The 144,179-nt window shown below is 45.4% G+C and overlaps 1 protein-coding gene across 1 annotated transcript; it reads left to right on the top strand.

Annotated features, from left to right (window-relative positions):
* Positions 1 to 82,956: 82,956 nt before the first annotated feature.
* On the top strand, positions 82,957 to 139,837 carry LOC141110417 (uncharacterized). Its single transcript, XM_073601755.1, has 9 exons — positions 82,957 to 83,079; positions 83,554 to 83,664; positions 85,893 to 86,039; positions 95,314 to 95,445; positions 96,697 to 96,819; positions 101,801 to 101,908; positions 111,678 to 111,824; positions 134,002 to 134,145; positions 138,737 to 139,837. Exons 1-9 carry the CDS (start codon positions 83,004 to 83,006, stop codon positions 139,006 to 139,008), a joined length of 1,260 nt encoding a protein of 419 aa, XP_073457856.1. The 5' UTR covers positions 82,957 to 83,003; the 3' UTR covers positions 139,009 to 139,837.
* The last annotated feature ends 4,342 nt before the right edge of the window (positions 139,838 to 144,179 follow it).

Below are 144,179 nucleotides of genomic sequence, written 5' to 3'. Positions count from 1 at the left end.
AGTTACACAAAGCTACAGGTTTTCATTGTGCACCATTATAGTATTCTAGCCACCAGCGTCTCAACAACCAATGACATCAATGATTGATATAGAGGACGTAGGATGCCAGCACATCATCCTTGTTTGCCCCCTCCCCTTCAACACTGGGGTCACGTGAGCTGTGTGATGGAAAGAAACTAAGGAAGAAGAGAAACATTGGAATACTAGTCAGTACCAGCGTGCAAAAGGTGTGTTTGCTTTGGAAGAATAAATCACCTCTAACCACTTCCTGGCTGCCCTATAGGAGTTTTTCTGTTAGAGGGTGGAAGCTGTGTGCCAGATCATGTATACACGATATTACCAAAAGTATTGGGACGCCTGCCTTTACACGCATATAAACCTTAATGGCATCCCAGTCTTAGTCCGTAGGGTTCAATATTGAGTTGGCCCACCCTTTGCAGTTATAACAGTTTCAACTATTCTGGGAAGGCTGTCCACAAGGTTTAGGAGTGTGTCTATGGGAATGTTTGACCATTCTTCCAGAAGCCCATTTGTGAGGTAAGGCACTGATGTTGGACAAGAAGGCCTGGCTCAGTCTTCGCTCTAATTCATCCCAAATGTGTTTTCCATCGGGTTGAGGTCAGGACTCTGTGCAGGCCAGTCAAGTTCCTCCAGCCCAAACTTGCTCATCCATGTCTTTATGGACCTTGCTTTGTGCTCTGGTGTGCAGTCATTATGGAACAGGAAGGGACCATCCCCAAAATGTTCCCACAAAGTTGGGAGCATGAAATTGTCCAAAATGTCTTGGTATGCTGATGCCCGAAGAGTTCCCTTCACTGGAACTAAGGGGCCAAGCCCAACCCCTGAAAAACAACCTCACACCATAATCCCCCCTCCACCAAATGATTTGAACCAGTGCACAAAGCAAGTTCCATAAAGACATGGATGAATGAGTTTGGGGCGGACAAACTTAACTGGCCTACACAGAGCCCTGACTTAAACCCAATAGAAAACCTGTGGGATGAATTAGAGTGCCTGACCTCACAAATGCACTTCTGAAAGAATAGTCAAACATTCCCATAGACACACTCCTAAACCTTGTGGACAGCCTTCCCAGAAGAGGTGAAGCTGTTATAGCTGCAAAGAGTGGAGCAACTCAATATTGAAAACAACAAAGCCTGGCAAATGCCCAGGAAAAACCCGAGCCTACTTACCGACCAGCTTGCAGACAACCAAATAAATCTGTCTAACAGTATGCGTTAAAAACAGGGGTTTAGTCCGCACACATTTGCAAATGTATGCGTAAGCCACAGAGCCTCGCCACGATACCCTGGTATCTGTGGTCCTAACGCTAAACTATGAGTGTCCCCACAATGGAGGCACATGCATTCTGATTGATAGATTAGGGGAGGTGGACTGAAGAGCAGCCCACCCCTTCTTAAAGGTACAGGAGCACACCAAACACCCAACATCTAGCTCAATGGCTGCAAAGGTGTTGGTGCATTGCTGGACCAATACAAACACCAATGTGATATGAAAAACAAAAACTCGCCACCGCCCCCATCTATAGCTGGCTATCGCAGTAAGCAGCTTTGGAAGGCAGAAACAGGTAACAACAAAGCCTGGGGAATGCCCAGGAAAAACCCAAGCCTACTTACCGACCAGCTCGCAGACAACCAAATAAACCTGTCCAACAGTATGCGTTAAAAACAAGGGTTTAGCCCGCACACATTTGCAAATGCATGCGTAAGCCACATGCTTACAGTGTTTGTATTGGTCCAGCAACGCACCAACGCCTTTGCAGCCATTGAGCTACATGTTGGGTGTTTGGTGTGCTCCTGTACATTTAAGAAGAGGTGGGCTCCCCTTCAGTCCACCTGCTCTCATCTATCAATCAGAATGCATGTGCCTCCATTGTGGGGACACTCATAGTTTAGCGTTAGGACAACTCAATATTGAACCCTACAGACTAAGACTGGGATGTCATTAAAGCCCATGTAAAGGCAGGCGTCCCAATACTTTTGGCAATATAGTGTATATACGTGAAGCCGCACTTCTGGGTAGGGGGCATGAACATGCGATGCGTGTGACTTGCTCCCGCTGTGATTACACACAGCAGAAGCCAATTGGCGGTTATCGGGGACTCGATGTCCACCGGGCACCTACTGATTGTCAGGCAGTGACACGGTACTGCATTCTGCCTATGTAAACAAGGCAGATCACCGTTCTGACAGGGGGAAGGGATGGAATTTGTGTTCCTGCAAAGCAGGGAAAAAATTCCATCTCTTCCTCTAGTAAAAGCACCTCCCCCACAGTACACTAAAACACAGGCTAGGCACACAGTTAACCCTTTGATCGCCCTAGATGTTAACTTCTTCCCTGCCAATGTCAGTACAGTGACAGTGCATATTTTTAGCACTGATCACTGTTTTAGTGTCACTAGTCCCAAATTTGTTACCAAAAATATGTAGCCAAATACATATTGGCCTAAACTGATGAAGAAATTATTTTTTTAAATGTTTTTATTGGATATGTTTTATAGCAGAGTGTAAAACATGTTGTTTTGTTTTTTTTTTCAATTGTCAGTCTTTTTATGTTTATAGCGCAAAAAATAAAAACCACAGAGGTGATCAAATACCACCAAGAGAAAGCTCTATTTGTGGAAAAAAAACCCATAAATTTTATTTGGATACACTGTTGCATGACTGCGCAATTGTCAGTTAAAATAACACAGTGCTGTATCGCAAAAAAATTTGGCCTGGTCATGAAGGGAGGTAAATTTTCCAGAGGTCAGGTAATTAACGTTAGGTGTCCTACATGTGTGAATGTTGCATTGGTGTATTTTTATACTTTTTATAATGGGGTGGCTCAAGATTGTACAGAACTTTAAATGTTGCCTTGACTATACAAAGGTTGAGAAACACTGCTCTATACCATATTGATGTGGGGTACTACAACCTCTGGTATTCCATGGTATTCCATGGTCAGGTTCTAACATGGTCAGGCCATGGTCATGGTCCTAAGCCGACCATAGATGGATTGAATTCTGACCGTTTCAGCCGGGACTGCCAGAGATTCGATCAATCTATGGGCAGGCTGGTTGTACTGAGGTCAATCTATCCTTCGACTTCAGTACAACCAGCCAGTTGGATATGTTCATGTGATTATTGCCGGCAGCTATAGCTGGGTTGACAGATGCACAGGAGAGGGACAGCATTGGATAGAAGGTAAGTACTGCACCCAGGGAGTTTTAAAAATATAATACAGTGTGATTCATAAAGAAGTATACAGTTTCAACGCACTATAAAACTAGAAAAATATAAGATATTTTATGCTACCTGTAACAGAATTGTAGAGGAACGTTTCAAGTTTTTTTAGAGACAGCCACAGGTGTTCCCACATCGAGCCGGGAAGCTGTTTTCCGCCTTAACGCGAGTTAAGATATCTGAATCTTTATAATTCAGTTTATTAAATTTTCCATTTACAAACAACACAAAATTCTCTACAAAAAAAAAATAAATAGATAAACCATTATACATGTACTTCCATTCATATTCCTATACATTGTATCTCAACTCTTGTATATTACTATACAAGTTTAATTCTATATAGTATATAAAACCAGCCAAGCCACACCCGCCTAACCAAAAAAAAAAGGGAAAAAAAAGGAAAAGGGAGAAAAACAAAAAGGGTTGGGAAAAACAAGGTGAGAACAAACAGAAGGTAGGAGGGCATGGACAAATCCACATCTCTATATGTATCCTTTTGTTTGCAGCCCCTCCAGCAGCATTTGTTTGCTGTCGGGTATATCTGTGCTAATTGTGCTGGTGTTCTGTACCATCTGGTCATAAACTTATATGAAATTTCTTGTGTAGAAGAGTTTATTGAAGTAAAATGCGTTGCTTCCAACAATTTCTTAACTTGTGATGAAGTAAATGTATAGTTTAGTTCTTTTTCCCATTCTTTAATAAAGTGGGGAATTGGGCTGTTTTGACCACTGAGAACTATCTTATACATTTGAGATAGCAAACGGTTAGGCTCTGACATCTTCATATGCAGATTCTCAAATATCATAAGAGAGCTCAGAGGCCTTAGTTGGTGTTCTAATTTTGTGAAAAAATTTGACATTTGGAGATATCTCCACCTTGTCATAGGTATACTCCCCTGAGATGACACCAGCTCCATAAAGGGAAATAAGGTTCTTCATGGGGCGTACCTGGCACATGTATTCCCCCCTCATCCCCCCAGGCCTACAACTCATATCTCCTCTCCCGAGGGGGGAACCAAGGGTATGCCTTCAGTGGGGCTAATGGTGATACACAGGGGGCATATTTGCCAGTTTTATTCATTCTGTCCCACACCGATAAACAGCCCAGTGTTAATGGGGATGTCCACCTTGAGAGACCCCTTGACGCAGTCGGAATCCATGGTGCCCCTGCTAAGTTTCTACCCGCTATTATTTTCTCCAGCAAGACTTATGCCTTATATCATGGCACCAATTTAAAATGCGTACAAACACATCGCTCTGTAATACAGGGCCATGTCTGGAAGCCCAATTCCTCCTTCCCCTTTGCTTCTATGTAAAATATCATATGCTATACTAGGGCTTTTGTCATTCCATATAAAGCATACAAAAGCTTTACGTATCTGTTTAAAAAAAGATCCGTGAAAGTGGGATAGGAATAGTATACAAAACATAAATTATTCTAGGTATTATGTTCATATTTAGCACGTTGACTCTACCGAAACAATGTCAAAGAATGGCCTCTCCATCCCTGCAAATCCATCATTATCCTTACCAATAAGGGGCCATAATTAAGTTTGTATAATGATTTACTATCTGATGTAGTATGTACTCCTAAATAGTATAAGGAATTTGCATTCCAAATAAAGGGATATGTATTTTGCAGAGATGTTGCCATTGCTACTGGTACATGGCTTGGTAATATTACTGATTTCTCAAAATTTATTTTGAAATTGGATAAAGTACCATACCTCTGGACTTCAGCTAGATATCTGAATCAAGTGCAGTGATAGTGGCTGTGATACGCTGTTTCAGCTCTGCTAGATCAACAGGAAGGGGAGGGGCGAATACCTTGTCCTTTACGTACCCCCACAGGAAACAGTCACAAGTAGGGATGGGCCGAACACCCCCCAGTTCGGTTCGCATCCAGAACATACGAACAGACCAAAAGTTTGCGCGAACATTCGAACACCGTTAAAGTCTATGGGACTCGACCATGAGAAATCAAAAGTGTGAATTTTAAAGACTAATATGCAAGTTATTGTCCTGAAAAGGGTTTGGGGACCCGGGTCCTGCCCCAGGGGACATGTATCAATGCAAAAGAAAGTTTTAAAAACGGCTGTTTTTCCGGGAGCAGTGATTTTTAATGATGCTTAAAGTGAAAAAAAAGTGAAATATTCCTTTAAATATCGTACCTGGGGGGTGTCTATAGTATGCCTGTAAAGTGGCGCGTGTTTCCCATGCTTAGAACAGTCAAATGACATTTTTAAAGGAATAAAAGTCATTTTAAACTGCTTGCGGCTTTAATGTAATGTCGAGTCCCGGCAATATGGATGAAAATCAGTGAGGGAAACGGCATGGGTACCCCCCCAGTCCATTACCAGGCCCTTTGGGTCTTGTATGGATATTAAGGGGAACGCCGCACCCAAATTAAAAAAAGAAAAGGCGTTGGACCCCCAGGCCCTATATACTCTGAACAGCAGTATACAGGCGTTGAAAACATGACAGGGACTGTAGGTTTGTTCTTATGTAGAATCTGTTTGTAATTTGGAACAGGTACATTTTGTAAGTGTAGTTCCAGCTAAAAAATCTATTTTAAAGCTTTTTGGAAAACATAGGGAAGGGTTATCACCCCTGTAACATTTGTTTTGCTGTCTATTTCCCTGTTCAGAAGATTTCACCTCACTTTCTGTCCCAATGGCAATTGGATTTAAAAAAATGTTGGGTTTTTAAGGGAAACAAGGTTTGGTGATGAATCAGTGGAGGGGAGACATTTTTCCCATATTAACTCTTGCAGGAGAGAATTTCCCTTCCTAGGGGTAGATTTCCTCTCACTTCCTGTTGTCTCCCTCTGTTTGTAAGTAGGAGTCATTTGTAAGTAGGAGTCATTTGTAAGTCGGATGGTTGAAAGTAGGGGCCTGCCCTATATACTCTGCAGAAAATTGGCCCTTAGGTGTTGGTGGTACCAGAACTCTGTAAGCCAGGGGTCTCAAACTAGCGGCCCTCCAGCTGTTGCGAAACTACAAGTCCCATGAGGCATTGTAAGGCTGACAGTTACAAGCATGATGGGACTTGTAGTTCCGCAACAGCTAGAGGGCCACCAGTTTTAGACCCCTGCTGTAAGCCCTCAGTTACTCTTGCTGGGCACTAGAACAAGCCTGCTGTGAAACATTATATCAAGAATTGTAATTACATGCCCCTGTTGAACAGGGTCAGAAAAATTGGGCCTTTGGTGGTGTGGTGGTGTTGCCACAACACTGTAAGCCCTCACAGATACTCTAGTTGAGTGCAGGAACGAGCCCTGCTGCAAAATATTACAGCAAAAATTGTAATTACACGCCCCTGTTAAACAGGAGCAGAAAAATTGGGCTTTAGGCACTGGTGCCACAACACTGTAACCCCTCACAGATTCTGTTGTTGAGCGCAGGAACGAGCCCTGCTGTGAAATATTAGATTTAAACATTTTAATTACGAGCGCCTGTTAAATAGGGGCAGAGAAATTGGGCTTTAGGCACTGGTGCCACAACACTGCAACCCCTCACAGATACTCTAGTTGAGTGCAGGAACGAGCCCTGCTGCAAAATATTACAGCAAAAATTGTAATTACGCATCCCTGTTAAACAGGGGCATAAAAAATGGGCTTTAGGCACTGGTGCTGGTGCCCAGAACCAAAAATGTTCTTAGTAGCTGTAACGACACCCTGAGTATGAAAGGGGTTAAAGCCGTTTAAGACATTCCATTTGCGAACACAAAGGCAGCTACCGAACACTCCGATCAGCCAAACAAGAAACCCATACGAATAATACTCCCCCACGTACGAGACAAGGCTTTGTCTTGAGGTTCAAACAGGACTGACTCTTTATTAGAAACAAAATTACAAGTCTTTATATACAGTTAAAGAGGAGGACCCCCTCCTGCTCATATTACTCTAACAATACACCTGTGACCAGAAACAGAATTAACATGAACTAATTAACTAACCCCTTCAAGAAGCCGATGTGACTCCGTGCCCTCCTGGGCATTGTATGATTAATCAGGATTTCACTACAGGTCAGACTTGTTGTCACCGAGCCTCACACATTAGTATAAACACAGGAGCTAATTACAATTAGCAATACAAACAGTGATCTCCCCCCCCCCTCCTCAGCCTAGTAGGCCTAGTAGGCAACAAACTATAGTATTAGTAGTAGTAGTAGTCAATGTGATCAGCTCTCTCAACTAACATGTTGAGTTCAGAATCAAACAAACCAAGAATAACCTTTACATATATCCTGGGAGATATTGTGGATAAATATTACTGTCCCATTTTAAGTAATCCAATATATATTTTCTCAGTCACTATTTGTAATATGGCATATCCAGGGTCCCCAGACTCTGTGTGTCTTGGGGGACATGGACCTGAATCTAAAGTAACACCACCTCAAGGGTCCCCAGGCATACAGCTCACAAAGAGCACCGTTCCCCCAAATGCCAGGGCCCATAATAAGGAGACAAGAGGCTAGCATTCAGTCCCCTCCAAAAGCCTCTGTCCTGGCTAGGTCTGTCACATTTCTCCCTTTTCGGCAGGAGACTAACACAGGAGGAGATCCCAGACGGGTTGACTCCGTAGTTAGTCAGTTCCAGTCCTCTAATGCTGGTATCCACACAGTACCCCAAACAAATTGTTCCAAACAGAGTATTACTCACCCAGCCAACCTCTGCCTCTCTCAAAGAACATATCCACCGCTGGGGAGAGGCCTGGACTGGCCCTTCTCCCTGGAGTCCTTTCAGCCACTGGAGAGAAGACAGGGTGACTGGGCTCACTCCGTCATGCTGTTGGGGATCTGGGCCGACTGCCCAGCATCCCTGGGGTATACAGGTGGTGACTGAAGCCCCATCCACCTTTACAGGAAATTTGTCCTCTCCTCTGTTAGTTGAGGGCAGAGGCCAGCAGCACTCTGCCCTGTTGCCAGCCCTTCTGCTGGAAACCCCACAACATCTGCTCCGGCTAACTGTTGGGGAGGGAGGCTGACTGCCCTGGCTCCCTGGAACTCTGTAGTTGTTGCCCTCTGCTGGGCAGAGGTTGGTAGCACCCTGCCTGGTTGCCAGCGCTTCAGGTGGGTTGGTGTCATCATTCGTCTGCTGTTGGAACTCCCTTTCACTGGTATTGTCTCCCAGGTGCATGAACCCTTGTTGGGGAGGGAAAATGGCTGCTTTTCCTCTCTGCATCTCTGAAATCCACTGGGAGAGAGGAACCATCACTTTCTCACCTCGGGCCTCTGAAACTGCCACAGGTGTAGAGCAGGGTTCTGCAGTACTCTGTCTTGCTTCCAGTACTTGAGCAGGTGATGCATAATCTATAACATCCTCTGAACAGTCCATTAAGTCCATACATTCTGTAATCTGTAGCTGGAGAGATGAGCCGACTGCCCCAGCTCCCTGGAACTCCACAGTTGTTGCTATTGCTGGGCAGAGTTTGGTAGCACTCTGCCCTGTTGCCAGCACTTCTGCTGGGTACTCCACATCATCCGCTTTGGCTAACCGTTGGGGCAGGAAGCTGAATTCCTCCCCTCCCAAACTGTGCAGCTGCCATTGGGGAGGTGAGCTGGCTGCTTCCTTTTCCGTTCCCTCATCTGGCTGCTGGGAAGTGATTTCCACCTTTTCACCATGAGCCTCCGGAACTGCCACAGGTGTGGGGCAGAGGTCTTGGACCCTCTGTCCGGTGACCAACGCCTCAGCTGGGAAAGTTCCTTGCAACTCCACAGATACTGCTGTTGGTGCCGGGCAGAGCACACTGAAGTTTGGCCCTGATACCAGCTCTTCTGCTGGAGGCTCATCAGGTTGTTCTTCCTCAGCAGAAAAGTCTATCAAATCCCCTTGTATCTGCAACTGGTGTCTGGGGATAGAAGTTCACAATCTCATGTCCGTGGAACCCAGAAGATGCTATCAGTGCTGGGCAGAGGTTAGCAGAACTCTGCCCTGTTGTCAGCACTTCAGCTTTGGGGATGGCAAACTCCAGATTTTCCACTGCCGATTCTTCAGCCAGGATTTCAGAGTTGTCAACTGGTATTTTCTGATAGTCCCAGGCAAAGGGATTCCCACCCTACTACCGAGCAGAGTCTATCAGCTGTTTGTTGGTGTCACTGAACGTCCCACACTCTGCTTGAGTGCTTCTGTCAGTATATCACTTCCTCCCAGTCTGGACACAGATATCAGATATTCCAACCGCTCCCAAGCATAAAACAAGATGAGACTTGCTTAGATGCTAACATGGACTTATTTATTAGAACCATAATACAGTCTTATATACAGTAGAAGGGGAGGTCCCCCCTACTGCTCATATTACTCTAACAATACACCTGTAACCTAATTAACCTAATTAACATGAGTTAGTTTACTAAATCATTTACCCAGACTAGATGACTCAGAGACATGACCTGTAGGACACAGACTCGTGGTCACTGAGCTTCACACAGTAGTATAAACACAATAGCAGGAGCTAATTAGAATTAACAATACAAACAACAATGAGTTGAATACTCTTAGAAGCTGTGGTAAGCCAGACTAGACTTATTTACAATAAACACATTGTAGCAGACAACAGACAGGTAGCTGGAATTGATGACATTAGCATCTAACAGTAGGAGTCCCAACAGTATGAATCAGTCACTATTCTAATATGGCATATGAAGGGTTCCCAGAGTTTGTGTGTCTTGGGGGGCCATGGATCTGAATCCAAAGTAACATCAACTCCAGGGTCCCCAGGCATACAGCTCACAGAGAGCATCATATTGAATTAAGGCCAAAAAGTTCTTTCTTGGTCTCATGAGACCAGAGAATCTTATTTCTCACCATCTTGGAGTCCTTCAGGTGTTTTTTTAGCAAACTCCATGCAGGCTTTCATGTGTCTTGCACTGAGGAGAGGCTTCCGTCGGGCCACTCTGCTATAGAGCCCCGACTGGCGGAGGGCTGCAGTGATGGTTGACTTTCTACAACTTTCTCCCTTCTCCTGACTGCATCTCTGGAGCTCAGTCACAATGAGTTCTTCTTTACCGCTCTCACCAAGGCTGTCAGGAAAGGTCTTCTCCGCTGGTAATATCGATCATTTGGCATGCAGTATTGAGGTCCACCAGCAGGTGTCTCCTGGCAGTTCGGAGCTGCTCTTTCCTGCAAGTATTCTGTCACCTTTGGGCCGCAGTACTGGCATCCACCAGCGGAGGAATCCTGGCAGTATGGAGCAGGTATTCCCCTCTGCAGACAGGTATCACCTGACCTTAATTAGCAGAGCTGCAGTATAAATACCCAGCAATTGCAGACTTATGTTGCCCTGGTATTGTCCTTGAGCCCTGACCTGTTACTCTGTTACCCTGTTACCCTGTTTCCTGATTCCTGTAGCCTGATTCCTGGAACCTGATTCCTGGAACCTGTTGATCCTGTTTCCTGTCCGTTACCTGAACCCTGCACTCTGGACTCTGAGCCTTGTACCAGATCCGTCCCTCCTGTGATCCATCCATCCTCTCTTGTCCTGTTTATCTCCCTTCCCAGCTACTGATTCCCTATTTATGACCCCGGCCTGGCTTGACTACGATTCTGGTACTCCCTCTTGCTACATATGCTGGTTGGTTATATCACTAATTGTTTGGTTGTTCACTCTGTATTGGTGTGTTCACATATGCATTTTCCTTAATAAACTAACTTTCACCTATTTATGTCTGGTTCACTCTGTCGCAGTCACACAGTTCTGGTCACATCTGGTTTATGACAGAATACCAGGGCCATCCCTGACCAGAAGTGGCTGCACAGGGGAACCATTTTGATTCAGTTGGTTGCAAACATGAATGCCGATGAGGTTATTTATTTTTCTCTGCTGGCATCTGAAAGTGGTGATTATTGCCACCAGGCTTTGAAAGGATGGTCTAGTGATCAGTTGTTTGCCACTATACGTTTGGCTCACTCCCTGGTCGATCAGAGTTATATATTGTTTGGGGAGGTGCAGCCTTTGATCAAGCTATGTACTGAGCTGGCCCTGCCCTGTATTCCAGAGGGCCGTGATGATTTCACTCCTCCTTTTGATATGAATCAGGTTGTATCCCTAGTTTGGCTTTTTTGAAGATGATCCAGCCGATTTTTGTGAGCACTACTCAGCCTGTTCCCCACAGGGGAGCGGAGTGCATTGTGTCTGCTCACTCTTTTGTTAGACAGGGAGATTTAAAAGCACAGTTTGTACAACCTATACTTTCAGCATGGTCTGACATGGTGCAATCAGCTCCAGCCAAACAAACCACCTCTGCCACCAAACACCAGCCTACCCAAATGTATGTTTCCCCATCACCCATGTCAACCTCAGTTGCAGCTCAGTATACGCTGCTGTCAACCAAATACTCATATCCAGTCTCTGCTCCCTGTACCTATCCTGCATTCAACCCACCTGCCTCTTCTCAGCTGCCTATAAACCCACAGGAACTTCCTCCAGCTACTGTTACCTCTTCTCTACCATATCCCAATCCTCCTTTCCAGTCTGCTGCACCCCTCACCTACAGAGCTTCAGTGGCTAAGCCAAAGAAAAAACGAAAGTTTTTTTTCAACCAAGACGATCCTGCCAGTAACCCAACCTCCCTCCACGCCATCTAATCCAACCCAGTCTGACATCCCAGTGCCTGCCTTCCAGCCTGATGTCTCGGTGCCTGCCTTCCAGCCTGATGTCTCGGTGCCTGCCTTCCAGCCTGATGTCTCGGTGCCTGCCTTCCAGCTTGATGTCTCCACTTTCCAGTCTGATGTCTTGGTGCCTGCCTTCCAGCCTGATGTCTCGGTGCCTGCCTTCCAGCTTGATGTCTCCACTTTCCAGTCTGATGTCTTGGTGCCTGCCTTCCAGCCTGATGTACCTGCCTTTCAGCCTGACGTGCCTACCTTCCAGTCAGATGTGTCCGCCTTCCAGCCTGATGTCTCGGTGCCTGCCTTCCAGCCTGATGTCTCGGTGCCTGCCTTCCAGCCTGATGTCTTGGTGCCTGCCTTCCAGCCTGACGTCTTGGTGCCTGCCTTCCAGCCTGACGTCTCGGTGCCTGCCTTCCAGCCTGACATCTCGGTGCCTGCCTTCCAGCCTGACGTCCCGGTGCTTGCCTTCCAGCTTGATGTCTCGTGCCTGCCTTCCAGCTTGATGTCTCGGTGCCTGCCTTCCAGCCCAAAGTCTTGGTGCCAGTGTTCCAGCCTGAGGTGCCAGTGTTCCAGCCTGAGGTGCCAGTGTTCCAGCCTGAGGTGCCAGTATTCCAGCCTGAGGTGCCAGTGTTCCAGCCTGAGGTGCCAGTATTCCAGCCTGAGGTGCCAGTGTTCCAGCTTGAGGTGCCAGTGTTCCAGCCTGAGGTGCCAGTGTTCCAGCCTGAGGTGCCAGTGTTAAAGCCAGAGGTGCCAGTGCCTGCTCTCCAGCCTGATGTGCCCGCTCTCCAGCCTGATGAGCCCGCTTTCCAGCCCAAAGTGCCCACTGCCCAGCTTGATGAGCCCGCTGCCCAGCTTGATGAGCCCGCTTCCCAGCTTGATGAGCCCGCTGCCCAGCCTGATGATCCCGCTGCCCAGCCTGATGAGCCAGCTCTCCAGCTTGAAGTGCCCATGCCTGCTGCCCAGCTTGAAGTGCCCATGCCTGCTGCCCAGCTTGAAGTGCCCATGCCTGCTGCCCAGCTTGAAGTGCCCATGCCTGCTGCCCAGCTTTGAGTGTTCCTGTCCGCTGCCCAGCTTGGAGTGTTCCTGTCCGCTGCCCAGCTTGGAGTGTTCCTGTCCGCTGCCCAGCTTGGAGTGTTCCTGTCTGCTGCCCAGCTTGGAGCGTTCCTGTCTGCTGCCCAGCTTGGAGCGTTCCTGTCCGCTGCCCAGCATGGAGTGTTCCTGTCCGCTGCCCCGCTTGGAGTGTTCCTGTCCGCTGCCCGGCTTGGAGTGTTCCTGTCCGCTGCCCAGCCTGGAGTGTTCCTGTCCGCTGCCCAGCCTGGAGTGTTCCTGTCCGCTGCCCAGCCTGGAGTGTTCCTGTCCGCTGCCCAGCCTGGAGTGTTCCTGTCCGCTGCCCAGCCTGGAGTGTTCCTGTCCGCAGCCCAGCCTGATGTGCCACTGCTTGCTGCCCAGCTTGAGGTGCCCGCTGCCTGGCTGGACACCATGGACTTTCCCCAGCAATGGCTAGTTGGAGCGTCCGGAGGTCGCTCCTTCGAGGGGAGGGTACTGTCAGGAAAGGTCTTCTCCGCTGGTAATATCGATCATTTGGCGTGCAGTATTGAGGTCCACCAGCAGGTGTCTCCTGGCAGTTCGGAGCTGCTCTTTCCTGCAAGTATTCTGTCACCTTTGGGCCGCAGTACTGGCGTCCACCAGCGGAGGAATCCTGGCAGTATGGGGCAGGTATTCCCCTCTGCAGACAGGTATCACCTGACCTTAATTAGCAGAGCTGCAGTATAAATACCCATCAATTGCAGACTTATGTTGCCCTTGTATTGTCCTTGAGCCCTGACCTGTTACTCTGATTCCTGACCCTGTAGCCTGAACCTGAACTTGAAGCCTGATTCCTGGAACCTGTTGATCCTGTTTCCTGTCCGTAACCTGAACCCTGGACTCTGAGCCTTGTACCTGACCCGTCCCTCCTGTGATCCATCCATCCTCTCTTGTCCTGTTTATCTCCCCAGCTACTGATTCCCTATTTAGGACCCCGGCCTGGCTTGACTACGATTCTGGTACTCCCTCTTGCTACATATGCTGGTTGGTTTTATATCACTAATTGTTTGGTTGTTCACTCTGTATTGGTGGTGTGTTCACATATGCATTTTCCTTAACAAACTTACTTTCACCTATTTATGTCTGGTTCACTCTGTCACAGTCACACAGTTCTGGTCACATCTGGTTTATGACAAAGGCTCTTCTCCCCCGATATCTGAGTTTGGCCAGACGGCCAGCTCTAGGAAAGGTTCTGGTCATCCCAAATGTCTTCCATTTAAGGATTATGGAGGCCACTCTCTTAGGAACATTAAGTGCAGCAGAAATGTTTTTGTAACCTTGACCAGATCTGTGCCTTGCCACAATTCTGTCTCTGAGCTCTTCAGGCAGTTCCTTTGACCTCATGATTCTCATTTGCTCTGACATGCACTTTGAGCTGTAAGGTCTTATATAGAAAGGTGTGTGGCTTTCCTAATCAAGTCCAAACACAGCTGGACTCAAATGAAGGTGTAGAACCATCTCAAGGATGATCAGAAGAAATGGACAGCACCTGAGTTAAATATATGAGTGTCACAGGAAAGGGTCTGAATACTTAGGACCATGTGATATTTTAGTTTTTCTTTTTTAATAAATCTGCAAAAATGTCAACAATTCTGTGTTTTTCTGTCAATATGGGGTGCTGTGTGTACATTTAATGAGGAAAAAAATGAACCTAAATGATTCTAGCAAATGGCTGCAATATAACAAAGAGTGAAAAATTTAAGGGGGTCTGAATACTTTCCGTCCCCACTGTATATATATACAAAGCCGGGATGCATATATATACAAAATACACTGCAGCTATATAACTGTCTCGCCTGCCTGCCTGAAGTATATTAGCAACAGAGCACCAGGAATTGCCTGCCTGCTCAAACTAAATGAAATGACTCTCTCTGTCTCTCTCTGAACAAACGCCACCAACACACTACACGAAGCCGACGTGCGTGCGGCCTTATATAGTGTGGGGCGTGTACTTAACCCCCTGAGCCATAATTGGCCACAGGCACCCTGCCTTTGGCCAATTATGGCTCTCTTCGCTGAGGGCGCTGTGATTGGCCAAAGCATGCGGGTCCTAGCGCATGCTTGGCCAATCATCAGCTAGCAATGCACTGCGATGATGCAGTGCATTATGGGCCGTGACGCGGTGCTCGAATTTGGTGCGAACGGCCCATAATGTTCGAAATTCGGCAAACAAGTGAACAGCAGATGTTTGAGTCGACAGCCCATCCCTAGTCACAAGGTGTTAAGTCAGGACTTCTGGGTGGCCATTAGGTCAGTGGCATGTTGTAGTCCGCGGCTCATCCAATCCATCAGCGAGGAAGATGTTCATCGAGGTAATCTCGCACGTTGCCTGACCAGTGTGGTGGTGCACCATCCAATTGAAGAATAAAGTTGTCACTGTCATCCTGCGACTGTGGCATCAACCAAAGACTTAACATATCCAGAAAAAAGCTAGAAAGTTTTCTCATGAAAAAAGAAGTGGCCATACACAGAACACATTTACAGTGCATCCGGAAAAGTATTCACAGCGCTTCACTTTTTCCACATTTTGTTATGTTACAGCCTTATTCCAAAATGGATTAAATTTATTATTTTCCTCAAAATCCTACAAACAATACCACATAATGACAGCATGAAAGAAGATTGTTTATTATTTCAAAAATAAAAAAGGAAAAAAATCACATGTACTTAAGTAGTCACAGCCAGTGGCGGCTGCTGAAGTTTTAGGATGGGGGCACCAGACCCTGCCCTTCCCTTTTGACCCCTCCCACTTCTCATAAGTCCCACCCTTATAGAATTCACCCACTCTGTCCCCTGTATTCCACTTGCTTCCACCCATAATGTCAGGAGTATACAGCCCCAGCATCACAGGACAGAGTATACAGCTCAGCATTACTGGTCAGAGTATACAGCTCAGCCTCACAGATCAGGGTATACAGCTCAGCCTCACAGCTCAGGGTAAACAGCTCAGGGTATACAGCTCAGCATCACAGATTAGGGTATACAGCTCAGGGTATACAGCTCAGGGTATACAGCTCAGCCTCACAGATCAGGGTATACAGCTCAGGCTCACAGCTCAGGGTACATAGCTCAGGGTATACAGCTCAACATCACAGATCAGGGTATACAGCTCAGCCTTAACAATCAGGGTATACAACTCAGCCTTACTGATCAGGGTATACAGCTCAGCCTCACAGATTAGGGTATACAGCTCAGCATCACAGACCAGGGTATACAGCTCAGCATCACAGACCAGGGTATACAGCTTAGCATCACAGATTAGGGTATACAGCTCAGCATAACAGATTAGGGTATACAGCTCAGCATAACAGATTAGGGTATACAGCACAGCCTCACAGATCAGGGTAAACAGCTTAGGGTATACAGCTCAGCATCACAGATCAGGGTATAGAGCTCAGAGTAAAGAGCTCAGCATCACAGATCAGGGTATACAGCTCAGGGTATACAGTTTAGCATCACAGATCAGGGTGTACAGCTCATGGTATACAGCTCATCATCACAGCTTAGGGTATAAAGCTCAGGGTATACAGCTCAGCATCACAGCTCAGGGTATACAGCTCAGGATATTCAGATGATTATACATCTCAGGGTATACAGCTCAGCATCACAGATCAGGGTATACAGCTCAGCTTTTTTTTATTTCACAATATTTTGGGAGCAAAATTCTAAAGGGCACAAAACCATACCTCCCAACCATCCTGTCATGGTCAGTTGTCAGGATCCAGTATCTATAGCAGTGGAAAGGTTCACACAGTATCCAGCAGGAGATGTAAACAAGTAGGTTCCCCTGGCAGGTGATGTGGGCTTACCTAAGGCGTGGAGTCTAAGCACTAACCAGTCTTTACCAGAGCTCTGATGGTGAAGATGGGTTTTACAGTGTGCTAATTCCAGGTCACCGTCCCCAGGAGGCAAGCAAGCTAGGGTCTTGTCACATATGTAGCAGGTTGGGATCAAGCTGAAGTTTAGTTGATGTACAAGCCAATGGTTGGTAACAAGAGCTTGCAGGTTGCAATTTATAGGAAGCATAGTTAATGAACAAGCCAAAGGTTGATAATGAGCAGTAGTGAAGATATGGGCAGCAGCAGAAGCAGAAGGAGCAAGATATTGGCTGGAGCAGAGCACAATCATTTATCAAACAGGAAGTGCCAAGACCTAAAAAGGAAGTTCATGGGAAGAGCAAGGAGCTTATGGTTATCCAGAAACAAGATAGAAAGTAAGGCTGTCCAAGGGATCAGGCAGGAAGTTGTCCATGTTCTCAAACGGATCAGCAAGAACTAGAGCTAATAGAGGTCTTGGGTTCAGACCCTGACACATTCCAGATTCTGTGGGAGCGTTCCAGGATTTCAACAAAATCCCAACATCCCATGGATCCAGGCTGAGTCCCAGAGCCTAGTGTTAGAACAAGTTCCACAACTTGGCTCCACAAACTCAGCTGGCAGGGAGGCGCTAGCACAGGGCACCTGCTCTGCATCTCCTGTGGGGTGCCCCAGGTCCCAAGGGTCATGATCTCCCCCTCTGCAGCAGCCAAAATTTCCTCTGTAACAACATGGCAAACCATGCTATGCCACTGGGGGTGGGTGCACAGCTAGATGGCGGTGCCATTAAAATACAAATGTTAAAACAAAACAGCATGCCAACAAATCTAAACAAATCCAAACTGGAGTCCCATATCAGAAAAAGAAACGCACACCCTTTAAGGGTGTGGTGACCCTCTTTATTAATGTGACAAAATTTGAGGACTGGTCACCCTGGTAAAGTTGGCCACCAGGCCCTCAAAACATTGGCGTTTCTTTTTCTGATATGGTAAATTTATTTTTTAGATTTGTTGGAAACCTGAGTTTTAAACTATTTCCCACCCTACTGAATACTAAAAAGAAAAAAAAGAGTTTTAGATATGTTTTAACTAGTGGATATTACAGCTTGCCAGAAACCATAATGTTAAACAATGAAAGTGTGATCCAAAGGAAAATAGGTCAACATCCCAATTAATGCTAAAATGAAGGAAGAGACCCCCTTTTAGGGCCCAAAATGCATGATACATGTTGTAATAAGCAAGAAAGTAATGAATGAAATCTAAAATCAAGTATTTAATAAATAATTTAGTTAAATATTGTCATAACAACAAGCAGAAAAGAGATAAACACATGAATACTGTTCTACAATTTCTGTTAATATTGTGGTGGTCAGTTTAATCACTTACCCACTGGGCACTTAAATCCCCTTCCTAACCAGACCAAGTTTCAGCTTTTGGTGCTCTCACATTTTGAATGACAATTACTCAGTCATGCAACACTGTACCTATAGTAAGTTTTCGTCCTTTTTTCCCAACAAATAGAGCTTTATTTTGGTGGTATTTAATCACCGCTGGGTTTTTATTTTTTGCGCTATAAAAGAAAAAAGATTGAAAATTCTGTAAAAAAATGCATTTTTCTTTGTTTCTGATATAAAATTTTGTAAATTAGTAATTTTTCTTCATAATTTTTGGCCAAAATTTATACCGCTACATATCTTTGGTAAAAATAACCCAAATTGGTATATATTATTTGGTCTTTTTGAAAGTTATAGAGTCCACAAGCTATGGTGCCAATCTCTGAAATTTGATCACGCCTGAAGTACTGACAGCCTAGCTCATTTCTTGAGACCTTAACATGCCAGGAAAGAACAAATACCCCCCAAATGACCTCTTTTTGGAAAGTAGACATTCAAAGGTATTTAGAAAGGGGTACAGTGAGTGTTGTAATTTTTTCCCACAATTCTTTGCAAAATCAAGATTTTTTTCTTTTTTTTTTCACAAAATTGTCATATTAGCAGGTTATTTCTCACACACAGCATACGCATACCACAAATTACACCCCAAAACACATTCTTCTATTCCTCCCGAGTATGGCGATACCACATGTGTGAGACTTTTACACAGCGTGGCCACATAGAGGGGACCAACATGCAGGGAGCACCATCAGGTGTTCTGGAGCATAAATTACACATCTAATTTTCTGACTACCTCTTATGCCGCATACACATAAGTGGATTTTCCGTCAGAAAAATCTTGGATGGTTTTTCCGACAGAATTCCACTCAAGCCTGTTTGCATACACACGGTCACACAAAAGTTTGCTGAACTTTCGACCGTCAGGAACGCGGTAATGTACAACACTACGACGCACCCATAAAATTAAGTTCAATGCTTCCGGGCATGCGTCGAATTGTTTCCGAGCATGCGTAGGAATTTTGCGCATCGGAATTGCTACAGATGATCGCATTTTCTCCTACTCCTCCTGAGTATGGCGATACCACATGTGGGAGACTTCTACAGCCTGGCCACATACAGAGGCCGAGCACAGCTGGGTATGGCTGAGCACGGCTGGGTATGGCTGAGCACTTCTGGGTATGGCTGAGCACGGCTGGGTATGGCTGAGCACTTCTGGGTATGGCTGAGCACGGCTGGGTATGGCTGAGCACGGCTGGATACGGCTGGGTATGGCTGAGTATGGCTGAGAATGGCTGGGTACAGCTGGGTATGGCTGAGTATGGCTGGGAGCAGCTGAGTATGGCTGGGTATGGCTGGGTATCACCGAGTATTGCTGAGCATGGCTGGGTACAGCTCGGTATGGCTGAGTATGGCTGGGTACGGCTGAGTATGGCTGGATATGTCTGAGTATGGCTGGGTATGGCTGGGTACGGCTGAGTACGGCTGGGTACGGCTGGGTATGGCTGAGTATTGCTGGGGGTTGATGAGGTGGCTGAGTATGGCTGGGTATGGCTGAGTATGACTGGGTACGGCTGAGTATGGCTGGGTACAGCTGGGTATGGCTAAGTATTGCTGGGGGTGGATGGGATGGCTGAGCATGGATGGATGGATGAGTATTGCTGAGTAGGGATGAGATTTGAGTGGAACTCATTTTTGACTTGTACATCGGCTGTTTGCCAGTTCGCTGAACAGCAAACAATTTGGGGTGTTCGCGGCAAATTCAAAAGCCGCGGAACACCCTTTAAAAGTCTATGGGAGAAATCAAAATTGCTAATTTTAAAGGCTTATATGCAATTTATTGTCATAAAAAGTGTTTGGGGACCTCGGTCCTGCCCCAGGGGACACGGATCAATGCAAAAAAAAGTTTTAAAAACGGACGTTTTTTCAGGAGCAGTGATTTTAATAATACTTAAAGTGAAACAATAAAAGTGTAATATTCCTTTAAATTTCGACCTGCCTGTAAAGGGGCGCATGTTTCCCATGTTTAGAACAGTCTGACAGCAAAATTACATTTCAAAGGAAAAAAAGTAATTTAAAAGTACTTGCGGCTATTAATGAATTGCCGTTCCGACAATACACATTAAAAGTTCATTGATAAAAACAGCATGGGAATTCCCCACAGGGGAACCCCAAACCAAAATTAAAAAAAAAATGATGTGGGGGGGTCCCCCTAAATTCCACACAAGGCCCTTCAAGTCTGGTGTGGATTTTAAAGGGAACATTTTAGGGAAAATTTTGTTAAAAAATGGCGTGGGATCTCCCCAAAAATCCATACCAGACCCTTATTCGAGCAGGCAGCCTGGCAGGCCGCAGAAAAATAGGGGGGACGAGAGAGCGCCCCCCCTCCTGAACCATACCAGGCCACATGCCCTCAACATTGGGAGGGTGCTTTGGGGTAGCCCCCCAAAACACCTTGTCCCGGTGTTGATGGGGACAAGGGCCTCATCCCCACAACCCTTGCTCGGTGGTTGTGGGGGTCTGTGGGCGGGGGGCTTATCAGAATCTGGAAGCCCCCTTTAACAAGGGGACCCCCAGATCCCGGCCCTCCCCGCTGTGTGAAATGGTAAGGGGTACAAAAGTATCCCTACCATTTCACAAAAAAAGTGTCAAAAATGTTAAAAAGACAAGAGACAGTTTTTGGAAATTCCTTTATTTAAATGCTTCTTCTTTCTTCTATCTTCTTTCTTCTATCTCCTATCTTCTATCTTCCTTCGGTTTCTTCCTCCATCTTCTTCTTCATCTGGTTCTTCTGGTTCTTCTGGTTCTTCCTCTGGTGTTCTCGTCTGGCATCTTCCTCCGCGGCGCCGGCGTCTTCTTCCCTTCTTCTTCTCGGGCCGCTTCGCATCCACCATGATGGGAGGCTCCCGCTGTGTGACACGTCTCAGTTCAGAGGGGGGTGGACAGGGAAGTCACCGTACGTCAGAGGGGGCGGGGTCACCGGGTGGCCCCACCCTCTGTTATTTAAGAACCGTCAGAAGTGGAGAAGCGTCACACAGCGGGAGCCTCCCATCATGGTGGATGCGGAGCAGCCCGAGAAGGAGAAGGGAAGAAGACGCCGGCGCCGTGGAGGAAGATGCTGGACGAGAACACCGGAGGAAGAACCAGAAGAACCAGAAGAAGAAGAAGATGGAGGAAGAAACAAAAGATAGAAGAAAGAAGATAGAAGAAAGAAGAAGCATTTAAATAAAGGAATTGTCAAAAACTGTCTCTTGTCATTTTTAACATTTTTGACACTTTTTTTGTGAAATGGTAGGGGTACCCTTACCATTTCACACAGGGGGGAGGGCCGGGATCTGGGGATCCCCTTGTTAAAGGGGGCTTCCAGATTCCGATAAGCCCCCCGCCCGCAGACCCCCACAACCACCGGGTTTTATGCAATGGTTCACCCATTGGTGGCGCTATTGGTCTCCTGGATCGCAGTAGCAGTGTCCACCAGTGGGTGTCTTCCAACACCTAAGACCTGTAATAAGAGGACTCACCTGCTGGTGGCACTGTTGCATCCTTGGGCCGTAGTACCGGTGTCCACCAGCGGGTGTATTCCAGCAGTGTGGAGCAGACAGCACCCTCTGCGCTCAGGTGTAATGTGAGGTCAAATCACTGCAGTCTGTTAAATACCCGGCAAGCCCTCACATCCTTGCCTTGGTGTCTCTCTCCCTGTGCCCTGATCTTGCTGCCTGTTATCTTGACCTTGAGCCTGCATCTATCCTGACCTGATCCGATCCCTATCCTGAGCCAATCCTGGACCTGTCCCTCCGTTTTCCTGATTTCCCTGATCCTTGCCCTGCAGCCTATCCATCCATCCTCTCCCTGTCCTGTTGGTTCCCCATCCTTTCCCATCTGACTGACCTCCTTGTGTATGACCTCGGCCTGGTTTTTGTTACGATTACGTTATTTCCCATCCATTTGTATATATCATTTGTTTGTGGGTCTATGGTTGTTTTGCACTGTTATATTTCGTTTATTTGTCACCCATTTAATAAACACCGTTATTTTTCACTTACCTGTGTTTCTGGTTCCTTCTGTGCAGTCCACACAATCTGGTCTACTAAATTCCTGTGACAGTACACCAAGGCCATCCCTGACCAGATGTGGCTGCATTGAGGAACCATCCGAGTTGTTAGTTCTGCTAATATGGATTTCAATGAAATCAATTATCATTCCCTGCTGGCAGAAGATGATGGTGAATATTGTTGTCAGATTTTGAAAGGGTGGACTAGTGACCTGCACTTAGCTAAGCCTCAACATTCCAGCCCTGCCATCAAACACCTGCCTTCCCAAAAATCTATCTCCCCGTCACCTATGGCAACCTCAGCTACAGCCCAGTTTACTCAGCTCCCTACCAAATACTACTACCCAGTCTCTAAGTGCTGCACCTATCCTGCCATTAATCCACCTGTCTCTTCTCCTCCACCTGTAACAACCCCACAGAACCCTCCTCCAGCCACTGTTCCTTGGTCTTCCTTTTGCCCAGCTACATACTTTTCTTACAACCCTGCACCTACGTACAAAGCTGCAGTGGCTAAACCAAAAAAGAAACAAAAGTGATTCCCGACCCACACCATCTTGCCAGTAACCCAACCTGCCTCCACACCAACCAACCTGTTCCAGCCTGCGTTCATGCCAGTTGAACTTGATGACCCACCTAAACCTGCCAACCCTGTGCCTGCTATCCAGCCTGATGTGCATGCCTTCCAGCCTGATGTACCTACCTCCCAGTCTGTGCCCGCTTTCCAGTCTGATGTGCCTACCTTCCAGTCTGATGTGTCCGCTTTCCAGTCTGATATGCCCGCTTCCCAGTCTGATGTCTTGATGTCTGCCTTCCAGCCCAAAGTCTCGGTGCCTGCCTTCCAGCCTGATGTGCCTGCCTTCCAGCCTGATGTGCCTGCCTTCCAGCCTGATGTGCCTACCTTCCAGTCTGATGTGTCTGCTTCCCAGTCTGATGTGGCAGCTTCCCAGTCTGATGTCTTGATGCATGCCTTCCAGCCCAAAGTCTCGGTGCCTGCCTTCCAGCCTGATGTGCCTGCCTTCCAGCTCGATGTGCCTACCTTCCAGTCAGATGTGTCCGCTTTCCAGTCTGATGTCTTGATGCCTTCCTTCCAGCTCGAAGTCTTGGTTCCTGCCCTCCAACCTGTACCTGATGTCTCGGTACCTGCCTTCCAGCCGGATGTCTCAGTGTCTGTCTTCCAGCTTGATGTCTCCACTTTCCAGTCTGATGTGCCCTCTTCCCAGTTTGTGGCCGCTTTCCAGTCTAATGTGCCCACCTTCCAGCCTGATGTCTCGATACCTGCCTTCCAGTCTTATGTGCCCGCTTTCCAGTCTGTGCCCGCTTTCCAGTCTGATGTGCCCACCTTCCAGCCTGATTTCCAGGTGCCTGCCTTCCAGCTTGATGTGCCAGCTTCCCAGTCTGATGTGCCCGCTTCCCAGTCTGATGTGCCCGCTTTACAGTCTGATGTGCCCGCTTTCCAGTCTGATGTGTCCACCTTCCAGCTGAATGTCTCGGTGCCTGCCTTCCAGCTTGATGTCTCCACTTTCAAGTCTGATGTGTCCTCTTCCCAGTCTGTGGCCGCTTTCCCGTCTGATGTGCCCACCTTCCAGCCTGATGTCTCGATGCCTGCCTTCCAGTCTGATGTGCCCGCTTTCCAGTCTGTGCCCGCTTTCCAGTCTGATGTGCCCGCCTTCCAGCTTGATGTCTCGAAGCCTGCCTTCCAGCCTGATGTCTCGGTGCCTGCCTTCCAGCCGGATGTCTCGATGCCTTCCAGCTTGATGTCTCCACTTCCCAGTCTGATGTGCCCGCTTCCCAGTCTGAAGTGCCCGCTTCCCAGTCTTATGCGCCCACCTTCCAGCCTGATGTCTCGATGCTTGCCTTCCAGCCTGATGTCTTGGTGCCTGCCTTCCAGCTGGATGTCTTGATATTGGTGTGTCAGCCTGAAGTTTCGGTGCCCGTGTGTCAGCCTGAAGTTTCGGTGCCCGTGTGTCAGCCTGGAGTTTCGGTGCCCGTGTGTCAGCCTGAAGTTTTGGTGCCCGTTACCCAGTCTGCTGAACCAGTGCCCGTTACCCAGTCTGCTGAACCAGTGCCCATTACCAAGTCTGCTGAACCGGTGCCCGTTACCCAGTCTGCTGAACCATTGCCCGTTACCCAGTCTGCTGAACTGGAGTCCGTTAAGCCAGTGCCCGTTATTTGGCTTGCCGGACCAGTGCCCGGTGTCCAGCTCGCTGAACCGGGGCCGGTTACCCAGCCCACTGGGCCGGGGCCCATTATCCAGTTTGTTGAGCCGGTTTCTGTGATACAGCCTGCCCTTACGGTGCTCGCTGTTTGGCCTGATGACCCGGAGCTTGCTGGCCAGCTCAACGACCCGGAGCCCGCTGTCTGCTCAGTTGTGCCCGCTGTCTTCTCGGATGTGCCCGCTGTCTTCTCAGATGTGCCCACTGTCTGCTCGGATGTGCCCGCTGTCCGGTTTGATGTATCCGCTGCCCAGTCTAAGGTGCCTGATGCCCAGCCTGAAGTACCCGATGCCCAGCCTGACGTGCCCTCATCTGTTGTTTGGTTTAAGACCATGAACTTTGGACAATTTCATTTAGTTGGAGCGTCCAGAGGCCGCTCCTTTGAGGGGGGTACTGTCATGAAAAGGTTCACCCGTTGATGGCGCTATCGGTCTCCTGGATCGCAGTACCAGTGTCCACCAGCGGGTGTCTTCCAACACCTAAGACCTGTAATAAGAGGACTCCCCTGCTGGTGGCACTGTTGCATCCTTGGGCCATAGTACCGGTGTCCACCAGCGGGTGTATTCCGACAGTGTGGAGCAGACAGCACCCTCTGTGCTCAGGTGTAACGTGAGGTCAAATCACTGCAGTCTGATAAATACCCGGCAAGTCCTCACATCCTTGCCTTGGTGTCTCTCTCCCTGTGCCCTGATCTTGCTGCCTGTTATCGTGACCTTGAGCCTGCATCTATCCTGACCTGATCCGATCCCTATCCTGAGCCCATCCTGGACCTGTCCCTCCGGTTTCCTGATTTTCCTGATCCCTGCCCTGCAGCCTATCCATCCATCCTCTCCCTGTCCTGTTGGTTCCCCATCCTTTCCCATCTGACTGACCTCCTTGTGTATGACCTCGGCCTGGTTTTTGTTACGATTACGTTATTTCCCATCCATTTGTATATATCATTTGTTTGTGGGTCTATGGTTGTTTTGCACTGTTATATTTCGTTTATTTGTCACCTATTTAATAAACACCATTATTTTTCACTTACCTGTGTTTATGGTTCCTTCTGCGCAGTCCACACAGTCTGGTCTACTAAATTCCTGTGACACCGGGCAAGGGTTGTGGGGATGAGGCCCTTGTCCCCATCAACATGGGAACAAGGTGTTTTAGGGGGCTACCCCAAAGCACCCTTCCAATGTTGAGGGCATGTGGCCTGGTACGGTTCAGGAGGGGGGGCGCTCTCTCATCCCCCCCTCATTTCCTGCAGCCTGCCAGATTGCGTGCTCGGATAAGGGTCTGGTATAGATTTTGAGGGGGACCCCACGCCATTTTTTTTTTAAATTTTGGCCGGGGTTCCCCTTAATATCCATACCAGACCTGAAGGGCCTGGTATGGAATTTAGGGGGACCCCCCACGTCATTTTTTTTTTTTTTGGTTCGGGGTTCCCCTGTGGGGAATTCCCATGCTGTTTTTATCAATGGCAATTCATTAATAGCCGCGAGTAGTTTTAAATGACTTTTTTTCCTTTAGAAATGTAATTTTGCTGTCAGACTGTTCTAAACACGGGAAACATGCGCCCCTTTACAGGCATACTATAGTCACCCCTCAGGTACTAAATTTAAAGGAATTTTACACTTTTATTGTTTCACTTTAAGCATTATTAAAATCACTGCTCCCGAAAAAACTGCCGTTTTTAAAACTTTTTTTGCATTTATCCATGTCCCCTGGGGCAGGACCCAGGTCCCCAAACACTTTTTTTATGACAATAACTTGCATATAAGCCTTTAAAATTAGCACTTTTGATTATTCATGTTCATGTCCCATAGACTTTAACAGTGTTCAAACAAATTTTTTGCCTGTTCGCATGTTCTGGTGCAAACCGAACAGGGGGGTGTTCGGCTCATCTCTATTGCTGAGTATGGATGGCTGAGCATGGATGGGTGTATAAGTATGACAGAGGGATGGCTGAGCATGGATGGATGAGTATGAATGACGGGATGGATGAGTGTGGATAGTGGGATGGCTGAGCGTGGATGGCAGGATGGCTGAGTGTGGATGATGGGATGGATGAGCGTGGATGGCGGGATGGCTGAGCGTGGATGGCGGGATGGATGAGCGTGGATGGCTATTAGAGAGGAATTGATGGATGGCAGAGGCTGCAGTGTGGGAATTTGCAGCCTTTTAGTGTCATTTGCAGCCTTGTAGTGTCATTTGCAGCCTTGCCCAGTGACACTACAGACTTGTCATTTTTCTAAATATGGCGCCGCCGAGAGACACAGAGCCGGTCCTGTGTCTTTCGGCGGCTCTCGGCTGCTTTCGGCTGCTTTCGGCTCCTCTCGTAGTCCTGTGGGTGGAGCCCCACGCCGCTGATATACATACATAGCCGAGTGTACTCGGCTAGGTTTGGCTAGCTCCGCTCACAGTCACGCCCAGTCCCTGTGTTATGGCCATCACAGGGCGGGACTGGGCGTGACTGTGCGTGCCTGTGAGCGGAGCTAGCCAAACCTAGCCGAGTACAATCGGCTATGTATGTATGTCAGCGGCGCTTGCTCCTCCACTCACAGTCAGCGGGGGATCGGCAGGGATCGGTGTATAACACGCACCCGCGATTTTCCCCTGATTTTAAGGGCAAAAAAGTGCGTGTTATACGCCGATAAATACAGTATTTGAAGTTGTCATTTTTTCCCACAATTCTTTGCAAAATTAAGATTTTATTTTATTTTTTATTTTTTTTCACAAAATTGTCATTGTAATAGCTTATTTCTCTCACATGGAATGTGCATACCACAAATGTAACTCCAACATACATTCGGCTACTCCACCTGAGTATTACGATACCACATGTGTGGGACTTTTTCACTACCTGGCCACATACAGAGGCCCAACATGCAGGGAGCACCATCAGGTGTTCAAGAGCATAAATTACCCATCTAACTTGTTGACTACCTATTACACTTTTGAAGGCCCTAGAGCACCAGGACAGAGATGGAAACTCCCACAAAATGACCCCATTTTGGAAAGCTAACACCCCAACGTATAATCTATGAGGCATAATGAGTCTCTTGAATGGTTCATTTATTTCCAGAAGTTTTTGGAAAATGTGGAAAAAAATGAAAATGCATCTTTTTTTACACAAAGTTATCCGTTTATAAGATAATTCCAACACATAGCATTTACATAGCAAAAACAACACCCCAAAATACATTCTGTTACTCCTCCTGAGTATAATGATACCACATGTGTGAGACTTTTACACAGCCTGACCACATACAGAGGCCTAACATTGAAGTAGCACCTTCAGGCATTCTAGGAGCATAAATTACACATTTCATTTCTCAACCACCTATTACACTTTTGAAGGCCCTGGAACACCAGGACAATGAAAACGCCCAGAAAATGACCCCATTTTGGAAAGCTAACACCCCAATGTATAATCTATGAGGCATAATGAGTCTTTTGAACGCTTCATTTTTTTCCAGAAGTTTTTGGAACATGTGGAAAAAAATGAAAACTCATTTTTTTTACATAAAGTTTTCTAGTTATAAGATATTACCAACACGTAGCATTTACATAGCAAAAATAATACCCCAAAATACATTCTGCTACTCCTCCTGAGTATGACAATACTACATGTGTGAGACCTTTACACAGCCTGGCCACATACAGAGTCCCAACATGCAAGGAACACTGTCAGGTGTTCCAGGAACATATAGCATGCACATACCAAGAATTACACCCCAAAATACATTATGCTGAGCAAAAGGTAAACAAAAGTTTACCTGTGGTTTTAATAGCGCAGTAGTCCGCAGGAGGACAGCACTGGTCCAGGCAGCAGGCAGGGACTTGGTCAGCAACAGGGAACACAATTTTTCAGGCAGCAGGCAGGGATACTGTCCATATCCAGGGTCAGTGCAGAGATATTGTCAGCAGTGCCAAAAATATTGGTCCTGGTAGTAGACAGGTCCATGTGGTGTGTTCAGTGCGACAGACAGAGGTATGACTGCAGTAAGTCCTACAGGCAGCAGGCAGAAGTAGGGCCTCGTGCAGGACAGAATGGGGACAGGGGTAGAGGCTTCTCCCACCCAAATCTCTTTGAAGCCTCCAAGTCTCCAGACCCTAATCTAGGAATGAGAAAACAAAGAGAATTGTTTTCTTAATCCAGAAAAACTATTCTGGGGCCCCTCACATATTTGAGACCCCTGTGTTGAATCCCACTAGTCCAGTTGCAGGGTACAAGATCAGTCCAAGAGACAGGCAAATATCATGGTCAAACAGTCCAAGGTCAGTTCCAGATCAGGCAGTGGTATGTACAGAATCGTTAACCAGAAGCATGGTCTAATAACAGTCCAGGGTCAGTTCAAGATCAGGCAGCGGTATGTACAGAATCGGCAGGCAGAAGCATGGTCGAATAACAAGCCAGGGTTACAGAGCAGGCAGTGGCATAAGGGGTGTGGAGATGTGTGAAGGCAGGAACTGAGGATTATGTTTACCATACTTCACTAATAATTTATTGAAGTATGGTAACGGCGAAAACAGTCACCTATGCAGAGGCCTGGTTGGGAAGGACATTGTGCACAATAATAAGATGTATCTCTTCTGATTCCTGCTCTGGTACACACCTTACATCTTTTTTGACGTCTTTGGCCTGTTGGTTTGGGAGGGATTTTATCGGGAAAGTGGTGCTCGGAGAGTTGACTAATAACATCTGATCGGATATTTTCGGGTGGGCCGTTCGGGAATATAAGGGTAGTGAAAACTTCCTCCTGGTAGCCAAAGAAGTGTTTGGGGTTTTGGGTGGAGTTGCGGTAAATTATATATGAATTGTACATGGCCAATTGAAAAAAATAAATTGCAAATTTTTTATACCAATGGTATGTCCGTCTTGTGGCAAGGTATGGTTCCCTCATTTGGTAATTGAAGTCGACTCCCCCTATGAACAAATTATATTCATAGATGCATTTTGGTTTTTGTATGGGGCCATTCCTTCTGGGGATTTCCACGAACGTATCATTGTGGATAGAAGACAACATGTAGACATCCCTTCTGTCCCTCCACTTCACAGCCAGAATCTCGTTGTTTCACAGACTTGCCGTTTCGCCTTTTCTCAATTTCTTATTGACAAGACTTTGAGGAAAGCCCTTCCGATTCTTTTTTATGGTGCCACATGCTGGCGTCTTCTTCCGGTGAAGGTTGTGGAACAGGGACAGAGATGTGCAGAAGTTGTCTACATACAGGTGGTAGCCTTTCTCCAGTAGGGGGTATATGAGGTCCCAAACAACTTTCCCGCTGGATCCCAAGTAGTCTGAGCAATTAGGGGGCTGCAGCTGGGTGTCCTTCCCTTCGTACACTATGAAGGAATATGTGTACCCTGTGGCTCGGTCACATAATTTGTACACCTTCAGCCCTTTTGCTGGGGATAAATTGCTTCATTTTAAGCCTGCCGCTAAATTTAACAAGGGACTCATCCACACATATGTGTTGGTCTGGGGTAAACAATTGGGGGAATATTTCGGAAAAATAATTAAGTATTGGCCAAATTTTGTAAAGCCTGTCATAATTTGGGTCATTTTGGGGAGGGCACTGGGTATTGTCACTGAAATGTAGGAACCTCATGATCATCAGATACCTAGTTCTGGGCATTACCGCGGAGAAGGGGAGGAGGTGAGAAGGGGAGGAGGTGGAGGGGGTGGGTTGACCAATAGGAACGCAATTGATTTTTTTTGTTGAGTCCCATATTAAATGTGGGGCCTAAAAAAACCTTGAACTCCTCCACTGTTAGGTCTCTCCACTCATAGGGACGGGCATAATAGGATGTTGGATTTTGCAAAATAAATTGCTGTGCATACAGGTTGCACTGGGCCACAATTGATGCCAACATGTCCTCCGTAAATATTACATTAAAAAAATTTATTGGGGTAAAATTCTCAGTGTCCACCTGGACTCCTGGCTGGGCAGTGAAAGGGGGAACATTAGCTTCTCCTGAATTAGGAGGAAGCCACAAAGGGTTCTGAAGGGCATAGGGAAGGCTGGCATGGGTCCTAACCCTTTGGGGCTGAGGTGACACCCCACTGGTACTTGGCCTTTCTGTTTGAGGTACTGTGGTGCTGGTGAATGGAACTGCGGTGCTGGTGGATGGTACTGCGGTGCTGGTGGATGGTACTGCGGTGCTGGTGGATGCCACTGCCTCCTCACTAGAATGCCTTTGTTTGGTGGGCCGAATATCTTCCTCCTCTGAGTCACTCAGTGTTTCACTACTGAGGACTGGCTCATAATTTATGTCAGATTCAGGATCCGAATTTGAAAGGGAATCTGAAAAAGAGAGCTCCCTGTTGCTCTTGTTGGCCGTGGAAAGAATTTGGTATGCCTCCTCGGCGGAAAAGCATCTTTTAGACATGGTTGTTTGCTGGTGGTGATGAGACTGCACAGGTGTGTGCTAAGCCTGCACTGATGGACACTGATGAGGTGGCACTGATGAGCACAGATGTGCACTGATGTGCACTGATTGATGGCACAGATGTGCACTGATGAGGCGGCACAGATGGGCACTGATCGCACAGATGTGCACTGATGAAGTGGCACAGATGTGCACTGATGATGCAGCACAGATGTGCACTGATGAAGCAGCACAGATGTGCACTGATTGATTGCACAGATGTGCACTAATGAGGTGGCACAGGAGGGCACAGATATGCACTGATGAGGTGCCACTGATGAGGTGGCATGGATGGGCACTGATGAGGTGGCACAGATGGGCACTGATGAGTCGGCACAGATGTGCACTGATTGATTGCACAGATGTGTACTGATTGCACAGATGTGCACTGTTGAGGTGGCACAGATGGGCACTGTTGAGGCGGCACAAATGGGCACTGTTGAAGCGGCACAAATGGGCACTGTTGAGGGGGCACAAATGGGCATTGTTGAGGTGGCACAAATTAGTACTGATGAGTCGGCACAGATGCGCACTGATTGCACAGACAGGCACAGGTGGGCACAGACGGGCACAGATGGAGCACTGATGGCACAAGTGGGCACTGATGCGCACAGGTGGGCACAGATGGCACTAGCTATAGATGCTAATGGGTCACTGTGGGAACTGATTGGGCACACTTTGTTTTTTCAATTGTAGAAACTGTAGAATTACTCACACCGATTCACAGATCCTCTCTCTCCTCACACACTGTCTCTGTGTGAGGAGAGAGAGCCGGCAATGAGAAATGATCTCATATGTTTACATTTGAGATCATCTCTCATTGGAGGCGGCGATCGCGCTGTAAATGGCCGCTGTGATTGGCCATTTACAGCGATCTGTGATTGGCTGTGTCCAGGGGACACGGCCAACACAGTTTTCCCCGATGCGCACTCACGAGAGTGCGCGGGAAGCGAGGAAAGGGGACGACGTGAATAGGCGTAGTCCCGGCAATGTAGATCCGCGCTGTAGCCATCATTCGGCTATAGCGCGGATCTCTAGTGGTTAAAGGTAGAAAAAGTTTGAAATGATTTATCTTTGTCCTATTTTTTTACATCACGGAAACCTGAAAGGCGAGTGTAGATGTTAAAAATATGATACCTGGAATTCTTCTTCAGTTTGCATGTAAATTTACATTTTTTCTTAGCTGAACCCCTTTGAGAGGACTTCCCCGCATATATAACACACAGTTGACATCAAAATTTGCTGAGCACTCAGCTACTGTAGCTGAACAAATGTTAAAATTGCTCAACATATCTGTGTTACCCATTCTTCCAGTAACGGTACTGTCCTCAGGAGTTCATTGTTCTACAATTGTCAACATTTGCCATAGCGACAAATGATAGGTTTTTCCCCAATTGCTAATTTGCTTATTTCTCTTATTCCTCCCTTCAACTACTTTCAGACTACCCCACAGCAGATGTACTGCTACAGAGCGGCCCTCCTGTGCAGAATCACATATACAGTGGGGACGGAAAGTATTCAGACCCCCTTAAATTTTTCACTCTTTGTTATATTGCAGCCATTTGCTAAAATCATTTAAGTTAATTTTTTTCCTCATTAATGTACACACAGCACCCCATATTGTCAAAAAAACACAGAATTGTTGACATTTTTGCAGATTTATTAAAAAAGAAAAATTGAAATATCACATGGTCCTAAGTATTCAGACCCTTTGCTCAGTATTTAGTAGAAGGACCCTTTTGATCTAATACAGCCATGAGTCTTTTTGGGAAAGATGCAACAAGTTTTTCACACCTGGATTTGGGGATCCTCTGCCATTCCTCCTTGCAGATCCTCTCCAGTTCGGTCAGGTTGGATGGTAAACGTTGGTGCCATTGACAGCCATTTTTAGGTCTCTCCAGAGATGCTCAATTGGGTTTAAGTCAGGGCTCTAGCTGGGCAATTCAAGAACAGTCACGTAGTTGTTGTGAAGCCACTCTTTCGTTATTTTAGCTGTGTGCTTAGGGTCATTGTCTTGTTGAAAGGTAAACCTTCGGCCCAGTCTAAGGTCCTGAGCACTCTGGAGAAGGTTTTCGTCCAGGATATCCCTGTACTTGGCCGCATTCATCTTTCCCTCGATTGCAACCAGTCGTCCTGTCCCTGCAGCTGAAAAACACCCCCACAGCATGATGCTGCCACCACCATGCTTCACTGTTAGGACTGTATTGGACAGGTGATGAGCAGTGCCTGGTTTTCTCCATACATACCGCTTAGAATTAAGGCCAAAAAGTTCTATCTTGGTCTCATGAGACCAGAGAATATTATATCTCACCATCTTAGAGTTCTTTAGGTGTTTTTTAGCAAACTCCATGTGGGTTTTCATGTGTCTTGCACTGAGGAGAGGCTTCCGTCGGGCCACTCTGCCATAAAGCCCCAACTGGTGGAGGGCTGCAGTGATGGTTGACTTTCTACAACTTTCTTCCATCTCCTGACTGCATCTCTGGAGCTCAGCCACAGTGATCTTTGGGTTCTTCTTTACCTCTCTCACCAAGGCTCTTCTCCCCCGATATCTCAGTTTGGCCGGACGGCCAGCTCTAGGAAGGGTTCTGGTCTTCCCAAACTTCTTTCATTTAAGGATTATGGAGGCCACTGTGCTCTTAGGAACCTTAAGTGCAGCAGAAATATTTTTGTAACCTTGGCCAGATCTGTGCCTTGCCATAATTTTGACTCTGAGCTCTTCAGGCAGTTCCTTTGACCTCACGATTCTCATTTGCTCTGACATGCACAGTGAGCTGTAAGGTCTTATATAGACAGGTTTCTGGCTTTCCTAATCAAGTCCAATCAGTATAATCAAACACAGCTGGACTCAAATGAAGGTGTAGAACCATCTCAAGGATGATCAGAAGAAATGGACAGCACCTGAGTTAAATATATGAGTGTCACAGCAAAGGGTCTGAATACTTAGGATCATGTGATATTCTGTGTTTTTCTCACAATAATTATCTTAAATTATTTTAGCAAATGGCTGCAATATAACAGAGTGAAAAATTTAAGGGGATCTGAATACTTTCAGTCCCCACTGTATATACTTGATTTGGGGGGGCATGCCACCTGCGGGCCACTTCTGCTGTGGTTACTCACAGCAGAAGCTAATACGTGGGTGTCAGGGATAAAATCTATCCCATGCCTTAGTAAAAGCAGCACATACAGTGGGGCAAAAAAAGTATTTAGTCAGCCACCAATTGTGCAAGTTCTCCCACTTAAAAAGATGGGAGAGGCCTGTAATTGTCATCATAGGTATACCTCAACTATGAGAGACAAAATGTGGAAACAAATCCAGATAATCACATTGTCTGATTTGGAAAGAATTTATTTGCAAATTATGGTGCAAAATAAGTATTTTGTCAATATCAAAAGTTCATCTCAATACTTTGTTGGCAATGACAGAGGTATTTGGTCACCTACAAACAAGCAAGATTTCTGGCTCTCACAGAACTTTATCTTCTTCTTTAAGAGGCTCCTCTGTCCTCCACTCATTACCTGTATTAATGGCACCTGTTTGAACTTGTTATCAATATAAAAGACATCTGTCCACAACCTCAAACAGTCACACTCCAAACTCCACTATGGTGAAGACCAAAGAGCTGTCGAAGGACACCAGAAACAAAATTGTAGACCTGCACCAGGCTGGGAAGACTGAATGTGCAATAGGTAAGCAGCTTGGTGTGAAGAAATCAACTGTGGGAGCAATAATTAGAAAATGGAAGACATACAAGACCACTGATAATCTCCCTCAATCTGGGGCTCCACGCAAGATCTCACCCCGTGGGGTCAAAATGATCACAAGAACGGTGAGCAAAAATCCCAGAACCACACGGGGGGACCTAGTGAATGACCTGCAGAGAGCTGGGACCAACATAACAAAGGCTACCTTCAGTAATCCACTACGCCGCCAGGGACTCAGATCCTGCAGTGCCAGACGTGTCCCCCTGCTTAAGCCAGTACATGTCCGGGCCCATCTGAGGTTTGCTAGAGAGCATTTGGATGATCCAAAAGAGGATTGGGAGAATGTCATATGGTCAGATGAAACCAAAGTAGAACTGTTTGGTAGAAACACAACTCATAGTGTTTGGAGGAGAGAATGCTGAGTTGCAACCAATGAACACCATACCTACTGTGAAGCATGGGGGTGGCAACATGCTTTGGGGTTGTTTCTCTGCAAAGGGAACAGGACGACTGATCCGTGTACATGAAAGAATGAATGGGGCCATGTATCGTGAGATTTTGAGTGCAAACCTCCTCCCATCAGCAAGGGCATTGAAGATGAAACATGGCTGGGTCTTTCAACATGACAATGATCCCAGGCAACGAAGGAGTGGCTTCGTAAGAAACATTTCAAGGTCCTGGAGTGGCCTAGCCAGTCTCCAGATCTCAACCCCATAGAAAACCTTTGGAGGGAGTTGAAAGTCCGTGTTGCCCAGCGACAGCCCCAAAACATCACTGCTCTAGAGGAGATCTGCATGGAGGAATGGGCCAACATACCAGCAACAGTGTGTGACAACCTTGTGAAGACTTAAAGAAAACGTTTGACCTCTGTCATTGCCAACAAAGTATTGAGATGAATTTTTGATATTGACAAAATACTTATTTTCCACCATAATTTGCAAATAAATTCTTTCCAAATCAGACAATGTGATTATCTGGATTTGTTTCCACATTTTGTCTCTCATAGTTGAGGTATACCTATGATGACAATTACAGGCCTCTCTCATCTTTTTAAGTGGGAGAACTTGCACAATTGGTGGCTGACTAAATACTTTTTTGCCCCACTGTACAATACACAAAAACACTGGCTAGGCACACAGTTAACCCTTTGATTGCCCTAAATGTTTAACTTCCCAGCCAGTGTCATTAGTACAGTGAGAGTGCATATTTTTTTTACCACTGATCACTGTATTAGTATCACTGGTTCCCGCAAATTGTCAAAAGTCTCAGTTACTGTCCGTTTGTCCATATTGCAGTCCCACTGTAAGTTGCTGATCACCGCCATTACTAGTATTAAATTTAAAAAAAATTAAATAAATAATAATTCCATAACTATATACTGTACCATAGTTTGTAGACGTTATAACGTTTGCGTAAACCAATCAATATACGCTTATTGGGATTTTTTTTACCAAAAATATATAGCAAAATACATATTAGCCTACATTTTTAAGGACATTTGATTTTTAAAAAAATTTTATTGGATATGTTTTATAGCAGAAAGTAAAAAATATTGTGTTTTTCTTTTCAAAATAAGTAACAGTAACAGTAAATAAAAAAACACAGAGGTGATCAATTACCACCATAGGAAAGCTGATTGTGGGAAAAAAATTACATAAATTCTCAGTTAAAAATCACGCAGTGCCGTATAAAAAAAAATGGCCGGGTCATGATGAGGGGTAAAACTTCCGAAGGTCAAGTAGTTAAAGTCTTTGTGTTGTATGCAGCTAGCTAAAGTGCAAAAAAAGAAAAACAAAAAAGCAAACATTTATTAGCTAACATAGTGACATCTCAATATACATCAAAGGCAGGCCATACATTAAGCAATTTTCTTTCCTTCAACCATGGGTTGAAGGTAAGAAAATTGCTCATTTCCCCCAACAACAGTCAGTGTTGATGGGGGAACCCCTCCCACAGTGCTGTTGTGTTCTGCCAGCGGGGAGCGCAGGGAGCCTTCCCCACCAGCAAAATACAATGATCACTGTTGGCAGCTATAACCGCCGAGATCGGCAATAAAACTTGACAGGCTGGCTGTACTGAAGTCGATCGATGGATTGACTTCAGTATAACTAGCCTGCCCATAGACAGATTTAAATGTGCCCCGTTCCTAGTGAACCGGCCAAATTTCGATACATCTATGGCCGGCTTAAAGCTTTTTTTTGTTGTTTTGGATAGAGTGGGGCTTATATAAAACCTGTTTTTATCCTTGTCTAATGTAGAAAATGACCTTCTCTCCAAGAATAGAGAAAATCTCTGTAAAATCAAGGAAATCCAGTCTTAGGCAATTGTTAGGCTCGGTTCACACTGGGGCGACTTGTCAGGCGACCTAGTCGCCTGACAAGTCGCCTCCCGTTCTGTGCTATGGAACCATTCTAATCGGAGCGACGCAAGTCGCTCCGACTTAGAAAAAGGTTCCTGTATTACTTTGGGGGCGACTTGGGGCGACTTGCATAGACTTCTATGCAGAAGTCGTCTCGCAAGTCGCCCCGGCAGTCGTTTGCAGGTCGCCTCGCTGAGGCGACCTGCAAGTCGTGCCGCCCATGTGTGAACCGAGCCTTACAGGAACAAGTGTCCGCACTGGAAGAGTTCAACTCCTTTCTGATGACAACTCAAAATTTTCGATGACCACCGGGATATATAAAAGGGATGACTATCCCCAGCAGGGACACAGACAGCAATGCAAATCTAAACGTTCATAATTCCATACCATAAAGACTTCATATGCATAGCTCCCAACTGTCTCTGATTTCGAGGGACTGTCCCTGATTTGGAGGAATGTCCCCCTGTCCCTCATTACTCCTCATTTGTCCCTCATTTTGGTCTGATCTATATTGTTGTATATAAAATGCACTTTTTATCTATCAAAAAGTGTTTTCCAGCGCTAAACCGTTCATCTGATTTCTAAATTGCTGCATTTGTAAAGTGCAAAAGCCAATATAAAGAAATAGTAGTGGTAAAAAAAACACTTGTGGGTTTAAACAATCTTGTTCTATTGTACAATTCTCGTTTAAGGGGGCGTGGCAGGGGGTGTGTCCTATGCCTGCATACTTTTGCTGATAGGTGTCCCTCATTCCCATCTCAAAAAGTTGGGAGGTATGCATATACCCCTGTGTAGTGGTGGACAATGGCATAGGCAGGGCCACAGATGAGCTTACCCTGGGAGCAAAATTATTTTTTTTATTCCACAATATTTTGGGAGCAAAATTCTTAGGGGCACAAAATCATACCTCCCAACCATCCTGTTATGGTCAGTTGTCAAGCTCCAGTATCTATAGCAGTGGAAAGGTTCACACAGTATCTAGCAGGAGATGTAAACAAGTAGGTTCCCCTGGCAGGTGACGTGGGCTCACCTAAGGTGTGGAGTCTAAGCACTAACCAGTCTTTACCAGAGCTCTGATGGTGAGATGGGTTTTACAGTGTGCTAGTTCCAGGTCACTGTCCCCAGGAGGTCAGAAAGCTAGGGTATTGTCACAGATGTAGCAAGTTGGGATCAAGCTGAAGTTTAGTTGATGTACAAGCCAACAGTTGGTAACAAGATCTTGCAGGTTGGAATTGAGAGGAAGCATGGTTAATGAACAAGCCGAAGGTCGATAATGAGCAGTAGTGAAGATACGGGCAGCAGCAGAAGCAGAATTAGCAAGATATCTGCTGGAGCAGAGCACAATCATTTATCAAACAGGAAGTGCCAAGACTTCAAAAGGAAGTTTATGGGAAGAGCAAGGAGCTCAAGGTTATCCAGAAACAAGATAGAAAGTAAGGTTGTCCAAGGGATCAGGCAGGAAGTTGTCCATGTTCTCAAATGGATTAGCAAGAAGAGCTAATAGAGGTCTTGGGTTCGGACCCTGACACATTCAAGATTCTGTGGGAGTGTTCCAAGATTTCAACAAAATCCCAACATCCCATGGATCCAGGCTGAGTCCCAGAGCCTAGTGTTAGAACAAGTTCCACAACTTGGCTCCACAAACTCAGTTGGCAGGGAGGCGCTAGCACAGGGCACCTGCTCTGCATCTCTTGTGGGGTGCCCCAGGTCCCAAGGGCCATGATCTCCCCCTCGGCAGCAGCCAGAATTTCCTCTGTAACACCATGGCGAACCATGCTATGCCACTGGGGGTGGGTGCACAGCTAGATGGCGGTGCCATTAAAGTACAAATGTTAAAACAAAACAGCATGCCAACAAATCCAAACAAATCCAAACTGGAGTCCCATATCAGAAAAAGAAACATATACCCTTTAAGGGTGCGGTGACCCTCTTTATTAAGGTGCCAAAATTTGAGAACTGGTCACCCTGGTAAAGTGGGCCACCATGCCCTTGAAACATTGGTGTTTCTTTTTCTGATATGGCAAATTTCTTGTTTGGATTTGTTGGAAACCTGAGTTTCTAACTATTCCCCACCCTACTGAGTACTAAAAAGAAAAACATTTGTTTTAGATTTGTTTTAACTAGTGGATTATTACAGCTTGCCAGAAACCATAATGTTAAACAATGAAAGTGTGTTCTAAAAGAAAATAGGCCAACATCCCAATTAATGCTAAAATGAAGAAAGAGACCCCCTTTAGGGCCCAAAATGCATGATACACGTAGTAATAAGCAAGAAAGTAATGAATGAAATCTAAAATCAAGTATTTATTGAATAATTTAGTTAAATATTGTTATAACAACAAGCAGAAAAGAGATAAACACATGAATGTTGTTCTACAATTTCTGTTAATATTGTGGTGGTCAGTTTAAGACCAGCTAGAAACAGAATCCTCCTACGTGTTTCTGAAGTAGATTCTTCCTTCAGGAGTGCACAATGAGTAGAAATAAATCTGCTTGTTGTTTTGACAATATACCAGCCATAACTGAACCTGCAAGGCGAGTTCTCGGAAGGACCTCATATGACGTCCTCCTAGGACAATAGGGTTCCCGCCCGTCCATCATTTTACAATGACATGGGTGGGAAGCAGTTAACCACTTCCTGCCGGGAGGGCGTACATGGACATCCTCCTGTTTCAGTGGTTATACTGGGATGATGCCTGCACCCACAGGCATCAACCCAGTATTGTTCTTTTCAGCCAGCAATTCCCTGCATCGTCAGAACAATCATAGCGGCAGTTCAGGACCTTGATTGCTCTTACCAGCGACGGGAGGGGATGCCCCTCCCTCCGCCCTCCGGAGCTTATACCGGTTCTCCTGTGCGATCCATGAACCAGACAAGTAATCCACTGGCGCGGGAAGTTGACCATAGAGATTTCCGAGGAACAGATGGTCCCCGGTCATCTCTATGACTCTCGGAAGCCTGGGCGCAACGTTATGATGTCACTTTTGGCCTGGGAGTTGTAAATACTGTCGTGTACTCGGCTGGAAAGTGAAGATCGTTCTGTTTTTTTTTTTTATCGCAGGCTTTCTAGCCTGAAGGAGAGATGTGGGGTCCTATTGACCCTACATCTCTCCATAAAGAGGACCTGTCATGCCCTATTCCTATTTCAAGGGATGTTTACATTCCTTGTAATAGGAATAAAAGTGATCAAACTAATTTTTTTAAAAGGGAAAGTGTAAAAATAAAGAAATAAAAATAAAATAAACAATAAAAAAAATGTAAAGTGCCCCCATCCCCACAAGCTATCCCAAGACCTCCTCTGTAACGCTAAACAGGTAACCTGTAAAAATAAATTAAAAGCATTGCCTATGGAGATTTTTAAGTACCAAAGATTGACACCATACCACAAGTGTGAGCAATTTTAAAGTGTGCCATGTTAGGTATCTATATATTTGGCATAACATCATCTTTCACATTATACAAAAAAATTGGGCTAACTTTAGTGTTTTTTTTAATTCATGAAACTGTTTTTTTTTCCCCCAAAAAAACGTGTTTGAAAAAATTGTTGTGCAAATACCATGTGATATAAAAAGTTGCATTTTATTCCCAAGGGTCTCTGCTAAAAAAAAAAAGCATATATAATATTTGGGGTTGTGAGTAATTTTCTAGCAAAAAAAATATGATTTTACATGTAGGAAAGTAATGCCAGAATTGGCATGGGTGGCAAGTGCTTAAAGTACATACCAAAGTAGTAAACCCAATCACTAAAATCTCATATAAGCTTTGTTAATAGCAATTGGCCAGCTCAGTCAGACGTTTTTTCGCCTTCCTCTGGATCAACGGGGAGGGTGGTAAGCAGCCTCCTTCTCCTCCATCACCCTCCTTCAACAACCTTCTTGCTTTACCATGTGTAATCTCAAGTACACAGCGGACGCACTCCACAGGCTAAGAAACATCGGTTCAACTCTACCAACCGCCACTCAAAAAAGACTAAGAAAAGAAAAATTACTGAGGACCAACCTACAAGTTACCATCAAATACAGAGAGACACCAATCCAACTACAACAACTAGCATGCGCCCTGATTAATACGAGATCTGCAGTAAAGCACAGACTAGAAATCCACGACTTCATTATCGACAACAACATAGACTGCCTCTTCATTACGGAAAGTTGGATAACATCCGACTGCAACACCATTCTAACTGAATTGGTATCAGAGAACTACAGCATCCTTACCGAGCACAGAACAGGAAAAAAAGGAGGAGGCCTAGCAGTGATCTTCAAATCGCACCTTGCCGTCACCAAACAAACCTCACAGAACTCGGTGCATTTCATGGAGATACTCCCCCTGCAACTTCAAACTACACCCCAAAACACCATTCACATATTACTATGCTACAGACCACCAGGACCAAAGACTAATCTCCTCACACCATTTACGGAATTCATCTCAATGCACACTCTGAAAACCAAAAACCTTCTGGTACTTGGAGACTTCAACCTTTGGGCAAACTCCACCCAGGATCCTATTGCGACCGCCTGCATCAACCAACTGGAAGAGCTAGGTCTTCAGCAGCTGATAAAGACTCCCATGCATGGTTCAGGACATACCCTAGACCTCATCTTTCAACAGAACATGGACATCAACATATCCAACAACACTCCACTACCATGGATGGACCACTACGCCATCAAATTCAATATCACCACCAACTCCATCCTCCAAAAACAGAAACATTTAACAACAACACACTGGAACAGATCCCGGAAGAAACTGCATTCTTAACTTTTCAAAACCACATTATCAAACAAAATACAATCATTAAACGTAGACCTCTCAACGGAACAAACACTCAACTCCCTAAACAAGGCTTTACTACAAACAGCAGACTCAGTAGCGCCAAAATGCAGAACACTCATCCGTAAAAAAAACTCGAGATGGTTCAACGGCACCCTCACTCTACTCAAGCAAGAACGCAGAAGAGCGGAAAGAGCATGGAGAAGAAATCCCACCATGGAAAACCATACAAACTACAAAATACTCACTGTGAAATACCACAAAGCGATTTTCACAGCCAAAAAAGAACATTTCTCGAACACCATCTCAACCGCCTTAAACCGGCCACGGGAACTTTTCAAATTAGTCGCCCAATCAATGAACCCAACCTGCTTAGAGCCCCCAGCAAACGATACTCAAGAATACTGCAATGAGCTAGCTAATTTTTTCATTGACAAAATCGACAGCATTCGGGAATCAATTCAACAGAAAAAAGCAACCAACCCTACCCAACCAAAGCAAAAAGAAGACATGGACGCAAACAGCACACAGCCGCCAGACTTCTTCTTGAGCCCATTTACCACTGACATGACAAAAAACATTATGAGAAGCCTTCGAGACAGCACATCACCAAACGACATCATTCCCACAAAACTCCAGAAAGAATGCGCCGACATCCTGACTCCAACTATAACACACCTCATAAATCAGTCATTCAAAGAAGGGATTGTACTAACCAACCTCAAGCAAGGCATCGTCAAACCCCTGCTAAAGAAGCAGGGGTTGACCCTAAAGACCCCAACCACCGCCGACCGATAATAAGCCTCAACACCGTCTCCAAGATTATGGAGAAAGCGGTAGTACAACAGCTACAAGGCCATCTTGACACGCATCAACTTCTGGACACTCTACAATCAGGTCTCTGCCCAGGCCATGGCACGGAAACAGCACTTCTAAAAGTATGGGACGATGCACTCGAAGCAGCAGATGATGGAGAATCGTGTCTCCTGGTACTGTTAGACCTCAGCGCAGCATTTGACACAGTGGACCACAATACTCTACTTGGCCGGCCCACAGAAGTAGCAGGAGCCACAGAGTCTAGTCTAAAATGGTTTGCATCCTTCCTAGAGAATCGCTCGCAGACAGTGAAACTAGGAGCATTTACCTCGGAAACCCGGGCAATCTCCTGTGGAGTCCCTCAAGGCTCCCCCTTGTCGCCAGTGCTATTCAACATTTACATCCGCCCTCTCCTCAATATCATCAGAAAATCAGACCTCTGTTTCCACTCATACGCAGACGCTACCCAAATCTACTTTCGGATCACCGGACAAAAAGACCACCGTCAGCAACTAGAGAAATGCCTCACTTCAATAGATGACTGGATGACCATTAGTTGCCTCAAACTCAATGGGTCAAAAACAGAACTTCTCTACCTACACGTTAATCAAAATCCTAAAACCAAGACTCCATGGACACCCCCCGCCATCTTCGGACAGACCATTTCTCCGAGCACCAAGGCAAAAAGTCTTGGAATTATCTTGGACCCAGAAATGACAATGGGTGCGCAAATAGGTTCAGTAGTTAGTGGATCACACCATCTCCTCCGCAAGTTACGCAGACTCATCCCCTTCATCCCAGAAGATGACAAAGCAGCAGTAGTTGGAACAATCATTAATTCCCGTCTCGATTACGCAAACTCACTCTACCTAGGATTACCCCAATATCAGCTTACACGCCTACAGGCCATTCCAAACGCGGCGGCAAGACTAATAACAGGAAAAAAACCCTGGGAGTCCATCTCCCCATCCCCGAGGAGCCTACACTGGCTAACAGTAAAGAATCGGATCACTTTCAAGACGCTCTGCCTCACCCACAAATGCATACATGGAAACGCCCCTCAATACCTCTGAGAGAAAATAAAACATTACACACCGAACCGCAATCTGCGATCATCTAGCCAAAACCTCCTCCTCGTTCCCAAATACCGCTACAAAGCAAGGGGAGAACGAAGATTTGCAGTCCAGGGACCTCGGCTATGGAACTCTCTTCCGACTCACATCCGCATGGAAGAAAACCATCTGGCTTTCAGGAAAAAACTCAAGACCTACCTCTTCTAGTGAAGCTTGACAACACAACGCATCAGCGCCTTGGGGCGATTCAGTTCGCATTTGCAGCGCTTTACAAATCATTCATTCATTCATTCATTCAATTGTAATTTTAAAATACATTTACGAATCTTTGTAACTTTTATTAAAGTGGACTTCCACCCAAAAATGTAACTTCCGCTTTAAGTTACGGTGACCCCTTGAAATTCCACATTTGGCATGTCATTTTTTGGGGGGGAGCGGATAACCTCTTTTTAGGGGCATCCAGCTCCACGACGCAGGAAGGAAGTTCAGCTCTCCCCCCCACCCTTCCTGCAATCTTCTGGGACACGTCACAGGTCCCAGGAGATTGCCCGGCCAATCACAGCGCGCAGCGTGGCTCGCACATGCGCAGTGCATGCCTGGCTGTGAAGCCACAGCCGGCCACCCACAGTAGTGATGCCGGCACAGCAGAGAGGAGGGGGAGAGGAATGGGGCTTCGTTCGCCCCCATCGCTGGACCGTGGGACAGGTGAGTGTCCAATTATTAAAAGTCAGCAGTTACACTTTTTGTAGCTGCTGACTTTTAAATGGGTGGAAATTCCTCTTTAAGGTAATTCCTGTTATAGAGTGAAAATGCTTTGTACCTGTCTCCCAATTTTGCTCCTGCGTGGTCAGCCTGTCCCTGTGGTTTCCAATGGAGGCAAAATGTGACCATTTCATCACAGGTTATGCAGGCATTGTCCACTGTTGGCACTACAAGGAAACCCACCCTTATGGTGGTGTGCCATGCAGTCATTGTCATAGTGAGAAGAAGCGGCTGCAAAGGGACTGAAAGCACTTAGATGCAATGAAAAATAAGAAAAAAGGTGAAAACAGATACGTTAATTAAAAAAAAAAAAAACAATATTAGGTTTTGCATCTACCATACTAAAGATAAAGAACTTACAAGTCCATTCTAGTTTACAAACAAACAAATATCTATTAGGATAATTGACCTCACTGTGGGCTTTACACACCCTTATGAGATAACTCAGATTTAAGGACTACATAATGAAAAGACTGTGCACATGTTAACCAAAAGAAAAAGTCTATCATCTGGAGGTCCACCATGCAGTGAGTCAACCAGGTATTATGTGATCGGCTTCTTGGTTTATCTCTAGGCTACAACAAGAATTTCACCTCTAGCTATTGCAAAGTTTCCTGTCCTATATTATTGCATGCAGTGGCATCGCAGGGGGGTGACTTTTGGGTCTATAGCCCCAAATCTGGGACCCATAGCCCCGAGTCTCTGCAGGGGTCCCCAAGGGGAGAGGAGGCTCTCTGGAGACCCTGATTTAAGAAGGGGAGGCTCTCTGGGGACCCTGATTTAGGGTGGGGCTCTCTGGGGACCCTGATTTAAGGGGAGGCTCTCTGGGGACCCTGATTTAAGGGGGGCTCTCTGGGGACCCTGATTTAAGGGGGAGGCTCTCTGGGGACCCTGATTTAGGGTGGGGCTCTCTGGGGACCCTGATTTAAGGGGAGGCTCTCTGGGGACCCTGATTTAAGGGGGGCTCTCTGGGGACCCTGATTTAAGGGGGAGGCTCTCTGGGGACCCTAATGTAAGGAGGCTCTCTGGGAACCCTGATGTAAGTGGGGGGCTCTCTGGGGACCCTGATGTAAAGGGGGGCTCTCTAGGGATATATACACACACACACACACACATATATATTATATACATGTGTATGCCCGCCCAAGCGTATGACTTTCTTTAATCTTACATCATGGGACACAGAGCCATAGTAATTACTATGTGGCTATAGTCCACCTTCAGGTGCCGGACACTGGCACACCCTAAACAGGAAGTTGCCTCCCTATATAACCCCTCCCATACTGGGAGCATCTCAGTTTTTTTGCCAGTGTCTAGGGTGTTGGTCACGAGTGAAGATGTGCTGTACTGAGCTCCACTGGAGCAATCTTTGCTGGGGCTAGCTATGCAGACAGATCCATTCAAAGTGTCTTTTAGGCCAAATTGAATGGTGCCTGGGCCTCGTATCCGAAGAAACGAGGTTTTGCTTTTAAACACTTCTCTTTTTAGAGAGCCGGACCCCGGGATCCAGTACTTTTGGTATTAAGGCCATGAAGTTTTACTGGCGGGGTGCTATTACAGGTCCAGGATTGTGGGTTCCCCAAGGGTCCCCCTAATGTGAGACCTGGTCACATAGAGGGAGTCAACACTCATCCCTACTAGGGATGAGCTTCGTGTTCGAGTCGAACCCATGTTCGACTCGAACATCGGCTGTTCGATCGTTCGTCGAATTGCGAACGATATGGGCCGTTCGCGCCAAATTCGTGTGGCGCGTCACGGCCCATAATTCACTGCGGCATCGCAGTGCATTGCTGGCTGATGATTGGCCAAGCATGCACTATGACCCGCATGCTTGGCCAATCACAGCGCCGTCAGTAGAGAGAGCTGTAATTGGCCAAAGCCAGGGTGGCTTTGGCCAATTATGGCTCAGGGGATTTAGTACACACCCCACACTATATAAGGCCGCCTGCACGGCGGCCCTGTGTAGTGTGTGTTCCGGTGTGCTGAGAGATAGAGAGAGAGAGAGACAGTGTCATTTGATTTGAGTTAGATAGATTAGGCAGAACAGTCAGTCAGTTAGCTGCACTTACAGTGTATTGTGTATATATATGCATCACAGGTGTTGCATATATATATATACACTGTATTCAGTTTAGCTAGATCCGTTCCTGTTATCTTCTATCTAGACTATTTACATTTAATGCAGTGCGTCCTGCTAACAGTGTTCAGCTAGATCCGTTCCTGCTATTTACATTTAGTGCAGTGCGTCCTGCTCACAGTGTTCAGCTAGATCCGTTCCTGTTATCTTCTAGACTATTTACATTTAGTGCAGTGCGTCCTGCTCACAGTGTTCAGCTAGATCCGTTCCTGCAATTTACATTTAGTGCAGTGCGTCCTGCTCACAGTGTTCAGCTAGATCCGTTCCTGCTATTTACATTTAGTGCAGTGCGTCCTGCTCACAGTGTTCAGCTAGATCCGTTCCTGCTATTTACATTTAGTGCAGTGCGTCCTGCTCACAGTGTTCAGCTAGATCCGTTCCTGTTATTTACATTTAGTGCAGTGCGTCCTGCTCACAGTGTTCAGCTAGATCCGTTCCTGCTATTTACATTTAGTGCAGTGCGTCCTGCTCACAGTGTTCAGCTAGATCCGTTCCTGCTATTTACATTTAGTGCAGTGCGTCCTGCTCACAGTGTTCAGCTAGAGCCATTCCTGCTATTTACATTTAGTGCAGTGCGTCCTGCTCACAGTGTTCAGCTAGATCCGTTCCTGTTATCTTCTAGACTATTTACATTTAGTGCAGTGCGTCCTGCTCACAGTGTTCAGCTAGATCCGTTCCTGTTATCTTCCTACTGACAGGCAGGCTTGTCTGGTTACAGTATATAAAGCTACCTGAAGAAAATTACAGGTGTTCTATTTGATCCTATTAGTACCACGGTCAGGCAGCTAGACTATTTACATTTAGTACAGTGCATCCTGCTCACAGTGTACAGCTAGATCCGTTCCTGTTATCTTCCTACTGACAGGCAGGCTTGTCTGGTTACAGTATATAAAGCTACCTGAAGAAAATTACAGGTGTTCTATTTGATCCTATTAGTACCACGGTCAGGCAGCTAGACTATTTACATTTAGTACAGTGCGTCCTGCTCACAGTGTTCAGCTAGATCCGTTCCTGTTATCTTCCTACTGACAGGCAGGCTTGTCTGGTTACAGTATATAAAGCTACCTGAAGAAAATTACAGGTGTTCTATCCCAGCTTAGTGCAGCTACAGGCCATTAGTATGTCTGGAAGGCCAAGAAGGAGAGGCAGACAGTCACAAGCCAATAAGAGTGGGCAAGCAGGCTCTGTGTCTAGTGCTGGTCGTGGAGACGGTGCATCCTCATCAGCACGTGGCCATGGGACACGCTTGGCCTTTTTTTCGGCAGCTGGCCGTGTTGAGCCGCAACATGCGGAAGACTTGGTCGAGTGGATGACCAAGCCGTCCTCATCCTCCTCATCCTCTCTCACCCATGCCCAGGGTGCTTTGTCTGGCAAAGCAGCGGCCTCTTCCCTCAGCTCAATGTCATCAGTGACTCCTTCCCTAGCTCCACCATGTCCTCATGAGGATTCCCTCGAACTGTTTGACCACAGTGTTGGGTACATGCTCCAGGAGGATGCCCAGCGTTTGGAAGGCTCTGATGACGATACTGAGCTTGATGAAGGCAGTAACATGAGCACGGACAGAGGGGGTGCCCAAGAAGGACAGCAATCTGGCAGTCATGCTCCCCCTGCTGCAGCATACTGCCAGGTTTGCTCCAGTGATGAGGAGGGAGGGGATGATGAGGTCACTGACTCAACGTGGGTGCCTGATAGGAGAGAGGAGGAGGAGGAGGAGGAGGAGGAGGCGGTGGCACATCACCAACGAGGCAGGATACCCTCCAGGGGCCAGCCTAAGGGCAGCACATTGACTGCATCACACCCCAAAGCTCCACATGTGCAGGGCGCTCCAGTCTCTGCGCGTTATTCAAAAAGTTCTTTGGTGTGGGCCTTTTTTGAGACGAGTGCATCAGATCGCACCGCTGCTATTTGCAACATATGTCTCAAGCGTATCTCGCGTGGCCAAAACATCTCCCGCTTGGGTACCACATGCTTGACCAGACATATGTTGACCTGCCATGCAGTTCGTTGGCAAGCGTATCTAAAAGACCCACACCAAAGAACAAAGAGGATCTCTCCTTGCTCCTCATCAGCTGAGATTTCCAACCCCACTAGACCTTCAGTCCTCTCTGAGACCTGCAGTGAGAGGAATGAAGGTGTAGAATTAGGTGTGTCACAGCAAAGTACTTGTGGGCAATCTGCTTTTGGTACACCGACGTCAGATTGTACCAGGCAAATTTCCCTGCCCCAGCTGCTGCACCGCCGAAAGAAGTTTGCTCCCAGCCATCCACATGCCCAGCGGTTGAATGCTAGCTTGGCAAAATTGCTAGCACTTCAACTGCTGCCTTTTCAGTTGGTAGACTCTGCCCCCTTCCGTGAGTTTGTGGAATGTGCGGTTCCTCAGTGGCAGGTACCCAAACGCCACTTTTTCTCACGGAAGGCGATTCCGGCTCTCTACCGGCATGTGGAAGGCAATGTCCATGCCTCGCTGGACAGGGCGGTCAGCGGTAAGGTGCATATTACCGCTGACTCATGGTCCAGCAGGCATGGACAGGGACGTTACCTAAGTTTCACGGCGCATTGGGTGACTTTGCTGGCAGCTGGGAAGGATGCAGGACAAGGTGCAGTAGTGTTGGAGGTTGTTCCGCCACCACGCCTCCAAAATGCTGATTGTGACACACCTCTCTCCTCCACCCCCTCCTCTTCTTCTTCCTCCATGGCCTCTTCCTCGGAACCAGCGGTGCTCCGTAGGCGTTCAAGGGGCTATGCAAGTACGCAGGCCAAAAGATGCCATGCGGTGCTTGAGCTGGTGTGCTTGGGGGACAGGAGCCACACTGGGGCAGAGGTTCTGTCAGCTCTGCAGGGGCAGGTTCAGAGGTGGTTGACGCCACGCCAACTTAAGGCAGGAATGGTGGTTTGCGACAATGGCACCAACCTCCTCTCTGCCCTCCGACAGGGACAAATGACCCATGTGCCCTGTTTGGCTCACGTCCTTAACTTGGTGGTGCAGCGGTTCTTGGGCAGGTACCCGGGCTTACAGGATGTCCTGAGGCAGGCCAGGAAAGTCTGTGTGCATTTCCGCCGGTCATATAATGCCAGTGCTCGGCTGACGGACCTCCAAAAGGAGTTTAACCTGCCCAAGAACCGCCTAATCTGTGACATGCCCACCAGGTGGAACTCAACGTTGGCCATGCTGCAGCGGCTGCACACGCAGCAGAGGGCCATCAATGAGTACCTGTGCGACTATGGCACCAGGACAGGGTCAGGGGAGCTTGGTTTTTTTCCCCACGCCAGTGGGCCATGATCAGGGATGCATGCACTGTCCTGTCACCATTCGAGGAGGCCACGAGGATGGTGAGCAGTGACAGTGCATGCATCAGTGACACTGTCCCCCTTGTCCACCTGTTGGAGCACACGCTGCGTGGAATAATGGACAGGGCACTTGAGGCAGAACCGAGGCAGGAAGAGGAGGACTTCCTTAGCTCTCAAGGCCCCCTTTATCCAGACAGTGTTCCTGCGTGCCCGCCGATCACACAGGAAGAGGACGAGGAGGAAGAGGAAGAGGAGGAAGATTGTGTCAGTATGGAGGTGGAGCCTGGCACTCAGCATCAGCAGCAGTCTTTAAGGGATCAGTCCCAAGAAACACATGGACTTGTACGTGGCTGGGAGGAGGTGGCTGCGGACCATGTCGTTCTTAGTGACCCAGAGGACTCCGGACCGAATGCCTCAGCAAACCTACGCTGCATGGCCTCCCTGATCCTGCAAAGCCTGCGTAAGGATCCTCGTATTCGTGGTATCAAGGAGAAGGACCAATACTGGCTGGCAACCCTCCTTGATCCACGTTACAAGGGTAAGGTTGCGGACCTTATCTTGCCATCGCAGAGGGAGCAGAGGATGAAACATCTTCGGGAGGCCTTGCAGAAAGGTCTGTGCAACACGTTCCCAGAGACTGGGAGGTTACAAACTCCTGTTTCTGGACAACGTGTTGCTGAGGCTTCGGTCAGTCAAAGAAGGAGCGGTGGAGAAGGTAGCCGTCTGACCGATGCGTTCAGACAATTTTTTGGTCCGCAGCCCCAAGGTATGATCGGTTCCAGCAACCATCGCCAGCGTCTGTTTTACATGGTGCAGGAATACCTAGGGGCAAGATCAGACTTGGACACCTTTCCCACCGAAAATCCTCTGGGTTACTGGGTCTTGAGGATGGATCACTGGCCAGAGCTTGCACAGTATGCAATTGAGCTACTGGCCTGTCCTGCATCCAGCGTTCTTTCGGAAACGCACATTCAGTGCTGCTGGAGGCGTGGTAACCGATCACAGGGTGCGTCTGTCCACCGACTCGGTCGATCGGCTGACCTTCATAAAAATGAATGAGTCTTGGATCACCACCAGCTACCAAGCACCTGATGCTGATGTAACCGAATAATTTTTTTTGAAATCTCAGATCCCTTCAAAGACTGCCTATGCTGATGCTGAGTGACTATCCCTGAGTAATTATCCTCTTCCTCCTCAATCATCACGCTGATAGCTTGTAAGAACATTTTTGGTTCTGGGCGCCACCACCAGTGCCTAAGGCACAATTTTTCAGCCCCTGTTTAACAGGGGCGTGTAATTACAATTTTTGATGTAATACTTTGCAGCAGGGCTCGTTCCTGCATTCCAACTAGAGTGTCTGTGAGGGGTTGCAGTGTTGTGGCACCAGCACCAGTGCCTAAGGCCCAATTTTTCTGCCCCTGTCTAACAGGGGCGTGTAATTACAATTTTTGATGCAATACTTTGCAGCAGGGCTCGTTCCTGCGTTCCAACTAGAGTGTCTGTGAGGGGTTGCAGTGTTGTGGCACCAGCACCAGTGCCTAAGGCCCAATTTTTCTGCCCCTGTCTAACAGGGGCGTGTAATTACAATTTTTGATGCAATACTTTGCAGCAGGGCTCGTTCCTGCGTTCCAACTAGAGTGTCTGTGAGGGGTTGCAGTGTTGTGGCACCAGAACCAGTGCCTAAGGCCCAATTTTTCTGCCCCTGTCTAACAGGGGCGTGTAATTACAATTTTTGAAGCAATACTTTGCAGCAGGGCTCGTTCCTGCGTTCCAACTAGAGTGTCTGTGAGGGGTTGCAGTGTTGTGGCACCAGCACCAGTGCCTAAGGCCTAATTTTTCAGCTCCTGTTCAACAGGGGCATGTAATTACAATTCTTGATCTAATATTTCACAGCAGGGCCCTGTGAGGGCTTACAGTGTTGTGGCCACAGCAACACCTAAGGCCCAAATTTCTGCTGAGTATATAGGGCAGGACCCTACTTTCAAACATCTAACTTACAAACGACTCCTACTTGCAAACGGAAGGAGACAACAGGAAGTGAGATGAAATCTACCCCTAGGAAGGGAAATTCTCTCCTGTAAGAGTTAATATGGGAAAACAATTTCTCCTTTCCACTGATGCTTTCCAATCCTTGTTCCACAAAAAAACCCAAATTTTCAAAAAACATTTTTCATTGGGACAAAAAAGTGAGGTGAAATCTTCTGAAGAGGAGGAAAGACAGCAAAACAAATGTCACAGGGGTGATAACCCTTCCCTATGTTTTCCAAAAAGCTTAGAAAAGATTTTTTGGCTGGACCTACAGTCCCTGTCTTGTTTGCACCGCCTGTATACTGCTGTTCAGAGTATATAGGGCCTGGTGGCCCCACACCTTTCCTTATTTTAATTTGGGTGCGGGGTTCCCCTTAATATCCATACAAGACCCAAAGGGCCTGGTAATGGACTGGGGGGTACCCATGCCGTTTGTCTCACTGATTTTCATCCATATTGCCATGACCCGACATGACATTAAACCCGCAAGCAGTTTTAAATGAGATTTTTTCCTTTAAAAATGACATTTGGTGCAGGGACTGTTCTAAACATGGGAAACACGCGTCACTTTACAGGCATACTATAGACACCCCCCAGGTACGATATTTAAAGGAATATTTCACTTTTTTTTTTTTTTACTTTAAGCATCATTAAAATCACTGCTCCCGAAAAAACGGCCGTTTTTAAAAGTTTTTTTTGCATTGATACATGTCCCCTGGGGTAGGACCCGGGTCCCCAAACCCTTTTTAGGACAATACCATGCAAATTAGCCTTTAAAATGAGCACTTTTGATTTCGAACGTTCGAGTCCCATAGACGTCAATGGGGTTCTAACGTTCGTGCGAACTTTCGGTCCGTTCGCGGGTTCTGGTGCGAACCGAACCGGGGGGTGTTCGGCTCATCCCTAATCCCTACCCTGCCAAGTTCTATGCAATTTCCTCCTACCTGTTAGGAGTGATCCCCACTCTATATAAACCTATAGGTAAGCTGGTGGACAGATTGATATCCCCATTACAATAATATCCATATACGTTAGATATAAGGTCCATTCCTTTTTGTTTTTGACGCTGACTATGTTTTTCCTTTTATATCTATGGATTGGATTCTACTAGAGTGTTTCTTCCTTTTGTCCTAGGTGACATACAGTATTCATCACAGCTGTCTTCAGTGGCGTTATTTTGTGGGTGGGAGGACGCCCTTTGTGTCCTGCTTTTGGGCTGCATGCTTATACCGTGTCCTTGGAGCTGGGGTTGGTCCACATGTCCGCTTCCTGCTAGCAGGCCACTGTACCCATTGTTTCCCCTTTAAAGCTGGATGCTCTCTAATGTGTGTTCAAAAAACTACATGCTGAGAATATTATCTAATAATACATAAAACACTTTTGAATGTTATTACTATATGGCGTTTATCATATCATGAACGTTTTTTAAGATGTTTTGCCCTTTTTTTGTAAATGTACAGATAACCACTTATCTCATTATCTGCCCCTGAAGAAGAGGTTCCAACCCAATTAAAACCTCAAAACGCGTCGGGATTTTTGTATGTGTAAACCTCAGCCGCATCAGTCGGTGTGGTGTTCTGTGTTTATCATTGTACCTTTATATACTATTATCATTGTGATCACCATTTGTATTGTCAAGCATCCTAATGCCCCGTACACACAGTCGGACATTGATCGGACATTCCGATAACAAAATCCTAGGATTTTTTCCGATGGATGTTGGCTCAAACTTGTCTTGCATACACACGGTCACACAAAGTTGGCGGAAAATCCGATCATTCTGAACGCGGTGACGTAAAACACGTACGTCGGGACTATAAACGGGGCAGTAGCCAATAGCTTTCATCTCTTTATTTATTCTGAGCATGCATGGCACTTTGTGCATCGGATTTGTGTACACACGATCGGAAATTCCAACAACGGATTTTGTTGTCGGAAAATTTTATATCCTGCTCTCAAACTTTGTGTGTCGGAAAATCCGATGGAAAATGTGTGATGGAGCCTACACACGGTCGGAATTTCCGACAACAAGGTCCTATCACACATTTTCGGTCGGAAAATCCGACCGTGTGTACAGGGCATTATTCTTTTATCAAGTTTTTTTCATGTTCTCTGTCATGATTTTAAACATTTTTGATAATAAAATTATATATATGATTTTGATACACTGTTTGAAGACTCTTGCCTTATAAAGTCCCATTTAGAGGAAAACAATGTTCTATTGTACAGTTTTCATAGGGATGTGGGCAAGTTGTCTTCTTCCCTAAGGCTACCGTCACCACCCTAATACCCCAAGGGTCCCCGGTTCCTTAAGGTTTGTTAACGGAACCCACCATGAAGGGTGAAGATTGGGTCTCTTGGTTTTACCACAGAAAACCCTGTGGCAGGAAAGGTAAGTGGAGTTTTCTAAGGAATTTTTTAATTTTCTTATGAAATGTCTCCTTTGTATTAAATGTTGTCATGTCTAAGTGTCACCACTGGGGGCTGTATGGAGCACATACCTTCTCATGCTTTGCTTAGAGTCACGCTGTGTCACAGAAACAGCAGACTTTTTTCCTCCGGCTAGCAGGCAGACCTCTGGTAAGTTTGGGGGGTTTTGCTCCCTCCAGACACCCCCACCTGGGCTGAACTCTTCCCCTCTTCATGAGGCTGAGTATAAGGGAGAACTAAAAATGATCGGCAATGCTGTTTTCTTTCACCACCCCTACTCGGTGGCAGCTTCCAGGTCTCCTCCACGCCATCCCTCCCTCACTCACAAGCTGATCCCGTCGGATCGGAGGCCCGTGTTTGCGTGGGAAAACTCTTTTTTTGAAAGAGAAAGTAGGGGGCGCGATGCGAGGTGGGGGCAGGGCTTAGCGTGGCTTTGGTGTCCTCCAACGCGGGAGTGTGTTTTAAAATAAAAACTCCATTTGTGCTAGCTGCAAAATTGTCAGAGAGACATAAGAGCAAAGAGGAGCATGAAAGAGGTTTTGGTGACACATTTCCTATTTGACACATTTACTATTTTCATCAGGCTGAGCATTAATAGCAGCGGCAGTGGCTGGACTATTGTTCAAGCAGTGGATGTGATTTCTTCTGGTAGTACCTCTGCTTTGTGCATCGGGCTAAGGTCAGAAGGGGAGTTTGAAACACCCCCAAAAAAGAGCTAAAAGGGTCTCCCTCAAGCTCTGGAAAGCCTACTCTTCTCTACAAATGGCATCCTCCCCTGAGAGGGGGTTGGTGGTCAGAGTGAGCATCAAAGCCATGAAACATTTGCAACTGTTTTCAACACTGCAGCCCCTGTATATTTTACTAATAAGATCTTTTTTCCTCAGCCATGATAGGTTTTTTTAAAAAAAAAGCTTAGCGACTGTAATTGCATCCCAGTGTGGGTCAAAATGCGACAGGTTCTCTTCCATTTTCCAGGACCTTCAAACTGAGGAACTAGGGACAGGAGAAGACGAATTCCCTCAGGGGATCGTGGTGAGGCTAATGACTCCTCTTCTGAGGTGTCAAATGCGGGAGAATCAGCTGTCTCAATCTTTAGATTGATGGTGCAATTTCTCGCTGAATGGTCCGCTTCACATTTATGTACCCTTAACTCAGTGTTTGGGTTCGCTAAAGCCTCCTCAAGCTGTGCATGCCTTTTTCTGTCCATTCATTGCTGGAAAAGCCTTTTTTGTATCTGGAGGATCACCCAGATAAGCATTATTTTCCCTCCTAAAAAGTTTACACACTTTATCCTATGGTGGAGGAAATTCACTAAGTAGGGTATACCAGCAATTAACGCTGCTATATCCTCTGTGAATAAGAGTTTGACTTGTCCGGCAGACAATGCTCAAATGCTTAGGGATCCAACGGATAAAAAGTTGGAATTCCTATTAAAAAAAAACACTTTTTTGTTGTCCCCCCTATACATTGTAAAGCGCTGTGTAAACTGTTGGCACTATATAAATCGTGAATAATAATAATAATATTTGGGGATTTTTTGGATAATACATCCAAAGAAATTCTAGTGCAAAAAGTACCCCTTTTGCCGTTTAAGAAAAGGAGTAAATGTATTTTCTTTTTAAAGCTCCTTCTTCTGTGCCATTAGCATTAGCCACCAGGCAGTCACGACGGCTTCCGACATCAGATTTAAAAGGTAATCTTCAGGATGAACCCCAGGGACAAAAGAGGTCTTGGGGGAGGAAACCTACAAGTACTGAAGCCTCCCTATGAGGAGGCGCCCCAGCTCGCTCAATAGGGGGAATTCTTCTGCAGTTCTCAAGGATCTGGCAGGAAGAGTGTCAAGACGAATGGGGGACTTCCTCAATAGCTCCAAGGTACAAACTGGAGTTCCAAGAATTCCCATCTCCTCGTTTTTGCCCCCATGTAAGAGCAGAGGTTGGGGTTTGGTTAAATCCAAATGGACATTCTGGATCTCAAAAATCTAAATTCAATTCCTGAATATAACTACTCTTTTTTCGCATGGAGTCAATCCAATCAGTTATCTCCATCCTACAAGGAGGAGAACTTCTGTCATGAATCAACATCAAAGATGCATACCTCCGTATGCCTATTTCCTTGCTCACTAGTAATATCTACTTTTCAAGGTGGAAAATCTTAATTTTCAGTGTGTAGCTCTGCTTTCCGGTCTAGCTACTGCACCTTGAGTGTTTACAAAGGTTCTGGCCCCTTTTCTAGCCAGAATAATGGCCCAAGGTATAATGATTATGATTTACCTGAACGATCTGTTCTTGATAGTCCAGTCGGTAGCCTGCTTAGACCAAAGTATGGTCACCACTTTCAACTACCTGGAATATCTAGGTCGGATTCTCAGCCTAGGAGAAATCTTCTTTAAAACCATGAAAAGGGCTAAGATACTTGGGTCTGATCATAGGTACACCCAGAAAAGGGTATTCTTGCCCCAGGCAAAGATCAGCGCCATAAAGGAACTGATTTAGGTGGTTGAAGCAAGATGAATTCTTCTGTTCAACTTGGCATGAGGTTGTTGGGAAAGATGGTGGCTTCATTTGAGGCGGTTCCTTATGCTCAATTTCATTCGAGACTGATGCAAAACATTATCCTATCAGCTTGGAACAAAGGGTTCAAGCTCTAGATTCCCAATGTGTCTGACTCCAAAGCCTTACGGCCACGTCACCCTGAAAGCGCCCAATCTTGTCTGATCTTAAAGGCTAGGCAGGGTCGGGCCTGGTTAGTACCCGGCAGTGTTGCCAACTGTCAGTATTTTTACTGGCAGCCAGTAAAAAATAGGCAATGTTCTCCTGCCAGTAAAAGTAAAAGGTTGCCAGTAAAAAATATGGCTGTGACGCTTGGCTTGGTCTGGAGCCGGCTGAGACCATCCGAGGGCCTGCTACAGTGTGATTGGGCGGCTCTGGCAGAGGCGGTGCCTGAGCGTGTCATGTGATGTCATGGTGAAATGGAGCCAAGCAGAGCGGCCAAAGCCTCGTGTGTGGGTCTGCGGTATGGGAGCAAGGCAGGGTGGAAACATGACCATCAGTGCTGTTTAGACTGGAGTGGATTGGAGGGACCACTTGGCTTGGAGAGAGACTGTCACTGTGACTCAAGAGGGGACATGTTGTGTCAGTGAGATGTCATCATCATCTGTGTTGCTGCACACTGCTGTCAGTGTCACTGAGAGTCAATTTTATGTGTGTGCGCCGTCCATTCTAATTTCTTGCCCTCCTGAGTCCTGTCCCTGAGCTACTTATTTACTATATCGAAAATAAAATAAGAAATGTTTTTTGCCTTATTATCTACCTTAAATCATATTGCTAATTGCATAATGTATTTGTTTGTAGCCTAAATACTCAAATTTGCACTTAAAACTGTAATTTTGTAACTTTTGGAAATGCCAGTAAAAACTTGGCTGTGCCAGTAAATTTTGGGTGTTGTGTCAGTAAATTTCAATCTGGTAGGTTGGCAACACTGGTACCCGGATGGACCACCTGGAAATACCAGGTACTGTAGGCTGGGTACGCCGGAGCCTCAGTTTATGGTTAATATCCAAAAATCTGCAAAGGGGAAAATCCTTCCTACGGTTACCACGGAAGTGGCCCAGATCAGAAATGGCCTTGCCCATTATCTTTCTAGAAATTCAGGCAGACCACTTGGTTCTGAGGGCCAGAACATTCAGTTTACGGTATTGTCCTGCCAGGATTCAATCCGACTATGCCACAGCAATGGCCTATAATAATCTCCAAGGTGGCACAAGAAGTTGTGCGGCTCAGAGAAAGGTGAATCGTATCCTATCTTGGGCAGAAAACAATGTACTTTGCCTATCGGCAGTCTTCATTCTAGGAATAGAAAATTGTCAGGCAAACTACTTGAGTTGCCAGCAGTTGTTCCCCGGAGAATGGTTCCTTCACCCCGATATCTTCCTGTCAATATGTCAAAGATGGGGGATCCCAGACATAGATCTGTTTACGTCTAGGTTCAACAAAGAGATCTACAACTTTGTGTCAATAACAAAGGATCCGCTAGCATGCGGAACAGATGCCTTGCTATTCCCGTGGAATCGGTTCTCACTGATTTATGCATTCCCTCCTATTCTGCCTGCATCCACGACTTTTTCGCAGGTTAATGCAGGAAGGGAAGTCGGTGATACTTGTGGCCCTCAGCGGGGCCCAGGAAATCTTGGTATGCAGGGATCGTAAAGATGACAGTAGGGGACCCATGGACCCTACCGCCACGGCCAGACCTTCTTTCGTAAGGTCCGGTATTCCATCCTATTTTACAAATGCTAAATTTAACGGTTTGGCTATTGAGACTCACACTCTGAAGAAACGTAGGCTGTCAGGTTCAGTGGTTTCTATCTTGGTTAATGCAAGGGAGCCAGCCTCCATAATTATATATTATGGAGTCTGGGAAGCATATGTCTCCTGGTGTGAAACCAGGGGTTGCACCCCAGGTAATAGGTCAAAGGTAGAATCCTTGACTTTCTGCAGATGGGGTGAGAAATAAAGCTGGCCTTAAGTGCTTTCTAAGGACGAACTCGGCCTTATAGGTATTATTTCAATGACCACTTGCTTCACTTTCTTTGGTTTGTAACTTTATTCAGGGGGTAACACAGCTTAATCCCCGGTTAGGTCACCCCTGAACCCTTGGGGCTTGAATTTAGTTTTGGCGGCATTACAAAACAGCCTTTTTTGGCCCAATACAACATATTCCTTTGGCCTTTTTTTGACAAGGAAACTATTTTTTCTGGTAACTATATCTGCTGCAAGAAGGGTATCAGAATTGGCTGCTCTTTCTTGTAAAGAGCCATATTATTATCGTTCTCAAGGATAAGGTAGTATTGCGTCCTCATCCTAACTTTTTACCGAAGGTAGTATCAGGTTTTTATCTAAACCAGGATATTGTTCTATCTTCATTTTTTCCAGAACCCTGTTCTATGGAAGAAAAATCACTACATTCTCTTGATGTGGTGAGAGCAGTCTACTTAAAGACGACTGCTCAGATTCGGAAAACGGATGTTTTGTTCGTATTGCCTGAAGATCCTAAAAGAGGACAGGCAGCTTGGAAATCTACTATTCTAAATGCATTGGACAAGTAATCGTTCAAGCTTATGGTTTAAAGAGGTAGTTTCTACCCTCTCAAATCAAAACGCACTCCTCTAGGGCTGTTAGTGCTTTGTGTACAGTGCATTACCAGGTCTCCACGGCTCAAATCTGCAAGGCCGCAACTTGGTCTTCAATCCATACATTTACCAGATTCTATCAGGTGGATGTAAAAGACATGAGGATGTCGCCTTTGGGCGCAGGGTGCTGCAGGCAGCAGTATAAGTCCTCTGATCTCATGGTGCCCTACTTTTGTTGTGTCTCCCTCCCCTCAGTTGGCATTGCTCTGGGACATCCCACATAGTAATTACTATGGCTCTGTGTCCCATGATGTATGATTCATTTTTATAACAGCTTACCTGTAAAATCCTTTTCTTTTGAAGTACATCACGGGACACAGAGGTCCCACAACTCTTTCTAGTATACACGTGTATTGCTTTGCTACAAAACTGAGATGCTCCCGGTATGGGAGGGGTTATATAGGGAGGCAACTTCCTGTTTAGGGTGTGCCAGTGTCCAGCACCTGAAGGTGGACTATAACCACATAGTAATTATTATGGCTCTGTGTCCCGTGATGTACTTCAAAAGAAAAGGATTTTAACGGTAAACTGTTATACAAATCCTATTTTCTTTACTACGCTGCTATGGGCTCTACCCCAGATCCTTTGTAGACCTAGCAACGCCCCTGAATGTGTGACCACAATATTACCTAAGGCAGCTAAGACAGGTATTCCAGAAATGACACCCATGTATTTTATTTTGTTTGCTTCCGGGCAATGTACTACCACTCCCTACCTGTCTGCCATATTATTGATAAAAACAAACTAAAAAAACATTGTAAAAATGTCTATTTCTAGTCAAATGTCTATGACATATGTTACCCTATGTCCCCTATGTTCCACTAGCTGTCTTAGGGAGGATGGATCTCTTTACACCATGTTGATGTGGGGTACTGTCCCGGCACTATAACTCCTGGTGTTCCACGGTCAGCATGCTCCTAGGACCGTTACTGGGTGGAAAAAGAGTTGCTGTAAGTCACTCTAAACACTCTGGCTCAGGGCTCCCTTCTTCCAATAAATTGATCCACCTCCGTCCATGTGGCCACTTTGTTTGTATATTTTGCTTTTAGTCTTTCATTTTTTTTTTTTAACAATATATTTATTAAATTTTACAAAGAGTCAGTACAGAGTGTGTAAAGTAGCATTATATCAACATTTCATATTGAGTAATACAGCATACGTCAACAATTAGTATCAAAGATATCAGTTATGAAGATAAGATGCATTTTATGAAGATTTAACGAGTTATATATAGCTTATGCGTAAGTTTGATGGTGTCAGTACTGTCTCCCCGCCCTGGCACCCCAAATTGGGCATTCACTGTGCCATGGGAGGTGAGGCAGCTCTTCAACCACCAGTTGTTAAACATTCTATAACAAAAAAAAAACAACTAAAGTGAGCCAAGGAATGCATAGCTTGTAACTATTGATCACATAGAATTAGGAGTCCTGCTTATTAAATATATACTCTTTTTTCTTTTTTCAGCTTCTCAGGTGAAGAACGCCAGGCAGGATGCTGCCCGTGCAGGTATAGGGGTAAATGCAGGATGCAGATAGTTGGTGCTGTTTAGGCCTAGTGGGATGTTACAGTATTTCTGTTTGATGTTTCCCAGATCTATTTATTTAATTCTGATGAACTTATATCCATTAAAGAGCTGTGCGTCTCGGATCGGATATCCATGGTTCCCCAATTTTTGAAGAAATGATGTGATAGTTAGGTTGGCTTTAGCGAAGGCGAATTCCATTTGGAAATGGTAGTTTAACTGAACAATGAGATCTGACCTAATGGGAGGTTCTATTTTTTCGCTAGAGCTAAGCGAGCTGCAATAAGGATGTGAGTCGCCACTACTCTGATACGTTTTGGCCAATTGGGGACATCAAGAACCAGAAGAAGATCCCATGAGGATGATGGTAGGGGGACCTTGTAGACCGTTGAGATGAGAGTAGCAACTTCCTGCCAGTATCTGTGAATGAAAGGGCATTCCCACCAAACGTGTTGCAGAGTGCCTATTTTGGTGCAGTTCTGCCAGCATTGAGGTGAGGTAGCTGGGTATATCTTTGCCAATCTGGCTGGGGTATAGTACCATTTATGGAACAATTTTTGAATTGATTCCCAGTGGGAGGTGCAGCGTGATACTCGAAGTGGAAGAGATAAGGCTTTGTGCCATATCGCGGGTTTTGGTGGGGAGGTAGTAAAGGATGACCAGAAGTCAACAGAAGGAGACGAATGGTTTGTGGGCGGTGTCGTCAATATCTTGTACATCCCTGAGATTCCTTTTACTGCTGGAGCTGGAGTTTCGTAGAATTTCAAGATATCAGCATTGGAGCATTGTCATTGAGTATATTGATTGAGGAAATGATAGAGCGAATCCGTAGGTATAAGAAAAAAGTTGATGTTGGGATGTCGAATAGATGTTGCAGCTGTAAGAATGAATGGATCCCTGTTGTGGACATCAGTTGGCCAATGTTGGTAACACCTTTCTGTGTCCAAGGTTTAATGGACAGGTCAGGCGATATCAGTTCTACTGCTTGAATGGGGATTTTGGAAAGGGTCAAGTTAGGTATTCCCTTAGCTTGTTGTGTGAGGGCCGTCCACACCCGTAGAGCCGTTGTTGTAGAGTGTAGAAATTGATGTTGTGGTTTTAAGCTGAGTAGGGTAGCCGATAGGATGTGTTTCAGGTTTGCTGTGAGGGCTGCAGATTCAATTTGAGGCCACGTTTTCCAGGAGATGGGTGACCACCATTCTTTCAATTGGTCCAGTACCACTGCCTTATAGTAAGCATGGATGTTAGAGGCTCCCATTCCACCGTATTGTACTGGTGATAAAATAATGTTCTGTTTAAATCTGGGTTTTTTCTGTTGCCAGATAAATACATTGAGTAACCCTTGTAACTGATTTAATTGGGTGGAAAGCAGTGGTAGAGGGATTGTACGGAACATATACAGGATATGAGGGAGCAGGTACATTTTGACTTGGGCTATTCTACCAGCCCAGGAGACATAGGAATTACTTATGTCTTTGGCAATGCACATAAGCTTTTCTTGTAACACGGCATAGTTCACTTTCATCAATGTATTGCTCCGGGAGGTTAGGTGAATCCCTAAATAGTGAAGTGATGTGTTTTTGGACCATGTGAAGGGTGTGTTTTTTGTTATGAGCTGTGTGGTCTGTTGATCTATCCCTAAGTTTAGCATAGTGGATTTACCATTATTGATTTTGTAAAGAGATATTAGGCTCAATTTTTCAAGAATTTTCAGAACGTTCGGAAGGGGGGATTCAGGTTTTGTTAGAGTGATGATAACATCGTCTGCATACAAGCCTATTTTGTGCTCTACGCCTCCTATTTTGATACCTAAAATTGTTGATGCAGATCTGATGGCTTGTGCAAGGGGTTCCATCACCATGGCAAAAATCAAGGGTGAAAGTGGGCACCCTTGCCTTGTGCCATTAGTGATGTTGAACGGAGTGGACGTTATCCCTGACGTCCAGACTCGGGCACTTGGGGAGGAATACAGATTTAATATCGCTGTTAGGATAGACCCTGACAGCCCAAACTTGCACAAGACTTTTTCCATGTATTTCCAATGAACTCTATCAAACGCCTTCTCTGCATCTAGTGAAAGGAAGAGAGAAGGCGTTTGTCTATGCTCCACCCATTGGATTAAATCGATGAGGCGTCTAGTTCCGTCTGAGGCTTGTCTGCCGGGTACAAATCCAACCTGGTCAGGATTTATTATTTGTGAGATGATTGTGGAGAGACGCTGAGCTAGCAATTTCGTGTATAATTTGGTGTCTGTGTTTAACAGTGAAATTGGGCGATAATTTGCTGGATTGTCAGGGGATTTGCCTGGTTTGGGTAGGGTAACAATCAGGGCATCTAGAGATTCCTTGGGAATTTTGCCCATAGTAGTATAATAATTAAAGGTGTTGCATAGGTGTGGGTTGATTAAGTCTGAGAAACATTTGTAATATGCGTTTGGGAATCCGTCGGGACCAGGGACTTTGTGTAGGGGCAGTTTTTTTATTGTTTTGAGGATTTCGGTGGGAGAGAAAGCTGTAGAAATAGTTTCCAGCTGTGCAGTGGAAATGGAAGATGTATAGATGAGAGGAACTTTTCAATGTCCTCCATTTTAGGATGGGCTTCTTGATCTGATTCTTTAAGATTATAAAGTTTGGCGTAAAATGCACTAAACTCGTTTGCAACAACTAATGGGTTATGTAAACAAAAATGTGGGGTTCTTGCGAGCCACAAGTGGACCAATGCCTCTAAGGTGTAAGTCAACTATTTATAAGCAGCAAACACTTTACCACGTTTCATCCCGTGTATTAAAATATATAACCAATTGTGCCTGCGCTATAAAATGTGAACTAAGTAGAAAAATCGTGCAGAAATATTAAATTAAAACCGTAATTAATATGCTATTAAAGACATACATATATATATATAAATATACATATATTGTGCAATCCTTATATATGAAAAACCTCAAAGTGCATACACAAAAAAGTGCAATCCTTGTGTATACAATACTCAAAGTGCATCATGCATGAATATAAACATAAAATCTATGTGCAAATCCTGTGGCAATCAAGTGTCCAATCAGAATACGATCGGCTAATTAAAACCAAAACAAAAAAGTGCAAGTATTCAGTGTCCATAAATCAAGTGTCCATCATGCTTCTCCTGAATGGTGTCCAAATCACAACAACCTTAATGTGCTCTCCCGTGATCCCCCACTTGCGCTCACTTCTATTCGTGTGACACGGTATTTAAACAGTGTCTAACACGCATTGGGGTCACTCCTGGACTCACTCAGGGTACACTGATGTATATTCAATCCTCTCAGGTAAAGCCAAATATCATTCATAAAAAAGAAAAAGAGAGCTCCATGGTGTAATATAGTAAGGGATTTATTTAAAGTAAAAAGTATTCCTCCAGGAGGGTACTCACAATATGCGGGTGCTACAGTGCACCAGACTTTTCAGGTATAATTCGTTAACCACGGCTCGTATGGCGTGCGGTGTGGTGTGTGTTCACCTCCTTCCCTGCTGACAGCTCCGTTCTACCCCTCCCCTTGGGGAAGGAGGTGAAGGGAAGGAGGTGAACACACACCACACCGCACGCTATACGAGCCGTGGTTAAAAATTATACCTGAATCTTGGGGGGCGTGGCCTGCTGCGGACCAGGATGGCTGCCTGAAGTCCGAGCTCTGCTCCACGGCCTGGTATCCAGCAACCCTAAGCTACCATCCTTCCCGCTGCTCACACCATAACAGCGGGGAAGGATCGGGGAACCACTCGGGCACACTGATGCAGCGGTATAAGCCGCCAAACCCCCGCCGTCTTACCGACTATTATCCGCCGGCCGCCGCCATGCAGAAGGCCCAAGATGGCGCCGACTAAGGAGACGGCGCCCGCTCCAACAACAGCACAGAGGACCTGCAGCCTGCCTCCTCAGCACTCCATCACCAGGGCACTGTGACCACCTCAAAGGAATGGGACAGCATGGATGTTCACCCCCCTCCAGAGGATTCCCCAGGAGGACTGCAACAGGACAGAGGTAAGCGGCTGGCTACCTCCCCTGCACATTCCCCTAACAAAGAGCCTCATGCAAAAAAGCAACTGTGGTCCCATGTTGTTACAGGGACACACAGTGCCCAAAATACTCCATCCCTGGCTGCCATACCTGTCACTGACAACACAGTGACAGAAGCTATGCTCAAATCTATGCTTCTCACACTGCAACAAGATCTGCATAGAGACCTCCAATTGTCATTATCACAAATGCATGACAAAATAGACTGCCTAGAAGAGCGCACAGACGTTCTAGAAGAAAATCTGCAAGATTATTCTAAGGCACACAACGAATTGTTAGATGCTCATGAGCACCATTCGGAAGAAATTCACCGTATCAAAATGAAACTGGCGGATTTGGAAGACCGCTCTAGGCGGAACAACATCAAATTCCGGGGCATCCCGGAATCGGTTAAACCAAACGAAATAACTCCCTACTTGCAACAGCTTATCTCAGCCCTACTCCCACGCCTCAACGCCCGCGACACTTTAATTGACCGAGCCCACAGAATTGCCAAACCACCACACCTCCCTGATGATATCCCCAGAGATATCTTGGCACGCATTCACTTCTTCCATGTGAAGGAACAAGTTCTCTCCGCCGCCAGATCCGTGACACCCCTGCCGGCCCCTTACAACAACGTCAAGCTGTTCACTGATCTGTCCCCGGCTACAATGGAGATGCGCAGAGCATTCGCCCCAGTGACTTCCATACTCCAACAAAGAAAAATAACCTACAAATGGGGCTTCCCTACGAAATTGCTGGTCACTCATCAACAAAAGATAGTACCTATTCTCTCCCCGAAAGATAGCTACAAAAAGCTCACCAATTGGGGTTTTCTCCCTATAGCGCCCAGAGAAGCGGAACATGCTACTTCCTCCTACAAGTCATCTGACTCCAGAAATGTGGCAAACAAAGCTTCCAAAAAGACCTAACTTTGATACAAGCCCGGATCCCCAGATCTACCTATATCCAGCCTGGGCGACACATCTATTCCTTTTCCTCACCACCCCTCAGGTTTACAGTTGTGCTAAGCACACGTTTTTTGTCTCTGGTGTTTTTTTTTTTTTTTCTCTTTTTTTTTTTTTCTTATTCTCTGTTCCTTCTTTCCTGATTACAGCAAAGAGTAATTAGTATTGATTATAAAGTTCTCCTAGAATTATAGATTGTTGTATTAAGCATCTGGTTTTGACAATATACTTGTACCATATACGGCACTTAATTATCTAACTGTGTATTCACATCCATCACCAGTAGGTGCGGTCTCTCTCCCTCTGCCCAGGCCCTCACAACTACAACACCAATATGGCACTCTCGATTACCTCCCTCAACGTTAAAGGCCTAAACTCACCATTTAAACGCAACCTCTTATGGAAAGAAGCAATACAACAACGAGCAGATATAATCTGCGCCCAAGAAACACACTTTACTAAACTCAATCAACCCCAATGTAGTCACAAAAAATATCCCCATTGCTTCTTCGCAAGTGCCTCTAAAAAAAAGAGAGGAGTAATGATTGCCATAAACGCAGCAATAAACTTTAAGCTTCATCATTGTGAAAGTGACGAAGATGGCAGATTCCTAATACTATCAGCCACATTTGACAACCGACCTCTCACTATAGTCAACGTTTATGCCCCCAATACAGCACAAAAAAGATTTTACGCCACTCTCTTTGCCAAATTGGCCCCCTACAGATCTTCCCCCCCTGGTAATGTGTGGTGACTTTAATGAAGTAATTGACCCTACACTCGATACCTCCAACCCCACGAGAAATAGGCCCTCATCAATATCAAATTTTCTCAAAAAAGAAGACCTTTATGACATATGGAGGTGCATGCATGATGAGGAGAGAGACTACACCTACTTTTCCCCCCCACATCAATCTTATTCCCGTATTGACCTATTTATTACGGATAAACACCTACTACAGGCTATCACTGCCTCCACCATAGGCACTATATCATGGTCTGACCATGCTCCAGTCACGATCAAAATAGCATCCCCCTCCCAAACCACTAGACACACGGTCTGGAGACTAAATACCTCCCTTCTCAACAACCCCTCCTTTGTGTCTCAAATACAGTCAGAGATCGATAACTATTTTCACCAAAATGTCAATTCTGTAACTGACTGTGCTATTGTTTGGAATGCTCATAAAGCTTGTCTACGGGGTCTTTTCATTAAACTTGGAGCCCAGGCTAAAAAACAACACTCCTCTATAACAGAGTCCCTCCTGAAACAAATTCGATCTCTTGAAACAATAAACAAGAAATCCCCCACTAACACTACCTCCTCAGAACTCAAAAAACTGAGATCCCAACTCAGTAATCACCTGCACAAAAATTTTGATTACTTTATCAAACGACTACGACTTCAGATATATTCATCAGCCAATAAGTCAGGAGCATTTATGGCCAAACAACTCAAAAAACAACTTTCTAATAAAAAAATCTCATTTATCACAAATCCCCAGGGCAAACGCCTGACCAACCCACTAGACATTGCCAACGAATTTGGCAATTTCTACACCAAACTTTATAACCTTACGAAAACAGACCCCCATCTCACACCCACCCAAGATGATATAAAGAAATTCTTATCCTCTATCTCCCTACCCTCGATCACAACAGAGCAACTAGACTCTCTCACGACTCCCTTTTCACAGACTGAAATTCAGAAAGTGATAAACAACCTACCCCTACATAAAGCGCCAGGACCTGACGGACTACCCAACGAATATTATAAACGTTTTGCTCAACCATTAGTCCCCCACCTAAGTGCCATGTACAATCAATTTGCTACAACAGGCATAATTCCTAGGGAATCTCTCGATGCCCTAGTGGTCACCATCCCCAAACCGGGGAAACCCCCAGACAATCCAGCCAACTACAGACCAATTTCACTCCTCAACACAGACACCAAAATTTATGCTAAACTGTTAGCACAACGCCTTTCCACCATCATCCCCCAGATTATTCATCCCGACCAAGTAGGATTCGTACCCGGCAGACAAGCCTCAGACGGCACTAGACGTTTCATTGACCTTATCCAATGGACAGAGCACACTCGAACGCCTTCTCTCTTCCTATCTTTGGACGCAGAGAAGGCGTTCGATAGGGTATACTGGCCATATATGGAGGCAGTACTCCAAAAATTTGGTCTTTCGGGCACCTTTCTCTCTGCCATACTAGGCCTATACACTCAGCCATCTGCACGCATTTGGACGTCAGGAGTTGTCTCCAACCCATTCCAAATCACTAATGGCACGAGACAGGGGTGCCCCCTGTCCCCCCTAATTTTTGCCATGATTATGGAGCCCCTAGCACAAATTATTAGATCTGACCCCTCAATTACAGGAATAACAATTGGACAGACCGATCATAAAATCGGTCTGTACGCAGATGACGTGATTATCGCCTTAACTAACCCACTGTCGTCTCTCCCAGCAGTCCAACTAATCCTTGACAAGTTCAGCGCAGTGTCAATGTACAAACTAAATCACAGTAAATCCCTAATGCTTAACCTAGGCCTTGATTCTCAAACTCTAAATACCATTACCACTAGCTCCCCCTTTGCTTGGGCCTCCAACTCCTCTCTCCCATACTTGGGTATCCAATTAACTTTCCCAAGCCGAATGCTACTAAGAATTCATTTTGAAGACCTTGTGGACAAGCTTACTCAACTAGCAAAGGATCTAGGTAAGGTTCCAGCCTCATGGGCTGGTAGGATAGCCCAGACAAAAATGTATTTACTTCCCCATGTCCTATATTTTTTCCGGACACTGCCTCTTCCTCTAGCGCAAAATCAAATCAAAAAAATCCAAGGGATCATCAACGGATTCATTTGGCAACAGAAGAGACCCAGAATAAAAAAAACTATACTTACAACCCCAGTTCAACATGGAGGACTGGGCGCCCCAGATATTCAAGCCTACCACCGAGCAACTATCCTAGACCAACTGAAATCATGGTGGTCGGACAAACACCACACTACCTGGAAACAAATTGAATCCAACCTACTACCCACGGATACCAAAAACTTCCTAGCCGCAATGTGGCTCAACCCCCACCCCAAAAGATACCCTCTTGATACTATCACATCCTCCATAAGAATTTGGACCTCAGTACTGCAACTCAAAGGAGGGATGTCAAAGGACACTCTAACAGCAATACCCACTGAGGCATTACACCTCATCTCCCCGGACTTACCTCTCTCAGAATGGACCAAAGCCGGCATCTCCCATCTAGGTATGCTCTTTTCATCATCAACTATGTTTTCATTTGAGCAATTAATGCAAAAACACGGATTACCCAAACATACGTTTTTTCTCTATCTAAGGATCAGATCTAGCTTATCAAAAATTTCCTGGACAACTGAAGACGATATCTCACTCCCAATACTCAAATTTTATAACATAACTGTACCCAAGACCAAAGGAATCTCCTTTATGTACAAGCTACTCACTAAACCAACCACTAACCATCTGGCTTCTTCCGTACAGTACTGGTCCTCTCTATCAGACCAACCACCCTCAGAAACACAATGGCCAAAAGCCCTCACACTGCCCCTACGCCTGTCGCACTGCATTAACCACTGGGAAGCAGCACAAAAGCTTTTCCACAAATGGTACTTCACACCAGAAAGACTGGCGAAAATATACCCGAACACCTCTCCAAATTGTTGGAGGGGCTGTGCGCAAATCTGATCCCTTTCACATATATGGTGGGAATGCCACCTAATCAAGCATTTCTGGGAACAGGTACGCAATCTAATTGAAGCTTTATGTGGTACACCCCAATTTCTGTCCCCGCTTGACCTACTCCTTGGTCTCTCGATCCCAACAATGCCCACCCATCGACAAACATTGGTCACACACATTCTCATTGCTGCAAGACTAACAATAGCAAAAAAATGGAAATCAGCCGACCCGCCAATACTTAAAGATGCTATCAACCTACTCAACCAACACTTTCAGATGGAATTCTCTTTTGCCAAAGCCAACATGTCCATTGAGCGTTTCAATAGAAACTGGCACCCCTGGATTTTGGACTCTAGGAGTACACCACTCTTGTAACAGCCCAACCCCTAGCCCACCTAGCTTTTACATCAGCCCCTACTATCTTATTACGATATCACGGACTCTTATTAAAACACGTAATATAGGGTACAATCTCATACCATGATCTAAGTTACATAGAGATGTTCCCCCCAATCAGTAATTAACCTACTAATACTAGAACCCTTTATACTACCATAGTTGTCTGTAGTATGCTTGTTTACTTATAACTCACCAATTGTTTCTTTTATTTGCTTTAGATCAAGCAAAATTACACTTAAATAAGTTTTTTTTTTTTTCTCATTGCCGTTTGTATAAATGCTAAGACGCCAGGGTATGCCCAATTGGCGATGTCTATGTATTTTTTTCTTCTCTCTTTGAAAAACACAATAAAAATCTTAAATTTAAAAAAAAAAAAAAAAAAAAAAAAATTATACCTGAAAAGTCTGGTGCACTGTAGCACCCGCATATTGTGAGTACCCTCCTGGAGGAATACTTTTTACTTTAAATAAATCCCTTACTATATTACACCATGGAGCTCTCTTTTTCTTTTTTATGAATGATATTTGGCTTTACCTGAGAGGATTGAATATACATCAGTGTACCCTGAGTGAGTCCAGGAGTGACCCCAATGCGCGTTAGACACTGTTTAAATACCGTGTCACACGAATAGAGGTGAGCGCAAGCACAAGTGGGGGATCACGGGAGAGCACATTAAGGTTGTTGTGATTTGGACACCATTTAGGAGAAGCATGATGGACACTTGATTTATGGACACTGAATACTTGCACTTTTTTGTTTTGGTTTTAATTAGCCGATCGTATTCTGATTGGACACTTGATTGCCACAGGATTTGCACATAGATTTTATGTTTATATTCATGCATGATGCACTTTGAGTATTGTATATACAAGGATTGCACTTTTTTGTGTATGCACTTTGAGGTTTTTCATATATAAGGATTGCACAATATATGTATATTTATATATATATATGTCTTTAATAGCATATTAATTACGGTTTTAATTTATTATTTCTGCACGATTTTTCTACTTAGTTCACATTTTTTAGCGCAGGCACAATTGGTTATATAATGGGTTATGTACTCGTTTACCTTGGGAGTTAATTAGGGCCTGTATTTTTGTGTTGGCGTTTTGTTTTTTCACTTGTCTGGCCAAGAACGCACCTGATTTGTTGGCTAAGGAGTAGTACTTGGAATTTAAGGCGTTTTATATAATATTCAAATTTTTTATGTAGGTGTTCACTGAGTTGGTATCTTAAATTTTTCAGGTCATTGGAGATGGTATTGGATGTTTTGTTTTTGTTGACAATTTCTAACGCACAAATTTGCTGTAATAATTTTTCAGTAGTGGCTACATGTTGCTTTTTTGCCTGTGCTCCGAATTTTATAAAAAGGCCACGTAAGTAAGCTAAACCAGGATATTGTTCTATCTTCATTTTTTCCAGAACCCTGTTCTATGGAAGAAAAATCACTACATTCTCTTGATGTGGTGAGAGCAGTCTACTTAAAGACGACTGCTCAGATTCGGAAAACGGATGTTTTGTTCGTATTGCCTGAAGATCCTAAAAGAGGACAGGCAGCTTGGAAATCTACTATTCTAAATGGATTGGACAAGTAATCGTTCAAGCTTATGGTTTAAAGAGGTAGTTTCTACCCTCTCAAATCAAAACGCACTCCTCTAGGGCTGTTAGTGCTTTGTGTACAGTGCATTACCAGGTCTCCACGGCTCAAATCTGCAAGGCCGCAACTTGGTCTTCAATCCATACATTTACCAGATTTTATCAGGTGGATGTAAAAGACATGAGGATGTCGCCTTTGGGCGCAGGGTGCTGCAGGCAGCAGTATAAGTCCTCTGATCTCATGGTGCCCTACTTTTGTTGTGTCTCCCTCCCCTCAGTTGGCATTGCTCTGGGACATCCCACATAGTAATTACTATGGCTCTGTGTCCTGTGATGTATGATTCATTTTTATAACAGCTTACCTGTAAAATCCTTTTCTTTTGAAGTACATCACGGGACACAGAGGTCCCACAACTCTTTCTAGTATACACGTGTATTGCTTTGCTACAAAACTGAGATGCTCCCGGTATGGGAGGGGACTTCCTGTTTAGGGTGTGCCAGTGTCCAGCACCTGAAGGTGGACTATAACCACATAGTAATTATTATGGCTCTGTGTCCCGTGATGTACTTCAAAAGAAAAGGATTTTAACGGTAAACTGTTATACAAATCCTATTTTCTTTACTACGCTGCTATGGGCTCTACCCCAGATCCTTTGTAGACCTAGCAACGCCCCTGAATGTATGACCACAATATTACCTAAGGCAGCTAAGACAGGTATTCCAGAAATGTTTTGACACCCATGTATTTTATTTTGTTTGCTTCCGGGCAATGTACTACCACTCCCTACCTGTCTGCCATATTATTGATAAAAACAAACTAAAAAAACATTGTAAAAATGTCTATTTCTAGTCAAATGTCTATGACATATGTTACCCTATGTCCCCTATGTTCCACTAGCTGTCTTAGGGAGGATGGATCTCTTTACATCATGTTGATGTGGGGTACTGTCCCGGCACTATAACTCCTGGTGTTCCACGGTCAGCATGCTCCTAGGACCGTTACTGGGTGGAAAAAGAGTTGCTGTAAGTCACTCTAAACAAAGCTAGAGCTAAAACCATGGGATCAGCTAACTCTGGCTCAGGGCTCCCTTCTTCCAATAAATTGATCCACCTCCATCCATGTGGCCACTTTGTTTGTATATTTTGCTTTTAGTCTTTCATTTTTTTTTTTAACAATATATTTATTAAATTTTACAAAGAGTCAGTACAGAGTGTGTAAAGTAGCATTATATCAACATTTCATATTGAGTAATACAGCATACGTCAACAATTAGTATCAAAGATATCAGTTATGAAGATAAGATGCATTTTATGAAGATTTAACGAGTTATATATAGCTTATGCGTAAGTTTGATGGTGTCAGTACTGTCTCCCCGCCCTGGCACCCCAAATTGGGCACTCACTGTGCCACGGGAGGTGAGGCAGCTTTTCAACCACCAGTTGTTAAACATTCTATAACAAAAAAAAAACAACTAAAGTGAGCCAAGGAATGCATAGCTTGTAACTATTGATCACATAGAATTAGGAGTCCTGCTTATTAAATATATACTCTTTTTTCTTTTTTCAGCTTCTCAGGTGAAGAACGCCAGGCAGGATGCTGCCCGTGCAGGTATAGGGGTAAATGCAGGATGCAGATAGTTGGTGCTGTTTAGGCCTAGTGGGATGTTACAGTATTTCTGTTTGATGTTTCGCAGATCTATTTATTTAATTCTGATGAACTTATATCCATTAAAGAGTTGTGCGTCTCGGATCGGATATCCATGGTTCCCATTTTTGAAGAAATGATGTGATAGTTAGGTTGGCTTTAGCGAAGGCGAATTCCATTTGGAAATGGTAGTTTAACTGAACAATGAGATCTGACCTAATGGGAGGTTCCATTTTTTCGCTAGAGCTAAGCGAGCTGCAATAAGGATGTGAGTCTCCACTTTGGCCAATTGGGGACATCAAGAACCAGAAGAAGATCCCATGAGGATGATGGTAGGGGGACCTTGTAGACCGTTGAGATGAGAGTAGCAACTTCCTGCCAGTATCTGTGAATGAAAGGGCATTCCCACCAAACGTGTTGCAGAGTGCCTATTTTGGTGCAGTTCTGCCAGCATTGAGGTGAGGTAGCTGGGTATATCTTTGCCAATCTGGCTGGGGTATAGCACCATTTATGGAACAATTTTTGAATTGATTCCCAGTGGGAGGTGCAGCGTGATACTCGAAGTGGAAGAGATAAGGCTTTGTGCCATATCGCGGGTTTTGGTGGGGAGGTAGTAAAGGATGACCAGAAGTCAACAGAAGGAGACGAATGGTTTGTGGGCGGTGTCGTCAATATCTTGTACATCCCTGAGATTCCTTTTACTTCTGGAGCTGGAGTTTCGTAGAATTTCAAGATATCAGCCATTGGAGCATTGTCATTGAGTATATTGATTGAGGAAATGATAGAGCGAATCCGTAGGTATAAGAAAAAAGTTGATGTTGGGATGTCGAATAGATGTTGCAGCTGTAAGAATGAATGGATCCCTGTTGTGGACATCAGTTGGCCAATATTGGTAACACCTTTCTGTGTCCAAGGTTTAATGGACAGGTCAGGCGATATCAGTTCTACTGCTTGAATGGGGATTTTGGAAAGGGTCAAGTTAGGTATTCCCTTAGCTTGTTGTGTGAGGGCCGTCCACACCCGTAGAGCCGTTGTTGTAGAGTGTAGAAATTGATGTTGTGGTTTTAAGCTGAGTAGGGTAGCCGATAGGATGTGTTTCAGGTTTGCTGTGAGGGCTGCAGATTCAATTTGAGGCCACGTTTTCCTGGAGGTGGGTGACCACCATTCTTTCAATTGGTCCAGTACCACTGCCTTATAGTAAGCATGGATGTTAGAGGCTCCCATTCCACCGTATTGTACTGGTGATAAAATAATGTTCTGTTTAAATCTGGGTTTTTTCTGTTGCCAGATAAATACATTGAGTAACCCTTGTAACTGATTTAATTGGGTGGAAAGCAGTGGTAGAGGGATTGTACGGAACATATACAGGATATGAGGGAGCAGGTACATTTTGACTTGGGCTATTCTACCAGCCCAGGAGACATAGGAATTACTTATGTCTTTGGCAATGCACATAAGCTTTTCTTGTAACACGGCATAGTTCACTTTCATCAATGTATTGCTCCGGGAGGTTAGGTGAATCCATAAATAGTGAAGTGATGAGTTTTTGGACCATGTGAAGGGTGTGTTTTTTGTTATGAGCTGTGTGGTCTGTTGATCTATCCCTAAGTTTAGCATAGTGGATTTACCATTATTGATTTTGTAAAGAGATATTAGGCTCAATTTTTCAAGAATTTTCAGAACGTTCGGAAGGGGGGATTCAGGTTTTGTTAGAGTGATGATAACATCGTCTGCATACAAGCCTATTTTGTGCTCTACGCCTCCTATTTTGATACCTAAAATTGTTGATGCAGATCTGATGGCTTGTGCAAGGGGTTCCATCACCATGGCAAAAATCAAGGGTGAAAGTGGGCACCCTTGCCTTGTGCCATTAGTGATGTTGAACGGAGTGGACGTTATCCCTGACGTCCAGACTCGGGCGCTTGGGGAGGAATACAGATTTAATATCGCTGTTAGGATAGACCCTGACAGCCCAAACTTGCACAAGACTTTTTCCATGTATTTCCAATGAACTCTATCAAACGCCTTCTCTGCATCTAGTGAAAGGAAGAGAGAAGGCGTTTGTCTATGCTCCACCCATTGGATTAAATCGATGAGGCGTCTAGTTCCGTCTGAGGCTTGTCTGCCGGGTACAAATCCAACCTGGTCAGGATTTATTATTTGTGGGATGATTGTGGAGAGACGCTGAGCTAGCAATTTCGTGTATAATTTGGTGTCTGTGTTTAACAGTGAAATTGGGCGATAATTTGCTGGATTGTCAGGGGATTTGCCTGGTTTGGGTAGGGTAACAATCAGGGCATCTAGAGATTCCTTGGGAATTTTGCCCATAGTAGTATAATAATTAAAGGTGTTGCATAGGTGTGGGTTGATTAAGTCTGAGAAACATTTGTAATATGCGTTTGGGAATCCGTCGGGACCAGGGACTTTGTGTAGGGGCAGTTTTTTTATTGTTTTGAGGATTTTGGTGGGAGAGAAAGCTGTAGAAATAGTTTCCAGCTGTGCAGTGGAAATGGAAGATGTATAGATGAGAGGAACTTTTCAATGTCCTCCATTTTAGGATGGGCTTCTTGATCTGATTCTTTAAGATTATAAAGTTTGGCGTAAAATGCACTAAACTCGTTTGCAACAACTAATGGGTTATGTAAACAAAAATGTGGGGTTCTTGCGAGCCACAAGTGGACCAATGCCTCTAAGGTGTAAGTCAACTATTTATAAGCAGCAAACACTTCACCACGTTTCATCCCGTGTATTAAAATATATAACCAATTGTGCCTGCGCTATAAAATGTGAACTAAGTAGAAAAATCGTGCAGAAATATTAAATTAAAACCGTAATTAATATGCTATTAAAGACATATATGTATATAAATATACATATATTGTGCAATCCTTATATATGAAAAAACCTCAAAGTGCATACACAAAAAAGTGCAATCCTTGTATATACAATACTCAAAGTGCATCATGCATATATATAAACATAAAATCTATGTGCAAATCCTGTGGCAATCAAGTGTCCAATCAGAATACGATCGGCTAATTAAAACCAAAACAAAAAAGTGCAAGTATTCAGTGTCCATAAATCAAGTGTCCATCATGCTTCTCCTGAATGGTGTCCAAATCACAACAACCTTAATGTGCTCTCCCGTGATCCCCCACTTGTGCTTGCACTCACTTCTATTCGTGTGACACGGTATTTAAACAGTGTCTAACACGCATTGGGGTCACTCCTGGACTCACTCAGGGTACACTGATGTATATTCAATCCTCTCAGGTAAAGCCAAATATCATTCATAAAAAAGAAAAAGAGAGCTCCATGGTGTAATATAGTAAGGGATTTATTTAAAGTAAAAAGTATTCCTCCAGGAGGGTACTCACAATATGCGGGTGCTACAGTGCACCAGACTTTTCAGGTATAACAGAAAATTGGTTATTGTCAAAGTAGCTCTTAATCTCGGATCTAAGTCCTTTTTCCAATATCGGGTTGGAGAGCAGGGACGTGTTCAGTCTCCAAATAGTATGTTGTGTGGATTTGTTGCTGTTAAATAATGTGATCGATATCGGCGCGTGGTCAGAGCAGGTAATTGTACCAATTTGCGCTTCAGTGATTTTTTGTAGTAGGAATTTATCTGTGAGGAACATATCAATCCGAAAGTAAGATTGCTGAGAGTTGGAGTAAAAAGTGTAATCTCGCTCCGTATCGTGTGTGCATCTCCAGGGGTCATAAAGGTCTTCATTATGCAAGAGAGAGGACAATGTAGAGGGCCTGCGTTTGCTTGGGTTAGACGTGTCTAGAGAGTTATCAATTATTTCATTAAAGTCCCCACATAGTACTACTGGGCTGGATCTGTAAGGTGCCATTTTAGAGAGTAGATTGTTGTAAAACTTTTTTTGGCCTGTGTTGGGTGCGTAAAGATTTACCAACGTGAGGCGTTGGTTCTCAATTGTTGCGGAGAGAATCAAGTATCTGCCGTCTTCGTCAGCTTCACAGTGGTGGAACTGAAAAGAGATGGACGAACGAATTGCTATCATAACCCCTCTCTTTTTGGCGGGGGCATTTTAGCAGGGAATGTCCTGGGATGGGGACGAGGGGAGCGAGATTGCACTCATAAAATTATTCAACTTAAGGTCTTGTAATGGAAGCAAGGAGCGTACAGTAATACTGAGAAGGTCAAATAAAAATTATGTTATGTCGCTAGGTATATTGTACGGAGCTGTATTAAATATAGCAAAGGTGATTCAATTCGGTAGTATACAGGTCAATCAAGAAGTGAAACACTCAAAAAGAGAGTAACCAAAAAAAAAAAAGAAAAAGATAAAATTAACAACAATAACTAGAATATCAGTGTGCGTGGCACACTATAACCTGAGGGAGTGAGGTTAACACTAAATCAGTGTCCACAGAGGATCCTATGAGTGCTCGCAACCGAAGGCCTTTGGGTTGTGATGGTTATCGCCTCGATCAGGGACCCGGTTCCGGAATGATGTGGAGTGTGAATGGGAGCCTGTGCGGTCACGCGTGTAGGGGGAGAAAACCCCAGTTGGTTAATTTTTTGTACCCTTCTTTGGGAGTGTGAATGGGGATAATTTGTTGTTGATATGTCACCAGGAATTTGGTCAGGAAACCCCATTTGTCAGTGATTTTTTTTTCTTGTAGAATGGCGGTAATGGTCGTGAATGCTCTTCTCATATCCATGGTGGCTTTGGAGAGGTCATTGAACAGGAGGACATTTGTATACGGTGCTGGTAGTGGTTTAGTGGTTTTGGCTGCCTGTAAAATTTGCTCCTTAACATGAAAGTAATGCACTCTTGCAAGAATATCCCTCGGGATGTCCGGGGATAGGTGCGCAGGTTTGGCGAACCTGTGCGCCCGGTCAATGGTAATATCCCGTGCATTCAAACGAGGCAGTAAACGTGAGAACAACTGTTGTAAGTAAGGAGTAATTTCATTCGATTTGACAGATTCGGGAACACCTCTAAATTTTATATTGTTCCTCCTGGAACGATCTTCCAAATCTGCCAATTTTAATTTTATGTGGTGTATTTCGGATGCATGATGCTCATGTGCATCCAATAATTCATTGTCAGCTCTGACATGGTCATGCATGCTCTCTTCAAGCATATGAGCTCTTCCTTCTAGGCAGTCTACCCTGTCATGTATTTGGGAGACAGAGAGTTGTAATTCCCTGTGGAGATCTTTTTGCAATGTGAGGAGCATTGATTTTAGCATGGATTCAGTAACAGGATTATCTGATGCAGGGACTGCTGCCAGAGCAGGGATATGTGTTGTATCAGTGTCCCTGTCTGCCCATTGATGCTTCTTGGGCTGGGGCTCTTTGCTGGGGGAGAGGGCTGGAGAAGAAGCCAGCCTCTTACCTCTGTCCATGCCAGATTGGAATGCTGCGGCGTTTGGGGAGGGTATTGTGTCCATGTCCTCTCTCAGTATGTTGTCCCCAAATGGTAGTGCTGGGAATTCCTCTTGTGAGGGAACCGAACGGCGCTCCTCATCCACTGCGATGCGGGCTGTGCCTGAGGCGTTGTTCCCGGAGCCGGCACCATCTTAGGCCTCGTTCATGGCCGCGCTGCAGTAATAGTCAGTGAGGCAGCGTGGTGCGGGCGGTTTATTCTGCCGTCTAGACATGCCCAGGACGGTCACGGATCCTTTCCCCCTCCGTGTAGCCGGACATCAGTTCCACTCATTGCATCAATACACTGTATGAGGAGGTACCATGTTTATGCTCCTTTAGGGGGTTGGCCCATGACACCCTACCATAGCTCCCAACTGTCCCTGATTTTGTGGGACTGCCCCTGATTTGGAACAATGTCCCTCTGGCCCTCTTTCTTCCTTATTTGTCCCTCATTCTGGTCTGATCTATATAGTTGTATATAAAATGCACTACTTATCTATTAAAAAAGTGTTTCCCAGTGCTAAACCTTTCATCCAATTCTCCTTTAATTGGGGCGTGGCACGGGGTCTGTCTTATGCCTATATACTTTTGCTAATAGGTATCCTTCATTGCCATCTCAGAAAGTTGGGAGGTATGCCCTACATTCACCAGATGTCCTCAGTTTGTGGGTTAAATGATGCATTGGAGAGGGACATCATTGGAAAGGAGGTGAATATTGCAGCCAGAGAATTTTACTAATAAAATAGCCTGGAGCTGGCATTAAGGAAGGAACATGATTTGTTCATTATGGCAAAAAGTTAATCAAATGAACCTGATTTTAAGAGATCAAGAAAAAAAATTAGCATTTATTACTCGCCATGTGTTTTAATAACAGCCTTTAGATGTGCATAGATGTAGACATATTGGTGTCTTAAAAGGCACCCCCCGCCCGCGTGTGGGAGACATACAGGAAAACGGCAACCCCCCCGCAGGAGATGGATGGGAAGGCAGCAACCCCCCCTCTTGTGGGAGATGGACAGGAAGGCAGCAATCCACCATTTTCATAGCCCTAACTCATACGGGCCCCCCTGGCCAAGCTCCTTGTACCCATGTTGGAGAGGACAAGGGCCTCTTTACCATACCCCTGGTTTGTCAGGATTATCAGAATATGAAAGCCCTCTTTAAAAAAAGGTAACCTAGAAATAAGCACCTAAATGACTGACAAGTCCATTATTAAAGAAAAAAAAAAAAAATCCCCAAAAAATGACCCTACCCTAAATTAATCCAACCTCAATTACAATGCCCACCACCCCAAGAATCGCCGAAAAAAAACCAAAAAAACAATGGACCAGGCATACAGGACTGATCCTGATGCCACTATTCACGAAATGACAGCTCCCTGACAGCTAAATAAAGGAACAGGTGAGGAAAGTGGTAACATCATTGATTAAACATGGCCATGGCCATATTTGGTTAATATACCTGCCCAAATATGACCAGTGGCCATATTTGGGCAGTGATGTCAACACTATCCCCGCCCCTTTATTTATGTGGCCAGGGATTCCTGGTCATGTAAGTCAATGGTGCCAGTCACATCAGTGGTTGCTAAGGATCCGGCAAATATCAGAACCTACCCCTTCCAAAGCAATAATTGACAGTGGAAAGCTGTCATCTATAGAAGCGGTAGAGAAATACTGCCTTTATATACGAAGTTTGGCTCCCGAAGAACAGGGAGGGAAACAGGCCAACTGACCAAATTAACCTGTCCAAAAGTCTGCGTAAAAAACAGGGGTTTAGTTATCAGGCATTTGCAAACGCATGCATAAGCTGCAAGGCCTCTTCACGGCACCCTGTGTATGCGTGCAGTCCTAACGCTACTGAATTTATAAGCGTCTCCACAATGGAAGCACATGCATTAAATGGATAGATGAGGGGCAGGTGGGCCTGGAGGCAGCCCAATCCCCCCCAAGGACCTGGAGCACACTGGACACCCAGCAAGAGCAGCTTATGCATGCATTTACAAATGCATGCTAACTAAACCCCTGTTTTTAACACCTCCAGGCCCACCTGCCACTCATCTATCCATCTGCCCCTCATCTAATTATAAGCGGAGACTTGGAGTAAGCCTTCTTGTCCAACATCAGTGCCTGATCTCACAAAAGTGCTTCTGGAAGAATGGTGAAACATTCCCATAGACACACTCCTAAACCTTGTGGGCAGCCTTCCCATAAGAGTTGAAGCTGTTATAGCTGCAAAGGGGGGGCCAACTCAATATTGAACCCTACGGACTAAGACTGGGATGTCATTAAAATTCATGTGCGTGTAAAGGCAGGCGTCCCAATACTTTTGGCAATATAGCTTTGATTTTATCAGTCCCTTTCTCTACAGCCCCAGCTGCACCAACTAATTATTAGGAAGCACTCTGAGGCTTCCTGCTCATTCACAAACTGAAGCATAGAAAAGCCATTTTACTATGCCTCAGTGATGAATGAACACATGAGTGATTGGTACAGATTGCTCACTGTTCATTCAGGAAAGGAAGGGGCCAGTAAATTACATTTACTTACTCATTCTCCGCTCTCCATCCTGAAACATCCCCCTGCAGAGGGAGGGAGAGGAGGAGAAGCTGGCAGTGTTACAGGGAGAGGCAGAAGAGGATCGGTGTCTGCAATAAGACAGTACAGCCGGCCCTCCTGCTCATCAGGTGCCCGGGCCTCACTTTTGAACTGATGGGGCCCGGGCCCAGTACAGGAGGACTGGCTGTACTGCCTTATCAGCGGCCCTGGTTGTTTTACAAGGTCATTGTTTACAATCTTTTTAAAGAATAACATGTCACTGTTGGTCGCTTGATGTAGTTCATTGAGGTTCCTGGCAGAATGTAACTGCCTGTCCATAGTGGAGGTACAGGCAGACAGCTACACAGCCAGTATGCAGGACCTTGGCATTACACCCACCGTCTACTGATTTTGGGTGCAATGCTTTACAGGTCCCTAACAAAAATAAATAATAAATGCATATTTTTTTTACCTGCAAAAAATGTGCATTTATTTATTTACCATATATACTCGAGTATAAGTCGTTCCGAGTATAAGTCGAGGCCCTAATTTACCACAAAAAAAATTGGAAAAACTTATTGACCTGAGTATAAGACGAGGGTGAGAAATGCACAGCTACTGTAAGTGGAAAAGAGGGTCAACAATGCCCATTTGCAGCATCACTGTGCCCATTTGCAGCCATAGGTCCCCTGAACTTCAAACTCGGTAGTTAAGGGTTCCTAGATGGCCCCTAGCTGCAGCCAAAATTTGGGGTCTCTGAACCCAAAGAGTCCCGAAATGACATTGTTGCAGATGGACACAGTTGACCGAATTTGGGGCCCCGTATCTCGGGGCCACATAGTGCTAAGAACCCCAAATTTGGTGTGCAAACCTAGTGGAACTAGCACCATAGAATTTCCAAAGCTGGGGTTTCTAGCACCAAGTGTCCCCGAGATACAGGGCCCCAAAAATCAGTTCAGAAAATGTCAAGCACTTTTCTGCAGCAGAGAATGACATTTTCCGAACTGGTTTTGGGGCCCCGTATCTCAGGGCCACTTGGAGCTAGGAACCCCAGCTTTGGATATGTTGTGGTACCAGTTCCACTGGGTTCGCACACCAAATTTGGGGTTCTTAGTACCAAGTGGCCCTTAGATATGGGGCCCCAAAGTCAGTTCGGAAAATTAAATTTTTTGCTGCAGAAAAGTGCTTGACTCCAGTATAAGTCGAGGGGGGCACTTTCAGCACAAAAAAATGTGCTGAAAAATTCGACTTATACTCGAGTATATATGGTATTTATTTTTTATTTTTTTGCAAAAGTGATCTTATCCTTTAAGAAAACTATAGCATTCACCACATCTCAGGACTAGTAGCTGCAATTTATTACATATTTGTTCTTGGATTTAGATACAATAAATAATACTAATTAAATAAAAAATACAATAAATACAATTAAAGGAATGCTAAAATATCATTAAAATACCATTGGTTGTGAGGCTACATGGCATACCTTATGTATACTTTGGTAATATTACAGGTTGATAAAGCAGGGTCTATGCCTCTAAAGCATTATTAACAAAAATAAAGCATGTGCCTTTTTTTTTTGTTACGTTCTCATTCCTACCAAGTTCTTGTCCTCTAACTTGTTTTGCTGCATATTTCCATTATAATCTATGACGTTGATTAAAAGGGTGACTTTTTAGTTTCCTCATACCATTGGTCATGTTCACCCCCCTCCAGATTTCACATAAAATAGGCTCAGCATTGACCTCCAGCAGTAGTGACGGAGGTGACACCATGACAGAACACGTTGGGTGGAGAATGGACGGTCTACTGAGTTTTCTCTGCCTGCTTTGTGTCCTCATAACACCAGGTATGTCTGATCTCAGCAGGGGATAGATTTTGAACTACATCTATGCTATCTCTGTGGAATGAGAAGGTCCCCTTCCCGTCATAGTGAGATAGTTAGGTGTGTTGCTGGTTTATTCTTGGGTTTCGTGGTTGGCACTTCTGTCTTGCATCCCTGGGGTTATGGGGTTAAATCCTAGCCAAGATTACATGGAGTTTACATGTTCTCTCTTTGCTTGCATACTCCATAGACATGCTGGTAGGCTAATTGCCTCCCGTGTATATTATCCCTAGTATGTGAGCGAGAGAAACCTTAGATTGTAAGCTATTTGAGGGCATGGACTGGTGAATGTACAATATTTAAAATGCTGTGTGAATTGATGGCGCCATTTAAATACCTGTAATAAATAACATTTTACAATAAATGGAAGCTAGTGTTCATGTAAGGGGTTCTGTCTGTCAATCAATATTCACTCTTATATTCTAATATATTTTTCAGGTCATTCTCTTACATGCATCAAATGTAGTGGACTAAATTCCTGCATGGGATCTTCTGAGACATGTAGTCCTAATTACAGTTGCGGCGTGGCCTATAGAGAAACCACTGAAGGTAAGCCTTGCAAAATATTTCTGGAGTACAATCAATTTTTATTTTCATTATTTAATGAGGACTCATAGGCGTGCACACAGGGTGTGCCAGATGTGCCTGGGCACACCCTAATCACCCTGTTGCTTGACTGTAGAAAAAGGGACTGAGGAATCTCTGTCCCCAGTCCCTTTCTCTGTCTCAAAAGTGAGACATCAGGGGTCTGTTTAGACCCCTGATATTTCACCAAAGCCCCCCAATGGGGCTCCTAAAAGAAATGTAAAAAAATATAAGAATAAAAAATTATTGTAAAAAATGAAAAAAAATGGTAAGTAATAATAAAATAAATAAAATAAAAAATATAAAATAAAATTAAATAAATAAATAAAAAACTACTATTACCAATCTCTGCCCTACTGACACCGTCTACTGCTCTACTGACACTGTGCACTGCCCTGCTGTTATATATAGCTATACACACAGTATGTGTGTGTTTGAGCTTTGGGGTGCACACACCTATGTGAGGAATGCAACCAAAGCAACTAATTCTAAGTAGAGCGAGTGAAAGTGAATTTCTCCGATGGGTTTGTGAGGTTTCCCTGATCCTTGAAGTCTGTATTGCCTTGGCCAAGATTGTCTTGTGGTGGCTTTTGGTTCTCTAGTATGTATAGTCTTGTATGTATGATTCTTAACGGCTGTATTTTCTCAACCATGTTTGTCTTGTGGTGGCTTCAGCGCTTCTAATATGTCTACTCTAATACTCTGTGTGTCTAATACTCTATGTGTGATATTTCAAGGCTGTATTGTCTTGGTCATGCTTGTTTTATGGTGTCTTAAAGTGTAGTTCCACCCAAAAGTGGAACCTCTGCTTATCTTCTTCCTCTTCCCCCTCCGGTGCCACATTTGGCACCTTTCAAGGGGGAGGGGGAAACGGGTACCTGTTTTTGACAGGTACCCGTCCCCACTTCCTGGAGACAGTGCCATGGCGAGTCCCTTAGAAGATCGGTCCCCTCCTCCTTCCTCCACCGCCAGTTATAAAATGTAACACGCTTCTTGCATGTGCAGTAGGGAATCGGCTGTCAAGCTGAAAGGCTTCACTACCAGTTTCCCTTATGACGAATGGTGACAGAGGCAAAATCGGCTGTTGTGCCGACATCACAGGCTCCCTGGACAGGTAAGTGTCCATGTATTAAAAATCAGCAGCTACAGTATTTGTAGCTGCTGACTTTCAATTTTTTTCCCCAGGCAGAACACCTCTTTAAGTTCTCCAGTATGTCTAGTCCACTGTGTAAAAAAATGATCATGCCTTAAAGGGTGAGTCCACCCAAAACAGATTTTAGTTTTTGAGAAATATAAACCTTAGCGCCTTTGGATTATATAACTGATCATCAAACTCCAGCTGCAGTAAAAAAGCTCACTAGTAAGCAAATTGCAAAGAAGCAAAGTAGGAATGTAAAAACAGTTTGCTGTGCATAGGGTTGATCAAATTCATGTAAAACATGCAGAACACGCAAAAAAATTCAGAACACGCAAAAAACATGCATAACACACAAAGGGTTAATAAAGTCCCATTAGGTGATGAAATAAAGTCCTTGTGCTTAAATTGACATCTCCTGTGCAATGGTGTTCAAACTGGATGTACACACACCCTGGATGTTGACCAACTATCGCTAGTATGGTCCAATAAGCATGTGGGGATACCCCTAGGGAACCTGTTGAAATGACATCTCTTGCAAGAGTGCACCTCACAAATATAGATGGAAATGACAAACGAAAACCTTCATTGCGCAATGTTGTAAAATGTGCAATGAGGCTTTTCCTTTAAAAATATTTGCATATGGTTTCTCCATAGATGTACACATAAACTAACTGCGGCTGTCTCTTGATGAAGTGGGCGCTATCCCGTGAAATGCATAGAGATTACCGCTTCTGCAAATGAACAATGATTTACTAACCACATTGGCATTTAGACTGCACTTTGGTGAAACAGTGTTTTTAATTCTACAAGAAAATGTGGATATGTATAGGTTTTTTATGTAAATTGAAATCATTTTTATATATTTTTTAAATTTGTTGTACCATTTTACTTAGCACCAATCCTAAAAGTCCCATGGCAATATTGTCTTTTTGGTAGTTCTGGTATATTGGGGACTGAGTGCTGCTAAGGTCTGATCATGGGGGGGGGGGGCTGTTTTTGTTTCTAGATTAATATATTGCAGCTATATAATTCTACTGTGATAATTATTGTGCAGGGGGAAACATTACTACAGTCTATATGAAGTCATGTGTGTCGAATAGCAAGTGTAATAAAACGGGCAGCATCAGCTATACTGGCGGCATAAAGAAGATTGGGATTTCATGCTGCGACACCGATAACTGCACTCCATCTCTACCCCAATGTAAGTTCCTTTATTTTATTATTAATATTTTTATGTTCTCATTCACAAAATATTAACATATTCACAATATTAATACTTTTATAGCCACATATTTACATTTCCCTAAATACAAACCCCAATCTATCCTCAATGTGAAATCAATTTCACCTCTATACATAAAAGTGTATCAATTCTGTAAAATTAAGTAAAATAAATATTTCATATAAATTTCATTTCATAAATAGTATAAAAAATCAAAATGATTGGGTGCAGTCTATCCCCAAGTTTCCAGGTATCTGTAAATACTTTAATTGTTCTTGTTGTTGTTCAGTTATTTAGTTGTGTCCAACTCTTCGTGACCTCATGGACCATAGCGTGCCAGGCTTCTCTGTCCTCCACTGCCTCCCAGAGTTTACCTAAAGTGTTTGTTAACCCCCCAAATAAATGGATCCTGCTCCTTTAACCACTTCAGTCCCGGAAGGATTTACCCCCTTCCTGACCAGAGCACTTTTTATAATTTGGCACTGCGTCGCTTTAACTGCTAATTGCGCGGTCATGCAATGCTGTACACAAACGAAACTTGCGTCCTTTTCTTCCCACAAATAGAGCTTTCTTTTGATGGTATTTGATCACCTCTGCCGTTTTTATTTTTTGCGCTATAAACGGAAAAAGACCGAAAATTTAAAAAAAAAAAAAAAATTTCTACTTTTTGTTATAAAAAAAAATCCAATAAACTCAATTTTAGTCATACATTTAGGCCAAAATGTATTCGGCCACATGTCTTTGGTAAAAAAAATGTCAATAAGCGTATATTTATTGGTTTGCGCAAAAGTTATAGCGTCTGCAAAGTAGGGTACATTTTCTGGAATTTACACAGCTTTTAATTTATGACTGCCTATGTCGTTTCTTGAGGTGCTAAAATGGCAGGGCGGTACAACCCCCCCCCAAATGACCCCATTTTGGAAAGTATACACCCCAAGGAAATTGCTGAGAGGCATGTTGAGTCCATTGAATATTCATTTTTTTGTCCCAAGTGATTGAATAATGACAAAAAAAAAAAAATTACAAAAAGTTGTCACTAAATGATATATTGCTCACACAGGCCATGGGCATATGTGGAATTGCACCCCAAAATACATTTAGCTGCTTCTCCTGAGTATGGGGATACCACATGTGTGGGACTTTTTGGGAGCCTAGCCGCGTACGGGGCCCCGAAAACCAATCACTGCTTTCAGGATTTCTAAGGGCGTACATTTTTGGTTTTACTCCTCACTACCTATCACAGTTTTGAAGGCCATAAAATGCCCAGATGGCACAAACCCCCCCAAATGACCCCATTTTGGAAAGTAGACACCCCAAGCTATTTGCTTTGAGGCATCTTTTTGGGGGGGTTCGTTGGGTATAGGTACTCGGGAGGACATAAAGAAAATGCCTCTCATGCAGCCGACTGATTTGGTTGGGGATGTGAATGGGGGAAGTACGGGCGCTGCAGAAGTGGTGGGTTCCCAATTAGGATTGGCGAATGCAGCAGGAAGGGCATTATGGGCACGACGGGCCTGTGTTTGTCTTTTTGGTGGCAGCGGGACACTACTTGTGCTTGCCACCTCACCAGCTTGAACTGCACTTATGGGACTCGCCACGTCACCAAGTGTTACTGCAGTGCTGGTTTGACTACGACCGGGGTGTACTAGGCCGCTGGTGCTTGCCAGTTCACCAAAACGCTACCAAAAAAACTGTTAGCGATCGCAGGGATCAGGCCTGACTCTGCCAACGCTGCAGTTATGCGTTTAGTGTTTTGTAAGTGACAGTGATCGATCGATACTGCACCTGGGTGGGCTGGGCTGGGCCGGGCGGAGGGGCAAAACGCAGGTGCTAGCAGGTATCTGGGCTGATCCCACTAACACTGCGTTTGTGGGAACCCTAAACTGCTGGGGACGCTAGTATAGATCTGATCGGATCAGATATTGATCCGTTCAGATACTATACCACTAAGGGAGGTGTACGGTGCGTGCGTGGGTGTTAGCGGTACTGGCGCTAATCTGACGCTGCCTGGGGCTGGTGCTTGCCAGTTCACCAAAACGCTACCAAAAAAACTGTTAGCGATCGCAGGGATCAGGCCTGACTCTGCGAATGCTGCAGTTATGCGTTTAGTGTTTTGTAAGTGACAGCGATAAATCGATACTGCACTTGGGTGAGCTGGGCTGGGCCGGGCGGAGGGGGAAAACGCAGGTGCTAGCAGGTATCTGGGCTGATCCCGATAACACTGCATTTTTGGGAACCCTAAACTGCTGGGAACGCTAGTATAGATCTGATCGGATCAGATATTGATCCGTTCAGATAGTATACCACTAAGGGAGGCGTATGCTGCGTGCGTGGGTGTTAGCGGTACTGGCGCTAATCTGACGCTGCCTGGGGCGACGCATATCACCGCCGGGCGATCAGGGGGCTAAACCTTTATTAGGTAATAAACGGCGGGTGCCCTGACACTATAAAAAATAGACAAACTAACCAGCGTCACCCGTACAGGTTATACGGTGATCAGTGGTGAAAGGGTTAACTAGGGGGCAATCAAAGGGTTAAAACATTTAATAGGTAGTATATGAGGGTCCCTGTTGCTATAAAACGCTGACGGCGAACCTAAATATTTACCTCCCTAACTAGCGTCACCAGCGACACTAATACAGCGATCAGAAAAATGATCGCTTAGTGACACTGGTGATGGGGGGTGATCAAGGGGTTAAAACTTTATTAGGGGGGGTTAGGGGGGTATCCTAGACCTACAGGGGGCTAATACTCACTGCCCTACCACTTCTAACTGTCACAAACTGACACCATGCAGTAATCAGAAAAAAATAAATAAATACTGCTTGGTGTCAGTGTGACATAGGGGGGGGAGGGGTGATTGGGGGGTGATCGGGGGTGTAATGTGTGCCTGGCATGTTCTACTGTGTGTGTGTAGTGTTGTGCACTCACATGTCTTCTCTCCTCAGCGCTGGAACGGAAACTGCCGAGCCGAGGAGAGATGACATCACATCCTCTGCCTGTGTGTACTACACACAGGCAGGGGAGGATTCCCATTGGCTGGGAGCGATCACGAGGGGGGGGCCACGATCGGATGGCCTCCCCCTCGCCTCTCAATGCTCCCAGACAAATGCCGTCCGCCGCTGGCACCGGGGGGGTCTGATTGGACCCCCCGCCCGCGGGAGGCAGATCACGTATGGGTACGTGATTCTGCCTGCCCGCGCCATTCTGCCGACATATATCGTCGTTAGGCGGTCGGCAAGTGATTAAAGCATGTTATATGACACAGTGCTTGTCCTGTGTCATTTGGCCCCCTATAACACCTAAAGCACCTGGCTGATCCTGCCAGTTTCTCCCCACCTCTCTGTAAACTGGCCACGGTGTATCCTGGCTGCTGAGCCCTAACACTGTGGTCAGTTTCATCAGCAGCCTGCTATCTACTCTCCTCTCTGCTCCTGTGTCCTCCTCCCCTCTCTGTCTGTGTGTGAGCCACCCCTCCCCCTCCTGCTGCTCTCATAACACTAACCTGTATACACCATCAGCACTGCCTCCTATTGCAGTGTCCCCCACTGTGAATGATTTATAAATAGAAATGCTGGGTGCAGCCGCCACCATTCCTGGTAATGGAACCAGGCAGTGGAGACTTTCGTCTTTACGCCTGGTTCCCTACTGTGTATGCGTGAGTCGCGCTGCACTAGTTTGATATTCTTGCTGTCCAAGGGACTTTCATTTCTTCTCCAACACCCTAGTTCAAAAGCACTGATTGTTCGGCGTTCAGCCTTCCCTATGGTACAACTTTCACAGCCATAGGTCACTACTGGGAATACCATAGCTTTAACTATACAGCACTTTGGGGGTTATTTACTAAAGGCAAATCCACTTTGCACTACAAGTGCAAACTACAAGTGCAAAGTGCACTTGAAATTACACTTAAAGTGCACTTGGAAATGCAGTCACTGTAAATCTAAGGGGTAGATCTGAAATGAGGGGAAGCTCTGCTGATTTTATCATCCTATCATGTGCAAGCTAAAATGCTGTTTTTTATTTTCCTTGCATGTCCCCCTCAGATCTACAGCGACTGCACTTCCAAGTGCACTTTCAGTGGAATTTCAAGTGCAAAGTGCAGTTTGCACTTGTAGTGCAAAGTGGATTTGCCTTTAGTAAATAACCCCCTATGTTGGTAGGGTGACGCCTGCTTTTTATAATGTTGTCTAGGTTTGCCATTGCTTTCCTCCCAAGAAGCAAGCGTCTCTTAATTTCATGGCTACAGTCACCGTCTGCCGTGATCTTGGAGCCTAGGAAGATAAAATCTGTCGTGCGACACTGTACACAAATAAAATTGTTCTTTTTTTCCCCACAATTAAAGCTTTGTTTTGGTGGTATTTGATCACCTCTGCGGTTTTAATTTTTTACGCTATAAACGAAACAAGACCAAGGATTTTGAAAAAAATAAATATTTTTTACTTATTGCTATAAAACACATCCAATAAAAAAATGTAAAAAATCAAATTTCTTCATAAATTTAGGCCAATATGTATTCTGCTACATGTTTTTGGTAAAAAGCCGGTCCGCTCTGCTGCAGTATATATATGCGGTGGGCGGTCCAGAAGTGGTTAATACATAATTCACTGCCAGCAAGACAGAATTTAAGGGGAAATCTCTCTAACCACAGCTAGCTGTCCATGTTTGCATGTCTTGTGCATATTGGCTGAGCCAATGCAGAAATGACAGCCCAAACACTGTTTTGGTTCTTAAGAAACCAAATAGGATGGAGGGGTGGGAGATGTTACGTCGTGGTTAGATTATTGTAGCATAGCCGTATTATGCAATGTGCAAAATCTATTTTTTCATCTGGGAATTAAGGTATTTTATAAGTCACCCACAGTGAAATTCTATTCTGTGCTTTGCCCCATTTAATAAAGCCCCTGAAGTTATGTTTCTGTTTCTGGGAAAAAAAAGTATATTTAATGTTGAGCTACAAACAAAATATGTTTTTGTATGAATTGTATATAAAAAAAATAATGAAGAAAAATAAAAGCTAAAGGAAGAAGATAATGATGGGGTTAATAAAAAGCAATTGGGGTTAACAAGGGTTTAAACTTTCATTCATGTGTTTGTAATAGGTTTACAATTCACAATGAGTAATTTCTGAAGAATGGCTACAGCTATAGACTTCACAAATAAAACTAATGAAGAGATAAAGAGTAGGTCTCAGCTTTCAGTATTTGCAATATAGCCAGGGCTGCGGTTAGAAATCACGGGGCCCCGTACAGCCTACCTAATCATTATTAGTGGACACAAACATAACAGAAAACCTGTGTGAATTACCCTTTTCTTATTTGTTTTAAAAAAAAATATATATATATATAGATATATATATATATATATATCTATATATATATTTTTTTTTTTATATGTTAAAAAAAAGTTAAATTATTTTGTTTTACAAATTGTAATAAATAATTTTAATAAAGTTTATTCATAATTTTTTTTTTTGTACTATTTTTTTACAGGACAGGGAAGCCAGCAGTGCCGCAGGACCGGAGGGCGGGCACGGTGACAGGGGGACACACGGTGGGGGGGGTTCAGAAGCAGGCAGAACAGGGAGGGGGATCAGTGCTGGAGAAGCAATTACAGGGCTGATATCCTGTGTCTGTGTCTCTCCCTGCAGCAGTTGAAAGCTGGCTGGAGGGGGTAAAAATGGCTTTCAGCTGCTGCAGAGAGCCGCACAGGGCATCCTTCTGTAATTGCTCCTCTGCCTGACCGCACGATTCCTCCTGCTATTTAAGCCCCCCTGTGTGCCCAAGCCCCCTACAGAAGGACTGGTGGTCCCACCCCATCAGCGGCCCTGCATGTAGCACTGTAGGCTCCATCAGGAGATCTGCTCCCCCAAAGCAATCACTGGAAGAGCTTATCTCCCAGTGAAAACAATAAGCAGGGCTGATCTGTATTCTGATGGATTGGGCTTGCATAGCCCAGCTGACAGCCAGAGAGCAGAGGCAGGAGCAGGGCGGTGCTAGATTATTTTGCACCCCCAGGCAAGACTAGCTATTTGCACTCCCCCATCCCCCAAAAAAGTTAAATAAAACTTCTGAGCTTGTTCAAATGCATTAAAAATTAATATATGTATATGTTTATATATTTATAAATTATCTTTGTATAAATTTATGAATCAGATCCACTTATAAGGCTCCAATAGTCCCATTTTTTTTTTTTTTCTCGCACATTCACTGCACATTATTACCGCTCACTCATCGTTTGCTTGAGGTTGCTGAGCATCATTACCTTTCCCTGATTGGTTACTAGAGGTTAACGTGGGAGTCTCTCCATGAAGGAGACCCTGAACTGGAGGTTGCAGTCTCTCTATATAGGGGCCCCTGAACTGTAGGTAACAGTCTCTCTATGGAGGATCTCCAGGGGCCTCTCCATAAGGAAACTTACATTTCCAGTTCAGGGGCCGAGGGGCCCCTCTATAGGGAGACTACTATCTCCAGTCTAGAGGCCCTTCTATAGAGAAACTGCTACCTCCAGTCTAGGGGCCCCTCCTATTGTAGGGTGACATTTGAATGGAAAGCCCCTGGGATAGTAAATCAGTTCAGAGTGCAGTGACAATAATGCAGGAACACTGTGCTCCCCCCAGCAGTTTATGGCTTAAGGTGCCTGCTCGGTGTGTGTTCTGTATGTGGTCTGTTGAGTTGAATCTATTGAGCCCAATCCGGCTCTCCCCTCCTGCACCTCCTCCACAGATACGGTCGCCAGTCAGACCTGTGAGTGTAGCCACAGGACGGCATGCAGCGCTTGCTATGTGGGGAAGGGATCGAACTCTCAGCACGCACTGGCAGCATTCCCAGTGAAAGTAAAGCTGTGCTAGAAGAGGAAGAGGACAGATTACTCTCCTTTGACAGGGCTACAGTCAGCACTAGAGAAAGCAAATGCAGCTGACTGTCCCTTCTGTGGTCGGTGCCGGAAACCCTGGACAGCAAGAGAATCCATTGGCCGTGGCTGCGCCCTAGGCGTCAGTGACCCCAGTCGGCTGCCTAGTTTGCCTAGCAGGAGCACTGGCCTTGGGAAGGAGATGCCCCCCCCACCCCAGCTGCACGCTCTCCATCGCAGCACCTAAGGCAGGTGCCTCTCCTGCCTCTGGCTTGGCCCAGCCCTGGATCGACTTGTACTTCTCTCTTCTCATAAATCTTTTTTCTATCTCTTTCATTTTTTTCAGCAGATGCCTCAGGCAGTTCAGCATTGATCCTCCTTGTTCTGCTCTCATTTGACACTTTTGTTTCTCAAAAACATATTTTCTATTTCCTTCTGTTTCAGCACATTGCCTCAAGCAGTTTAGAATTTCTGTGCTCTTGATTGAAATCCTGAACTCTACATACTATAGAAACCGGTGTTACAATATGACATCTCGGTCTACTGTCATTATTTACAGTAGCTTTGTTAGTTCATTGAGTTTTCTCCTAAGGCTTGTCAGGACCTTCTCAACCTTGGGAGAAGTTCAATAACATCAAAATGTAATCAAGTAGAGGAGTGCAGCATTATATCATATGGATCTTATACTATTACCAGACTAATGGCCCCTACCCCCACCTATAACTGGCCTTCACAGCAAGGGGCACATGGAAGGACAAACACATATAAGACAAAAACAGTCTTCGTTGGACAGTCTGTTTTTAACGCAGACTGCTGGACAGGTTCATTCAGTTGGTCAGCAGAATGGTTGGTGAGTTGGAATGTTCTGTTTTTGTCTTTTATCCTATACTATATGGCCTACGTATGTGGACCACTCTCCACATAGAGTTCAGATGTTTCCAGTGAAGTGTACAATTAATGCTACAACATATAAAGACATTTTAGACAAATGCGTGCTTCCAATTTTGTGGCCAAATCCATTTCTGTTCCAGCATGACAGTATCCCTGGGCACAAATCCTGCTCCATAGAGATATGGTTTAATGAGTTTGGTTTTGAGAAACTCAAGTGTCCTGAACAGAGCCCTGACCTCAATTCTACTGAACACCTTTGAGATGAATTGAAATACCCATAGCAAACCAGTTCTTCCTTTCCAAGTACCTGGCCATCCTCTTTTGGCTGAATGGGTACAAATTCGCTCAGACACACTCAAAAAATATTGTGGAAAGTCGTCCCAGAAGACTGGAGGCCACAAAATGTGAAACTCCATGTTAATAGCCATGGTTTTGGAATGAAATGTCCTACAAACTCATATAGGTGTGATAGTCAGGTGTCCGGACACCATTGACCGATTACTCACCTGGTAATAACTTTTTCTGCTGGTTAATACTTTGCACTGGGACTCTACTAAAAATGGAAGTGTGATTCCAAACAGAAGTGGGAATAAATAACATTCTTTTCGATCTGTCCTATCTTGTACATTTTATGTCTGTGTGAAGAACTTTAGAGGACAGTAAGAAACTCAGATTTAGGACCCATCTCTGGTATATTGTCTGGTGACTAAGATGATACAAGAGAATGTCTGATACGGTCAGTAAAACCTTTTCTACATGTTTAGCTAGTAGTAGTTAGTTATATTCTGTGGAGCTGTTCTGTAATGTTGAAGATGTTTCCTCACTTATCCAAGGTCCAATGGATGTTGGGAACATTCCCCAGCATTTATAGCTTCAAATATGAGTCACCTTAATCAAATCACACCTTTGTTACACCTTCATCAATGTAAGGTTTATTAAGAAACGACACAAATACCGTATCTCTCTGTTTTCATGGCACCATGGATATTGTGTTACGTAATTAGAGCAGTGTGGTTTCACAAACTCACACCTCCCAGGTTTTTGGACAATCAGAATTTGCCTTGACACATAACATGACACCATGGCCATGGAATTGCCTCGTTAGCACTGGCATAATGATCACATGACTTTGTTTGTAAATAAAAGGTTGGGGTTACTGTTATGGTTCATTATTATCTACTCTCATGTTCCCAGCTAACAAGGAGCCTTTTTGCACACAATAAGAGGTCCAGGATAGTTGAATGGGACTTCTCTAACCCTAATGAGCCATTTAAAGCCATTACACCCTTAAAAACCACCCAAATTTGTACCCTAATGCATTTTGGCAACATTTCAACAATACAAAAACTGATGTTTAAGAGTTAACCTAACCCAAAACCTGCTGAGCTTACATAGAGCCATAAAATAATGTTCTGCTTAATTAATAACACTTCAAAATTGTCTTTGAAGAATACTTTTGTATCATACTTATGTTTTTTTTTTTTAAACTAATATTATCATGTTCTAACAGTGCCAGCTACCAGTTCCCAGGCCAATGGACTTGTTTGCCCATCATGCCGAGGGCAGTTCTGGTGTAAGCAAGAGACGAATATACAATGTACTGGCAGTGAGAAAACTTGCCTTTTTCAATATTCCTCATCAGGTATTTCAACATTATTTTATGTTTGTATGTATTTATTTACTTTAATTAAAAAGCATTTGACATGAAAATACATTCCCAACCACATCAAAATTAGTCTTTAACCCTATCAGTGCTTTGCAGTGATAGAGATGCACGAGGCTGCCATCTTTATCTTGGAAAAGCTTCTGTCCTTCAGCTGTATTGTCCCAATGACCATCGGATCGGTCTGCCTCCATGACTCACTTTTCATTGCTTGGGGGAGGTGGCCAAAGCCAGTTCCATCCGATGCCTAGGGCAAGAAGAGAAGGCAAAGGTTCTGGGGAATGTTGTGGCTCAATGTGTGTGTATATGTTGGAAAATGGAGGCAAAAAGGGCTCTCATGGTACAGTATGGACTTACACAATGAATTTAGAAAAATATAAATTTATTATACAAAAAATATTTGTAGTTAAAAACATAGACAAATGTATACTAAACACCGGATGCTACTCATTGGGCTAGCTTTACTGTCTAGTATTTTTTTTACTTCATTAAAGTGTATCTTTTCCAAAAAAATTAAGTTTGAAAGAACACTGTGCAAATATGGTGTGACATAAAATATTGCAACGACCGCCATTTTATTCTCTAGGGTCTCTAAAAAAAAGACGGATGCTTTATATAATAAATAATAATAATAATAATAAATTACAATAATATTAATAAAAATGTTTTATTATTATTAATTTGTTCCGTTCCATTTGTTTAGATGCGGCATTTGTTATTTCGGATAATTCGTAACTTTGGATAAATTCGTCTTTGTTATGTTCACTAACAGCCAAATTTGAAAGGAAATTCCAATACCTATAATTTAATAGTTAGTTAAGTTATTATTAGTTAGTTATTATTTTAGATTTTCGAATTTTCGGGTTTTCGAATTTCCGATTTGTTTTTCGAATGTCCATATTACCAATTTTTTTCCAATTTTTATTGAATTTCCGATTTTTATCGAATTTCTGAATCTCAGATTTTTTTTCCAATTTCTGATTTTTAAAAAAATTTTTTTAGAATTCCCGATTTTTTTCGAATTTAAGAATTGCGATCATAACCAATGACCCAAAAAACAAAAAAACAAAAACAAAAAAACAAATGAAATGAAAACAAACAAATTTTTCGGCAGTGCACGTGTCTACTAATTATACAAATATATCCATACCTGGAATTCTTCATTAACGGTGATTTTACATGTTACCTGAAATTGTTTATACATTTCTGAGATTTGTTTGTTTTCTTCAGGAACTGTGATGGGCTGCGCAACTTCAACCCTCTGTGATGTGGCAGACTATTCCTATTATTTTACATATTACTTTGTAGAAATATATTTTTTGTGTTTCCCTGCAACCAGCAGCAATGCAACAGGTAAGAAAAAGACTATTCCGTTGTGCCTATGAAGGTTCCGATGTGCGGAGGTCATGGTATATCTAGTAGTTGGTTGCATTAAATTGGACTTGAGTAACATTATAGACGTTTTGCAAATCATTCAGGCAGCCCCTTCAGGACATACCCCAGCCTCAGTCACCTTCATAAGCATGTGCAGAGGGTGTGCCAGGTGTGCATGGGCACACCCTAATCACTACGTGCAGTCAGTGGCGACCCGTCCATAAGGGGCGCAGGGTCACCGCCCCCCCAATCCATTCGCCTGGCCCCTAATCTACATGGACGCATGGATGCCAATACATTTTTTTTTCAAAACATGTGATTAGAGCCGGAGGCTTTATTTGGCTTCAAAAAGGGTGGGCTCGGGGGCGCAGTGCCCTGCACCCCCGAGCCCACCCAGTTGTGTGACAATAGTGATTGAATGTTCGCTATTGCTACACCAATCAGGAAGCAGGTCTTGTGACCCCTCACCCGATTGGCTGAAAGGGCAGGCGATCCTATTGGACACCTAGGAGGAGGGAGGAGCCGCACAACAGAAGTGGCCTTGATGCAAAAGAGGAGGAGAGGACACAGGAGCCACTGCCCACCGTCTGTAGAAGCCAACAACCTGCCCATAGGAGCCCACGGCCTGTAAGAGTCCCTCAACCCGCCCATAGGAGCCTGCAATCCAGCCGTAGGAGCCCGCAATCGGCCTGTAGGAGCCCACTGCCCATAGGAGCCCGCAATCCGCCCGTAGGAGCCCACTGCCCGTAGGAGGCCGCAATCCGCCCATAGGAGCTCACTGCCTGTAGGAGCCCGCAATCCACCCGTAGGAGCCCGAAATCAGCCCATAGGAGCCCACTGCCCGTAGGAGCCTTACATTTCACCCGTAGGAGCCCACTGCCTGTAGGAGCCCACAATCCACCCGTAGGAGCCCACTGCCTGTAGGAGCCCGCAATCCGCCCGTAGGAGCCCACTGCCCAAAGGAGCCCGCAATCTGTCCGCTGCCTGCCACCGGTAGGAGCCCGCAAGCTAGTTGGGGTAAGTGCCAGGGATGGTTGTTTGCACTGCAGCCCGAGCCCACCCACTTGTGTGCCCATAGGAGGCCGCAATCTGCCTTAGGAGCCCACTGCCCTAGGAGCCCGCAATCTGCCAATAGGAGCCCACTGCCCGTAGGAGCCCACAATCCGCCCGTAGGAGCCCACTGCCTGTAGGAGGCCGCAATCCGCCCATAGGAGCTCACTGCCTGTAGGAGCCAGCAATCCAACCGTAGGAGCCCGCAATCTGCCCGTAGGAGCCCACTGCCCGTAGGAGCCTTACATTTTGCCCGTAGGAGCCCACTGCCCGTAGGAGCCCGCAATCCACCCGTAGGAGCCCACTGCCTGTAGGAGCCCGCAATCCGCCCGTAGGAGCCCACTGCCCAAAGGAGCCCGCAATCTGTCCGCTGCCTGCCGCCGGTAGGAGCCCGCAAGCTAGTTGGGGTAAGTGCCAGGGATGGTTGTTTGCACTGCAGCCCGAGCCCACCCACTTGTGTGACAATAGCAAATTAATATTCGCTATTGTCTTCCTGATTCTCCTCCCAGGCTAATCAGGAAGCCAGTCCTGAGACCCGATTGGCCGAGAGGAGAAGCACGGGCCTTCATTCTCCCACCTCCCATGTCATCCAGGTATGCCTGACACTTTGACTCGGCTCCCCTGGTCCCCTGGTCTCCGGTCCCGGAGAAATTCCCGCTACCATTTACCAGTCCCTTCCTTTTTTAAACTCACTCACTGTGTTCATTCAAAACTGAAACATAGTAAACTGTGTTTACTTTGCTTCAGTTTGTGAATGAGCAGAAAATGCTCTTGCAAGGGTCTCCAAACTATGGCCCTCCAGAACTACAATTCCCATCATGCCTGGTCATGTCGGTGGGCCATAGTTTGGAGATCCCTGCGTCTATTGGATGGAGATGTGGTGAGTGTGGAGGACATTGGAGTACAGGGACCCCATTGTCCAGTGGTGAGATGATTGGAGATTTGTGACATGGTGCATTATCCTGCTGGAAGGAGCCATCAGAAGATGGGGACAATGTAGTCATAAAGGGATGGACATGGTCACCAACAATACTCAGGTAGGTCGTGGTAACCACTTCAGCCCCGGAAAATTTGGCTGCTCAATGACCAGGCCATTTTTTTCGGTTCGGCACTGAGTCGCTTTAACTGACAATTGCGCAGTCGTGCGACGTTGTACCCAAACAAAATTTACCTCCTTTTTTCCCACAAATAGAACTTTCTTTTGGTGGTATTTGATCTCCTCTGCGGTTTTTATTTTTTGCACTATAAACAAAAGAAGAGCGACAATTTTGAAAAAACACTATTTTATTCTCTAAGGTGTCAGCTTTCAGAAAATATATAATATTTGTGCGTTTTGTGTAATATTCAGGCCTAAAAGTGTTTTTTTTAAACCTGTGCAAAAAAACCCCGCAAAAACAGCCCTGGCAGCGAAAGGGTTAATTTTTTTTGGGGGGTTGGGGGGGGACTGGAGCTTCTCTTTAGTTGACATTAACCTGCTGGTTCCTTTTTTTTTTGTTGTAAAAATTTGCATGAGACCCCTAAGAATCCCCCCAAAATACATACATGACACGTAGGCCGGGTTCACAGTTGTGCGGCTGCGGTTTCCAGCCTGGGGTCCGGTGCATTTCTGTTCACCGGTTCAGGTGCGATTCAGATCAAAAATTTTGCCTGAATTTGCACCTGAACCGGACCCAAAACACGCACAGAACCCTTTTGAAATGCACACTGCGGCCGCCCTGGACATACAGTATGTGAACTGGCTCCATTGAGAGTCATGCGAATTGGACGCAATAAAAAAAAATCAAATTCACACATACACTATATTACCAAAAGTATTGGGACGCGCTTCTGGAAGAATGTGTAAACATTCCCATAGACACACTCCTAAACCTTGTGGACGGCCTTCCCAGAAGAGTTGAAGCTGTTATAGCTGCAAAGGGTGAACCAACCCAATATTGAACCCTACGGACTAAGACTGGGATGCCATTAAAGTTCACAAGTGTGTAAAGGCAGGTGTCCCAATACTTTTGGTAATGTAGTGTAGGTGAACTCAGCTTCAAGGTCTCGTATGTATCTTGGAGGATCCCAGAGATCCACATGCTGTTAATGAAAAAAAAAAGAGAAAAAAGCCGGCAGGGAAATGTCAACTACCACAATCTAAATGACTTCTAAATGCCTTGGTACCCCCAAACATATTATTAAATCATTAAAGTGTTACTAAACCCACAACAGTACAATCTGTCTGTATATGTAGAATAGCATGCTTGTTATACTCACTGTGGAACCTAAGGGGTTAATCCTCTGCATTGTGTAAAAAGGCTGTTTGATCCTGTCTTCTCTGATCCTCCACTTCTACCACTGTCCCCAATCCATCTGCTGATAGAACAGAGTAGTGGTGGCTGGTGGTATATTTTTTGGGGTCCCGTACTTACCCCATCTAGGTCGTGGGCTTCCTCCGGGCAGCGGGCCTCTGCATCTCCTCCTTCCTTGACTTCACGCCGGCGCGGCTTCTCCTGCATCTCCTTCCTCCTCCTCCTCCTCGGTGGCCAATAGAATCGCTTCTCCTCTCAGCCAATCTTAGGACTTGAGCCTGGATTGGCTGGGAAGAGAATCAGAAAGACAATAGTGAATATCAGCCAATTAGAGCCTCCAGCTCTAATCATGTGCTTCTAAAAAAAAAAAACAAAAAAAAAAAAAAAAAACAAACCCCATTGGAATCCATGTGTCCGGAGCCCTGCATGTAAATTAGGGGCCGGGCGCATGGATTTGGGGGGTGGTGCTAGAGTTGCCATCTTAGTTGCAACCCTAGTCAAACCCAAACGCTTTAGCGGCACACAGCAATTTTTTGTTTATAATATAAACTATACATATATTTTACTATTAAATAACATTTCTAATCATATGAAGTTAATAAGAAGAGTTCCCCTTTACATCAGAGGCCACAGAGTTCCCGTTTTACATCTGAATTGGCAAAGTTCCCCCTTTTACTGTAAGGAGAGACTCTGCAGACTCTGATGTAAGGGAGAACTCTGGGGACTCTAACATGGGGGGGCTCTGAGAACCCTGATTTAAGGGGAGACACTGAGAACTCTGATGTACGGAGAGGACTCTGATGTAAGGGGGGACACTGTGGCCTCTGGTGTAAAGGGGAACTCTGATATAAGGAGTGCCCTGAGAACCCTGAATTACCTTAGTGTACTCAGAGGCAAGAGATAGAAGGGGGGGGGAGAGGGGAGAATTCAGTCACAGACAGAAATGGATGGTGAGCTCACTCACCCCTTGGCAGTCAGCGCCTCTCATCTAGATGTATCTGGAAGCCATAATCTGGACTGAATAATGTGCCGGGTTTCAGGCAGTCTGAAACCTGGTCACATGATTCTGAACCCGAACTGTCCAGATGAACCCCGGACAGGTGGCAACCCCGCCACTTGTCTTGGGAGAGTACATGTGATCAGCACAGGGCCAATCAGAACTGTCCAGACAGAGGGTCAGGGGTCCTGCAGCCTCAAAGAACAGTCAGAGGAGAATGAAAACTCCTCCTACAAGCTTTAACCAGACACTAATAGAAGTGACAAGACTGCTATATACTGCTGATGAGAAAAAGTATTTAGCAGTTTATATTTTCTAAAATAATTGCATTTCCGTGTTCTGTGCATTGCGGGAGACCAGATATAGTGACTGCAGGCTCCTGGGTTTAGTAACACTTTAATTGTTTTTTTGTTTTTTTGTTTTAAATGAAAGCAGTGTAAGCACTTGAATTGTACTGGTTATCAGCCTTATACTGGGGGAGGGAGAATAAATAAGGAGCCAATCAAATGGACTGCAGTGCAAAGGACATGCTGAAAGGAGGAGAGAGCAGAGTGACAGAGAGCTGAGCTTATCAGTTTTCAGTTTTGAAGTTCATCTCTAATGTGATTGTTTTATATTTTAGGCACTTCATGTGTCGTCTGCTCATCCGGGAATCAGACATGTAACGCCTCATTAAGTGTAATCCCTCCAAATTCCAGATGTGCGTCCGCTTACGTGATATCCACCAGAAGTAAGAGACATTTTTATATTCTTTTGGTTCGCTCTCATCTGTAAATTTTCTTCCTTCTGTACAAACATCTAAAAATCAGGAGGGGCTAAATATAAATCTCAGAATATTATTTTGTCATTTGCATAATAATAGCTCTAATGTTTTTTTTTTCCTAAAAAAAAAGAAAAAAAGTCTTTCTTGGCTTTTATTGTATATTTTATACATTTATCACACAATAACAAATAACTTATCACAACCTAAAAAATAAAAAGCAGTAAACACTTTATTGGGGGTTATTATCTAAAGCTCCGTTCACACTTTTCCGGTGTCCGGTGCCTTAAAGTGTCACTGAACCCACAACAGTGAAATCAGTCTGTATATGCAGTAAATCATGCTTGTGGAACCTAAGGGGTTAATCCTCTGCAGTGTGCAAAAAAATGGAAAATTTCTATCAAATACTTACCTTAATTTTCCTTTCCTGATGGACTCCATGGCAGCCTACATGTGGGTTAATCCCACCCCCTCATACCTCATAGGACTCCTCTCCCATAAATCTTTGCTCCGGGCCAGAGGCCATGTTCCATAATTTAGCCTACCCCAGCCACTGGGAGGGAACTCCTGCCGCCATGAAGTCCATCAGGAAAGGAAAATTACGGTAAGTATTTGATAGATCATTTTCCTGACGGACTCCATGGCAGCCTACGTGTGGGAAATAACTAGCCATACACACCCGGGTGGGCAGAGTGCTGGACAAGAGAAAAAAGGTTTAATTGTCACCATCAACAGACAAGATATATAAACCAAATATAACAGAAGATAACAAAGCTGGCTCTACGCAGTAGTGCGTCATGAACGTGTTAATTGAAGACCACGAGGCCGCCTTGCAAATAAATCCTGGAGCCACGTGACGTGAAGCCGCCCTTGATGTAGACACACTCCTAGTTGAGTGAACAGTCACCACTTCTGGAGGCACCAAGCCCTTAGCTTTGTAAGCCCACTGAATGGCGTGAACAATCCATGCTGCGATAGATCTGGAAGAGGCACGCATTCCCTTATTCTTCCCATGAAAGAACAAACGGGTGGTCAGTCTGACGGAACGAAGCTGTAGCTTCTAGATATTGACTCGGTGCTTTCCTGACATCTAAGGGATGAATACTGGAATCCTCAGAAGATTTGAACGTTGGAAGAGCAATCTCCCGGATTGTCGTGAAACACAGATGACACTTTGGGGTTTGAACCCAACATAGGAATTAAGACTACCCGATCAGGAAAAAAGGTTAGAAATGGCTCCTTGCATCCCAGAGAGCTGATTTCAGAGACCCTCTTGGCCGATGTTATAGCCACCAGGAAGGCAACTTTTAGAGAGAGTTCTTTAATAGAGGACTGATCTTCATGTTCCAACTCTCTACAGGACAATAGGAAGATTCCATTTAGAGAATCTTGGCTTTTTCTGAGGTCTGAGCCTTATTGCTCCTCTGAAAAACTGCTGAGTAAGAGGGTGTCTAGCCCAGGAAATGCCCGTAAAGGCAGAAATTGAAGAGACTTGGACCCGCAGCGAGACTGACAAGGAGAGATCCAAGCCCAATTGTAGGAAGCCCAGAATATTATTTATCTTTGGATTATTGCAAGACCCTGCAGTGGAAGAGGTGTAGTCTGCAAATTCTTTTTCCAGATCGTCTGGTAGACCCTGTTGGTGCCTGCTCTTCTGGCATTCAAGAACGTGGAGATAGCCCTACTTGGACAGCCTAGGCCCTCCAGCCTTCCCCAGCATGCTTTCCCAGAGGTGGTTTTAGACTCCTCTCTGTGGTGCCTAGATCCAGAGGGAGATCTATGACGTCTGGAGCCTGAAGAGGAGTGACGACATTGAGACCTAGGACAGTCTTTGTCTTCGCATGCTGTGCTTTGGTGTTCAGACCTAGAAGGGCTGAGTGAAAAAGAAAAGGTCAAGAGCTCCTGAATGAGTGAACCCAAGCATCACAGGCAGAAAAGAACTAAATCCTACCTGCAGCGCAAGGGTTGGCCACAGGGGGGCGGTGACAGATCCATGGCAAGGCAGCTTGAAACTGAAAAGAACCATTAGCCTTATGAGAAACAGGAGTGACAACAGGCATGAGAGAACACATAACAAACATAACTAGCAACCAGCACCCAGGGAGCCTGCAGCAAACAATTTACCTTGTAAACTGCTGCATAAGCCCGCAAGTCAGCCCAAGGTATAGCTGCTTTGACAGCTATTTAAATCTGCCGCCGTTGATGACGTCACCACCCCGAGCACGCCTACGCCGGAAAACCTCACCACCTGGCAGCGGCCAAGCACATGCGTGACCACCTCCATTTTGGCAAAACCACGCCTGCGCGAACCAAGCACGAAATCTTCGTTCACAGCTTGCAGATGAGCAGACAGGTCCCGGTGAATTCCTGAAATGACGAGCTGGAACGCAGCTGCGCTCCAGCCGCCATGGCCATCCACTGGAGCTTGATAGCAAATAAGGAGACACAAAACACAGAGATACGGCTGCCATATAAAACAAAAACCCATGTACATTACCACCATGGCACGATCCGGACCAGAACCTGGGACTGGGGAGCTGTTTGCTCGACCCACCACACGACCGGGGTGTTTACAAGGCCTCCCGTTAATAGCTGGGACATTTGGCCATAATGCCGCTTGCCTGCCAATGGCCAGGTTAGTAAACTCTTCATGGCATCGCATCATATCACCCATGTCCACCTGCAAATAGCTAGGATTGCTGAACTTCAGAGAGGATCACCGCTAACCACCAACGATTTTTGCCCATTCCTCCTTGCAAAACTGCTCCAGCTCCTTAAAGTTGGATGTTTGCGCTTGTGAACAGCAATCTTTAAGTCTGACCACAGATTTTCTATTGGATTGAGGTCTGGGCTTTGACTAGGCCATTCCAACACATTTACATGTTTCCCCTTAACCACTTGAGCCCCGGACCATTATGCTGCCTAAGGACCAGAGGTCTTTTTCCAATTTGGCACTGTGTCGCTTTAACTGCTAATTGCGCGGTCATGCAATGCTGTACCCAAACGAAATTTGCGTCCTTTTCTTCCCACAAATAGAGCTTTCTTTTGATGGTATTTGATCACCTCTGCGGTTTTTATTTTTTGCGCTATAAACGGAAAAAGACCGAAAATTTTGAAAAAAAATTATATTTTCTACTTTTTGTTATAAAAAAAATCCAATAAACTAAATTTTAGTCATACATTTAGGCCAAAATGTATTCGGCCACATGTCTTTGGTAAAAAAAAATGTCAATAAGCGTATATTTATTGGTTTGCGCAAAAGTTATAGCGTCTACAAACTAGGGTACATTTTCTGTAATTTACACAGCTTTTAGTTTATGACTGCCTATGTCATTTCTTGAGGTGCTAAAATGGCAGGGCAGTACAAAACCCCCACAAATGACCCCATTTTGGAAAGTAGACACCCCAAGGAAATTGCTGAGAGGCATGTTGAACCCATTGAATATTTATTTTTTTTGTCCCAAGTGATTGAAAAATGACAAAAAAAAAAAAAAAATATTTACAAAAAGTTGTCACTAAATGATATATTGCTCACACAGGCCATGGGCCTATGTGGAATTGCACCCCAAAATACATTTAGCTGCTTCTCCTGAGTATGGGGATACCACATGTGTGGGACTTTTTGGGAGCCTAGCCGCGTACGGGACCCCGAAAACCAATCACTGCCTTCAGGATTTCTAAGGGTGAAAATTTTTGATTTCACTCTTTACTGCCTATCACAGGTTCGGAGGCCATGGAATGCCCAGGTGGCACAAACCCCCCCCAAATGACCCCATTTTGGAAAGTAGACACCCCAAGCTATTTGCTGAGAGGCATGGTGAGTATTTTGCAGCTCTCATTTGTTTTTGAAAATGAAGAAAGACAAGAAAAAAACTTTTTTTTTTTCTTTTTTCAATTTTCAAAACTTTGTGACAAAAAGTGAGGTCTGCAAAATACTCACTATACCTCTCAGCAAATAGCTTGGGGTGTCTACTTTCCAAAATGGGGTCATTTGGGGGGGTTTTGTGCCACCTGGGCATTCCATGGCCTCCGAAACTGTGATAGGCAGTGAAGAGAGAAATCAAAAATTCACGCCCTTAGAAAGCCTGAAGGCGGTGCTTGGTTTTCGGGGTCCCGTACGCGGCTAGGCTCCCAAAAAGTCTCACACATGTGGTATCCCCGTACTCAGGAGAAGCAGCAGAATGTATTTTGGGGTGTAATTTCACATATTCCCATGGCATGTTTGAGCAATATATCATTTAGTGACAACTTTGTGCAAAAAAAAAAAAAAATTTGTCTCTTTCCCGCAACTTGTGTCGCAATATAAAATATTCCATGGACTCGACATGACTCTCAGCAAATAGCTTGGGGTGTCTACTTTCCAAAATGGGGTCATTTGGGGGGGTTTTGAACTGTCCTGGCATTTTATGCACAACATTTAGAAGCTTATGTCACACATCATCCACTCTTCTAACCACTTGAAGACAAAGCCCTTTCTGACACTTATTGTTTACATGAAAAAGTTATTTTTTTTTGCAAAAAAATTACTTTGAACCCCCAAACATTATATATTTTTTTAAAGCAAATGCCCTACAGATTAAAATGGTGGGTGTTTCATTTTTTTTTTTCACACAGTAATTGTGCAGCGATTTTTCAAACGCATTTTTTGGGGAAAAAACACACTTTTTTAAATTTTAATGCACTAAAACACACTATATTGCCCAAATGTTTGATGAAATAAAAAAGATGATCTTAGGCGGAGTACATGGATACCAAACATGACATGCTTTAAAATTGCGCACAAACGTGCAGTGGCAACAAAATAAATACATGTTTAAAAGCCTTTAAAAGCCTTTACAGGTTACCACTTTAGATTTACAGAGGAGGTCTACTGGAAAAATTACTGCACTCGATCTGGCCTTCGCGGTGATACCTCACATGCATGGTGCAATTGCTGTTTACGTTTGACGACAGACCGCCGCTTGCGTTCGCCTTAGCGCGAGAGCAGGGGGCGACAGGGGTGCTTTTTTTTTTTTTTTTTTTTTTTCTTTATTATTTTTTTGCTTTTTTAATCTTACTTTTAAACTGTTCCTTTCATATTTTTTTTTTTTATCATTTTTATTGTTATCTCGGGGAATGTAAATATCCCCTATGATAGCAATAGGTAGTGACAGGTACTCTTTTTTGAAAAAATTGGGGTCTATTAGACCCTAGATCTCTCCTCTGCCCTCAAAGCATCTGACCACACCAAGATCGGTGTGATAAAATGCTTCCCCAATTTCCCAATGGCGCTATTTACATCCGGCGAAATCTAAGTCATGAAATGCTCGTAGCTTCCGGTTTCTTAGGCCATAGAGATGTTTGGAGCCACTCTGGTCTCTGATTAGCTCTATGGTCAGCTGGCTGAATCACCGGCTGCATTCTCAGGTTCCCTGTTGAGACAGGAGAGCCAGAGAAATACACGAAAGACGGTGGGGGGGGGGCATTCCCTCCCACAGCTTGTAAAAGCAGTCTAGAGGCTAATTAGCCGCTAGGATTGCTTTTACATGAAAGCCGACCGCTGGCTGAAAAGAATGATACCAAGATGATACCTAAACCTGCAGGCATCATTCTGGTATAACCACTCAAAGTCGTGAATGGCGTACCTGAAGACAAAAAAATGGTTAACAATGGTTAACAATAAAGCACAGTAAACAGTAAAGTATAAATAATTACATACCTGAAAAACAAACATGATAAAACATAATAACAATAACAATAACAATAAAACATTGCAGAATAGAATACAGTAAAAAAAGAGCAGAACAATAGAGAGAGAGAATAGAGAGAGAGAGAACAATAAAACGACAACTATTTTTTTTTATTTTATATATATTTTTTTTTTTACACTTTTTTTGTAACTAACTTTTATAACTGTAACCGGTTCCAGGTTCGGGTCTCTCAAAATGCGATGGCATCTTGGGAGACCCTGTGAAAGTGTGCCTAGTCTGTGCAATGCTGTACCCTACGCTAATACTCAACTAGTGAATGGTAGCGTTCAAAACATTCACCATTGCAAAGACCAGGATTGTCAGGACAGGAGGGACAATAATAGCGGGTGTCACGCCTATATCCGCGCTTGCTGCAGACACAACATCTTTTTTGGGGGGTTCGCTGGGTAGGGGTACTCGGGAGGACATAAAAATGCCTCTCATGCAGCCGACTGCATTTGGTTGGGGATGTGAATGGGGGAAGTACGGGCGCTGCAGAAGCGGTGGGTTCCCAATTAGGATTGGTGAATGCAGCAGGAAGGGCATTATGGGCACGACGGGCCTGTGTTTGTCTTTTTGGTGGCAGCGGGACACTACTTGTGCTTGCCACCTCACCAGCTTGAACTGCACTTATGGGACTCGCCACGTCACCAAGTGTTACTGCTACGACCGGGGTGTACTACGCCGCTGGCGCTTGCCAGTTCCCCAAAACGCTACCAAAAAAACTGTTAGCGATCGCAGGGATCAGGCCTGACTCTGCGAACGCTGCAGTTATGCGTTTAGAGTTTTGTAAGTGACAGTGATCGATCGATACTGCACTTGGGTGGGCTGGGCCGGGCCGGGCGGAGGGGCAAAACGCAGGTGCTAGCAGGTATCTGGGCTGATCCCGCTAACACTGCGTTTTTGGGAACCCTAAACTGCTGGTGACGCTAGTATAGATCTGATCGGATCAGATATTGATCCGATCAGATACTGTACCACTAAGGGAGGTGTACGGTGCGTGCGTGGGTGTTAGCGGTACTGGCGCTAACCTGACGCTGCCTGGGGCTGGTGCTTGCCAGTTCACCAAAACGCTACCAAAAAAACTGTTAGCGATCGCAGGGATCAGGCCTGACTCTGCGAACGCTGCAGTTATGCGTTTAGTGTTCTGTAAGTGACAGTGATCGATCGATACTGCACTTGGGTGGTCTGGGCTGGGCCGGGCGGAGGGGCAAAACGCAGGTGCTAGCAGGTATCTGGGCTGATCCCGCTAACACTGCGTTTTTGGGAACCCTAAACTGCTGGGGACGCTAGTATAGATCTGATCGGATCAGATATTGATCCAAACAGATACTATACCACTAAGGGAGGCGCATGCTGCGTGCGTGGGTGTTAGCGGTACTGGCGCTAATCTGACGCTGCCTGGGGCGACGCATATCACCGCCGGGCGATTAGGGGGCTAAACCTTTATTCGGTAATAAATGGCGGGTGCCCTGACACTATAAAAAATAAACAAACCAACCAGCGTCAACTGTAACGGTTATACGGTGATCAGTGGTGAAAGGGTTAACTAGGGGGCAATCAAGGGGTTAAAACATTTATTAGATAGTATATGGGGGTCCCTGACGCTATAAAACGCTGACGGCGAACCTAAATATTTACCTCACTAACTAGCGTCACCAGCGACACTAATACAGCGATCAGAAAAATGATCGCTTAGTGACACTGGTGACGGGGGGTGATCAAGGGGTTAAAACTTTATTAGGGGGGGTTAGGGGGGTACCCTAGACCTACAGGGGGGTAACAGTAACTGTCCCAACACTGTAACTGTCACAAACTGACACTATGCAGTAATCAGAAAAAAAAAAATAAATAAAAAAAAATAAACTGCTGGTGTCAGTTTGTGACAGGGGGGGGGGGATCGGGGGGCGATCGGGGGGGGGATCGGGGTGTAATGTGTGCCTGGCATGTTCTACTGTGTGTGTGTAGTGTTGGTGCAGTCACTTACATGTCGTCTCTCCTCGGGCCGGAACGGAAACTACCGACCCGAGGGGAGATGACATCATTTCCTTTGCTGCTGTTTAGCATACAGCAGCAAAGGAGTGTTCCCATTGGCCGGCGGCGATCGCGAGGGGGGGGCCACGAACGGATGGCCTCCCCCTCGTCTCCGATCGCCGGGGGACAAAACGGGACCGCCTCGGGCGGCGGGGGGGGTCCGATCGGACCCCCCACCCGCGGAAGGCAAATCACGTACCATGTACGTGATTTTGCCTGTCCGTGCCGCTTTGCCGACGTACATCGGCGTGAGGCGGTCGTCAAGTGGTTAAACCAATCAAGTGTTGCTTTAGCAGTGTGTTTGGGGTTATTGTCCTGCTGGAAGGTGAACCTCCGTCCTAGCCTCAAATCACACACAGAGTGGTACAGGTTTTGCTCAAGAATATCCCTGTATTTAGCACCATCCATCTTTCCCTCAACTCTGACCAGTTTTACCAGATAGATTTGATGGTGCTCCTAGGGATCATCAAACATTTTGATATTTTTTTATAACCCAACCCTCACTTGTTCTTCTCAACAACATTGTCCCTTACTTGTTTGGAGAGTTCCTTGGTCTTCATGGCAGTGTTTGGTTAGTGGTGCCTCTTGCTTAGGTGTTGCAGCCTCTGGGGCCTTTTAAAAAGGTGTGCATATGTAATGACAGATCATGTGACACTTATGCCGCGTACACACGAGCGGACTTTACGGCGGACTTTGCCCGGCGGACTGGATTTCGTCGGACAATTCGATGTGTGTGGGCTCCAGCGGACTTTGTTTTCTCAAAAGTTGGACGGACTTAGATTTGAAATTTGTTTAAAATGTATCCGTTGAAATCGAGTCCGGTCGAAAAGTCCGCCGTCTGTATGCTAGTTCGACGGACTAAAAAGCCACGCTAGGGCAGCTATTGGCTACTGGCTATGAACTTCCTTGTTTTAGTCCGGTCGTACGTCATCACGTACGAATTCGACGGACTTTGGTGGATTGTGTGTAGGCAAGTCCGTTCATTCAGAAAGTCCGTCGTAAAGTACGTCGAAAAATCCGCCGGGCAAAGTCCGCCGTAAAGTCCGCTCGTGTGTACGCGGCATTAGATTGCACACAGGTGGACATCATTTCACTAATTATGTGACTTCTGAAGGTAATTGGTTGCACCAGAGATTTTTATGGGCTTCATAACAAAGGGGGTGAATACATACGCACATGCCAAATATCATTTTTTTATTTCTGAAAAATAGTTTTATGTATATATTTTTCAAATTTTACTTCACCAACTTAGACTATTGTGTTCTGATCCATCACATATAATCCAGATTTAAAAAAAATTGAACTAAAGGCTGTAATGTAACAAAATAGGTAAAAAGCCAAGGGGGGTGAATACTTTTGCAAGGCACTGTATATCTTATACTAGGTCCACTACAGGGCCCACTTTAAAGTGATTGTAAAGGCTGAAGGTTTCTTACCTTCATGTATTCTATGCTTGAAGGTAAAAAAAAAAACCTTCTGTGTGCAGCAGCACTTCTACTACTTACATGAATCCCCTCTTGATTCCAGCAATGTGCACGAGAGCCTCGGCTGTCCCGGGACTCCCTCTCCTCATTGGCTGAGGCAGCAGTAGCAGCCATTGGTTACCACTGCTGTCAATCACAGCCAGTGAGCCAATGAGGAGAGAGCGGGTAGCGGGGCTGAGAGCCTCGGTTCTACGGGTCTTATGGACGCACAGAGCAGGGCTCGAGAGTGAGCACCCAGCAGTACCCCTGTAGAAAGAGGCTTGTTACTGCGGGCACTGGTCAAGGGGGAGGAGCCAGGAGCTCCAGCGGGGGACTTGAGAATAAGAGGAGGATCCGGGTTGCTCCGTGCAAAGCCACTGCACAGAGCAGGTAAGTATAACATGTTTGTTTTTTTAAAGCCAAACCTTTAATACTACTTTAAGCAACTTTGGAAGACCATAAGACTTGTGTTGTTTCTGTCAATGTTTTAGAGAACTTTTATTAATTTTTCAGATGGAGTGAAGTCATACGCAGTCATCCGATCTTGGGCTCCTGTAAGCAAATGTAACATCGCTGGTTCCATGACTGTGGCTGGCACCGAGTACTTGATGGGTATAAGTTGCTGTGATGGAGATGGCTGTACTCCATCATTACCAGATAGTAAGTAAATCTACAATTCCTACTCCATTGTCATGGTACAGAACAAGGATTTTTTCATTGGATATTTCCTTATCAATCACTTGAGTTCTGGGTACTGGCTGAATCCACAATGACATCTTGTAGATCCCCATGAAGGAAAAAAAAATGTGTGTGTGTGTGTATATATACATATATATATATCTATCTCTATCTCATGGAAGTGATTTATTGTTTACTTCGGAACTGTAGCTCTGACCCACCCACAATACTCCTGGACAAGGTGAGAACTGAACTGCATTGTGGGAGGATATAAAAGGGTAAGGAGCGGCCATCTTAGGTCTCTTGTTCCTGGGACGCATGGCCTGCCAGCAGAACTCTGTGGGTGTGTGTGTCCCACAGGGTTGCGGCCTACCTGGCGAAGAAACGGAGCAGCTGCAAGAATCCTGCCATCGCATCACAGTGTGCTGGAGACCAGTGGGGAGGTAACAGAGGACTCCTGGTCGTGTGTGTAACGGAACAGTGTGACGGCGTGGTGGTGCCTCCATACGGACTGAGAACCGCTGAAACGGAGACATCCATCTGCCCGGATCCCGTGTGGTGAGAGGGTTAACACCCAGAAGTTTGTTTAACTATTACATACACATTTAGAGCTGTTACAGAGTGTTGCTGGGACTGACAGTCCCACGGAAGAAGTTAGGTTGGAGAACTTTACATCTGAATAGACTTCAGTATTCAAGAACGGATGCTAGATGTTTGTTTTCTTCATATAAAAACACTTAGTCAATCTGCTGGATTACAATTGTTTTAGTGTGTTATACTACACTACGCAACACCCAGGAGGAACCCCTTTGCGGATTACAATTATAAATGCAGGGCCCTGCATTTAGTTACAAAGGATAGTGACTTTAAGGTCTAGAGCAGGGGGAGCTCCCGGGTGTAATTATATACAATTAGATATATTTGTGTCTGTTACTGATTGTCACAACCATGTCTTATACTGTTACACTACGTTGGTGTGATAGTATAGTCATGGTAATAATCCTTTATATAAATATATTATTTCCCAAAGAAAGAAGTTATTTTTGGTTATTACTGAAGTTTGTGTGCAGTGTTGTCATTTCTCCTGCAGGTGGAGCTACCAGCACCCAGGTAGAGGTAACTATAACCATAAGTGTATATTGTGAGTTGATACTCATACTATTACAACACTGCACTACATTTGTGTCAAGGGGATTGAACAATTGAAGAAGGGTGAAGAGCATAGAGGACAGGCCCGCTTAAATCAGCAGCTCCACCGAGAGTTATTGCTACATATATATATATTATACTATATTGTCAAAAGTATTGGGACGCCTGCCTTTACATGCACATTAAGTTTAATGACATCCCAGTCTTAGTCCGTAGGGTTCAATATTGAGTTGGCCCACCCTTTGCAGCTATAACAGCTTCAACTCTTCTGGGAAGGCCGTCCACAAGGTTTAAGAGTGTTTCCAGTGGCGGAAGTATAGGGGTCGCTGAAGTCGCCATGGCAACTGGGCCTCTTGCTGCAGGGGGCCCTAGAGGGCCCCCTGTATACAGTACTTGGATAGGAGGAGCGGAGACAAGCTCCCCGATCCTAAGCCGAACTGTAATCGGCACTGTGCGGGGAGCTCGTCACATTGATTAGAAAGTGAAAGCACAGTGCTGTGCTCTTTGTCTCCCCCTACAGTGCAGTACCCGGCAGGAAGAGGTAAGGTAAAGGACTGCTGTTTTTTATCTACTGTATGTGTGTTTGCATGTGTGTGTACTCATGTGCATGTATGTATGCATGTGTGTATGTATGCATATGTGTGTGCGCTCATGTGCATGTATGTATGCATGTGTGTATGTATGTGTTTATATCAGTGGCGGAGCGTCCATTAAGGCGCACGGGTGCCGCCCCCTCTCTCCAGCCACCCCTTTATCACCAATAGATAGATTCATGCATTGCATGAATCTATCCATGGCCGCCGCTGCCACCCCCTATTCAGGTGCCTGGCCCCTTTTCGGATGCCGGGCGCCTGAATTACAGTGACAGGGGGTATTTGAGGCACTAATAGGCTTCAAAATAGGTGAACTGCGAGCACCATGCTGGGCGCTCGCAGTCCACCCAGGTGTGTTAGAAAAGCAAATGAATTTTCGCTTTCCTACCACTGAACTGCCTCTCCACCAATCAGGTCTGTTACCTGTCACCTGATTGGCTGAAACGACAGGCGCTGCTATTGGATGCCTATCAGGAGGAAAGGATGGGAGGAGACCAGGGCAGGACTTAGGGTGGTGGGGGCCCCTGGGCTTTAGTCGCTTTCGGGCCCTACCTTCTATACATTACCGTATTTATCGGCATATAACACGCGCCGGCGTATAACACGCACCCCAAGTTTAGGAGGGAATTTTAAGGTAAAAAACTTTTAGGAGGGAAGTTTAAGGAAAAAACTTACATTTAAATGCCCATCAATGTAGCCTTGCACAGCGTCCCTCTGTAGCCTTGTCCAGTGTCATTGCAGCCTTGTCATTGCGGTCTTGAAGTTTAAAAATGGCGCTGCCGAGATACAGAGTCCTCTGTATCTCGGCAGCTCTCTGGTCCTCTCGGCGGCTCTCGGGTCCTCTCGCAGTCCCGAGCGGAGCCGAGAGTAGCCGAGTGTTTGGGTACAGCATCACACAACTGCGCAATTGTCAGTTAAATCGACGCAGTGTCGTATCGCAAAAAAAAGATTGAAGTGCAATATTTCTATTATTACATTGTAATATAAAATAAAATAGTTCAACTCACCTTAAGCAGAATCAGTCGGAGCCTGAGCGTGTCACTTGCCAACGTCACCTGCCTTCAGATGCGGATTGTCACTTGCCACGTCGCTTGTCAGCGGATGCAGGGTGTCACTTGCCATGTCACTTGCCAGCGGATGCAGGGTGTCACTTGTCAGCGGATGCAGGGTGTCACTTGTCAGCGGATGCAGGGTGTCACTTGTCAGCGGATGCATGGTGTCACTTGTCAGCGGATGCATGGTGTCACTTGTCAGCGGATGCAGGGTGTCACTTGTCAGCGGATGCATGGTGTCACTTGTCAGCGGATGCATGGTGTCACTTGTCAGCGGATGCATGGTGTCACTTGTCAGCGGATGCAGGGTGTCACTTGTCAGCAGATGCATGGTGTCACTTGTCAGCAGATGCAGGGTGTCACTTGTCAGTGGATGCAGGGTGTCACTTGCCAGCGGATGCAGGGTGTCACTTGCCAGTGGATGCAGGGAGTCACTTGTCAGCGGATGCAGGGTGTCACTTGCCACGTCACTTGTCAGCGGATGCAGGGTGTCACCTCTCAGCGGATACATGGTGTCACCTGTCAGCGGATGCAGGGTGTCACTTGTCAGCGGATGCAGGGTGTCACTTGTCAGCAATTCAGGGTGTCACTTGTCAGCGGTTGCAGGGTGTCACTTGTCAGCGATGCAGGGTGTCACTTGTCAGTGGATGCAGGGTGTCACTTGTCAGTGGATGCAGGGTGTCACTTGTCAGTGGATGCAGGGTGTCACTTGTCAGTGGATGCAGGGTGTCACTTGTCAGTGGATGCAGGGTGTCACTTGCCAGGGGATGCAGAGTGTCACTTGCCACATCACTTGTCAGCGGATGCAGGGTGTCCCTTGTCAGTGGATGCAGGGTGTCACCTGTCAGCGGATGCAGGGTGTCCCTTGTCAGCGAATGCAGGGTGTCACTTGCCACGTCGCTTGTCAGCGGATGCAGGGTGTCACTTGCCACGTCGCTTGTCAGCGGATGCAGGGTGTCACTTGCCATGTCACTTGCCAGCGGATGCAGGGTGTCACTTGCCATGTCACTTGCCAGCGGATGCAGGGTGTCACTTGTCAGCGGATGCAGGGTGTCACTTGTCAGCGGACGCAGGGTGTCACTTGTCAGCAGATGCATGGTGTCACTTGTCAGCGGATGCATGGTGTCACTTGTCAGCGGATGCAGGGTGTCACTTGTCAGCAGATGCAGGGTGTCACTTGTCAGCAGATGCAGGGTGTCACTTGTCAGGAGATGCATGGTGTCACCTGTCAGCGGATGCAGGGTGTCACTTGCCAGTGGATGCAGGGAGTCACTTGTCAGCGGATGCAGGGTGTCACTTGCCACGTCACTTGTCAGCGGATGCAGGGTGTCACCTCTCAGCGGATGCATGGTGTCACCTGTCAGCGGATGCAGGGTGTCACTTGTCAGCGGATGCAGGGTGTCACTTGTCAGCAATTCAGGGTGTCACTTGTCAGCGATGCAGGGTGTCACTTGTCAGCGGTTGCAGGGTGTCACTTGTCAGCGATGCAGGGTGTCACTTGCCAGGGGATGCAGGGTGTCACTTGTCAGCGGATGCAGAGTGTCACTTGCCACGTCACTTGTCAGCGAATGCAGGGTGTCACCTGTCAGCGGATGCAGAGTGTCCCTTGTCAGTGGATGCAGGGTGTCACTTGTCAGTGGATGCAGGGTGTCACTTGTCAGTGGATGCAGGGTGTCACCTGTCAGTGGATGCAGGTTGTCACCTGTCAGTGGATGCAGGGTGTCACCTGTCAGTGGATGCAGGGTGTCACCTGTCAGTGGATGCAGGTTGTCACCTGTCAGCGGATGCACGGTGTCACTTGTCAGTGGATGCAGGGTGTTACTTGTCAGCGGATGCAGGGTGTCACTTGTCAGCGATGCATGGTGTCATTTGTCAGTGATGCAGGGTGTCACTTGTCAGCAGATGCATGGTGTCACTTGTCAGCAGATGCAGGGTGTCACTTGTCAGCAGATGCAGGGTGTCACTTGTCAGCGATGCAGGGTGTCATTTGTCAGCGATGCAGGGTGTCACTTGTCAGCAGATGCAGGGTGTCACTTGTCAGTGATGCAGGGTGTCACTTGTCAGCAGATGCATGGTGTCATTTGTCAGTGATGCAGGGTGTCACTTGTCAGCGATGCAGGGTGTCACTTGTCAGCGATGTAGGGTGTCACTTGTCAGCAGATGCAGGGTGTCACTTGTCAGCGATGCAGGGTGTCATTTGTCAGCGATGCAGGGTGTCACTTGTCAGCAGATGCAGGGTGTCACTTGTCAGCGATGCAGGGTGTCATTTGTCAGTGATGCAGGGTGTCACTTGTCAGCGATGCAGGGTGTCATTTGTCAGTGATGTAGGGTGTCACTTGTCAGTGATGCAGGGTGTCACTTGTCAGCGATGCAGGGTGTCATTTGTCAGCGATGCAGGGTGTCATTTGTCAGTGATGCAGGGTGTCACTTGTCAGCGATGCAGGGTGTCACTTGTCAGGAGATGCAGGGTGTCACTTGTCAGCGATGTAGGGTGTCACTTGTCAGCGATGCAGGGTGTCACTTGTCAGCGATGCAGGGTGTCACTTGTCAGCGATGCAGGGTGTCACTTGTCAGCAGATGCAGGGTGTCACTTGTCAGCGATGCAGGGTGTCATTTGTCAGCGATGCAGGGTGTCACTTGTCAGCAGATGCAGGGTGTCACTTGTCAGCGATGCAGGGTGTCATTTGTCAGTGATGCAGGGTGTCACTTGTCAGCGATGCAGGGTGTCATTTGTCAGTGATGCAGGGTGTCACTTGTCAGCGGATGCAGGGTGTCACTTGTCAGCGAATACAGGGTGTCACTTGTCAGCAGATGCAGGGTGTCACTTGTCAGCAGATGCATGGTGTCACTTGTCAGCGGATGCAGGGTGTCACTTGTCAGCAGATGTAGGGTGTCACTTGTCAGCGATGTAGGGTGTCACTTGTCAGCGATGCAGGGTGTCATTTGTCAGCGATGCAGGGTGTCACTTGTCAGCGATGCAGGGTGTCACTTGTCAGCAGATGCAGGGTGTCACTTGTCAGCGATGCAGGGTGTCACTTGTCAGCGATGCAGGGTGTCACTTGTCAGCGATGCAGGGTGTCACTTATCAGCAGATGCAGGGTGTCACTTGTCAGCGATGCAGGGTGTCATTTGTCAGCGGTTGCAGGGTGTCACTTGTCAGCGATGCAGGGTGTCACTTGTCAGGAGATGCAGGGTGTCACTTGTCAGCGATGTAGGGTGTCACTTGTCAGCGATGCAGGGTGTCACTTGCCAGCTGATGCATGGTGTCACTTGTCAGCGATGCAGGGTGTCACTTGTCAGCGATGCAGGGTGTCACTTGTCAGCAGATGCAGGGTGTCACTTGTCAGCGATGCAGGGTGTCATTTGTCAGCGGTTGCAGGGTGTCACTTGTCAGCGATGCAGGGTGTCACTTGTCAGGAGATGCAGGGTGTCACTTGTCAGCGATGCAGGGTGTCACTTGTCAGCAGATGCAGGGTGTCACTTGTCAGCGATGCAGGGTGTCACTTGTCAGCGATGCAGGGTGTCACTTATCAGCAGATGCAGGGTGTCACTTGTCAGCGATGCAGGGTGTCATTTGTCAGCGGTTGCAGGGTGTCACTTGTCAGCGATGCAGGGTGTCACTTGTCAGGAGATGCAGGGTGTCACTTGTCAGCGATGTAGGGTGTCACTTGTCAGCGATGCAGGGTGTCACTTGCCAGCTGATGCATGGTGTCACTTGTCAGCGATGCAGGGTGTCACTTGTCAGCGATGCAGGGTGTCACTTGTCAGCAGATGCAGGGTGTCACTTGTCAGCGATGCAGGGTGTCATTTGTCAGCGGTTGCAGGGTGTCACTTGTCAGCGATGCAGGGTGTCACTTGTCAGGAGATGCAGGGTGTCACTTGTCAGCGATGCAGGGTGTCACTTGTCAGGAGATGCAGGGTGTCACTTGTCAGCGATGTAGGGTGTCACTTGTCAGCGATGCAGGGAGTCACTTGTCAGCGATGCAGGGTGTCACTTGCCAGCTGATGCAGGGTGTCATTTGTCAGCGGTTGCAGGGTGTCACTTGTCAGCGGTTGCAGGGTGTCACTTGTCAGGAGATGCAGGGTGTCACTTGTCAGCGATGCAGGGTGTTACTTGTCAGCGATGCAGGGTGTCACTTGTCAGGAGATGCAGGGTGTCACTTGTCAGCGATGCAGGGTGTCACTTGCCAGTTGATGCAGGGTGTCACTTGCCATGTCGCCCGCCTAACATTCAGGGGGGGGGGGGGCGGCAAACTCCCGCCTGCTAGCCAGCCCGTTTTGTCGGCACTGCTGCTTATTTCACGGAGACCGATCAGGCGTGTGTACTCTCACTTCCTGGTAGCGGTGGAACGCACGATAAGGCGGATGTGATGTAATCAGCCGGAAATGATGCAAGACATGGGAGGCCCTATCTTGCGTTCCACCGCTACCAGGAAGTGAATGTACACAAGCCTGATCGGTCCCCGTTAAATAATAAGCAGCGTTGCCGGCGAAACGGGCTGGCTAGTGGGCGGGAGTTTGCCGTGCATCCGACCCTGCCCGCGGGGCCCCCTATTAGGCGGGGCCCATGGGCTTGAGCCCACTCAAGCCCAATGATAAGTCCGGCCCCGGAGGAGACGCATGGAGGACACCGCTCGTCACCATCACCCACTGCCGCACCGAGACAGGCTAAGTGCCGGGCAGACTGCGAGCGGGTGGGGGCACAGTGGCTGCGTTTCAGGGCACAGTGGCTGCGTTTGATGGGCACAGTGGCTGCATTTGATGTGTTTTTTTTTTAAGAATTTTTCAGTTTGCTTGCACCCCCCAAAAATTTTGAGCACCCACTGTTTTATATGTGTGTGCATTTATATATATATATGTGTGTGTATGTATATATACAGTATTTGTGTGTGTATTATGTGTGTATGTGTATGTTTGTGTGTTTACATGATCTCCTATATGTGTACAATCAGAACCGATTTTACATTTTTTTTGCTTGTTCATAGTACCAGCAAAAAAAATGTTGTTCCTCTGAAAAGCGATCCATGCTCAGATCACTTTTCAGAGGCATTTGACAGCCGGTAAAGAGGCAATATATTGCCTCCTGACCACCTGTTTTAACCCCTTAAATGCATCATCACTATGCTGCAACTGCATACAATGCACACAGTTGTGGAGTGGTTGCAGTGTAGCCCCATTCACCTAGGGGTATACTTCAAGGGTGCCCTGACTGGAAAAATATTGAAAAACACAGACATAGAGGAACCCATCTCTCTATTTTCCTCCTGCAGCTGCTGAATGCCTGTGGGAGGGAGAGGGAGAGGAGGAGAAGCGGGGGGGGAAATGGAGAAATCGGTTCCTTTTATATGCAGCCACCCACTTGCGACCTGGCCCTGTGGTTCTGCCACCAGACTTGGAGAAAAGAGCCCTGTCCAGGTGTCAGGGGGGCCCTTGATGGTTTCTTGAATCGGGACCCTGAAGGTTCTAGTTAAGCCACTGAGTGTGTCTATGGGAATGTTTGACCATTCTTCCAAAAGCACATTTGTGAGGTCAGGCACTGATGTGGATGAGAAGACCTGGCTAGCAGTATCCGCTCTAATTCATCCCAAAGGTGTTCTATTGGGTTGAGGTCAGGACAGTCAAGTTCCTCCACCCCAAACTCACTTATCCATGTCTTTATGGACCTTGCTTTGTGCACTGGTCCAAATCATTTGGTGGAGGGGGGATTATGGTGTGGGGTTGTTTTTCAGGGGTTGGGCTTGGCCCCTTAGTTCCAGTGAAGGGAACTCTTAAGGCGCCAGCATGCCAAGACATTTTGGACAATATCATGCTCCCAGCATTGTGGGAACAGTTTGGGGACGGCCCTTTCCTGTTCCAACATAACTGCGCGCCATTGCACAAAGCAAGGTCCATAAAGACATGGATGAGCGAGTTTGGGGTGGAGGAACTTGACTGGCCTCCAACATCAGTGCCTGACCTCACAAATGCTCTTCTGGAACAATGGTCAAACATTCCCATAGACACACTCCTAAACCTTGTGGACGGCCTTCCCAGAAGAGTGGAAGCTGTTATAGCTGCAAAGGGGGGGCCAACTAAATATTGAGCCCTACGGACTAATGCCCCGTACACACGGTCGGACTTTGTTCGGACATTCCGACAACAAAATCCTAGGATTTTTTCAGACGGATGTTGGCTCAAACTTGTTTTGCCTACACACGGTCGCACAAAGTTGTCGGAATTTCCGATCGCCAACAACGCGGTGACGTCAACCACGTACGACGAGACTAGAAAAGGCCGGTTCAGAACCAAGCGCGGCACCCTTTGGGCTCCTTTTGCTAATCTCGTGTTAGTAAAAGTTTGGTGAGAGACAATTCGCGCTTTTTCAAACTCGTGGCTTTCAGATCGTTTTCTGCTGTTCAGTTTGTGCTTGTGGGTTTGTATCTGCTCTTCAGTGCGTGCAAGCAAGTTCCGCGTGACTTGTCATTGTGTTCTTGTTCGTTCGTTACTGTTTTTTAGGTCGCTCTTCACAGGCCTTGCTGTTCTTCAGTGCGTTCTGTTACTTCGTTCTGAGCAGCCGACCGTTTTCTAGCCATGTTTCGTATGCGTACTCCTCGTAGAGTTCGTGCTGTGTGGGGGCTTGGTGTTGGGGTCCTGACCTTGACACAAGTCCAGTCCATGAACAGGGTGAGGAGGAGTTCATGGACCAAGAATTGGTTGCTTCAGCGTGACCAGTTCTCTCATATGCCTTTTCTCCGTGAGATCCGTGAGAATAATCCTGATAATTTCAGGAACTTTCTCAGGATGACGGACCCCGTATTTCACCGTTTGTTGGCTTCGCTGACCCCCTATATCAGCAGGCAGGATACCTGCATGAGGCAAGCCATCACTCCAGAGCAGAGGTTGGTCGCTACCCTGCAGTATTTGGCCACAGGGAGAAGCCTGCAGGGCCTCAAGTTCTCGACAGACATCTCCCCCCAGGCTCTGGGGATCATTATCCCAGAGACCTGTTCTGCCATCATACAGGTCCTGCAGAAGGAGTATATGAAGGTAAGATTTATACTTTAATATCACATTTTATTGTATTGAATGTTTGATAATATATTGTATTTCTTTCCTCATTCCCTAATTACCATGATTGGAATATGCTGTGAATGTCCCCTTTGTCCTCATGCATGCTGGATTTTTATGTAATTATTTTTTTAGTCCTTCATACAGATTGGCCTTCAATAACCTCCCCAGCATGGTGTCTCCTGCCCTATATTCACCTCATGTAGTCACTTAACAATGTATTTTATCAGCTCCATAGTAGTGCTTTACCCCAAACACCCCCTAAAATGTTTTTAAATGTGATTTGTGCTTTAAATTCTGGCAGAGTGCCAGAGGCTTTTTTTTTTGTGGTGTCCCCAAATCATTTTTAGTAACCCTCCCTCCCCCAACTGCTAAGTCAGCTGATCCCAATTCTCTATCCTCAATCATCTATCTGCTGACTTTGCCAAACCCATACACACTATACCCATCTCTTTTGTGCTCAGATGTATGGATGAATTCCCCAAAGCATGTAGTGCAAGGGCCTGCCTGTATACTTTCAAATGGTACTGTTTAATTTTTTTGTATCCTATTATTATCTTGACAGGTAATAGCAGAATGTCCAAATGTGCTCAAATGTGTACAATGTGTATTTATATCTTTGTATTATGACACTTCTTACCTGTCCAGTGGGCTGCCAATAAGGAGGGGCTGTTCCAAGTAATACCCTGTATTTAGGCATTCATCTCTCAATGAAGTGAAGAGGGTTACCTGTCCAAGATTCCCCCCCCCCCCCTATAATGTTAGAAATGGCCCATAAGAGGGGGGGAGGGGGAATATGATAGGTGTACCTTATACTTTGGTGTTGTTAAATTCCCCTTAATAAATGCTATCTGGAGGTTGGCCAAGAATGTTTGTGTCTAATCTGCTTGCCATGTTTATGTGCAAAAATACTAATTTATTTTTGTTTTCCTCAACAGTTTCCTTCCACGCCACAGGAAAGGCAGACTGTGGCCTCCCACTTTGCCCAGCGGTGGGACTTTCCTAACTGCGGAGGGGCAATTGATGGGAAACACGTCCACATCGTCCCACCACCCAACTCGGGGTCGTACTTCAACTATAAGGGGATCAATAGTATTGTGATGTTGGCGGTGGTGTCGGCTAATTACGACTTCTTGTATGTGCACGTGGGGAAGAATGGCCGGATGTCCGATGGTGGAGTCATCGCCCAGACGGAGTTCTACAGGCGTCTCCAGAATGGCAGCTTGGACTTGCCACCTCCAGAGGACAATGTGGAAGGACTCCCATTCGTCTTCGTTGCGGACGAAGCATTTCGCTGGGGGACCATCTTATGCGGCCATTCCCGATGAGGACCCTCACCCCGGAACAGAGGGTTTTTAATTACCGGCTGGCCAGAGCCAGAAGAGTGGTGGAGAACACATTTGGAATCATGGCCAGCCAGGTCCGCCTATTTCTGACACCCATCCATATGGCGGAGTATAAACTTAATCATATAATCCTGGCGTGCTGTGTTCTACATAACTTTTTACGCCAACATTCTGCCAACTATGCTGGCTCAGTTGGGCCTGAGGCCGGAATTCTACATGATACAACCCTGACGGTGCTTGAAAGTGGCCGTCCTGGCTTGCCCTCCCTGAGTGCCCGTGATGTCCGGTTAAGATACCTTGAGTTCTTTGCGGGTAGGGGGGCCATCAATATGCCAGACAATTTGTGAAGTATTTATCAAATAAAAAAAAAAAAAACCTAATCTTTGGTGACATTTACTGCTTGTGTTTGTTTTAGCTGACCCTGACAGCAATGTGGGGAGTCCTGAAAATGGCGTGATTGTGTAACCTTTTATACAAAGCACTGTTGGGTGTTATTTACTAAAGGCGTAGATACTTTGCACTACAAGTGCACTTGCAAATGGAAAGAGACTGCACTTGTAGTGCAAAGAGGATTTGCCCTTAGGAAATAACCCCCATTTTCACAGAAAACGGCAATTACATCACCACAAAAGTGTTGTAGCGTTGAGACAATAATCCACACATTCTTGATTAACAAACTTTTTAATACCTGCACAATCACATGTGCATTTAGAAAAGGTTTTTAAAACAAACCAACATGTTTGTTGTATAACAATTTTTGGGGTGGCATTATCAAAAATAGAAATGTCCATTTACGATAAAACAGGCCTGTGTAAAACCAACAAGAAAGACAAAAATCTTGAACTTACAAAGTTCACATATGGTAAAACTTGAAGGCAATATCAGACATGAGTATTTAGGAACTGTGTTTGATATTGCGTTCAGATGGGGTGAAGTCACCCCTTGAAAAGCCAAATTTGGAAGATGCAGACCAATTTACGAATGTCAACATGTGCTAGCTGCCATCACGGGGGATCAAGGGACGTGTTTTGGGGGAGCAACCCCTTCCTCACCGCTACTTTATTATTGAGGAAGGGGTTGCACCCCCAAAACGCGTCCATTGATCTCCCGCGATGGCAGATAGCACATGTTGGCACACTGTGTGCATCCTACAAATTTGGCTTTTCGAAACATCGCTTAAAAATATTTATGATTGTAGCACACAAAAAAGAAAGTGATTTTGTGGGGTTTTAAATTCGCCCCAAAACATCAATGATGTTATTATTTTTTTGAATAACATCATTGATTTTTTTCTTGAGGTTTTCCAATTCTAAATTACACCCCATGATCTCCCTGATCAGGATCTGGGCACTTTCTGATGTGAAAGGATCTCGATCCACAACATCACGATCACCTAAAAAGAGAGAAACCAAACAAAAACAGGTATCAAAAATCTGCCGACATCCATCTCTTACCTGAGTCTGTGGTCGCAGGCACTCACCTGTTCTGGTGCCAATTTCCACCACATCTTCTTCCTCCTCCTGCTCAGCTTGGGTTGGTGGTATTTCCCCTTCTTCCAGAGGTGGGGGGTCTTTGGTCTCCTCGGATGAGGGGTGTCCTCCGAGTCTTTTCTTCCCTATGTAAAACAAAAATGGTATAATTAGCACACAGATATTTGATGGCAGAACTATAAATAGGAAACATTGCTTGGAAGTGGGGTACAATTGTCAATTTGGGCAGAGTTCCAAGATTTAGCATTTTTATTGTCCTTTGTCAAGCTTCAATACTTTACCTGTCTTGTACAAGCTTCACAGATGGAGACCCCCCTATAGTATACACTGGAGCACCTGTGTGGGCCCTCTAATAAAAAGGGTGTTCTTGTGTCCCACACTAGTGCTCCAGCGTCCAGATGTGAAAACAGCTGCTGAGTGTCCTCTCCTTACACAGAATTTAGTTTGCATTTCATTCTAGTAACAAACCCATCTACACAACCAAATATTTTTCATACAAGTAGGCCCTAAAAAATGTAGGAAAATGCATATGGCCTAAACAATGGTGTTTTAGAGGCCGAAAGAAAAATGTTTGATACGAACGAATAATGGGCCCATGAACATTAAAGTTGCAATTTTAAACTGTACAACAATTAAGAAAAGCATATGGAGCAGCACGAACGTAATAAAGACAAAAAGAATAGGACCACAGCACAACTACTTACTTTTTTGCAGCACTCTCCGGATCTTTTGGCACTGCTCGGGCTCTCTTAATTTCAGGTCCAACCACCGCTTCCTGAGCTGATCTTTCGATCGTCGTACCCCAAAATTCCGGTGCAGACTTTTGACCACTTTCGCAATGATCTTGGCCTTTATGACATTGGGGTTGGGGTAAGGCCCATACTTTCCATCATAGTCGGCCTTCTTCAGGATGTCGACCATCTCCAACATCTCCCCAAAGGACATATTTGTGGCCTTAAATCTTCTCCCCCCTCTGGATCGGGACGTATCCGGATCCGGGCTTTCCTCCTCCTCCTCCTCGTTCCTGTAATTAGCACGCACCTGCTGTGTATCCGCCATGTGCTCTTCCCCCACTGCGCAGAGCGGGGAATAGACTAGAAAGAACGTCAGGGGCGGGCGGAGTTACACGCATGCGCAGTGTGTATAAAGCGTACCACACGTGCGTATTATGTACGGTCTGTGAGCGGAGGAAGGAGCATTGGAGGCGCCGATCGTAAGAATGAAGGTAAGAGACATACTTGTGCCTATACTGCTTCTACATTGAGGCCTATATTGTAACAAGATTAGGAGGAGAGTTTGGCCTGACTTTAGGGTTTGTCTTGCAGTGAAAATGGATATCTTTCAAGATAGTGACTTCATGGCAATATTCATTGACATGTTCAGGGAGCTGCCTTGTCTGTGGGAGATCAACCACCCACATTATAGGAACCAAACAAAGAGGAAGGCAGCGCTGGATCAATTGCTGGAAATTGTGAAGCAGGTGATCCCCATGGCAGACATCACATATTTGAAGATCCTAATTGGTGGCCTGAGGAGCACATATGTAAGGGAGCGCCAGAAAGTCCAGGATTCGCAGAGATCCCGGAGCAGCAGATGACATCTATGTCCCCAGGATGTGGTACTATGACAGGCTGCATTTTCTGGCAGGCCAGACTGAACCCAGGTCATCACTCTCCAGTCTTCCTTCCAAGCTTCCTTCCCCTCCAGCTGAGGCTTCTGACGCCCAACCTGGGCCTTCCAGACAACAACATGTGGAGGAGCCCAGATTGAGCCAGGTATAGCATTCCTCTAAATATTTCTGCTTGTCCAATCAATAATGTTAACTATATTTTAGTTTGCAGTACTAATTTATGATTGTGATTGATGATGCAAAAACTAAAACCATGTCCCTTTTTCATACACAGGGAAGTCTCAGCCTGGAGGTGGCCGGGCCGAGCAGGCTGCCTGATCTGCAGGTCCCTCCCCTACACCTGGAAAGAGAAAGTGGCAGGAGGAGGAGTGCCCTAGAGGAGGCTGCCATAGGCCTCTTTTGGAAGGCTATAGAGGCCTTGGGAGCACCACACACCGTGGAGGATGACTTCGCTGCCATCATTGCCTGTAAAATGCAGAGGATGGAGGAGGGACAACAACTCATGTGTGAGTCCTTAATATTGGAGGCTCTCAATAAGGGGTTGAGGGCCCAAATAACATCTGATACACACCTTTGTGAACTCACACATGGTCCTCCTTCTCCTCCTGCAGGTCCTCCTCCTCCTTCTCCTCCAGGTCCTACTAGTCCTCCTCCTCCTCCAGGTCCTACTCCTCCTCCTGCCACATCTCCAACAGCAGAGCCACAGCCCGGAAGGAAGCGTGGAACGAAGACCAGAGAGTGATGACCCTGGATCCAGTCTGGTCTGGCAAAAGATGCAGCCTCTTGTGGTACCACAGCCTGGGGACACAGATGTCATCTGCTGCTTTCCGGATCTCTGGGACTTCTGGACCAGACTGCACTTCCTTACATATGGACTCCTCAGGCCACCAATTTTGATGTTCAAGAATTGATGTCTGCCCTGGGGGTCAAAGGCTTCGCTAATTTCTGCTGTTTATCCAGCGTTGCCTCCCTCTTTGTTTGGTTTTGAGCCCTTAATAAAGGAATTTTGTTTTGAATTATACTTGCCTATGTGTGTTTTACTTCAAAAAGGACAGTTTGTTTGTGAGGATTCAGGTACATTTCAAAAATACAATGTGAAATTAACAAGGGACATCAACACCAAACAATCTCCTTGAACTTCAATAATAAAAGATATCAATGGTGTTGTGGTAACTTGACACACAAAACACACACAAAAATATTCTGGAGTAAAACTAAAAATAACATTAAACAAAGATCAGCCTTTGAAAAAATACAAACATAACATCTAAAATAAAAATGGCTTTAAATAAATAAATAAAAAAAAAAAAAATTATTTATGTCAGATGTGACAAATAACAATATATTCAGGTAATCCCAATAAAAAAAAAAAAAACTTTGTGAGAAGTGTGTGTGAATACGAGCAGCAAAACTACTTAATTCTTCTCACATTATAAAGAAGAAGAGAGTGCGCTGTATTAAACCATTTTTAACATTGCAGCGTGACGAAAGTACTGTATCCATTGCGAACGCTAATTTTACCAGACCGAGCTGTTCCGTGTCGGAATTTCTTCTGAGCATGCGTTGCACTTTGTGCGTCGGAACAGGCCACACACGGTCGGAATTGACTCGATCGGATTTTGTTGTCGGAAAATTTTATAGCCTGCTCTCAAACTTTGTGTGTCGGAAAATTCGATGGAAAATGCACGATGGAGCCCACACACGGTCGGAATTTCCGACAACACGCTCCGATCGGACATTTTCCATCGGAAAATCCGACCGTGTGTACGGGGCATTAGACTGGGATGCCATTAAAGTTCAAGTGCGTGTAAAGTTAGGAGTCAAACAAGCTAGGAAAGCTCCAACACAGGATGGATCTGTGGGAGTCTAGAGTAGTGCAGTGGCTGCTGCTGTTTATAGTACATGGCTGCTGTTTATAAAATAGAAGAGTTCAGATTTAGTATTAGGAATCCTAACTTTAGAAATTTGAAAAGCACAAAAAAAAAATGGACTAAAAGGCACCAATTATACTAAAAATAAAGTAAATTTTATTACATATATATTACAAAAACATGTTAAAAAATACTGCCCAATGCAGTGATAACTAAACCTCTCCAATGTGGACACATGGGGGCATGCCTAATAAGGATGGTAAGAAAGTATCGCAAGATGGGTGCACCATGCAACAACATATAGTGCAATCAGGCACTAAAAGTGGGTATATCAAATATAACTGTGGATAATATAGATAGCCAACACCCCCTATGTATCAAAGAGACCCGAATATATATACTGTATTTAAAAGGTACCACTAGTGATTCATATTTTACATACTTTCTTTGGATATATCAGCAAGGGTCTCTTTCATACACAGGGGGTGTTGGCTATCTTTATTATCCACGGAGGATAATATAGATCAAAGGTACCACTAGTGATTCATATTTTACATATGTAGCAATAACTCTCGGTGGAGCTGCTGATTTAAGCAGGCTTGTTACCTTCAGTATTTATACCTCTGTTTCACCGGCACCGGGTCTAGGGTTCCGTTGAGTTTACCTCTGGACGATATAAGCACCAAACACTTGAGTAGGTTTTCCAATGCTTTAATAAACGAATTAGGGAAGTAGCAGGAAAGAGGCAGAAGGAAAGCTGCAGGGAAGCTCAAATACCTTTCTTAGTATTCTTTAGAACATTTCTCTGAATATTGACCACTTGCAGTTGAAGCGCTCCCCTTGTGGGATTCAATCTTTGCCCGCCTGGATAGACCTCTCTCACTAGTCTAGCAGCCAACATGTAGCACGAACTAAAGTCTCTGCCACAGACTTGTCTGAAACAAAATCCACACGATTCTCTGCCACAGGATGTGTTGGATGGTGATGAATGTCAGTTACAGTACTTGGACCTTTAAGCCAACCCGGCAGCACTATACTGTAAGATTACTCTAGGATACGTCCTCCGACCGAGTCACCAGGCCCTTCTCCAGACCAGCACTCTGCGTGATCCTTCCATGACGGGTCCTCCCCTGGGATCTCCTCAGTTGTCCAGCTTCTTCACTCAGGATAGACAGCTCAGGACCATTCCTCTGCTGCTGTGGTAGGCCCCAGACAGGCTTCTGGGCCCACCCACATGCCGCAGCGACGCGGGCCTCCGGAACGGAGGACCACGCGGTGGTAATCCTAATGCATACCTGTCGGCCAGGAGGGCCAGCAGGTGGCTGAAAAACGAACCCTAAAACATGGCATCTGTCCCATAAATACCCTTCCCCAGAATGCAACTCGGAGGACCACCTCCACCGAGTTGTCTCCGGGACAGAGGAGCACTCATACGCTTCAACACATTGCTTTTCCAACACCAGCCGATGGTGACAACGACACCCACCGACACAATGTGGAACTACACGCAACATCAGCCAAGCTGGAACAGAGGCAAATCTAACTTCCTCTAATAAGCGACCCACTAAATTTACCTATCAGCGGTAGATAAAAATCTACCAGCACTACACATACTTTCTTTGGATATATCAGCACGGGTTTCTTTGATACATAGGGGGTGTTGGCTATCTATGTTATAGACGGTTATATTTGATATACCCACTTTTAGTGCCTGATTGCACTATATGTTGTTGCATGGTGTACCCATCTCATGATACTTTCTTATCGATCTTATTAGGCACGCCCCCACGTGTTGTCCATTGCACTACTTGCATGCTCTGTATCTGGTCTTGTCTGGTCTGCTGCCATGGTGGGCCCATGGGTTCCCTGAGACAAATATTTTATACTGACTGTACACCATTAACACTATTATTGACTGCCTCTTTTTCCTCTCTTAGAAATTAGTCATCTCCTGAAGAAGCATCCTTGCGAAACATGTAGAGCTAGCAATTCATGTTATTATTCAGTATACATTATATGTCTTATTTTGACATGTTTTTGATGTGTTTGATCCACATTGGAGAGGTTTAGTCATCACTGCATTGGGCAGTATTTTTTAACATGTTTTTATAATATATATGTGATAAAATTTACTTTATTTTTAGTATAATTGGTGCCTTTAAAGCCCATTTTTTTGTGCTTTTCAAATTTCTAAAGTTAGGAATCCTAATACTAAATCTGAACTCTTCTATTTTATAAACAGCAGCCATCTAATGCAGTGACGGCTGGTGTTTTTTTTTTTTTTTTGGGGGGGGGCGGCAAACAACCACCTCCGGCACTTACCCCATCTAGGTTAGGGGCTCCTATGGGCGGCAGGCAGCAGCCGGGTTGCAGGCTCCTATAGGCGGGTTGTGGGCTCCTACGGGCAGGTTGCGGGCTCCTACAAGCGTCAGGCAGCAGCTTCTGTGTCCTCTCCTCTTTTGCATCATGGCTGCTTCCGCCGTGCGGCTCTTCCCTCCTCCTCCTAGGCGTCCAATAGGATTGCATGTCCTTTAAGCCAATCGGGTGACGGGTCTCAAAACCTGCTTCCTAAATGGCCGGGAGGAGGATTGGTGTGGCGATAGTTAATATTAATTTGCTATTGTCACACAACTGGGTAGGGGGGCGCAGTATCCTGTGCCCCGAGCCCACCCTTTTTTGAAACCCCGAGCCCCTCCTCACCTTCCCCCCGCACTAACCTGTTGTGCGGTTGTGCAGCAATCTCCCGTTCTGAGCCCCGGGGCTTAGAAATCCCCTCTGCATTCATGTGTCTTCTTCCCCGCTGACAGGATGGGTTGGAATGCTCCGCAACGTCTCTCCTGATGGTGGTACGTTTTGGAGATTCAGATGTGGGGATTTCTAACCCCTGGACCCCTGAATTGGCTATACCAGGTGTCAGAATGGGAGATCGCCACAATCCACGTTAGCGGGACTGGGGGGGGGGGGGGGGTGAGGAGAGGGTCCTGTGTAAGTTCACCTTACAGATTTTTCTGTAAAGGTGAACTTACCCTTTAAAGACTTACTCTAAGTTAAGCCACAGTAAAGCAGAAAGTAAGTATATAATAAAGGGGGGTCTTTACAAGACCCTTACAGTTACAATGCAATTCAAGGCAAGAAGGGCCCTGCTCATGAAAGCTTACAATCTACAGGGATGGTGAAGTGATACAAAAAGTACTAATGCCCCGTACAAACGGTCGGATTTTCCGAGGGAAAATGTTCAATGGGAGCTTGTTGGCAGAAATTTCGACCGTGTGTAGGCTCCATCGGACATTTCCCATCGAAATTTCCGACACACAAAATTTGAGATCTGAATCTCAAATTTTCCGACAACAAAATCCGTTCTCGTAAATTCCGATTGTGTGTACACAATTCTGACGCACAAAGTTCCACGCATGCTCGGAATCAAGCAGATATTGAACTTAATTTTTCTCGGCTCATCATACGTGTTGTACGTCGGAATTTACGACAAGATTTGTGTGGCTGCGTGTATGCAAGACAAGTTTGAGCCAACATCCATTGGAAACAAAACATGGATTTTGTTGTCGGGAAATCCTATTGTGTGTACAGGGCATTAGAAATCATGGGGCCCCATACAGCCTACCTGACAGCCCCCCCCCATGCAAAAATATTAAAATTATATCTTCACTAATAATACATGAAAATCATTATTAGTGGACACAAACATTCCGTCATACATAAAAAACATAAATTCTATCTGGAATCCAAAATTCTCCCCAAACAATATTGCACAATTTCCCAACTCCCAGTTCAAATCCCCCCTCCCAGCACTAATCTTTACCCCAACCCTAGCTCAAATCCCACCCCAATTCCCACCCTAGTACAAATTCCTCACCCCCCAAAAAAATCGACCCACTAGCACATATCTTCTTTCTTCCCAAACTTTCTATCCTAGCACAAATCTTCTTCTCCAAATCCCCCGTGTCAGCACAAATCCCTCCTATTAGCCCATATTTCCTCACCCCCTCCTGGCACAAATTCCCCCCTCATCTCCTCTCCTGGCACAGATCTTTCTCCAATCCCCCTCCTAGGACTAATTCCCACAATTTCAACCCTTACATATCCCCCTCTTCCTTCCTTCCTTCCTCCCTACCCAAATCCCCCACCCCCCTCCTAGCACTAATGTCCCCCCCCTTCTGGCTTAAACCCCCTCCCCCCTCATTCTTCCTTCTATCACATATCCCCCTTCCCCAAATCTCCATTACACTTCCCAGCACAGATATTCACCCATCCCCCTCCCCCAACTTACATGGGGAAGTCAGTGCAAAGTCAGGAGGAGATGCGCTGTGTTGTGCTCTTGCCTCATGTCAGAAGAGTGCTCATCTATACATTACATGAGACAGGATCGCTCTTAGATAGCATTGGACTGTACACACACACACCGCCCCTATCTCATCCAAGGCCTGCTCATCTCCCGGCAGCAGAAAATAAGGATTGGGGGAGGTGTGTGTGTGTACAGCATACCTTTCAACCGTCCCGGATTCGCTGAGACCGTCCCGGGATTTGATGTAAGTCCCGGCATCCCGGCGAATCAAAGCAACGTCCCAGAGTGGAGCCCAATGCCTGGACAAGTCACAGAACTTGGCTCCATTGACTTCTCTGACAGGGGTGCACTGGCGCAGGCACCAGCAGGGATTTTTTTCAGCCGGCGCTGCTCACTTCTTCCTGCCAGAGGCGGCACCTTCATAAGCCTGTGATCAATCAGGAATGTCGGCTCCACCTCCCTGTGCCGGGACTCTGCGACCCAGGGGCGTACTGACCATATCGGGTACTGGGCCAGTAGGGAGAGTGTAGTGGCAGGTGGTACGGGGATCGGGACAGTGAATGCCAGCAGGTGTGGGCAGGATGACCACACCCGGATCAAGAATGACATGGGCAAGGTGAGCAACGAGGGCGACAAGGAATGAATGACCCTGGAGGGAGAAGAGCTCTGAGGACCTCCCAGGACTGGAGAAGAGGCTGACCAGAGCCGGAGAAGGAGTGGGAGGTGTAGGCAGCCAGGGACAGCTGTATCTCACAGCAAACAGATCCTCTGGAAGGAGCAGAGAACCTCCGTAACCTCCTGTCCTCACCCAGCTACAAGAAAGGGTCCTGCCCACTGCTAGCATGGAAGGTACTGTACCAGGCATCACACACATCTTCCCACAGACAGGTTTTGTTTAACCACTGCCCCTCACATTGGTAAGAGTTTGGCCACACACATTTTGCCGATACCCGTGCCACAAGTCGTCCCTTACCTCAAGTGTCTCTTATTCAAAAATTCAAAAGTTGGGAGGTATGGTACAGTCCAATGCAATCTAAGAGTGATCCTGTCTCATGTACTGTATAGATGAGCGCTCTTCTGATACGAGGCGAGAACACAACACAGCGCATCTCCTCCTGGCTGTTTATTCTCTGCCTCTTCTTCTCTCAGTGCTCCAGCCTCCCGTCTCCTTGTCCCGGTCCTAAGTGCAGGCTGGGGTGGTCGGGGGAAGGCGCTCAGCGGGCGTCGGCCAGACACAACATCCAGGGGAGGCCTGGGGGGCAGAACTAAAATCTGGCACAGCCCACCCCAGCACCCCCCTAAATTCGGCCATGTGTGTCTCTCACCCATCAGCTGAAAGCCGGCGGGAGGGAGAGGGGTAGAAACCATCTTTCAGATGCTGCAGAGAGCCACACAGGGCATTGTTCTGTCATCGTTCAATTCTCTGCTCCACCGATCCTCCTGCTGTCCGGGCTCCCCCTGTCTGCCCGGGCCCCCTACAGGAGGTACTCCCCTATCAGTGGCCCTATATATGAGGACTACAAAACATCTCCCTCTATGTCATGGAGAAGAGATGTAAAGGTGTTCTGTAGTACCATTCTAGAATGACAACAGTGCTCCTCCATTAACTCATTGTGGTGAGTGAACCTGTAGTACACCTTAGGTTTATTTATCTCTGTATGTTTGTATTATATTTCAACAGCAACATCTACGAGCGAAGAATCAAATGGTGTGCAATGCAAAACATGTGAATCTTTTTACTCCAGCTCCTGTAAGACTGACACCACCATGAACTGCACCGGACAAGAGACCCGGTGTGTGAGCTATGCACTGACAGCCATGTTAGGTAATTTCATACACGTTTGATAACACCTTACATATTGCAGTTTCATGATGCAAATGTGTCTTGTCCTAGTATATTGACCTCAGACATCACTCAGCCCCTACCTTCCCATGTGACAGTGTTGGCGCTTGGTGATTGGCCCAGTGCTGTCACATAGAGGTGGGCAGAGAGTCCTGAACCTTGTGTAAGCTCCAACCAGAATTAACTTCAAGCTTACACAGGACCAGAGGAGGACCTGGCCGTTGAGAGTTTCCTAGGCAGAACAAATGATATACCCTATATTACCAAAAGTATTGGGACACCTTCCTTTACACGCACATGAACTTTAGTGGCATCCAGGTCTTAGTCCTCAGGGTTCAATATTGAGTTGGCCCACCCTTTGCAGCTTCAACTCTTCTGAGAAGGCTGTCCACAAGGTTTAGGAGTGTGTCTATGGGAATGTTTGGTCAGACGCTGATGTTAGATGAGAAGGCCTGGCTTGCAGTCTCTGCTCTAATTCATCCCAAAGGTGTTCTATCAGGTTGGGGTCAGGACTCTGTGCAGGCCAGTCCAGGGGCAGACTGACAACTTATGGGATCCCCGGGCAATAGAAGATCATGGGGCCCCCTGTGTCCCCGCCCACGCGCAAGCCATACCTATACAAATCATGGGGCACACAGTAAGGCACATCACATGGCACACAGCAGAGCTTAGGGCACATCATGGGGCACACAGGAGGGCACTGAGCACATCACAGAGCACGGGGCACACAGGAGCACACATAATGGGGCACACAGCAGGGCACTGAGCACATCACAGGGAATGGGGCACATCACAGGGCACACAGCAGGGCAAATTATTGAGCACAGCATGGTGCATCACAGGGGATACAGGGCACATCAGGAGGTACACAGCAGGGCATGCCGCACATCACAGGGCATGTGGCACATAGTATGGCACATAACAGAGCACACAGTAGGGCACTAGGGTGACCACATTTCCAAACTGCCATTCAGGGACACCCACCCCCCCTCCCAAAAATTAGCTTGTGCTGTAATGAATCACAGTGCAGCCGGGGTGGCGGGTGCGTGCTCTACCCAGAAGCAGTGGCGGCCCGTCCATTAGGGCCGCCCGAGCGTCACCCCCTCTCTCCACGCCACCCCTATATGCATAATGGATAGATGAATCTATCCATGGCTGCCGCGGCCACCTCCTATTCATGTGTCTGACCTCTTTCTGGGCACGGGTGCATGAATTACAGCGGCAGGGGATTTTTTTGAAGCGCCTGATTAGAGCCAGAGGCATCAAAATAGGGTGGGCTCGGGTCGCAGAGAATGCAACCGGAGCCCACCCAGGTGTGTCACAACAGCAAATTAATATTCGCTGTTGAAACACTGATTCTCAATCCGGCCAATTAAAAGCAGATGTGAGACCTGTTTACCGATTGGCCGAAAAGAGAAGACTCCCGATTGGCCCCCGAGGAGGGGGGAGGAAACGAAAGCCGCCACCGTGGAAAAGCAGGAGAACAGGAGGCTGCCGAGCAGGGGATGCTGCCGGTGATTCTGTTTGCCACTCCCCAAAAAAAAAATTTCCACCAGCCGCCACTGCCGAGAAGCACTGATTGCACCCCCCAAAAAAAGGCAGCCGCATCGCCACTTTACTCACTGACAGTACTTGTCCTGGCCGGCCGAGACCTGTTTTACCTTGTTCCACCGCTGGCTCTACACTGATTAAACACAAAAGGCCGGAATTATTATTTCTCCAATAACAAGTAGGGGAAGGGGATTGTGTCTCTCCAGACATTCCCAGCCAGGACAAGTACTGTCAGTGAGTAAAGCGGCGATGTGACGGCCTTTTTTTGGGGCATCAGATCGCCCCGGGGGTAGCTGTGTCAGTTTCATTCCGGGACACTGCATTATACTGGAATGAAGGTTCCCAGGACAGACCTGCAAAATGCGGGACTGTCCTGGGCAATCCGGGACACGTGGTAACCCTATAGGGCACATGATTGGGAACAGGGCACATTAGGCGGTACACAGCAGGACACATCCCAGGGCATGGGGCACACAGTAGGGCACATCACAGGGCACATAGTAGAGCACAACAGGCGGAACACAGCAGGGCACGGGGCACATAGCAGGGCACAGGACACATCACAGGGCAAGGGGCACACAGTAGGGCTCATCACAGGCCATTGGGCACGCAGTAGGGCGAATACCAAAACACAGGGCACAAAGTAGATCACTGGGATCCTCCAGATTCAGCACAGTGTCTCTCAGGGTGGCATAGGGGGGACACTGTGGGTGGAGGGCACAGGGGGGACACTGTGGGGGTGGGTGGCATAAGGGGACACTGGGTGGAGGGCACAAGAGGACACTGGGGGGGTGGAGGGCTCAGGGGGGACACTGTGGGTGGAGGGCACAGGGGGGACACTGGGTGGGTGGAGGGCACAGGGGGGCACTGTGGGTGGAGGGCACGGGGGGCACTGTGGGGGGGTGGGTGGCATAAGGGGACACTGGGTGGAGGGAACAAGGGGACACTGTGGGTGGGTGGAGGGCACAGGGGGGACACTGTGGGTGGAGGGCATGGGGGGGCACTGTGGGGGGTGGGTGGCATAAGGGGACACTGGGTGGAGGGCACAAGGGGACACTGTGGGTGGGTGGAGGGCACAGGGGGGACACTCTGGGTGGTTGGAGGGCACAGGGGGGACATGGTGGGTGGATAGCACAGGGGGGACACTGTGGGTGGATGGCACAGGGGGGACACTGGGGGGGTGGGTAACATAAGGGAACACTGGGTGGAGGGCAGAAGGGGACACTACGGGTGGGTGGAGGGCACAGGGGGGACACTGTGGGTGGAGGGCACAGGGGGGACACGGGTGGATGGCACAAGGGGACACTATGGGTGGGTGGAGAGCACAGGGGGGCACTGTGGGTGGAGGGCACAGGGGGGACACAGTGGGTGGATGGCACAGGGGGCACAAAGCAAGGCCCATAAAAACATGGATGAGCGAGTTTGGGGTGGAGGAACTTGACTGGCCTGCACAGAGTCCTGACCGCAACCCAATAGAACGCCTTTGAGATGAATTAGAGCGGAGACTGCGAGCCAGGCTTTCTCGTCTAACGTCTGTGCCTGACCTCACAAATGCTCTTCTGGAAGAATGATCAAACATTCCCATAGACACACTCCTAAACCTTGTGGACGGCCTTCCCAGAAGAGTTGAAGCTGTTATAGCTGCAAAGGGTGGGCCAACTCAATATTGAACCCTACAGACTAAGACTGTGATGTCAATAAAGTTCATGTGCGTGTAAAGGCAGAAGTCCCAATACTTTTGACAATATAGTGTGAATTCAGCTCATCTCTAGCTGTTACAGCCTCCACTCCTTCTAGGAAGATTTTATACACAATTTTGGAGTGTGCCAGTGGTAATTTGTACCCATTCAGGCAAAAGAGAATTTGTGAGGTCAGGTACACATGTTAGATGGGAAGACCTGGCTCGCTATCAATGTTCCAACTCATCCCAAAGCTGTTCAATAGTGATGAGGTCAGGGCTCTGTGCAGGACACACCAAACCCATCAAATCATGTCTTTATGGAGCTGGGTGCAGTGGTGTATTTTGGTTTTGTGCTGCCCTAGGCAAGACTAAAATTGGGTGCCCCCCCATCTACATTTGTCTAACCCCAGCTGCAGTATACCGTTCTTGCCTCAGGGTCTGATGTGGAAGCTGCAGCCATTCACAAAGAACAGCTGTGGCTTCCTCATCAGACTCTGAGATGTGGTTCGTCCAAGTGCCACATATGTAGTCAATGGAGCAGAGGATGGGGTCAGCGGGACACAGGATGGGGTCAGCAGGTCAGAGAATGAGGCGGTACTGCTGAAGCTGCACTGATGTGTGGCACTGATGGGCACTGATAGGCTACACTGGGGAAATAAATGCCAAAAATCTATAGCGTGGTCACCTTGGGGGGCAGCGTCGCCCCCCTAAAAAATGCCGCCCGAGGCAAGCGCCGTGTTTGCCTCATGGCAGATACGCCCCTGTCTGGGTGTATAGACATACATTAGGCATGGTCCACTGCTGTCACCATCAACAAACCCACCCTGAGAAATACGTGACAATGCAAGCGAGCCTGGAGATTTACCCCCCACACGAACACCGGGAGTTCCAGCAAGCTAAAAGGCCTTGGCTGGGCTATAGCCACCTGCCCTTTTATGCTTGCCATCTGGTAAGCAGGCTTAACTACTACGGTGGATTGTCACTACTGCTTAGAAGTACACGGTGGTGGTGTTTTTACTTTGAAAGGATTTGAAAATCTCCTTGATGTCGTTTGCATAGACTGCTTTTTTTCTGAGCGCAGCTTTTTACAGGACCACCCTGAGAAATGACATGCAGCCATCGTTGGAGTGTATATAGATGGGAAGCGGTTGCAGCGACACTGCAGGAGATCAGCAACACAGATATAACAAATGTTCAGAAGTAAAAAACATTTTATTTTAATTAAAGTCAGTTGTATAGGATACACTTCAACAAAACTGATGTCATTCATCTTAGGGTTACATCTATTTTTATGAAAGTCAGGAGTTAAATGTCACTTGTGTTAAAATTCTCTTCCTGCAGGAAGCACCCCTTTAATTGCAATATTTCGAGGATGTGGTACTAAATCTCTGTGTGATGCTCAAAACCTTTCCACTACTATGAATCATCTGACTCTTGTAAATAACTTTACTTGTGAAAGCACCACCATCAATCCCAGCACTACTACTCCGAGCACCACTACTCCGAGCACTACTACTCCGAGCACCACTACTCCGAGCACTACTACTCCGAGCACTACTACTCCGAGCAATGGGGGAAACGGCATTACTGCTCCTTATCCTCCACCAGTTTAATTAGGATCCCTAAGCATCTCGGGACGCCTGCTTGTGAAAACAGGAACGGTGATTGGAGGATGAATTCAGGGGAACAATAAATGTATATTGCTAGGACTGAAAGTTCAAAGTCAAACTGGCATTAAATATCTTGTTCATGTATGACATGTTCTGTATGGGGTAACACTTCCATGTATCACAGTACTCCCCCCTCCTGACAATGCATTTATTTGTCTTTTCTCTCCAGAAGGATGCGCCATAGTTGTTCGGGAATGTTTAACCTTAAGCAGAAAACTTGACCTTTAAAATACTTACATATTCACATGCTTGTGCTTTCCTATAGTTGTTATTACAATAAATATTAAGATTTGCAGACTAGCCACTAGAGGGAATTCTGTATTCAATCTGGCCTAGACCAGGCCTTTTCTGGAACTTTTTGTTCACAAGTTTAATTTGTATTTTTTGCTAGAAAATTACTTAGAACCTACAAACATTATATATATTTACCGGTATATATATATATTTTTTTATCAGAGACCCTAGAGAATAAAATGGCTATCATTGCAATGTTTTATGTCACACCCACGCAGCGGTCTTTCAAACGTAATTTTTGGGGAAAAAATACACTTTTTTGAATTTAAAATAAACAAATTATAATGTTAGCCCGATTTTTTTTGCATAATGTAAAGGTGATGTCATGCCAAATAAATAGGTACCTAACATGTCATGCTTTAAAATTGTGCACGCTTGTGGAATGGCGACAACCTACAGTACTTGTTATATAGAAAAGAACTTGTGCGCTGCTATGCAAATATACCTTATACTGTGAGATATTAATAAAGTCAACAAAGCTGCTACCATTCAATAAGTGAACTCACACTCATAAATAATAATTATACAAATATTGGTGCGCTTATTCAATGTAAAACATTAATACTCTGTACTTAAACATCTCTATTTCACGTTTCTTACATTTATTACACTTTTACATTTATTACAGGTTACCAGTTTAGAGTTACAGAGGAGATCAAGTGCTAGAATTATTGCTCTTGCTCTAACGATCGTGGCGATACCTCACATGTGTGGTTTGAATGGCGTTTACATGTGTGGGCACGATTTACCTATGCGTTCGCTTCTCTGCACGAGCATGGAGAGATGGGGCGCTTTACATTTTTTTCTTATTTATATTACTTATTATTCTTTATTTTTACACTGTCCCTGTAATTTTATTTTATTTTTTATAACATGTATTTCTATTTTAAGGACTGTAAACATCCCTTGTAATAGAAATAGGTATGACAGGTCCTCTTTATTGAGAGATCTATGGTCCTTTTCTGGAACTTTTTGTGCAAACTAGTATTTATTGCTAGAAAGCCCCCAAACATTATATATATATGAGGTCAGGTGTGAATCCATTAACAAATGTGCAGAAAAAAAAAAAAAAAAAAAAAAAATATATATATATATATATATATATATATATATATATATATATATATATATATATATATATATATAATAATGCATGATCCATATACAATAAACCTAATTTTAATGATCTATAAAAATAAATGCAGGTCAAAGTCTGAGTTTAAACCTTTAGGTTGTAAAGAATTAATTAAAAAAAATTGGAAGTACAGTGGAAAAATAGATTGGATACATTACAACCTAGAGGTTTAAACTCGGACTTTGACCTGCATTTATTTTTATAGATAATCAAAATGAGGTTTATTGTATATGGATCATGATTTGAATGCGTTATATATATATATATAAAATTTTATTTTTCTGGACATTTGTTAATGGATGTGTGTGTATGTTTTAATACTAGGATAAATGGAACTTTTTCTGTGTGATTGGAACATGATTACATCTCGTTGAGACATCTTTCTGGAGTTTAGGATTAAAATAATTCTGATAATTTGTATTGATTAATTGATGCCAAATGGATTTCTGGTGTGAATTGTAACAATATAAAATGAAGTGAGAATAATGTCAGTATACATCTTGTTCCCATCTGAAGAAGGGCATAAGCTTTGTAGCCCGAAACTGTTATTTGGAACAATATGAAAAGTATGTCATTTATTACATGTGAAATTAATACATTTTAAGTAGTAAAAATGGTCAGTTGCGCTGATATTATCCTCATATTCCCATAAAAGTGAAGGGTAAAAATATACTTCTAATAATCTCACTAAATTTCCAAAAAAGTGGTAAAAGTAAAAAGTAAAATACACTTCTACTAATAATTACTACATGAATAAATAATAAATTAAATTAATCCCACCATTGTGCATAAATGTGCTCATAGAAAAACGCACAGTGATAAACCTTACTCAAATGTGCATACGCTTTGAATCAGCTGTAAGCTTCTTATAATAAATATATCAAGTGAAATCTCATTCTATATAACCAGAACTAATTAAATATATCATGCTTCCATGACATTTCTAAAATATATATATATATATAAATATAAATGTGCAAAGTTATATACAGTGGCTTGCGAAAGTATTCGGCCCCCTTGAACTTTTCAACCTTTTGACACATTTCAGGCTTCAAACATAAAGATATAAAATTTTAATTTTTTGTGAAGAATCACCAACAAGTGGGACACAATTGTGAAGTGGAACGAAATCTATTGGATATTTTAAACTTTTTTAGCAATTAAAAAACTGAAAAGTGGTGCGTGCAAAATTATTCGGCCCCTTTACTTTCAGTGCAGCAAACTCACTCCAGAAGTTCAGCGAGGATCTCTGAATGATCCAATGTTGTCCTAAATGACTGATGGTGATAAATAGAATCCACCTGTGTGTAATCAAGTCTCTGTATAAATGCACCTGCTCTGTGATAGTCTCAGGGTTCTGTTGAAAGCGCAGAGAGCATCATGAAGACCAAGGAACACACCAGGCAGGTCTGTAATACTGTTGTGGAGAAGTTTAAAGCTGGATTTGGATACAAAAAGATTTCCCAAGCTTTAAACATCCCAAGGAGCACTGTGCAAGCGATCATTTTGAAATGGAAGGAGTATCAGACCACTGCAAATCTACCAAGACCTGGCTGTCCCTCTAAACTTTCAGCTCAGACAAGGAGAAGACTGATCAGAGATGCAGCCAAGAGGCCCATGATCACTCTGGATGAACTGCAGAGAACTACAGCTGAGGTGGGAGAGTCTGTCCATAGGACAACAATCAGTTGTACACTGCACAAATCTGCCCTTTATGGAAGAGTGGCAAGAAGAAAGCCATTTCTCAAAGTTATCCATAAAAAGTCTCGTCTAAAGTTTGCCACAAGCCACCTGGGAGACACACCAAACATGTGGAAGAAGGTGCTCTGGTCCGATGAAACCAAAATCCAACTTTTTAGCCACAATGCAAAACGATATGTTTGGCGTAAAAGCAACAGAGCTCATCACACTCAACACACCATCCCCACCGTGAAACATGGTGGTGGCAGCATCATGGTTTGGGCCTGCTTTTCTTCAGCAGGGACAGGGAAGATGGTTAAAATTGAGGGGAAGATGGATGCAGCCAAATACAGGACCATTCTGGATGAAAACCTGTTGGAGTCTGCAAAAGACCTGAAACTGGGACGGAGATTTATCTTCCAACAAGACAATGATCCCAAACATACAGCAAAATCTACAAAGGAATGGTTCACAAATAAACGTATCCAGGTGTTAGAATGGCCAAGTCAAAGTCCAGACCTGAATCCAATCGAGAATCTGTGTGGAAAGAGCTGAAAACTGCTGTTCACAAACGCTCTCCATCCAACCTCACTGAGCTCGAGCTGTTTTGCAAGGAAGAATGGGCAAGAATTTCAGTCTCTCGATGTGCAAAACTGATAGAGACATACCCCAAGCGACTTGCAGCTGTAATCGCAGCAAAAGGTGGCTCTACAAAGTATTAACGCAAGGGGGCCGAATAATTTTGCACGCCCCACTTTTCATTTTTTTATTAGTTAAAAAAGTTTCAAAAATCCAAAAGATTTCGTTCCACTTCACAATTGTGTCCCACTTATTGGTGATTCTTCACAAAAAATAAAAATTTTATATCTTTATGTTTGAAGCCTGAAATGTGGCAAAAGGTTGAAAAGTTCAAGGGGGCCGAATACTTTCGCAAGCCACTGTACACACAATTCTTCCTTTTCATAAAAATCCTTCATGTGAAGTTAAGACAATTCATCAAGTGTTGTGTAATCACACAAACCAGTGTCAATTAACTCGTGACAATGTTGAAACAAAAGTAGAAAATAAAAATAAAAAAGTGTCAAAATAAATCTTACTTTTTACTTCTTGCGCTTCTTCTTCAGTTATAATCACTACTCCACTCAGATTCGGGACATGTGAAAAGAAAATTAAAAATCCATTGCGCAGAGATTTAAACATTCATTGGATACTATAATTCAGATAGGGTTGTTACACTCACTGACTCTTTCAGGATGGGATCGCTTTATATATTGATCAGGCTGCAGACAAGAGCTCAGCGGTACGGTGCTGCCTACACTGCCGCCAACTCACACACTGCAGATGCTGGACGTCACAGACTCCTCCTACATGTTACGTCACTGCCACGTGACTTTTTCAAGGAATTATTAGTATAAGTGTATTTTACTTTTTACTTTTACCACTTTTTTGGAAATTTCGTGAGATTATTAGAAGTATATTTTTACCCTTCACTTTTATGGGAATATGAGGATAATATCAGCGCAACTGACCATTTTTACTATTTATTGATCTTATTACTTATTTAGTTGCAGCTATATTATTTGGTCATCTCATATTAACCATTTGATCCTCATATCCTCATAGTATTAAAATTGCAACCACGTCAGCGCTTGAGTTCTTTTTATATAATAAATTTTAAGTGCAGCAATCCCTGGACTTATATATATATATATATATATATATATATATATATATATATATATATATATATAAAATATATATATATATATTTATTTTTTATATATATATATATATATATATATATATATATATATATATATATATATATATATATATATCATATATTTTAGCAGAGACCCTAGAGAATAAAATGTCGATTGTTGCAATGTTTTACGTTGCACACTATTTGCTCATCAGTCTTTCAAACGCAATTTTTTGGGAAAACATAAAATTTTGAATTAAAAAAAAAAAAAAACTGTAAAGTTAGCCTAATGTGTTTATACTG

Source organism: Aquarana catesbeiana, linkage group LG10 (assembly GCF_042186555.1).
Source record: "Aquarana catesbeiana isolate 2022-GZ linkage group LG10, ASM4218655v1, whole genome shotgun sequence".
Taxonomy (NCBI): Eukaryota; Metazoa; Chordata; class Amphibia; order Anura; family Ranidae; genus Aquarana; species Aquarana catesbeiana.
The sequence above is the reverse complement of the archived record's forward strand: the minus strand, read 5'-3'. Positions and strand labels throughout refer to the sequence as shown.

Coding starts and splice junctions, on each gene's coding strand:
- LOC141110417 (XM_073601755.1), top strand. CDS start 83,004: ATGACAGAACACGTTGGGTGGAGAATGGACGGTCTACTGAGTTTTCTC. Junction 86,040..95,313: donor CACTCCATCTCTACCCCAAT/GTAAGTTCCTTT, acceptor ATGTTCTAACAG/TGCCAGCTACCAGTTCCCAG. Junction 96,820..101,800: donor AACCAGCAGCAATGCAACAG/GTAAGAAAAAGA, acceptor TTTATATTTTAG/GCACTTCATGTGTCGTCTGC.